The sequence below is a fragment of the Pelmatolapia mariae genome, linkage group LG22 (genome assembly GCF_036321145.2).
Source record: "Pelmatolapia mariae isolate MD_Pm_ZW linkage group LG22, Pm_UMD_F_2, whole genome shotgun sequence".
In the NCBI taxonomy this organism is placed as follows: Eukaryota; Metazoa; Chordata; class Actinopteri; order Cichliformes; family Cichlidae; genus Pelmatolapia; species Pelmatolapia mariae.
Genome location: NC_086245.2, coordinates 10,032,494 through 10,176,672, shown reverse-complemented (window position 1 = coordinate 10,176,672; position 144,179 = coordinate 10,032,494). Strand labels below are relative to the sequence as shown.

Below are 144,179 nucleotides of genomic sequence, written 5' to 3'. Positions count from 1 at the left end.
CAGATGTTTGCAGTCATCCTGGGCGGTGAGCTGCTATAATTAGCCAGACACATTTGATTCGCAGCCAAGGAAAGAACATATCTGCAGGAGGCTAAGTCCAAACCATCCCCAGTGCTGCCGGGAACTACTCGGCTCACTTTTGATGTCTCTGCGGGAAACACTCATGACATAAAAATACGATCTGGGCTGCGAGGGACAGTCACGCATGTGTGGAAAACACTCACAGGGCCCGAAGTCTCCACATAACACAGCGCTATCTCTGAAGATAACCTACATACAGGAGAGCTCTTTTTCTGCACGGCGACTTGTTTTTGTGCTACAAAGATATCCGCTTAAAAGTCAGCGGCATCAATTCTCAGTACATCTGGTACAAATCGCAGCGTTAATCTCCTGAAGTTTGCTCTGTGCCTCGGCTTGTTTGTGCCTCTGCTCCTCCAGCTGTTTCTGAGATCTGGTGATGGGCCAGCGAGCGACATTTCAGGACAGATTTCGAGTTCGTTCAGATGTTCACTAACATAAACCTAACACGACCCTAAATGTGAGTCCCAAACATAGTGTTGCTGGACCCAAAAGAGAAAACAACTAAAGGACCACCGTGCAAGTTGTCGTGCTGTGGAAGAGACCATAACTATGTTAAAAACACCACCATCTCTGAAGCATTGTGGTTTTGTGTTTTATGTGTTAACTGAGAAAAACATGTTAAATTCTGAGGAATGTTTAGTGACTTCTGGGCTGGTTATTGGTCAGCTGCAGTAAAAGTGTTATTATCAAAAGCCTATAATTTTCTCTAAAACCCCAGTGTGATGTTTTTATACTTTGGCATTCATTTCTGAGCTTAATTTCAGACTTCAGTATCACAATAATGAGCACAATAGTCGGTGGACATAAAATACATTGGGCATTAGAACTAAAATGAATATTTGATGTGACTGTGGTTCATTTTATCCTTCCTAGTGTTGCATCTTAGACATCTCTTAATGTCCTGTTTGTTTTTAAATGTTTTTATGTTGTATAAAGTATACTTTACTACTTTGGTTTTATTTGGATTACATAATAATGGAGTAACTAAGTAACTAATTACTTTTGAAAATAAGTAATCAGTAATTAGTTACTAATTACTTTTTTCAAATTTTCAAACGTTATTAGTTACTTAGTTACTTAGTTACTTTTTAAAAACATGATACACAACCTGAATAGGTAATAAAGCAATAGACCTTTCAGGCAAATTCTACTTTTTATGCATAATCCATCAGATAAAATGTAATCAAATGAAAAAAATCTCTTTTTAAAAATTGTTTTATGAGCTTTAATCTTTTCAATTTTTGCACATTGCATCAAGGAAAAATTAAATTTAAACAGTCTTTGACTGGAAGAAATTTGTTTAACATTTAAACCTATTTTCTGCATCTTCCAGCATATTTTGTGTTTACACTCAGTCTTTCAAATAGATGCAAGTAAAATACAGCAGAAAATAAATAAAATCAAAGACTCAGCGGCACTGAGTCCTGTCACTCTTAAATCTATTGTCACCTGTTTAGCAGGAGTGGAGCAGGTGGAGGTTTGCCCTGTGCCGCAGCGGTCATGTCAGTGGGAGGATCCGGGGGTTTCTCTGTGAATTTCACATTCCCGTGGCAGCGTGCTAAGTGCTTGCTCAGAAGTTTAGGGGTTTTTTTCGCTGTAAAAAGAAGTTTTCTTCCCACGCAGTGTACGCTAATGTTTTTTATATATATATATATTATCCATTGTTAATCTGCACACGTCTGTTACCATGAACATCACACGCCCTTACGTCATTGTCATGAGACACTCCTACAAACAAAATCACGGTTTAGTAACGCAGTAACGCCACGTGCTTATGGAAAAGTAACAGTAATTTAATTACTTTTTTTGCAATAGTAATCCCTTACTTTACTCATTGCTTGAAAAAAGTAATCAGATTACTGTTTTCACTTCTCATGTGTGCCGCTTTTGTACATAGACCATCTGAATAATACATGTAACCACAGACCCATCTACATCTTATATGCTGGGGCTAAATGATGAGTTACTGGTTTATTTTTGAGACCTTTTACAAGTTCTGCTGCACTGTGCTTTTAGGCTTGTGGATCAATCGTGGAGCTCCTACTCTTAATCTGTGGCTGCAAGCTGTGCGAAGTATCATTCCTTTTGAAACCTTTTCTGCAGCATTAAAGGATAAACCCTTTTTATCCTATCAGCCCTGGGACCCATTTCTTAAGTACCTGGGTGCCTCTGCATCTCAAAGGATGAGCTTGGCACTTTTGGATCATGCCTGGAAAAAAGGATATGAAATCATAGTTTGATATGATACTAGCATGCAGTATGTATTACAAAAATACTGCTTGTAGCTGGTAGTAGGTGAGATTGGGTTGAAATTTAAGTCCAGGTATTTGGAACTTAAATAAAGAGTCAATACTTATCTGACAAAGAGTTTTAACAGGATGCTGTGTGAATACACACTGACTGCTTCCATAGAAATGAAGAAGGTAAGTAACAGCCTGCTGCTGCTAATCATGTAGACACATTTATAAAAGTAGAGGTTTGGGTAGTTTGCTGGTCTGCCCACTCAGGGGTATGTTAACACAGTCTTCCCAGGAGTGGGAATTCACTACAAGATCAGGCAGTAAAAACCAAACAAACCAATCGCTACGTCCCAAACTCTAGAGGCCTCATTTAGCATGCTAAATGTGAAAGTTTATGACAGTAAAATTAGAAAAGCACAACAGCAAATCTACAGAAGTATGGCTGAAAAAAGAAAAGAATCAAGGTACTACTATGGCCCAGACAAAGTCCAGACCTCAACCTGATTAAAATGTTGTGGTGACAGAGCTGTGCATAAGCAAAAGCCTGCAAACTTCAGTAAAATAAGTCAATGTTGTAAAGACGAATTTGCCAAAATCCTCCACAACAATGCAAGAGATGGATAAAAGTCATATAGAAAGCCATTGCTGCATGTTTTTGTTACTAAAGGTGGCTCTACGAGCTGCTGAATCGTGTGGTATACTTATTTATTCACAGGAGTGTGATTCCCTAATTTCACAGCAGCCAACTTACCTGGAGGTATATGTTTGCTGTATTCTGACAGAGCTAGTACAGAAACATTTCCAAATGTTGAAACATTGCTCTAAAACTTCAAGAAGAGATGTCTACATTTAGGATCTATCATGTTTTGCTATTAAACTCCCCCTCTTGCCTCTTTGAAACATACAACAATAATTCCCTGCCATCCACGATTAATAAAGACTCTTCTTTTATCACATAATGCAGTTTGCTGAATCTATCTGGTTCTAATTACTAACCTAATAAACTATTTTCCATTTTCTTGTACCTGCCCAGGACATTAGATGCTATTATGATGACAATTGAACACACACAGACACACACACACACACACACGACCTGAGGATAAACCTCCTAGTCCATCCTCCCACTTCATCCATTCATCCCGTTCATCCACTCATTCATTCATGAAGACAGATTAAGCTATTAAATCCCTCGTGCACTATTCTCTCCAATCCCCTTCATGTACCCAGACTACATTATAAACCTGAGGGTGGGAGGTGGTGGTCGGAGTGGTGGGGGAAGGGGATGCAGATGCTTTTATTTTTGAATGATTTTTTTTCCCCGGATTATTGCACAGAATCATGCACTGGAGGCCAGATAATCCAAATTACGCACACAGAAGACGTATAATCCACTCCCAGCTGTTGAGATGAATATCGGCCAGACGTACTTGATGTTCCAAGCTCACCACAGAAACATGAAAGCAGCCATAAAATAACAAGTGCAGACGGATTTTATTTGTTGCCCATTTGATTTACTGCTTTAATTATCTCCAACAAAGCTGCTATTCCCACATAAATGCCACTGCTTTTATTGTTTGTGGCTTTAAATGTCACAGCATGTCCACATTCATTCTCTGAGACTTCTGCACACACAGGATTACATTTATTGGATTATTGAAATTAAAAGGCCTAAAATATCTGACTTCCATTTATCTGCTTACTATGTACAAATTCAGATATTATTACTTCTTTAAGCCACTTTCCTTTCACCTCCATTTTTTAAATGTGACAGCAGTTTTAAACTTTGGTCTCATGACTGAATAAGCATCTTATGTAAAGGTCATTAAGGCAATCTCAGGCTAGAACATTTCCAATAACCATACGGCAGCAAACTGAATGACGTAAAAGGACAATCCACATGAATACATCTCTTTATTCAGTATTTATTTCTCACAAGCACAATTAAAAATCCAAAGCTGGAGCATCACACATATGACCACATGGTCCAGTCTGGTCCAGTGGATTGTTTTATAAAGCATAAACACAGAGGAGAATGAGGGCAACATTTTCAGATTTCTGTGCTGCAAGTTGTTAAAAGATCACGTCATTAAAGTATTAATTTAATCAGATTGGGAGGTGTGAGTCACTGTCAGCTGCACAGCCTTCTTACATTACACACAGCCTCCCAAACCACACCAAAGTAAGATGAGCCACGGAAAACTGTGCAGTGCTTTTCTTTGAGTCGCATTTCTTTGTAATGACAACAGACGAGTTTTAAGGTTCCTCTCTCAGTCTGTTTCAGCTCTCTGCCTTTCCTGATGTCTTTCCTGTTTGTATGTCTGTGCATCCTTCACAGATGTGTAGCTTCCACTAGCTCCCTGGTTGGCATGTCTGGACACAATCAACCAATCACTGTGTTGCGTTTCATTTGAAGTGGAACGTTAACTAATGAAGGAATGGCACAAGTTTTAGGATGATGATGTAAAAGGTAGACATTTGGATACAGTACATAGGTGGTCTAAGGTATATTATGCACCGCCTATGTCGGCCTCCTCTCAAGCCTCCAGAGGCTTCCCCAACGCCAGTTGCCAGAGTGTCTCCTTCATCGCCATCCTCCAGAGGGGTCCCATCTCCTCAGCTGTCTCCTGTTGCTTTGCCTTTGCTGCTCCAGGCCTTGGGGCAAGACCTGGAGCAGCATCCAGAACAGCTACTTATATTTGGACTCTTGTGCTCCCTGTTTTCTTTTTGTTTGGTTAAAAATGGCTGTTGTAATCTGTGTAATGTAAGAGAGTCATATTAGTTTTTCTTGCAGGCAACACAATGAGGCAAGATGAGAGATGAGGATAGGCATAGGTAATGTGCTTAGGTGTGGGCACTTAGCAGGGGGGAGAAAAATAAGATTTAATTTTCTGAAAACTGCAGGACCTCTTGTCTGCTGAGGAATTCTTTTGCACCAGTGATGAGGTTCTGAACGGCTAGTGCAGCAAGAGATGGAAATTCAACCTGACTGGATCCAAACTGCCATTAACCCCAGAGAAAAAGAAAAAGGATTAAGACTAAGATGGCAGCAGTGCATCATTACTACCATTTTTGTTTAACTGTGACTCACTTAATAAGCCATACACAGATTACTGACCAAGCTGTATCTGTGAATTTGCGGGAGCGTTGAAAAAAAATCCAACATGCATCAGGTTGCATTCCAGGTATTTCTAGCAGTAGCTGAATGGTTTTACCTTGCTATCGAGCAAACAAAGCCTGTTTCTCTGACTGCTTCTACTGGAACACAGTCACGCTGGGTTCCAACATCCGACTTCCGAGAAAATAGGAGTGCAACAGAAAGAAAGTTTTCCCACGCACTCCCCCACTAGATTGTCTGCGTGCTTTAGTGGCAGTTAGTGCAGCAGGTAAATGAAGCTTTCAAACATATACAAGTTCCTCTGGAGCAATTAATTTCAGAAATGTTATTTTCCACTTGAATTTTCATTTTGGGATTCTTTTTTATTTCTTTTACTAAATTTCCCCAACTAAATATATGGCAGCAGTTTTTCTCTTACTTCCTATTGTTTTGACTCCATCTCCAGAATTTCTTTGTTTCCAATAAAACTAAATAATTTCAGTGACACAATTCCAGCCTGCAATATGTGTTATAAAAGCTGCAGCTCCACAGTGCTGTGCAGGTAACAGATGACCTTTTTACTTCTTTTATCTCGCTATGATGCATAAAATCAGATTTGATTTGAACATTTAAAATTCATCGAATGACTTTGACAGTAAATTTCATGTAATCAGTGCACGAATGCTCCTTTACTCTTGGTTCAGCTCTCTCATGCTGGCACACCCTGGCATCATTTAATTATTAACATGCAACAAGGACAGACAGATAACTATTTACTGTCACACCAACAGACACTTTAAAATCACCAGTTAACCTGACCAGCATAACTTCGGACCAGTGAGGTGATTGATGCACCACTGTGCTGCCCGGCTATTTGTTACACTGGTCAACTCACGTTACTAATCTATCTACATTATCAAGTTAGTTTGATTAGTGTTTTACCTTCTTCTAGTTTAGTCCATGATAAACAGACTAATTTATTTAATGCTTTTCTTTTTTCTCTCACCTAACACTCAAAGCAGTCTTTGCACTGCAGACTGGACACTCACACATGCAAACCCAAATAGACACACAAGACATTTCAACCACCGACCTCCTGAACAGCAGATAACCCACTCTAAATCCTGAGCTAACATAAATAAGAACCTTAATAACAATAATCCAGGACATGTGACTGAAAACAGTATTATTACACACCACACCCTCGTTAGCAAAAATTCTTCTGAAGCCTTCTGAAGTTGGCTTGAACTGTGATCTGACACTTAATTGAAAAAAGCAGGTCTAGTATTGTTTATCTGACAAAAAAACTAATATGAATAATTGGCATTATTAAAATAGAAATCATAAAAGTGTTCAATGAAGAATATGCACCAATGTTTGATACTTGCACCCACCTGTGACCAATTTCCATCCATCCACTTATCCTTTTTCAGGGTTGTGGGGGGCGGGGTGGGCCTATCCCAGCTGACTTAGAACAAGAGGCAGGGTACACCCTGGACAGGTCGCCAGACCACTATTTACACTCACATTCATACCTATGGGCAATTTAGAGTTTCCAATTAATCTATCCCCACTAACTGCTTGTCTTTGGACTATGGGAGGAAACCGGAGTACCCAGAGAAAACCCACAGGAAACACAGGGAGAACATGCACACTCACACAGAAAGGCTCTGGCCTGATGGTGGAATTGAACTCAGGACGTTCTTGGTGTGAGGCCACCGTGCCACTGTGCTGAGCAATTTCCCTGTAGTTTTATCTGCTGCACTAAAACTCAGATGTTGTAAAATAGTGCTCTCTCCAAGTCTCACCTATTTTCTCCCACTACTCCAGATTTTGATACCTGCCTGCCCTCTCCACAGTGCTTCTCCCTCTGAGGTCCCTCTCTCTGTCACTGTACCTTTCTGACCCGGCCATTTAAGCTTGTGAACTGATTATCCAAGCAGTTAAACTTTAAACTTTAATTTTGAAATCTCTTTAAAAAAGAATCTGCTCCAACAAGATGCAAAGTCGTTAAACTTTATTTTATTATTAATAGTGATTGCTTTTGGCACAGATGATCCTCTATATCACTTTTTGCTAGCTAGAGGCATCCTATAATGTTGTTCACAGTGGTTCTGAGGAGATCTTGGGTTTGAATCCAGTCTTTGACCATTCTGTGCAGCTTTCACAGGTTCTCCCCGTATCTGCGTGCATATGAAAATAAATAGTTGTATACTCTCACCCCATGACGACCCCCCTTCCCCTTGAATTGGAACACCGAAAGAAAATGAATGGATGTTAACAGTAACCACAAACTATCCAGCAGGATAACATGCCATGCCACAAAGCTCAAATCATTTCAATCTGGCTTCCTAAACATGACAATGTGCTCACTGTACTAAAATGGCCTCCACAGTCACTAGATTTCAATCTAACAGAACACCTTTGGGATGTGGTGGAACGGGAGATTTGCATCACATGTGTCCTTGTTGAATTGATGCTATGAAGAATTAAAACATCTCCGAAGGCCAAAGGGGTTAACAACTGTGTACGAGCTCAATATACCTAATAAATGTAATTATGACTGCAAGCATTAGTCTTTTCAATAAACCTAACCAAACAGTTGTTAAAAACAAAAAAAGAAGCAAAAGTCTACGTGAATAGCTCGGACCCCACACAGCGTTCTGATAGCTGTTTATAATTTTTATTTGTGCTATTTGAGCTCACTGCACCACGCCTCCCCTGCAGCTGAGCCAGGGACCACACCTCCGCCACAATCCAAAAAGCTGAATTTCACTTATGTGCAACTGCCGACTGTATTATTATTTAAATAATTCTTCTTATTTAAATCTGAACCTTTAAACACTTTCCAATAGCCGTAGTGTTCCCCGAGTTTGTCATATTGTGTTGAACATCACAATAATGTGATGTTGCACGAGTCTTCTTTCAAAGGTCGACCGTCTGAATGTTTTCTCTTCAACTCAAAGCAGGTCTTGCCAAGCAATGTTCCACCCAATGTCTAAAAGTCACCTCACAGATCTTTAAATAACAGCAAGCAGCATAGTTTAAACTGCATGTCTGTGAAAGTATGTGAGCTCCCCTTTCAAATGAATGGTCTCCACACAACAACGTGCATGTATGTACAAGAGATGCACTCTTGCTTTTAATGCAAGTCTCCTTCCAGTCACATTAGTTGCCATTATAGGGACACATTAGAGCTAATAAAGCCAATAAAGGTTAAAACCAGGTGACTGTAGAAGAAAGGCAGCATTACATAACTGTCATCGCATATTAGCCTAAATCCACTCATGTGGCTGCCCTCCCTCATGAGCAGAATCATAAGCAGATAAAATGTGTCTGGAAATACAGATGAAGGGGAAAAAAGTGGGATGAAGGTCAGGAATGCTGATGGTTGTAAAAATGCATTCCCGGCTTGTGTCATATGACTCTGTAACACAAAGAGCTGGGTCTGACGGTTCACGCCTGCAGTCTGCTGCAGCGATCTGATTCTGGTTCCCATGATTTAGCTCAGTAACCCCAGCTCTCGTGATAAAATGGGCGAAAGGGCGTTTTAGGGCACACGAGGCTCATTAACAGTCACCTGCTCATGAGAGTTATGTAAGAACAAATCATCAGGATGATGCTCCAGTTTCTGATGATCAGGATCACAAACTCCATGTCCAGGGTATGGGAATGACAAGGATGCCAAATTGATTCAAGGTCTATGTAGAAAAAAGAAGACAATGCATGAAAAAAGCTTAAAGCAACACTCAAGTGTGATTTAGTGTTGTTTATGGTCCAGAAACCTCTTAAAACTGCAGCAGCACTTCAGCTCTCATAAAAAAGGAGGAAAGAGTTTCTGATAATCCCTTTTAATGCCCCAAAGTCCTGGAATGCTTAATGCTCTTCTTCAAATTGTTATTTCATTAGTAGTTGTGCTGTGTTTGATCTTTTACTGCTGTGTGAGCTCATTGTGGTTTTATGCAGGAAAACAGTGTTAGCTACCAATGATCCACCATGACTGAGGTTACCGGGGTGATTAGAGAGGCCGATCGGTGTACATGTGTGTTAATGTTAAAGAAAGCAGCATCCTAGAAGCGGTTACACTTGACACATCTCTGTGCTCTTCTGTGCATATTCAGAAAGAAGCTAACGGGGGGAAAATCCTCTCCAGGTTTTATGTTTGCATGTTTTATTTGGAGCAGACAGGAGTGACTGACATGGGAATGTTGTGATCCCAGATTTACCAGGGCATGGGGTCGAGGTAAAGTGTCCTAAACAGTTGAAATAGGACAATTTTTATTGAAAATAGCTTCTCAGTGACATTTGACCCTTCAAATTTGTTTGCTATAAAGCTGTAGGTTTCATCCTTTTGGGCTTTTGGCCCCTTAAAATGAAGCAAAGTCTGTTTTTTCCTTACTGTGATGTGAGGCTCATTGGGAATTACTGCAAAAACATGCCATGTTTCTTTAACAGCACAGTTTTTGTGGTATTTTAAAGCCACCAAATCATTTTGTAAGTGTACTTTATACTGTAGGATTCACTGTAATTCTCCTTTCATGTCATTGCCACCTTGAGTTTCACTCTTTCTGCCAGTGTCCAGTGGGAAAACCATGCCTCACAACACGTGCTAAACTTCATAGTCATGTTTGTGTCTTCATAACTGGAACATAAAGTGCTGGGACATGAACTTAAACTCTTGGCACCTCTTGTTTTATTTAGATTCTTCACACTGACATGGACCTGCTCTGCCTGCTTCGTCTGTCCCAGAAAACACATGCACTCACAGACGCAGCAATAATTTAATATGCTCATGCTTTGAAGATGGGTATCACAGGTGCCCGTAGCATGCTGCGTCCAGACTGTGGCATTTCACACTGTGCACATCGCCGGTTAATTTGCAGCCTGTGTACAAGCTGAGCTATGTTTGGAGTCTCCTTGGATGTAGAACGGTTACACAAGCCTATCAACTCATCTTTTTCTTTTACATAAACACACTCCAACCTGCTGCTTCCTGCTGCATCAGGGTAAGCTGTGCAGCAGTTTCAGACTGATAAATCAGGAGGATATGAGATGCTGCTATGCAGAGAGAGATTTCGAATGTAAACGATGTCCTCTTATTCCAAACTGAGCTTGCACACAGGAAACTTCAAAGGGTGAAGAGCATCAGGCACAGAAAGCAGAGGCCTGAGCTGCAGTCTTTGATCTGATATCTGGTTAAATGAACCATCTGCTTTCTGAGGAGCCACAAGTAGAAGCCGCTTCCTTCCCTGGACAAATTACAAAGGCTACTTTCATCTGGGTCAGCAAGGAAGGAAGGAACCAGCTCAGTTCGGAAAATATAGAGCTACAGTTTCTGCACAACTCAATTGTTTTCTCCATGCATAGTAAAGTTTAATGTAATCCTGGCAGGGCTATGTTCAGAGGTACAGTTAAGTTTAAATGAATAAAGCATCATATTCATGTATGGAGTCTGTATGCCCGCCATCCACTCTGCACCTGCTGCAAAACATTTAAGTCTGACCAGAAATTTAGAGCCATGGCTTTGTTTTAAGTAAGGAAAAGCTTGTGGTTTTGATTGCACCCCATCAGTAGGCAGCAATTTAAGTTAACTCTGCCAGAGATTACAACACACTTAACTGAGCATGACTGGAAAAACAATCTGTGCTGAAACGTATCTGTATATTTTCCAAAGTGAGCATCTTCCTTGCTTACTGACCCAGATGGAAGTAGCTTTTCTAATTTAGGAGGCTTTAATATGTTGGATGCTATTATGCATGATATTATGGGATGCACCACGGCATCAGCTCAGTTTAAAACTCCTTATTCTTTATTTAGAGCCCCATTACATGTTATCACAGCAACAACCATTCTTCCTGAGATCAGATTAAATAAAACCGTTAATTAATGTTACAGAAAAATACTCTCAGTCAGTGACAATGAAGCGATATTTAAACCAGCACCACAACACGCATCAGTCTTCAGGATTTAATTATGAAAAAATGCTCCTTTTATCTCTGCTATAAATAAATCTAGACTTGGCAGAGTTTCTTCTAAAAATGGCCAGTGTTTTAATTTATTTATTATAATCAGGGTTTGTATATCTTGCATTGATAACTTATTATTGCATGTCACAAAAAAGCCTTCGATCTGTTATCCTTGTATCCTTCTGCTCCTAAGATTAGGCTTAAAACTTCCTTTTAGTTAAGGCTGGATTAGATGACTCTCTGTGAACTTCCCACAATGCATTCAGAAACTTCTTTGTCCCTCTTTACACTATTTTGACAAACCACATCTGTAAATCTGTAACTCTTGTTAAAGTTTGAGTTTTGTGTTGTCTCCCTATTTTCTCTTATTTTTCCTCCTCAACCTTTATGGTGGCTGCTGCTCTCTGATCCTGCCTCTGCTGGAGGTTTCTTCCTTTTAAAAGGGAGTTCTTCCTTCCTGCATTTGCCAAGCGCTGGTCATTTGGTTTCTCTATAACATTTTAGGACCTTTGCTTTGCAATATAAAGTGCCTTGTTGAGAAGTGGTGCTATATCCATAAAACTAACATGATATAGAGGGCTGTTCTTTTTCTATAAATGCACCAGAAAAAGACTTCAGTCAGTAAAACTAATTAGCAATAAGCAGTGCAGTGCACCTTCAAAAAGAATTAGAGGTCCAGAGATCTGTGAAGCAGATTAAAAGTAGATCCAAGAGGGACTGTGACCAGTCATGATGAGTTACACATTACCTTCTTCTCCTGTCTGTTTCAGGGTTTTAGCTGATTTAGGGCAAGAGGTTGTGTAGACAGACACAGGCAACCAATCACACCTACAATCAATTTAGACTCACCGATTAACTCCATGCATGTCTTTGGATTTTTTAGAAGTAGTCAGAATACCCAGAGAGAACCCACAGAGACTCAGGGGGAGCATGCAAACCACACAGAAAGACCTGCTCTTTACAGCAAGAAGGTTTCAGATGAGGGTGATGGTAACCACTGCATCACTGTGCACCCTCACCTGAAACAACACAGAAATAAAACCTATCTGCACTTTACCTTGTTTACACTCTACAGTCTACCAGTAGTTTTTCCTGCAACTGTTTGTTTTGTGTCAATTCAAGCATTTCCTGCCTTTTATTTAATTTAAAAACACCAGATTTGTGTTAATTTGACACACAGGATTAATGTTTGCCTCTAATCGCATGCATGTGATCCAGTTTCTCTTTCACTGGGTATAAGTAGATGGAAGTTGCTTATTAAAACCTTCTTATTCTGCACTTCACGCTTGTGTCTTTGCTACATTTTAGGTGAACTTTACTCAGATCCATAAATAATAATGTCTTCCTCAGAGCAGCTTGTTCTGAACACTTTGTTCTGCATGTCTGCAAACACAACATCTGATATTGGCGCTATTGTCCTCGTCTCCAGAGGAGGTGCCAACATGGGCTGTATTCCAATATGAGAAAGATTATCCTTCGATCATTCACTCAGCTCAGGTCAGACCTGCATTAAACTTAGACTGGCTGAGTATATGTTCAAGAGGATTGGGCCTGTGGCGTGACGCTGACATGATTTTCTTCCACTTGTGAAACATTCCACATTTATTTCTAAGTAAGTATTGTTCATTCATGCAGTCACGGCACGCTAAGGACTTTCTCCCACATGCTTTGCTTTGTCTGCAGAGCTGCATAAAACCCAGCTGGGCGAGGCAGACGATCGACCCGGCTGTCGAGTAGTGCGTCAAAGCGATGACAGAGTGCTATTTTTAAACGGCATTGACAAGCCATTATCACTGTAAATGAAAGGGTGGAGGAATGTAGGGTTAAATTAGGCACCGTGTTTCTAAAAATCCTAACAGGGTATCGGCCTACAGTTTTGACGTCAACAAGAAAAAAAAGTTTCCTTTGGGAGTCATGACAGCAGCATTGTCCCTACGTTTATGTAATACTATGCTTTTGTGTCAGAACGGGGAGGCAATGACACAAATTAGATGCACACAGCTGAACCGGTGCACCATCTTGGCCTACAAAAAGCTAAAAAGGGTTTAGTCATCCTGCAATCCGACCCTGTGTGAAGGGGAAAAAGTGCATGTTAATATTCTTACACAGATGCATCAATATTTTCGTGATAAAAACACTGTCACATGCACTGCAGTGACCCACTTCCACCTGTGTCTATAAAACAAGATGAGAAAAAAGCTGTTCTCTGCAGGGGAGCTATGGAAAATTCCTCCTTTAGTGGCCAAAGAAACAGCATGGGTCCCTGAAGATGCCTGGACCAACTTGGCAATGATGGGAAGAATAACTGCCTTATCTGAAGAGTCCCTTGGAAACAAAAGCATTTCTCAGCATCAGACACTCCTGAAAGAGAAATGTGGATAAGCTATAACAACCTTCTGGAACAAAGATAAAGCTTTCTGAATAATCCATAAATTCTTGCTGTAAGTCTTTCTTTCACCCCTATATGACCCAGTGCCCTCTGTCAATGTTTAACAAAGACTGAAGGTTAAACGTGAAGCAGTTGCATAACAATGTTTTGCATGACAGCGCCATGACTAACCCCTTAACCTCTTGTCTTCACGCACATAGCTGTCGCTATTTTTATTCCCCTTCATCCTTGACCTTGCAAGTGAATCTCTAAACAATCTGAAGGAAATATTCATTTCCAGACATCCAACCTCCACACGTAAGGAAAATCACAGCCCGGTTCATGAAGGTTAAACAATAAAGTGCTTCGCAAACAAACCATAATCCATTTAAATATCTTTCTACTTTGACCACTCATGTTTTATAGGCAAAGGGAAGATCACTGAGTTGTACTCAGAACAATGGCAGCATGTTATGTTCACTGACACAACCGGAGGGCTGTTAAATGTGGTTTCACTACAAGCCAAACGTGAGACTGATATCAAAAGTCAGACATACAATCATGAAAGAGAACATTTTCACAGGAATCCTTGCAGTCCTGTGGAAAACTAAGAACACCCTACTGTTTCCACAGGAATAAGAGGGTAAGTAGCAGGCAGGTCCTGCTACTAATCTGCCAATCAAATGCACTTAACTGATCATCAGCAACTCTGAGCACCTCTATAAAAGGTTTTGGCAGTTTATTGGTGTGTGTTATTAATTGTTATTAATGTCACACTCTTACCCAGAAATGGACGTCCCAGCAAATTCAACCTCATGTTATATCGTGCAGTTGCAGAGAAACTGCTCGAGAGCAACATCTCAGATTCTGCAGGACTCGGATAACATGTTAAACGTTTAAGTTCTTGACTGTACAATTAGAAAGAAGACAAATATGGCTCATTAGGAAGGGTTGCAAGGAGAAGGCCCTTTCTCTCTAAAAAAAACATGGCAGGACAGCTTAGGTTTGTAAAGTAGCATCTGAACAAACCAAAAGACCTCTGCAACAATGTCCTGAATAGAAACCTGAATAAATAAACCTCAGTGACATGAACTTTGTAAGAGTGAGCTATTCATAGGAAAGCAGCACTTGGCGATCTGGTGCTGATTATTTTCTCCAAATATTATTGTTGGGTTTTTACCTTAGAGTATAAAACACCTTGAGGCAGCTGTTACTGTGAATTGGTGCAATATAAATAAAACTAAACTGAATTGAATTAAATGGATAAACACACCCCAAGGTCAATGAATGGATCCTGAGGTGGTTGAAGGGTTTTAAACAGCAGGCAGAAATCCGCGAATAGAGGGAGAGATTGTTAACCTTTGTTTCTTAAACAGACCTCCAAATCAGGAGGCTGTGTTTGGTGTATGAGGGGGGAGAGTGATCTGCCTTTTGTACAGTATTTAAGCCCAAGATTTAAAGCAGCACGAAGGAAAGACTGAATCATCGCTCTTGTTTGAAAAGCTCCCTTTTAACCTCTCTCACACACAGAGAGGTCATCTTTTACTCTGAACACTGAAAGAAATTTCCAAGACTTACTGGTAACACTTCACCTGCTGTGATGGATGCCCCCTTTGTTCCTGCGCCTCATGGAGAATAATTTCTCCTGTATTAACAAGAGAAAGTTCTTCCAGTAAGATGTGCCATCACTTATAAGGAGGAGAAGCAGGAACTTAGATCTGGAAGTTGTGTCACACCATTTGGCTCCTGATGTTGTACAGTACACGGATGATTCAATTACTCTGTAACTGTTACATAAGAAGAAACAAGAGCAGCAGAGGACACGGGGCTGAGACGCCTGTAGCAGTCCTTGCAAAGTGGAGGCTGCAGACAGCCACTTTGCAGGAATTAAACCAAAATTGGCAAAGAAGATTTAATCAAGTAATTTCTGCATTTCATTTAAGTCTTTGCTTGTGGTCCAGCTGGTGCCAGTTTGGCACACTCCAGATGGGCATCAAACATGGCGAGGAATTATAGAATGTATTTATAAAATAAATGGACTGCGCATTCGAAAGACCGCGAAGCATCCGAGGTCGATGTCAGTCACAGGACAGCGGGTTTGCTTATGTAAGTGAGGTGATATCACACACAGGATGGAATAGCTGTGTTTGCCTTAGGATGATGTTCCCTCTTTCATAACACTTCATGTATTCTTAATCTTCCATCAGATAAGCTCTCACCTCCTTTTTACATCCTGCACACTTATCCCATCTCTCTCCAGTTTGAACCCATTACTCGCTAAGTGCGACCACGACGCTGCCGACTAGCACAGTGGACTTGTTGGACTTGTTGGCATTGCTGAATAAATGACTTTGCCCTGTGCATATGCATTTACATAACACTCTAATTCTGAATAAAAAATTATTCCCCTAATTTTGACTTTATTTACTAAACAAAAACATGACCTGTGCTTTTCAACTCAATGCCACATACCCCAGCAGGACACGCCTGCGTCACTCTGAAGGCAATGTTTACAATGCATCAAATGAGGCGCAGCATGTTTCAAAGCCTGTTCTTTGTTGCTCAAAATAACATAGGGTTTATTTTGATGGAAGAGATGGACAGAGAGAACAGCTGAGGAGGGCAGGAAGTGAAACATAGGAACATCACACAGAATCAAGCTAATTTTCAAAATAAAAGACTACGACAATAAGTCCACTACAGTCCACTATAGTCCTAGGGCAGCTGTCCCAACCTATTTTGCGCCACGGACCGGTTTATGTCTGGCAATATTTTCACAGACCGGCCTTTAAGGTGTCGCAGATAAATACATCAAAATAAAACCAGTACCAGTACCAAAAAGAGGAGATTTATTCAAAACACACGGGAAAAGACTCAGGGAAACCGAGTTAATGATAAAAAAAATAATGATAAAAACTCTGAAAACCTTAAATTTCACACCCTAGCCTCAACTCTCGCAACCTGGTACCAAACCACTCATGGACTGGTACTGGTCTGTGGCCTGCAAAGATGGGCAGTAATGTGACGCGTTACTGTAATCCGATTACTTTTTTCAAGTAACGAGTAAAGTAAGGGATTACTATTGCAAAAAAGGTAATTAGATTACTGTTACTTTCCCGTAAGCACTCTGCGTTACTGCGTTACTAAAACCATGATTTTTTTGCGTCATTGTCTCATGACAATGACGTTAGCGAGTGCGATGTTCGTGGCAACAGTTGTGTGCAGATCAACAATGGATATTATATCGAGTGCTGGAGAGAGTATGACCGTGCAGCGTTGAACGCGTGGAAGTACTGACCTTACCTTAAGTTTGATTCTGTAAAAAAGTGACAAAAACATTAGCGTCCGCTGTTCACTGCGTGGGAAGAAAACTTCTTTTTACAGCGAAAATCCCCTTAACTTCCGAGCAAGCACTGACAGTACGTTGCCACGGAATGGGAAATTCACAGACAAACTCGCGGACTCTTCCACTGACTGCTGCAGCACACCTGCACCAGGGCAAACCTCCGCCTGCCCCACTCCTGCTATACAGGTGAAATAGAGCAACAGGACCGCTAGTCTTTGATTTTATTTATATTCTGCTGTGTTTCACTTGCATCTATTTGAAAGAGTGAGTGTAAACACAAAAAACTATTTTATTTTATGTGCTGGAATGTGCAGAAAATAGGTTTAAATGTTAAACAAATTTCTTCCAGTCAGAATGTTGCATTTAATTTAAATTTTGCTTGATGCATAAAGTTAAAAGATTAAAACTAATAAAACTAGTTTTAAAAAGAGACTTTTCCATTTGATTACATTTTGTATGATGGATTATGCAGAAAAAGTAGAATTGGGCTGAAAGATCTATTGCTTTATTACCTATTCAGGTTGTAAATCGTGTTTTTAAAAAGTAACTAACTAAGTAACTAATTACTTTTGAAAATAAGTCATCAGTAAAGTAACGGGATACTTTTTTGGGGTGGTTACTGATTACTTTTTTCAAGTAACTTGACCAACACTGGTGGCCTGGGGGTTGGGGACCGCTGCACTTGGGTCTGCATTGGTCCCAGTGATGTAAATTTTGTCACCAAATGGTTAGAGACTGTGCTTCCTGCGTCCGTGTACTCAACAAAGTACAATCTAGGCTTTAGATGCAATCTTATAAACTCTCCTGGTATATTCTTTGGGTCATTCTATGTAGTACCTGCGAATCATGACAAAATTATTAAAAGAGGAATTCACAAGAAATCTGTGATGTCATATTACCACATTACCATGCCTAGATTTTGATTTCTTTTTTCTTTTTAACATATTCCATATCAGTGTTTAGACTTGTTTTTGGACACTAGTTAGCCTTATCTGATTTAAATTTGGCCAATCTCCCCTCAAGGTTCTCTTCTTGGATAGCGTCGAGCATAGCTGCTGTTTTTAGATCACTCTCTTCAAGTCCAGTTATGACCACTTGCAATTTTACCACAAACCCCAAACTTGAGGAGAGATAGCATCATCTCGACCCAAACTTCGCGTCAAGGATTTTCACTGCTGATGAATGCTGAGTGTCTGGCTATGAGGAAGGATGTGTATTAGGTAAAGAGCAAGACTAGGTGAATGTTTGTTAGGTTTTTTTGTTTTTTTTTGTCAACATTCATGAGCTCTTCCAGTGTGAATTCTTCCTCAAAGATGAGACTGTCAATGCTGGAATTTTTTGGCCATACCAACCCAGTTTTTCCTCATGACCTGGGTCACTTTAAAGATTTAGCTCCCTGCAACTTTTGTTCCCCTTCTGGGAAATGAAAATCATTTTGAAGAAACATCACTCTGACGCAGTGAAACAGGAAGCATAATGTGGCTTCTACTGAGAGATTCAAGAAGGATGCAGATTCAAAAGAGTTGCCTGACAAGATGATTTTTGCAGGGCGATAAGCCAAATTTAAGCGGTAAGGTTATTTGTATAGGCCCATTTCCAGAACTTCACAAATTTAAATGAAGTGGTTTGGACACATCCTTATGTAATGTTAAATGCATATTTATAGTTAGCAAAAAGAAGATATCAGTTTGCTATTTGTGTAAAATCCTTGACTCAGATGCAAAGTCATGAAAAAAAGGAGACCCACTGCTCTTTGTCACCATCTGACCACAGCAGTTAGCAGCAGTCATTGTGGTCTGATGTGCTTAGAAAACTGAAGTTAGACAGGCATACAGTACTCTGTCCCCAGGTCTTCTCTTCCCATAAAGACATAAATCAGAACTATGGCATGCCCACGACGAAGTAGTAATGATTTATGACAGGTTCAAAAGCTGAATAATATGAATTTAAGGAGGTTTATTTTCCATTTCATGGCTGAACCAGGGGAGTCATTGAAAACCAGCTTAAATCGTGCCTTCAGCCCACACTCAGTGGTCCCGTGTGTCTTGGAACATCACGGTCATGCCTCACTGACACCGAATTTTAATGGCGAGAGAGAAATGCTAAGCTCATCTCCATCCGGTGAATCACAATCTCTCACATCTCAGAGAACATCCAGACTGCATCTGACAGGCCGCCCACAAGTGGTCAGATCCATCAGCTCGTCATCAAGAAGCAACTTAATGACCTTTTCTGGGCATTGATGGAGTCTGGATCACTTAAACCTAAGTTTTACTCATATAATCACTGCATGTTACACATGGACACAGTATGCTAGTGCTAGTATGACTTATTTTTTTGGACAGGGCATTTTGAAGCTCTCAGCATGTTGACTTTTTAAAGCTAGAAGTTACTAAATTTGAAGAACAAAATGGGAAATACATATCAACTGATACTAGCATGTTCCTTCCTTCCATAAAGTGTGCAAATTAATGGCTAATTAGCTAAGAAACAGACACGACTTTTTCAGTTATCAGAACTATAACAAACTTTTTGGATTATCTTTACCACATTAGTAAGCCATATTTTTAGTCACTAATCGTATTAAAATGCTCCAAAAGGCCCAAACACGCGCACGCACACACACACACACACACACACACACACACACACACACACACACACACACACACACACACACACACACACACACACACACACACACACACACAGGCTGGCTTTCAGTTCCCTCTATCTGAATACCTGTCAATCAATACAGCATCCATACAATAAATACAGAATAATAGTGTGCTCTGGTCCAAAACATGTGTTGGGTCTCAGAGAATATAGAGAAAAAAAAAAGAAACACCAGCACTCACTGAAAAAAATACTTGATATAAATATTTTTCAATGGGCAGAATGATAGATCAGCAACAATCCATCATCAGCGTAATTCCTCATCCTGAGGATTGACCTTAATGCCAGTCTTGAACTGCAGCTGGTATTTCTACAGCCTCACTGAGCTACAGCATAGTGGCTCAAACTCTACAAGCTGAAGGTCATCTCTAACCAGACTCTGCAGGAGCTGTAGAGGATCACCAGAGCAGAACGGAGGCTACCGCTGTCTTCTGCAATCCAAGAAGGAGGAATGAGAGTCTATCCGACCGTGGGACTCAAGACAGCTGAGTGACAACAGCAACTTGACCAGACTGTAGGGAAACATGAGACAGGAAGGCAAAGCAAAACAGAGTGAGGGGACTTCTTATTTTTAAATAAATCATGTTGTTGGCTCAGAATGATTAAGGAATAAAAATAAATCACAAGATATACTTTGGCAGGGATTAGTACACCTGGGAAACTGCCAAAATAAAGTTTATGTCTGGGTAGAGTCCAAAGCTGTTTTTGTACCAAGCTCTATGTTTTGTGATGCTGTTAAGTTGATTTTATCATAGGAGTTCTCCTCAAATTAATTTATACAGTGCCAAAACACAACAGTTGCCTCGAGGCGCTTTATCTCTGCAATAATACAGAGAAAACAGAAAATCCCAACAATCAGATTGAGAAAGTGGTTTGGCGACAGTGGGAAGGAAAAACTCCCTTTTATAAGGAAGAAACATTTGGCAGAACAAGGTTTAGGGAGGGGCAGCCGTCTGCCGTATGTCTGTGGGGATTGGCTCACCTTTGGAGCTAGCTTCAAGTGGCCACAAGTGGAACTGCATGTTTTGCTTGAGCTTCATTTTTTCTGACTCACTTGGTTTTAATTTAACATTTCACTGTTTGGAAGTTACAGTTCAATCACGTCCCTCTAATGTCCCTCAGTCCTATCATAATCCATGCAAACCATTTATAGAAAATAGACTGGATGATGTAGTTTGTAGCTCTCTGCAGTCTGTGGTGTTCTGGTGTAAGCAACACAATATGAACAGTGAGCCATTGTATCACGCATGTAATCACATAAATCCTGCCCCAGTTCAGACCGGGGATTTGTCCAGAAAACTGGTTAGAGCAGCTGCTGGTTTCATCTCAGTGAATGGGCTAGCCTTTCTCCCAGAATCATCGATTAACTGAGAATTGATTCACCTCAGCTTTTCAAACTAATACAATCTAGGACAGATTTGGGGTTTTTTTAGAAACAGTGGAGGTTATTATTGATTATCAGGTCAACAGCTAAGCTTGTCTAATCATGAACAAAGTTACTAGAAGGCAGTATAAGTTAGTAATTCTTAACCTGAGTTGTTTTTAAAGCAAAGAGGAGAGTCCAAAGTAAGTGTAGGTGGTAAAAAAAATATTAATAAATGGTGAAAACTAAAACTAAATAGTAACACAGAAATGTTTTGCTCCTTGATCAGAGCTGCTTAGTGCTAGTTATGCTGCAACAAGTGTAGGCTGCTGGGGGATTCCCATGACGCACTGGGTATTTCTTCTTCAGTTTCCTTTCTCATTCACTATGTGTTAACAGAACTCTCTGCATACTTGTTGTTAACCTCTGTCTCTCTTCCACAGCATGTCTTTTGTGCTGTCTTCCTTCTCACACCCCAACCAGTCGAGGCAGATGGCCGCCCCTTCCTGAGCCTGGTTCTGCTGAAGGTTTCTTCCTGTTAAAAGGGAGTTTTTATTTCCAAATTGCCAAATTGTTGCCAAATTGCTTTCCCATAGTGGGTCATATGATTGTTGGGTTCTTCTCTGTATGCATTGTTGTAGGGTCTACCTTACAAAATAAAGCACCTTGAGGCGATTTGGGGCTGTATAAATAAAATTGAATTGAATTGAATTGAAACAGGTAAACATAACTTGATGTAACTGAAACATCCAGATTCCCCAAGTCGTATGAATTTAGATTTCATAAATTTTGAATTAACTGGAGCCCAACAAATGAATTGAAGTGAAACTGAACACGTCTGTAACCTGATTTAGTTTGCTCTATGAATCTGTATCTTTATGTGTATTTAAGAGGGGTCTGCACTGCAGACACCAGAAAGAATTACTAACAATTACTGTTCTTCTTACAGGCAGCACACAGGTTTATAACAGAAAACAAATACAGAGAACAAACGCTGCTACCTGCTGATGAAGTGTGCAGGTGGCAACTGAGCGGCTTTGCTATTCTTATTCTATCTCAATTTTCCATCTGGCATTGTATGACGTCTGAAGTTCAGAAAATGAATAATCCTGCATGATGCAGCAGAAAGTCGTTGGCTTCAATCTCCTGTTAAAATTTTCCATTAAAAGACTGCATGCAGGATTAAAATGGACAAGTTGATGCATGGAGAAAACCAGGAAAAGAGGAGATCAAATAATTAAGATTTCACCCCAAACCTTGCTAGATTCCTAACAACATGCCAAACGCAGACATGCAGTCTGTGATTCCCCTCTGTTCTGATGCTGTTTTCCATTTAGTCCATTTCTCCTTCATTTTCTTTTCCATTTCTGGCCAATCCTGACAACACACAGACAATGAAACTCACAGCGTCAGTCTTTTCCAGCATCACAGGGAGCCAGTTACATGCCGTCGATATGTGCATCAGTCCACATCAGTGATTTGAGGCAATTTCCAATTATGGGAGCAGCAGGCACTCCAATCGAATGACACTGATGAGTGATATCAAATTATTAGGTAACATACTGCACGTTGAGAGAAAATAATTTAATGAATCCAGCATATAGCAATAAAGTTTAACTAAAGCTCATTTTAATTAAACAATATTAGGAATGGTTTAATTAAAACGTTAGGTATGTAATAAATACTCAACAAAAGTTCCAATAGCCCCATTTGGTGTTAAGCTCTGTTTATTAGTTTATTACAATAACTGCTGATATTAAAGTGTTGAACCACTATATATGATGATGGCAAATGTTTAACTCTGTTTCTTAATTTGTCGAGGTTTTGGAAACAGTCGACCATGGTTATTTTGGTAAACAGAGTAAACAATATTGTTTTGTCTGTGAATGCTGTAAGTTGGTTTTTAAATTACTTGTCATCTAGAACACAATGTGTCAACTTCTCCGGGTCTTCTTTCTCTTTTTCTCCGTATCCAAAGAAGTTCCCCAGGGCTCCATGTTAGGACCACTGGTCTTCTCTCTATATAATCAACCTTTGTAATAATTTATCAAATGCTACATCCCATTTTTATGCAGATGACACATTTATCTACTGTTCGCCACCTTCAGTAGTACAAACCCTCGAATTTCTGCAATCTGCCTTTGATGATGTTTACTTTTCAACTTAAATGCAAATCCAAGTTCATGTTATTCTCAAATGACAAAAGATCCGAACCATTCAAGGGGCTGAAATTTAAATGGTTACATCTTCTAAGTATCTATTATCCAAATGTATCTTTTAAAACTCCACCTGAAAGGCTTGTGTCCAAGTTGAAACTTGTTGTTTTTCTCTCCAAGTTAGGAAATACTTCATATCTGCAATTTGTTTACTTTCATTGGATTACAGCAGGGGTGTCCAACTCCAGGCCTCAAGGGCCAGTGTCCTGCAGGTTTTAGATGTGTCCTTGATCCAACACAGCTGGTTTAAATGGCTAAATTACCTCCTCAACATGTCTTGAAGATCTCCAGCGGCCTGTTAATGAACTAATCATGTGATCCAGGTGTGTTGACCCAGGGTGAGATCTAAAACCTGCAGGACACCGAACCTTGAGGCCTGGAGTTGGACACCCCTGGATTACAGTGATCTGCTGTCTATGAATTCACCAGACCAGTTACTAAAGAGGTTGGATACTGTCTATCATTGTGCGTTACGTTTTATTATTGGCTGTAAAAACTGTGTACATCACTGTTCTGTGTATCTCTGCTTAGGATAGTTTCTTCTTATCTGTGCATCTGTATGCGTACAAACCACAGTCACTTCGGGCTACACTCTCAATTCCTTTATAAAGAAGTGGCAAAACATTAGTGTGACTACTTTTAATCTTGTTTGTGTTCACTTGTCTGTATTGAACACCAATTGTAATTTTTTCTTTAGCTGTTATATGTATATGTGTTCTTTTTGTTAGACTGTCTGCTGCCCTCTTGGTCAGGTCTCTTCTGGAAAAGAGATTTTAATCTCTATGAGACTTTTACTTGCATAATTAATAGAAGATGGACTTTCTAACCTCATCAGTTAATATGGTCAGTATTTCACAGATATGGATCTCATGGCTGTTAAATGTTTAACTGTATTGCATTGCACTGAACTACTATGTTTAGTAAGCTCTGGATAACAGACATTCCAGAATTGTAGAAGCATTAATGATTTACTTTAGCTCATTCTTTAATCAGTCACCGTATGGTCACAAATATTTACTTTACATAGTTATCGCTACAGAACAAATCACAGTTTGGAATAAAATGAGCCTCCTAACAGTGATAAACACACATTATCCCGGCCAAATTTTGATGTTGAATAACCATCAGCTGGCACAGTAACTGATTAAATTTATGCCGATGTCCCAGATTTAACCTTGCTGTATAGTGTGCATGCTTTGAGCATCAATTGGATGTCCACGTTAGACTTTCTAGCAAGAGAAAGTTTGTGTTCAAGAAATGCTTTATATTATCCTTTTGTCATTCACAATAAACAAATCCAGTTCTTAAGACCAAATTACTTACATCACAAGTTTATAATGCTGACATCAGTGACAGAAAGTTCATGCTTATGCTGTTCCAGATATGATAAGTCCATCATACAACAGCAAAGCTAGAAATTACATGTAGGTAATGGTAAATGGCTGTGTTGCTCCAGTAACACTGGCCTTTGGCGATCGTATGCAGCGTTAGTTTTGTATTCAAAGAAAACAATGCATGAATTTATTTTTTTTATCTTAATAATATGATATTTTTTGCTTTTTGAGAAATAATATGCATGGAAATATCACATATCCCTCTGTTCTGCAGCTTTTGAAGTCATACCACGACTAACCAGTTTTGATCCAGAATATAATGTTACCGTATGAACCATGTTTGCTGGGAACCACTGAACATCTGCAAGCTGTCTGCAACATGTTTAGGGTTAGAGTTAGGAATAGGATTACATAGAAATAAAAATAAATAAATAAATAAACTTGTTAGGTAAAATTGCATAGTTTGTTTTTTTTAGTGTGGTTAAAAATCAACCTAACTCCAAGCCTTTCCTTAAGTGTTTCACAAGTGACCTGCCAACTTTTTACATGTGCAAGAAGCTTCTTCAACAAATGTTTCCTATGGAAAAACAACTCTGGAATAAAAACTCTCCTGCCTTCCTCCTCTCCCCTGTGCCATTCCTCACCTCCCTAAACTTCCTCATGCAACAGTCCACTCATCTGTCAATCTAAGCATTTGTAGTAAATGGTAAATGGCCTGTATTTGTATAGCTCTATACTAGTCCCTAAGGACCCCAAAGCGCTTCACACTACATTCAGTCATCCACCCATTCACACACTGGTGATGGCAAGCTACATTGTAGCCACAGCCACCCTGGGGCGCACTGACAGAGGCGAGGCTGCCGGACACTGGCGCCACCGGGCCCTCTGACCACCACCAGTAGGCAATGGGTGAAGTGTCTTGCCCAAGGACACAACGACAGAACCTTCCGATTACAAGACGAACTACCAACTCTTGAGCCACGATCGCCCCGTGGCTTACAATGCTTAAATGATAAGCATTGTAAGATTCACTTACAATACTTTTAATTATGCTATCAGCGAAAGAGTTCAGGTTGAATAAATCAACTAATCATGCTGCAAATGATCTTGCTGCAGTTGTGTTTAATCGTTTAGCTTAAAAACAGAGGCAGGCTTGTTTGTGCCTCATCTTCAACCTCCAGAGTTTCCGAAACACTGTGTTTGAGAACTTTCAGAGATACAAAGTAGTACCATAGAATAGATCATGAACTCAGTAATGATACTTGACATAACAGAAGTGGACGTAACCACAGGTAAAGTGAAACTACTTCTTCAGGAAGTTATTAAAGATGTTTGTGGTGATGAATGTATGATGAATGGATTCAAATGGCACTTTTCCTAATGGAGAAAGCATCTTGCTTCTGATTCACTCACACACTAAACACAGATGGCAATGAGCACATATATAAAGATGCAGCGTGACCTTTGGGAGCCAGTTGGGTGATGCTGAGCTATAATAAGTTGTGATGACGCAAGTGTTATTAACCTGCATCAAAAATAACTTCTGCTTCAAAGTAGACATTAAAAGCTGCACTTGACTGCACTAAATATCAAATAAATATGAAAGTGGGGAATTTACCGTAACTGTAAGGATACTGGAGTTAAAATCACCCAGAAGACAGTGTTTTATAGCTTTTGAAATTGGCAAGTTCAGCATGTTTTCCATAATATATTTATAGTATACAGCCTGCATTTATACATAGTGCTCTTCTACCCTCATTTTTGGCTGAAATTCACCCATTCACACACATTTACACAATTCTTCTATTGTGTAAATATATTTTTTCATTTTGCACACACCAGTGACACATTAGTGGGCAGTTTTGGGGGGGATTTTGATATGTTGCCCAAGGTCACTCTTAACATGCGAACTGGAGGAGGCAGTCCAATAGGTGAACTTCCTATTTATTTTCCAATGTAACCTTTGTTTATTATTCCTAAAAAAAGTGAAGTGATCATTAAAATTACACTTACAAAGAAACTCTGACCAAGAAAGAAACTAAACCAAGATATGTGCAACAGACTTTTAATACTCAGGGTTTTTTTGTCTTTGCACATCTAGTTGATATTATCAGTGATGATTTCAAGGTTACATCAAGGATTTACAAGAAGCACACACTTGGTGTTATGAGATCAGGTCTGAGATTTGATTCCTGTGCATATAAGAAGATCTCATTTCTTATCTCTGACTTTGCACTGTCACTTCGGTGAAGCGGGAGTAGCATTAACCCAGATTCAGTCCAGCACTCACTTCTTATGCAACTCCATCTGAGTAAGGCAGTGTAGCCTAGGGTCTGATCCTTCCTATGCAAGCAAGTCAGAGAGGAATGAAAAGACAAACCCCTCACATAGATGTACAGAAAACAACTGAGGGCTACTCAGGAGTAAAAGCCACTCCATTCATTGACTGCAGTTCCTCAGGCCATTTGACATCAGCGTCGGATGTCGATTGTGCATTCAGTCGTGCATCAACTCAGCCGAAAAAAGCTAAAGAGCTTTGGTCTTTGAGAAGGATTTAAGTTTCTCCGCTGCACTGGCCTTTAGGTTTATGTAAGAGGAAGACTGGTGGTGGAGCCGAATGACATCAGGGACCTTTGGTAGATGAAGTGCGACTTGAGAGATGAATTTATAAAAAGTAATCAAGAGCCTCAAACAAAGAAAGGTTTAACAGGTCAGGATGACTTAACTGGATCATCATGCATCATCAGTCTGTTTAGTCATGTAACTAGTCACATTTTTAGCCTTGTATATCTCTTAGGATGTTTGGCTCCCACTTCCTGTTTAAACATCATTTCAGCAAAGTTAAATCTCTGTGTTTTGCACCTTCTGTCTATTTAAGATGGTTTGAATTCAACAGATACGCAGTGTTGTGTAAGATGTTCCTTTACTGTAGCTGAAAATTTACTGAGCTCAGCAATAGCTGCATTTTCTTCACTGAGACAGCAGATTCTTGATACCAATTGGCGCAGTTAATTGTAAACAGCGACCAAGAGAGCAGAATGTATAAGACTAAACAACTTCATATTATGGAGACAAGTTATTGATTAATATGTGAACTGGAAGCATAACTCGTTACGGAAACATTTCCAGGGCAGATTTCCTGACCCTGTGTATTTGAAAAAGTAATCAGCCTTGCTCCATTTCCCACGTACCACAGCTGTAGTGTGGACATCCGTTTCCCATTGTAGCATTTTTAATCACTAGTTTACATATCTAAGGGTTACATTCCCGCCACAGCTGGATGGTACAGACCTGCTGGCAGCAAGTCCCCCTCGGGTTGCACAACTTGGGTCCCATTCTGGTTGTGAGCGAGGTCAGACAGAGGGGCACAGACTGTAAAATGTAATCCTCCCAGATTGCCTGTGTGGGTAGAGACGATTAGTGTGTCTGAAGATTCTTCTAGTGGCTCTGTATTTTTTTTTTCTGTGTTTTGCATGTCTGAACTTGCATAACTGAGAGCTGAGGCAAGCAGACAACAGTTTAGTAGGACTTGCATGCTTAAGTTAGTGCAACAGCCTAAATCTACCCCTATTTACGAAAAACGGTCTGCTTGAAAACTTTCTTTGCAGCTATGCTTGGTAACTTATTGATGCTGGAGATTCTGTTTTGCAAGGAGTTCTTTCTAGCATTACTAATGCTGAAATGGTGACTCAGTGGAAAACATTTAGTATGGGCTCCATCAATCCATTTTCTGTTGCTTATTCTGGTCTGTGTTACATGGGCAGCACACTGAGCAGACCTCCTCCAGCTCTTCTGGGAAGACATTGAGGGCTTTCTTGTAAAATCTCCATTATATCCTGGGTCCGTCCCAGGGTCTCCTTCCACTTGGATATTGCCAAAATCCATCACCTAGGAGTGATACTCCTTGAACCAGCACAAATCGCTCCTTGTGGAGGAGTAGCCGCTCTACTCTGAGACCCAGTGAACTCTTCACCCAATAAGGGAAAGCTCAGATACCCTTCGGGGGAAAGCTCATTTAATTTCTCATGCTCGTATAAGTAATCTTATTCTTTCTGCCACTACTCACAGCTCATGCCCACAGAAGCTAAACCAGTAAATTGACAGTTTTTTTTGTCACACTCAGCTCATTCATCACTATTAGTGATTGGTATAACCTTTTCACCCAGACACCACACCAATCTCTCCGTTGATCTCTTGCTACCATCTTCCCTTTTTTGTGAATAAGTTTGTTACATCCCTGGATTACAGTTTTGAGTTTTTGGAATTTAAATACCTGTTAATTTTGATTTTCTCGAATGGGTTTGAGTTTTGTAGTCTGCAGTTTACAGTCCAGGTTTTCTTCACCTCTGTTTGTTTCCCCTGTCTTCTAGTTTCTTTTGGTGTTTTGAGTCATTATTTTAATCAAGCTTCCTTGGTATTGCCTTGTACCTTGTTCTTGGTTTTGTTAGACCTCTGTCTCTTGTGCCTTGCTGTTAGCTTTACTTCCTTTGTGCTGTCTTAATTAGTTTCAGCTGTGTCTTGTTACCCTGGTGTTTCCAATCTTTCTAATTACCACTTGCATCTTTTAAAGCTGATGTGTCCGACTCCAGGCCTCGAGGGCCGGTGTCCTGCAGGTTTTAGACGTGTCCTTGATCCAACACAGCTGATTTAAATGGCTAAATTATCTCCTCAACATGTTTTGAAGTTCTCCAGAGGCCTGGTAATGAACTAATAATTTGATTCAGGTGTGTTGACCCAGGGTGAGATCTAAAACCTGCAGGACACCGAACCTTGAGGCCTGGAGTTGGACACCCCTATTTTAAAGCCTCTGTTTGCCTTAGCTCTTAGATGAATCCTAATGTATACCTGTCTGTCTTGTGGAGTCTTTCAACTTTTTGTACTTTATTTGGTGCCTTTTGGATTGCCTGCTTTGCCTCATAAAAATGTTGGTTTTTTTTGTTTGGTGTCAGTCTGAATTTGGGTCCACAAAATGCACAATTGGTCAGTGAAGTGACATCGTTCACATCTTTCAGGTCTGAACCATGGCCTTGGATTTGGAAGTATTAATTTTCATCTAATCAATTAACTGTTCTTGTTATTACTATATCAAACAAAGTACCAAACATATGCTTGTTACCATTTTTGGCTTTGACAATTTGCTTTTTGCTGTGGCAGACTGGAATAAACCTGATTATCTGACAAGACATTATAAATATTATTTATCACAATTTTGCAGCATATTCTAGATGTCCTGAGAAGTCGTCAATGTGCTGACTTAAGCTTGTACTCAGAAATGCAAGTTAGCAAATACAACTGCGATAGGTCTGTTTGAAAGTTGTCATGATTTGCAAAGGCAGAACATGTGGAGATAAGAATAATGACCCAAATGCAGATATAAATTCAGGAGAAGGTTTTAACTGAAGATGAGCCTTTATTTGTGGCCGTAAGAAAACTCTACAACACAACAAGTGAGTGGGAGGCGAGAATAAACTAACAAAAACCTCAACTGGGGTAAGCTAAATATTAGAACATAAGGTACACAGAAAACAAAGCAGGACTGGAAAACACGAGGAGCGAGATAACACATTATATGGCCAACAGAGGTAACACAGACAATTCATCAAGGAACAGAAGGAAGCACACACTAGGCAGGGAACACAGCTGAGACTAATCAGACAAGACGAGACAGGGAGCAAGCAAAACACCGGACACAGCCTGTCAAAGTAAAACAGGAAACACACGAATGTGGAGACACAAGGGAGGCACAGAAACACCTAAATCCTAGAAATAGTTAACAAGTACCCAGAAAACTCACTAAATCAATGAATATTAATAAACACAACATAAATACGGAGTCACTAGACCTGGACCATGACAAAAGTAATATGCAGAGAAATAGAGTAATACCAAATACAGCCTGTAACATTTAACATTAAACAAAGTGTTGTAGGCTGTAATTGCAATCTGTGTTTAGACTTCCCAGCCAACATTTATATGTGTTATATTAACTTAACATAACCCATATGGGGCCCACATAGACATGTTTTCAGGGTCTGACTTGCATTTGCCCATGTGCGACCCATATAGTTTGACCAGGTGGGCCCCACCTGTGTTATCAGTGCTAAAAAAATATTGATTACCTCACTTTGCCCCATATGGGGCACACAACAACAGCTTTTCTTTAAAAGACTATGTTAGCACATGTCTAACCCATGTGGAAAACCCAAGTGGGTCCTACATGTGTTTCCCATGTTTGACCCAGCCAGGACCTACTATATGTTTCCACTTGGTTTTGCCCATATGGGTTTAATGTGAGAAACCCAAGTGGGTCCCATATATACTAAACAATCTTGAGCCCACATAAAATATATGCCCATATTAACTTAACATAACCCACCTGGGGCCCACATAGACATGTTTTCAGGGTCTGACTTGCATTTGCCCATGTGTGACCCATTTAGTTTGACCAGGTGGGCCCCACCTGTGTCATCGATATTCAATTCAATTCAATTCAATTTTATTTATATAGCGCCAAATCACAACAAAAGTCGCCTCAAGGCGCTTTATATTGTACAGTAGATAGCACAATATTAAATACAGAGAAAAACCCAACAATCATATCATATGACCCCCTATGAGCAAGCACTTTGGCGACAGTGGGAAGGAAAAACTCCCTTTTAACAGGAAGAAACCTCCGGCAGAACCAGGCTCAGGGAGGGGCGGCCATCTGCTGCGACCGGTTGGGGTGAAAGAAGGAAAACAGGATAAAGACATGCTGTGGAAGAGAGACAGAGATTAATAACAGATATGATTCGATGCAGAGAGGTCTATTAACACATAGTGAGTGAGAAGGTGACTGGAAAGGAAAAACTCGATGCATCATGGGAATCCCCGGCAGCCTACGTCTATTGCAGCATAACTAAGGGAGGATTCAGGGTCACCTGGTCCAGCCCTAACTATATGCTTTATCAAAAAGGAAAGTTTTAAGCCTAATCTTGAAAGTAGACATAGTGTCTGTCTCCCGAATCCAAACTGGAAGCTGGTTCCACAGAAGAGGGGCCTGAAAACTGAAGGCTCTCCCTCCCATTCTACTTTTAAATACCCTAGGGACAACAAGTAGGCCTGCAGAGCGAGAGCGAAGTGCTCTAATAGGGTGATATGGTTCTACAAGGTCATTAAGATAAGATGGGGCCTGATTATTTAAGACCTTGTAAGTGAGGAGCAGGATTTTGAATTCAATTCTGGATTTAACAGGAAGCCAATGAAGGGAAGCCAAAACAGGAGAAATATGCTCTCTCTTCCTAGTCCCTGTCAGTACTCTTGCTGCAGCATTTTGGATTAACTGAAGACTTTTCAGCGAGTTTTTAGGACATCCTGATAATAAAGAATTACAGTAGTACAGTAGTCGATACTAAAACATATATTCATTACCTCACTTTGCCCCACCTGGGGCACACAACAACAGCCTATCCTTAAATGACTGTGTTTGCCCATGTCTATCCCAGGTGGAAAACCCAAGTGGGCCCTACATGTGTTTCCCATTTTGGACCAAGTTAAGTGTTTCCCATGTTTGATCCAGCTAGGACCTACTAAAAGTGCCACCTCGGGATTGCCCATATGGGTTTAATGTGAAGAACCCAAGTAGGCCCCATACAAAAAGCCCAGTTTGAACCCATGCCCACATGGTACCCATCCAGCCCGAGCAAAAACCAGGTGGGGCCCATATATACATGTTGGCTGGGTTAGCTGGCTCTGAAAAGTAAAAGTAATTATTGTCTAAGACATATTTTTAAGTCCATGTCCAACAGCTCAATTTCATGCTACAGTTTAGGCTCTGCAGGGATTCAATAGCATCAATTGAATTGAGCTAAAACATCCAAAGTGGGTGCTACAAACCAAGCCTTACCCTCTAGTGAAAACAGTCAGTATTTGGGGGAGTTTAGTGTTAGCAGGTGGCTATCTGGGTCAAGACTTATTTTCACTTCTGCCAGTTATTGTTTACAAATGCGGCTAAAAAGATATGCTTGCATTAGTTGCAGTTCTTCCACGCAGCAACATTGCGTTGCCCTGTGCTCAGTCATGAAGTGTTGGGTAACTAAACTGTCAACATACATAAAGCAATCTGAACAGGTCATATAAAAAGGCCTCAAATCTGACCTCAAATATCTGGTACAAAAGGTGGGTCATACTGGGCTGAATGCTGAGCAACAGCCTTTGTCAGCGACAAAAGAGTTCACGTAAGTCAGGTCTTTGATTTTCAGGCTTTCAAAGAGCAACGGCGAACTGAAAGCATCAGCTGGGTCCAAACTGCAGGTGTGCAGGTAAAAAAATAAAATATGACCTGCCTCTGTGAACATGAGTAAGGTGACGTAGTTAAATTAAATTTAATACTGCTTTTCATGAACTATTTGTAGTGTCTTAGCTGCCCCTACCTTTTGGTTAAACATCTGTGAATAAAAAGAAAAAATCTACCTAAGTAAATTTAAGTACAACTGTAAGGTATTTTTCCATTTTTTTTCTTGTCATGCATCTTTACACTTGTGCTCTGATGCATTTCAGAAGTAGAAACTTAACACTTTTTTATTTATCTGCTTCTGAGAGTTGCAGCTGCGACGCTTCTGCAGATGTAGTCACATGAAAAAGAAAGCGCATCCTTACTGCTTTAATAGGAATTAAGAGGGGAAGCAGCCACCAGGCCCCGTTAAGCAAATGTACTTTATTAATTGATTTATCAGCACATGTTAGCATCCCTATAAAAGCAGAGGTTAATTAACTCCATGGTCCAACCCGAGAGCTACATCTCAGACTCTACAGGCATCAGTTGGCATGTTAAATGTTAAAGTTCATGACAGCACAATTATAAAAAGACAGAACAAGTATTTTTGGAAGGTTTGCCTGGAAAAAAAAACCCTGTATCTGTATCTTAACAAACCACAAGACTTCAGCATAAATGTCAGCATGGTGGTGGAAGGGAGGTGTTTTGCATATCAAAATATAATCGAGTCAGATGTGAGGCTACATGTCTGACAGCTACAGCTCAGCTGAAACTGAGTCATGAAACAGGACAACGATCCCAAGCACAGCTGCAAACCAAACAGCAAGCAAAATGGCTGAAAAAGAGAAGAACCAAATTGCTGCAATTCTAGACCTCAGCTTGATTGAAATGCTGTGGGACCCCTAAGAGAGCTGTTCATAAATGAATATCCACAAACCTCAATAAACTGAAGCAACATTGAATGCCTCCACAATAATGTGAAAGAATGATAAAGTCACACAGAAGATGATTACTTTAAGTTATTGCTGCTAAAGCGGGCCATTAAATCCTGGAGCATTCTTAGTTTTTCACAGGACTCCTGTAAAACATTTGGTATGATGGATCGAGGGAAGTGAAGAACAGGATGGAAAGAACAGATCGGGGTGAAAAGAAGCTGGGATAATGGTCAAAGTGGGAGAGGTGGAGGAAAGGCAGAGCTGTAACAGGAGGAGTGAGAGTAGGGCAGGTGGTGGCATGTTTGTGTGTCAGTGATGAGTTATATAAGTTTTGATTGAACTATTTAAATAGAGAGCCACAATTATGCAAAAAGTAAAATATTGTTTTATGCTGGGACTCAGCATTACTGCTTTGAATTAGATTAAAACTGATTTTTTCTGCTATTTTCTTTCTTCTTTCTTTTAATTTCTAATTTCCTTTCAGGAATTTAAAAAATGAACTTAAGTGTTGTCAAGTTGTCAGCAATCGACGTCATCTATTTAGTTTAACATGCAAAGACAAGTAGGTCAAGCGCTGCCTGTAGGTTTTTAATAAATATTCAAATGAATCTCTGTGGGTTTCCTGAGAGCTTTTCTCTAAGCATGTTCCCGCTCCTGAGTGGGTCACACACACTCTGTTCGTGAGCTGATGTTTTGCATACCATGCCCGGTTAACTGGTTTTGCCTGTTGATACTACAACCAGAAACTGCAGCTGCAGGTTACATCACAACATTTTACTAAACAATTTCTTCAGAATTGGCACGAATGCTTAGAGTGCCTTAAATATTTTAGAGATTTCTAACTTGTGGCAGGCTTTGAAACAAACAGGTCATTACATCGAGAAAACACAGTGAAAGACGGCAAACAAAAGGCCCATTCTGCAGCCTCGCCATCACGGAAAAGTCTCGAACATTCTGTTAGTTCCCCCCGCCCTCCCGACCGTGAAGCCGTGATGTGACGACACATGTTTCCCACATGTTGTTCCGTTTTTGCACGCACTTGTTTCTGCATGCAGTGAGTGTGAAAGCGCCGCCAGAGAGACAAACGTCAGGGTTAGATTCGCTTTTCTTTTGTGAATAATGAAGAAGAGCGTCATCTGACTTATGTTAACAAATTGTAGGCACGGCACTTAAGTTTACACACAGCAACACACCGTGGAGTTTTTAAATAGCAGCGGAAGACTTATTCAGATTTCTCATTTTCTCTGGCCTCATGAGTCCCCTCCTCTGCATAAAGCTGGTCACTTTCTCCAACGTGGCAGCCCCTCTGGTCTCGCCTCTGCTGCTCTCACTCACTTCCTTTTGTAGAGCGTATAATGTCTGTGTGCCCCAGATATAAAGATGGTGACCAGTCTGGGGCAGTTTCCATCATCTCATATGCAGGTTGACCTACAATGAAAGCAGTTTTCTGTATAATATAGGACAACTGCATGAAATATTAATATCCTAAAAAGACTAATTTCCTTAATAATGCATGGATATAAGATAGAATACAGAAAACCAGCATATTTGATGTTATTTTTTGTGTTTTATTCCTTCAAGCTGACCATCCAATGGGTATTTATTCTGTCTGCCTGCTGTCCAATAAGCTTTAGTGCTCTGTTCTTATCCAGCAAGGCCCATTTAATAAATTTCAGTATTGGCTTGCTAATTTTCTTATTTGGGGATAAAGGGTTTCAGTGTTACAAAGGCTTCTATAGACTCAGCACAGTCTATAGAAGACTGCTGTATACAGTGTAAATACTTTACAGATCAGTGGTTTTCAGACTTTTTGTGATCCAGTTACACCAGAGGGAAAGCCAGATTTTCAAGGCACACCTTTAGGCTATTCAAATGTACACACAAAAGTCTTTGTTGTGTGGTTGCTCCAATGAGCCCAGAGGTCTGCTGATTGGTTTAATTCCCAGTCCCTGTAGTCCACATGCATCCATATGAGTGTGTGAATATCAGGTTAAAAGTGCTTTTGTGTTTGGGTGAATTCAGGCCAAGGGTGGCCGGCTTCACCCAGTCCAGCAAAAATGATACAATGGGTTAACTTCCTCCTTGTTAACCTTGTCACTGTAAATCAGAGCCTTTAAAGTGTCACACAGGGATAATTCGCAGGATCAAGCAACTGCTTAAACTGACTGGACTTTTTTTAAAGGTTTTTATTTTAAAGATAATGAATTGCTTAATAATGGATTCTTCATAACTTTTAGCGTAGTTTACTACAATCACATATGGGGTCACAAAATCCCATAGCACACCTGGACCTGCCTCACAGCACAAAATTTGGAAACTGCTGCTGTAGATTATAAACATAACGAACACTTCAGCAGCTATTCACAAGCTGTAATATCTATTTATGTAATTAGTCATATTTTGAACATGTCTTATTACCAAATGCAGACCTTCTCAGTTCTGCTGCTTCATATTCATTGAGATCTTTAATTAAAAGCACGTCTCTTGCGTGCACCTTCAAAGATGAGGGGGTTAATTCATCAGCCTAGACTTCTTCATTCTTGTTGCTCTTGAGCAAATTATGCAGTTATTTATGTAAGCCTTTTCAAAATGTCAAGTACTCTCGCATCTTTGATCAGTACACACCGGCTCAATCAGTTATTATGGAGAGAGTGCCCTTAACCAGGCGAAGCAGAGCTTCAAAGCTTCAGTCATACATTCATTTTAACAAGCCAGAGCCACACTGGTTGGATGAAATTATTTAAAAGCTGTAAAGTTAAACTTTTTCGAGAGTTTGACATTTTGGAAAATGCTTAATCACTAGCTTGTAGAAGAGTGAGAGAAAAGACTTATACCACACTTTGTTTGGAATGAGGCCTTTTAGATTAGCTGTGAATAATGAAATAAATGGAGAGGCAGAGGTTTTGATGAAATGTTTTTACCAGTTATTAAGCAAAGAACAGCGAAGAAGCTGGGAAGAGCAAGAAGGGGGATGACATGCAGGAAGGAGCCTGGAGTTTAACCCATGATGCTGCAGGAAGGTCTATTCTGTTCACAAGCATCAGTGCAGACTCAGTGAAGAGTGAAATATGCTGGTGCTGTCTGACTATAAGGACAAATGTACATTAAGCGTGAACTAAAGGGGAACAAATCATTTCCACAGGTCAGCGGTTGGCTCAGCTTTTTCTTGTTGTTGAGGTATATATTTGCATTGACGTCAATGCTGAGCAGCTCCTCTCCAAACAATCAGAGCCAACAACTGTAGTCATAACAAACTGCTGCTTTAATTCAATCACGGCTCTATTCACACAATGAAACAAGAACTGCACAGGCCACTGGGGCTTGAAGATGATCACTCAGGCTTTTCCTTTTGTTTGTGTCATATTTTAGTTCTCGAATGTGTTGTCGAGAAAGACAAAGATTTCAGAGAAGCTTCTTTTTTGTAGCTTAATGTTTAGGCCTACCTTTGATGCAGCTTTTTAAAGGTTACAGCGTGTGAAAAACTGATTTCTGGTAATGCCAGTAATACCTTTCTTATGCAGGGGATATTAATAAAGCTTGTAAGATGACTGGGGAAGCTTTCAGATTGGCCTGTGTTTAAAAAAAGGAAGGCATATGATTTATTTGAGCCTGTGCAGTGTCTTAACATGCCTGCAGCTTGCAGCATGACCGATTTATGGCAGAAGAAATGAGGAGTGTCAGCAAACACAAAGCTCATTCAGGTTCCAATATGTAGCTTCAGTCATTTACCTCAGTCCAAATGTTACGTAGATTAAAGCTTTGTCGTTTGGCTAACATTTAACGTTAATCGTATTTAAAAAGCCTAAATGAGTCAGAAGAGCAGCGTGCACACACATGTAAACAAAGTCCCACCAAAGAGGGGAAATGAACAAAGTGTGCATGTGAATCAAAGGCAAAATAGCCTAAACTAGAGGAGCAGTGCTAATGCTAACAGGTCGTCATAGCTAAATAACGACTTTTGTTGATAGCTGCTAAAATAGGGTCCAAAACAATTTTAAATCAGTCAGCAATAAGTGTGAATTTAAAGTAATTTTTGTGCACCACAAGCAGCAGGGCATCTTCTCCAACTGAGATTCAGCTCCACTGCCACAAGCATGCTCCTTGTCAATGTCAGATTTATTTCATTCCACACAAATTCAATGTGTTTTCAGTGAGCTACAACGCCTCAAGGAAATAAAAACAACAAAACACAACTTCACAAATCAATCAAATACAAATTAACACACACAGAAAACAAAAATACACATTTACTGGGGATTCGTGCTTTGGGGAGAAGTTGATGCTGTAACTTGATGTTGGTAGAACCCATTAAGTCAGCTCAGCCCGCAGCATTTGTGCTTTGGCTGTTCAGCACCATTGATTTCTCCTCCTGCACATCTGGATACTTTTTTGCTGCAGTTTCTGAATTTATCAGTTAATAAAACAACAACAGTCATTTAGGTTTAATGAATAATAATCATAGCAAATTCTTGAGGGTGATTGGTAAAACTACCAGAATAGATGTGAGGAATGTTTGTCCATTAAAAAACCCCCAAAACAATAAAGAGTGAGGACCCAGGAAAGAAAAGCATCCCAGCATTTTATTTGTCACTGTGGCAGCTGGCACTGTACCGTATTTCCAAAGAACAGGACCACAGTGACTGAAAGCACCTTCAGCACAGTTATATCTAATTATGTGAACAGGTACAAGATCTGCACCTATTGACCAAACCCATCAACTGAGAGTTTTGTGAACTAGTAGAAAGATTTTGAAGGTAATTATGTGTTCAACTGGAAGCCAATGAAGGGGCTTCAGTACTGGGGTAATATGGTCAAATATCTATGTTGCTGCAAGTCGTTCTATGCTTCGATGAAGTAGAGGGTTGCATCTTAAAGGGCATCTGCAAAAAAATCTGTGTCAAAACAAAGTTGTAGACCCATGTTTGAAATAAGGGAGTATCCAAAGGTACTTCTGAGAGCTTGAAAAATGCAACAAAACAAACCTTCTTCTTCAAGCTCCTAAAACCACCCTGACCTGGATGGTCAGGGAACCTCCACAGACATCCAAAAGTAGAGTTGACCGCATTTATTCTGCATTTAAATTGAGCCCCTTTCGGTTATGTAAGTTATTTTGTTTTTACCTCATCGAGCTGTTTGAGGTCATTTTCTTTTAATAATCCATTCTACTTTATCTAACACAACACGACACAACTTTGTAATGCTGTGTAAGTGTTTTCACTGCTGTGACAGGGATTTCCCAACTTTTGGGATAGGTAAAGAATGCCTTATCTTATCGAGCTGAAACCAATGATCTGTTGTTAACATGATGTCAACAGCTGATCGCCAACGCATCCATATGACTTCAACCTAGGCACTGAGTGTGTTTGAGTCCACAGAAGTGTACCTGCCAAGTGTGAAGCTGACTGTATGACAGGTTGCACATGACAGAAACACGCATACAGACACAGACTTCGTCCTTGATTATTCAATAAAGCCAGTCTGAGGGCAAAAAAACACACAGTTGCCCAACAAAAGAGTGAAACCATGTTTAGCAATACAATGACACATCATAGAGCAAGACACCGGTCAAAGCGCACATTCATGCTGGATTACTTTGAAACCTGAATACAGTATTTCCACTGTTTATCTAGTGATCATGATAACAATGAGCGACTGTTGTAAAACCATGTCTTTGAGATGTTACTCCAACTGGACTTCCTGAATATGTCACTGAATTAAAATAAACAACAGCACTAAAGGAGTCTTCTTATAACACGATGGTGCCACTGATCCAATTTCCCACATTTATTAAAGAAGAAACATTCCTTTTCTTGTTTAAGGAAATCAGCTTTATGATCACCACAAGCCCCAAAAAACAAATATGACAAACTGTGATTGCTACAATAAGTTGCATTTTTTGATTTTTGTCTGCACCACATTAATTTACACAGTTAGTTAGAAGCCCTTTACTCCGCTATACAGCCATCAACAGTGGCACCACCCACAGAGAGTCAGCTGCTAAGCTGCCTGAGAAACATTTGTCCAACTAAAATGTGCACAAACAGATCCAAACTCCACGTGCACAACAGCTCGAGCTGGAGGTCTTCACTAAATCCAGTTTGTTCCACCTGACTCTGCATGAACCGTATGGATCATAAAGTGTGTTTGGGTACGTTGTTAAACTCATATGGCGGGTCAGGCTGCCAAAAACAGGCAGTCCTCCCACAGCGTCTGCACCTGCAGGCCAGAGCTTCTCCTCCACGGGCTCCTTTCTTTTTTAGTCTCCCTTCCCTGGGTGTTACATAACAAACTCCTCCACTGCACAAAAGAGCAGTCAAAACACATGAGCTTCAAAATGATTCCTGCATCGCGCCATTAACCACGGGCAATAAGATGTTAAGGGTTTTGTTTTGTTTTGGGATAAAGCAACTCTCTGAGGATTACCAGAAGATATCAGAGAGCTTTCCTTTAAAAATCCTTTTGGCTTTAAGCAGACATTTCTGGCTTCATACAATGCACAGAATACAGAAAACAAAGGAACAGTTTTTATTGCTCGGGCCTATTAGGCAAATATGCACTAGTTCCTTTTCTAGTTCCTTATAATGTTAAACTGAATATATGTGCAGTTTTTAATCTAGTCAATGAATAGTTAATAAAAAATACAGCAAAAATTCACATTTTTTCCCAGTCTTTAGATGTCATAAAATGTGGAAATCATTTTGGAAAAAAAGCAAACCAGTTTAAATTTGGAATTTTTGATTAACATATTATTAATTTATGCAAACAATAAATCAATTGTTTCACCCTTACCCAAAATAAAGAATCAATACATGAAGAAAATGTCTATAAAATTAAAATATAATGGTGTTCCTGCTGTAAATGTTTATGTGCAAGGTCAGACACAGGTCAGGTCAGACACAGGTCAGGTCAGACACAGTGGAGGAAACTATACACACAGGTGAGAAAAAGCAACAAAAACAAGAAACTGGAGTTTTTGGAAAGTTTGACGACTGTCTTCTCTTTTTTCAATCTGGTAAGTGGGAGGTGAAAGAAAAGGTTTCAGTACAGTAATGGGATAATCACAGAGGAGGAAACAAGAACAGAAAGTAAAACTGTCCAATAACATGATGAGGAAGGTGGTCAAAGTCTGAAGGAAATTTGGTCTCAACCCCTCCCCGGGTATGGTATTAAATGTTGACCAGTAGTTATATTTAATCAATTATTACTTTTGTTGTATGTTTTTATTTGGTGGAACATAGGGAAGTTGACCTTCGTCACAGTAGGTTTCCTTCTTGCTGTGCTCCTTCTATCACAAACTACCCCAACACTCGTTTCCACCAGCTCCACCCTGCTTGCACTCCCTTCTTCACCTCTTGTAAACTGTTGGTTGCTACAAATGTTTGATCCCACATTTTTGAGCTGATTTACCTTCACTCCTTCTGCTCCTTGCACCTGTCTCCTTCTCATTCACATGTATGAGTTCTGTTTTGCTTCTACTGTTGTCAGAATTAGATTAATTCTTGATCTATGACCACAAACATGTGGTAACATGACGATTATCAGCTAAGGGTCATTGATAAATTGTTCACAGCTGGTCCATGAGTCAAAGTTAGTGTTTGTCACATGTTTGAGCCGGTCAAGAGCTATCGAGTTGAAAGTGACCTTTTAACTGTGGCCACCAACGTTTAATCAACGCATCCTTCAGTTTAAGTGTTTGAGTTTGCATTTTGTGAGAATGTGACAGACAAACAGATTTATGTAAGGCACAACGGCCCCTGAGACATTATATAAAAATGCTTTAGGGACCTTTAGTCTAATCTTAGCGTCATGACCCCAAATGTCAAACATTCAGGTCTAAAAATGAGTTCCAGCCAGAAAAAGCAAAACAAAAGCAAATCTAAGAGAGATTTGCTTTGAGAGAAAGAAGCACCACATTGTGTAATCAGAGTATTTGTACTCGCAGACATTATGTAAATGTTGTCGTCATGTTCTTTGGGAAAAGTGCACTGACTCGTCATCAACTCTTGTTGCTTTGGGCCTGCACCTGCTGCCTGCATCTCATCTCCAGAGTTTTACCCACAGACTCCGTCATGGCAGACAGGCTCATTAATATTAAAGTCCCGGCTCCAGCCTGACGTAATCGTCCTCTTCTAAACTCTCTCCAGCCCTCTAAAGACCACTGATGTCATCTAATCCTCCCTCTGCCCAGCTGACATGTAACTGTACATCTGGATTTAAAAGCTCTGCGGGGTGACGCAGCATTATGTTCTTTGACATTTATCTCGAGCAACTTTTGGATGGCCGGGATGGATTTTTGGCAGCATCGCCGCATCATTTCTACTTCCTGCTGGCCGTGAATCTGCAGCGTATTCATCTAACTGAAGGCTGAAAAGCTATCAAACTCATTTACTGGAGTTATATAAACACATAAACGTCATCTCTGCACAAACAGGAAAAAACAAGAAATAATTAAACCCCACACTCAGGCACCAAAATAGATGCCTGCTTTCCAGAACCATCACTGCTTTATTATAGATGCTACAGTGATTTTGTTTATTCATAGATGATATAAGAAGCTAGGTCTTCTGTGGGGGCCACTAAAACCAAAGGAAATCCCAAATCTTAATATCAGAGTTGCTTTATTGCAGTTTAAGTAAAAAGCAATTTATGCACATTTCTAAATACCAATAAGCTGCCCTAAAACACTTACTCTACCAAAAACAGAGCTCTGACTTATCTCACAGAGGCAGCAGGAGCTCTTGTTCGGTCTTTAAGAATAACTTTAAGATTTTTCATGTTTCTTTTTAAATAAATAAACCTTCTCTGATGTGATTGGCTGAGCTCAGTATGGCATGTTATGTGAGGCCCTGCCTGAAGAGGACTGAGGAGGATCAGAGAACTGAGAGGTGATGATAAAGAGGAACTTCCTACACACACACTGTACAGTGTAAACTCCAGGCTGAAGTGTAGAATAACCAAGAAAAGTCTGTAAAATAAAAGCAGCTCGAGAAGAGACTTATCGTTCTAACTTTGACAGGTGGGTGTCAGAGCACGCACCTACTTAGACACACGGAGGTTCATTTTTTGTCACACGCAAGACAAAATACCTGAGTAGAGGCTATAAAATTTTCAGCTGTAATTTGACTGAAAATTCTTATATCTTTTTACTTTTTTAGAATATTTTTCTGGAATTATTTAAATTTACCTGTTTAAATGTGGTGATAAAAAACACATACTGCAAAGATTCTTTTCAACCTTCACTCCAGATACAAAAAAAACCACAATATTTAAAACAGAAAACCCAGAAGCTCCTATTCAGCTGAAAGTTTTCTGTTAGATGTATGATTAATAAATTACAGTTAATACATCTGTTGACTGATCTGGAGATAAAGCATTCAGTATTTTCATAATTTTAATCTTGACATGGTGGATGAGCTTCTGAAGTTTAATACATAATCCAAAAATAGGGAAATTAACTGGTTTCGGACATCTCTGGGACGTACGACTGGTGAGAAGCATTTTCAAGTTGGAACTGACCCGATCCAGTTTTCTTTGATAATATAGTGTAGATGTTTTTTTGGTTTTTTTACATTATCTTTAAAATAGAAATTTTTTAGGTCAACAGGTGTTTATGTGGTGTTATTGTGTTCAGCTTATCCCACTCAGAGCTGCAGGGGGGTTTAACACACAAAGTGAGCCAATCACTCTCATGTATATTAACATGTTAAACCAAAAAATATAACACTAAACCTACTAAACATCATACATGCAAGGACTGACATTGGGATCTATTGGTATTAATTTAGCACCAGTCTGCTAAAGTAAAGCTTTACTGAGCTGCTAGACTGAGACATACACCTTACACCCTGAGCTGCAACCCTGCAACCATGCTTCAGATTCCACCAGACGCAGCACATTTTCAGTGTGGGCTCCACATCTTTTAATAGCACCAGGTCTTTTTTTCACATAAAGCATAATTTATGTTCCTGTAAATGTGTCGGTCTGTATAAATATTTCTTTTTGGACAGCAGACGGAGACAGCTTTTTACCAACTGCAAACATGCTCGCATGCACTCCTCCAAAATCCCAAATGCAGATCGGTGGGTGCGTATGGCTTAGTGTTGGTGGGATTCTGATTGGATGAAAAGTGGGCAACAGCAGAATTCACCCCCTCCAGCGACAGCAGGCGCTCTCTGCAGGTAGATGCACAGGTCGACTGCCTTCACTCTACCCTCGCTCAAGCATAAAATGAGCACAAGTCGTGGCAAGCAGGAAGTTCAAAAAAGAAAAGGCATGACAGCCAATTTTCAAAATTAAATACCCCTTGCAGAGTAAATGCATGTTCTTAAATTCTCCCGGTGTACTCTGAATTTGGGCTAAAGATGGAACAATAATGGATAGGGGTCAAGACAGGCAGGCAACTGTTTCTGTGGGTAGGCCTGTCCAAGCAGCAACATTAAGGGGTAAATTTAGGCAACACATATGGCCGCATATTCTTTCCAATGTCTGCTAGTCTGCTAGGATCCCCTCGTGTCATCAGACGGTGAGCGTGAGGGTCCATGTGGTACTAACCAACTAGTACAATACAGTACAATATCACAACACTCATGCACTTCATGCAGACTTTCAAGAAGTAAAAGAGTGCCGTGTCTCCAGCTGTAGTGTTTGTCTGCACAGCAGAGTATAATGAAAGTGGCAAAGACTGCAGTTCCTCTAGTGGCCACTTGAGGCTGGTTCCATGCAGATATTGCAACACATTCTCATCCTAAAGGTTTGTCTGGTGCCGCTTGGGTCTAGTAATAAGTTGCTCTGTAACATCAGTGTCCTGAGGCATTTGAGAAACAACAGCCTGGATAAGGAAGCTCATCAGGAAGTTGGTGGAGTAGTGGTGGCATCACTTCCAAGAGACCCTCGTTCACATTCCCACTGGAGCCTTTGCATTTTGCACAGTTAGTTTCTTTTTTTCACTTGCTAAAAGCTACTTCCTTCGATTTGAAAAACATATCCTTTCAACAGTAATTCTGCAGTAACACATTAGGATTCACTCACGCCATAACTCAGTGCCTCATAGCACACATGCCAAAGGACATCTTTAAGCTAACCACACCAGTAGCGTTGACAATGCAGTACAAATTGATGCCCCGGGGATGAGAACAGGGTGGATGTGAACATATTTATACCCTGGCACAGAAAGACAAAATAAGCTCTTGGTCTTTATAGATTACTTCTGTGTTCTTGACAACCGTGAGATGTGTGAATTTATGACTCACATGATTAAACTAAAGTTATGCAAAACTAAGGGTGTGACCGCTTTAAATAGCAGGGTGAGACAATCTTGATGCCTTTGATTACACTCCAACAAGAACCTAGTTTAAATCCATTTAGTTCTATTAACCTGCTTGAACAATACATTTACATGCCTCTGCACTCATTGCTGGTGTTTCTCTCTATGACCTCATAAATATAAGCAAATTATGTCTCAGTATCACAATTAAAAAATATAATTTTAGGGATTATTTTTTTACAACCCTGTATATCAAAATGAAACACAACAAGAAAGTCTAACACGACCTCTGCATAAAGCCTGTGGTGCTGTATGTACTGCACACCTACACATAAACATTTTATGCCTTTCTTTACTGATTAATATCCTTAAACATGTAGAAGCATGACCAATGCATCATTCAATCTATTCCCAGTGTCCCAGAACATTCCTGTGATCCTCCCTGGCAGTTCAGCAGTTAGGTAAGACGATGAGAGGTGTTGTGTAACTTCCTCTGCGCAGAGTATTCATGACAGACATTTAAACTCATCCTGCTCACTGGTCTGCAGCCCTGCACACATGCACACACACATCCACACCAAATTACACATGCATGGCTGCATGCACACATATAAACACAAAGTCTAATGAGCGTCAAGGAGATGGCAGAGAAAGACACTGTTAGAGACTATATCAGGGTATCGCCACAGTGAATGATGGCATTAATTACCCAACCTTTAGGCATGATGTAATGTGTGTCATTACCATTTTGTTAACCTGTAAAAATAACAGGCATGGGAACATCTGAGAATTATATGCCAGCGAGGACGAAAGGGCTATTTTGGTATGTTATATTTTCCACCCTGCTCTGTCCTTCAGGGTAGACTGGCCAAATGCCCTACTATAGTCCAAGCAGTGCAGTGTCCTCATTACTGTCAGAAATTAAGCTGTCACATTTTTAATGGTGCTCAGCCTAAACTTTCCTTCCACTGCAAAGACTTTGTGAGAGCCAAAGTAGGTCAGTATCTTGGCAAAACGTCTGCGCTGAATTGATTAAATTTGGTAGAAGGACACATGTACGTTCAACACACCCAAGCAGAGGTCCATTCACAAAACTTTTGACTGTGCTTTTGCAAACTTGGATGTTTGTATACTAAAGTTAAGTGGCTGGAAATGTCAAAGCGATCTTCAGTCTCGCTTATCTTGTCTGGCTCCTTTAAACATGTATCTGTCGAGTGCCTGTGAAGGTCTGTTTGTGCATGAAGACGTGTTGACATCTCATAGTGCTTACTTACTTACGTAAGGTCCACTAAATTTACACTGCACTGAAAGCAAAAATGTTTAAGTTATTTAAACCCTACCTTGTTTGTCTAAGTATCCAAACCCTGCGGGTGCATGAAGAGTCTCTGGGTTCTCTCTGCTTGGTCAGATGCTGCCTGCCTCTCATTGTTACGCACAAGGTGTCATCTGGCAGCGGCCCTTTGCACACGATAACAGTCCCGTTTTAGAGACCCACAATGTCATTAGACAGTTTGGAAGGTAGCCCTGGCAAAAGTCACAGGTTTATCAGCCAGGAGAATGTGCTTTGTGCCCCCTTTCACCTGCTCGTTTATTTTGTCAGATTTTTAATTTTCACTTTCACTTTCTTGTTAGATTTAGACACTACAAACTGCAAACCCAGTGTGTAAAAAGTACATAAGAACAGAATGCAATGATTCGCAGATCTCATAACATTGGATTTTATTCACAATAAATCAAATGTTTCAACTGAGATATTTTACAATTTCATAAAATTTTGAATTTGATGGCAGAAATACATCTCAAAAAAGTTGGGACAGGAGCAACAAAGGCTGGAAAAGTAAAAATCTGCTAAACAGAAACATCCAGAGGAACATTTTGTTAATTGGCAACAGGTCAGTAACATGACTGGGCATGAAAAGAGCATCTCAGCGAGGCATCTCTTCATGCTTGCAGAGGTTTATCAGATCAGGGCCCAAAGATCACTGCAATACAACACAGGTATGATTTTGTCATGGAAATCACTGCTTGGGATCAGGAGCACTTCCAGAAATCACAGTCTGTGAACACAGCTCACTGTGCCTGTATCACGCAAAGAAGAAGCCACATGTGAACATGATCCAGAAATGCTACCAACACATTAAAATGTGTGGCTTATTTGTTAGAAGCAAGACTTTAAAACACAGGTGTCAAACTCCAGGCCTCGAGGGCCGGTGTCCTGCAGGTTTTTTTTTTTTTTAAGTTATTTTATTTTTTGCTTTTAAATTAAACACAGCATGCTTATACAGATTCAATTGAGGACAATTATTAGCATTTGTGAACTTATAAGCATGAAAAAAAAAGTGTCTTGCAGGTTTTAGATGTGTCCTTGATCCAACACAGCTGATTTAAATGGCTAAATGACCTCCTCAACATGTCACGAAGTTCTCCAGAGGCCTGGTAATGAACTAATTATTTGATTTAGGTGTGTTGACCCAGGGTGATATCTAAAACCTGCAGGACATCGACCCTCGAGGCCTGGAGTTCGACACCTCTGCTTTAAAAAGACCCTGAAAGTCGCCGAGTCACAGCAAACAAAGCAAAAATGGCACCGGAGCCGTTTGTGTTGGTAATTTTGACTAAGCTGACAAAATAAAAATTAGTAAACTAGTATTTGTAGTTTTTTAAAATGTTTCTTATAGGTAACTTAAGTGATTTTACCCACATAGTTTTAGTTTCTACTTTATTTTTAGTCTCTATACATTTTTCATTATTCAGATTTTTTTCTAAAGAAAAGAAAAATGAACAGAATTCTGTCTCTGTTGCCACGAGCTATTTTTTTCCCACAGCCAAGCTCCGGGTGTAAATGTGATATGTCAGCTGATTTAAACAAAAACAGCAATATTTGTGGTTTGGACTGCAGTTTTCTTCTAACTGTTTTACATTAAAGCACCAGTGATCACTGCCGTCTTGTAACTCTTGAATGCACACAAATATGAAATACAAATATATCAGGTTCACGTGGAAGTTAATACGTTTTGTAAACTTAGTTGACACTGTGATTTTCCACGAAAAGTTATTATTTTCACTTTGTTTTTCCTGTTGTGACAAACCGAGGTATGCATAAGGCCACGCTGACAAAGATTTATTTATTTATTGGACCTTTCCTGATTCCTGTCTTTCAATGCCAAGTGTGACTCAACACTTTAGACTCACACGGTTCTTAAGAAGACTAAAGCAGCCCAGCCTGTTTCTATTTTTATGGCAGCAACTGATAAGCTCTTCCATGTTTAGAGAGTATCTCTATAAATCCGCCCTTACCCGTGGGTGGCTTTTTAACCGAGACTGACTTCAGGCTTCACTTCTTCAAAGATTCTGTTTTCCACAGATCTTTGTATGGCACGTGTATCAGATTGAATTTTCATGGGAAACAACCTACCGTGACTCTTAAAACGACAGAGCTCAGCCCAACATACTAACACTCACACATACACACACACTAATGCAGACTAATGTCAGAGCTTCTCCTAGCATGACCTAGCTGCTAATCAGGTTAAAGATAGCAACAGGTGAGCCGAGACTGCTCGCTGAATGACCCACTGTACAGACAGAGTGATCTCAATCCCTCACCTCCTGCTCACAGGTGACTTGTCCGTCTCATCCACAGCTGACTTGGTGATCATGAAGCTGCAGGAGACTGCTGAAGCAGGAAAATGAAGGACAAACGTGGCTGGAGGTCTGCAGGAAAGCGAGACTTTGCAGCATACATCAGGGCTGCAAGAAACTTTATATTTATTTATCTTTCAATGTATGTTTAGTGTTTTCAATGTGTTAATTATGATTCTGGGTAAAAGATGAGCCTGGGAAACCCCCCACAAAATAAAAATATAATAATAGTTTCATAAATACCCATTGTCTAAAGCAGGGGTGGGGGAACTCCAGGCCTCAAAGGCCGGTGTCCTGCAGGTTTTAGATGTGTCCTTAGTCCAACACAGCTGATTTAAATGGCGAAATTATCTCCTCAATAAGTCTTGAAACTCTCCAGAGGCCTGGCAATGAACTAATAATGTGATTCAGGTGTGCTGACCCAGGGTGATATCTAAAACCTGCAGAACACCGGCGTGGAGTTCCCCACCCCTGGTCTAAAGAATATGAATGTATTCATATATATATTAAAAAGAAGAAACAAAGACATGTGCAGAGGAGGGATAGTTGATATATTGGACAAATGATGCTGAAGATGATGCTCCCAGGCATGAGGAAAGAAAGAAGACCAAAGAGAAGATTTATGGATGTAGTGAAGGAGGACATGGAGAGGGTTGGTGTAACAGAAGTTGATGCTAGGTTTACGGTGAGATGGAGGCAGATGATCCACTGTGAAGACCCCTAATGGTTGGGGCTGAAAGAAGAAGTTGAAACAGAAGAAAAGAGAAAACACTTGAGGACCTGGTGCAAGCTAATTCTAAATATTTGTTTGTAAAAAGCCAAAATATTAATCAGTCAGCATTACATTTAACATTAGATGAACGTTGTGCAGATTACAAATCTGATTTCACTTTTATGCCTGTCAATTAAATATGAAGCTAATATGAATCTGGCTAACTTAGCTTAGTGTCAAGACTGTATACACAGGGAAACAGTTAGCCTAGCTCTGTGAAACAGGAAGCTGTTCTGCTGCTGCCAATGCAATGTCTCTACAAAACAGATTATATCTCATTTTCTTAGGCCTTGTCCATATGCACGTGGGTATTTTGGGGAAAAGGTGATTTTTCTTTCCTTTTTTGCTTTTTGCTCCCACCTAAATGATGTTTTAGATTTGCTTTTAGATTTTGATAATTATAAAAATGCCACTTGTTGCTCTTGATAGGACTCTTCATCCGTTTTTGTATTTCCATGTGGATGGAGAGATTTTTCTGTGCATCTAGATATATCCTAAATCCTTTGTGATGCCAATGATAACAAGACTGACTGCACCCCTCGAAAACATGGAAGCAAACAAGAAAAAAATGAGTTGCTTAAAAGCAGCTTTACCAGCAGAGATTGATTTTTAACTTTGTGATATTTCCAAGCCAACTCTTGCTTGTTTCCCAACTTGTAAAATAACGATTTAGTAGGCTAAATGTGATGTTAACTAATTATTTTCCTTATGTACTTTTTCTGAAAGATCATTACTTTTAAACCTGTGAGGTGTAAGTCATGATGAAAAGTAACCCTAACTTTGTGTTGTAAAGAAAAACAAAGCACATTTTTGTATGCATTTAGTCCATTTGTTTAATATTTATTTGTTCTCTGATTTTTACAAAACCGAAACCTCAAATCATATATTCTGATAGCCGAGGATTAGAGCTAGTCTTTAAAGCCTTGCTTTATCACTAAATGTTTACTAAAGACATTTTAAGGACCCGCATTACTGTGTACATTTCTCATGCAGATTTTATCTTAGTACCAGCAGATAACCTCAATTCACAAAGTGCGTCACAGTTAAGACATGATAAGAGGTAAATTTGCTTTGGATACACAGAGCTGCTGTTGTATAGTACTAAACAAATCCATTTTCTTTCCGCTCAGGGGTCGGGGAGGGGCTGGAGCTTATCTTAGGTGTCATAGGGCGCAGGCCTTGCACACGTCACCAGTCTCTCACAAGGCTAACACAGAGAGACTGAGAGTCATTCACACTCACAGCCAATCTAGAATCACCAGTTAACCTAACTTGGATATCTTTGGACTGTGGGAGGAAGCTGGAGCCCCTGAGGAGAACCCTCGCAGGCACAGGGAGAGACTCCTCATAGCCAGCTGGAGGGTTCAGCTCCCAGACTTTCTTACTGTGATAGCACTGCCAACCATGCCACAACCCAGAAAACCATTAAAAAACACTTGACCGTGTTGATGGAGTTTTCCAGTCAAGCAAAAACAGAAAATCATACTGTCTTTCTGGAAAAGTCAAGTAAACAACAACCTTTTGTTTTCCTCATTGGTGAAACACTTGACTCCTCAGCAATGAAAGCAAAGATTGTCCGTGACAAACAGTCACATGTCTGACATCCAGCCACATAATCGGCCTGTTCCTTCACACTGACTCATATCGTTATGCTTCCTCTGCTCACACTCTGCCCTAATAGAAATTACACGCGAATCTGTCCAGTCAAAAATCGCTGTGTCGGTGATGATTCTCGATTACAGACTTATCATCATGAAGCATTCAGGCTGAGACTTTGTCTTCAAAGAAACCATGTGGCCTTTTCTCAAGCTACATGATACCAGTCCGTATTTATTTTCACTTTCCCTGTGAACTATGTTGTGGAGGTGATGAGCAGGCTGAGAAAATATGTTTGTTGGCAAAGTGCGTTCACTCGAGCAGAGGGCGGTGGATATAAAACGAGTCAGGCAAAGCTCACTTCTCTCTTTTGAACATCATTTGAATGCGAACATTTGTAAACTTTGTCTGACCTCTCATGGCTTTGAAATTTAAATGATGCTCATCAGCTGGTGGTGGGTGAAGTTTTTGTTTGCGTGAAGTCGGAGTTCAGCAGCAGGGCACGAATCTGTGCATCAGATGCTTTCTGTTCTGTATCATTAGAGGCAGAATGAGCGAGCTGCGAAATGTCTCGCATAATAAATATGCAACTTCATTTAAGCCTCGTTTTTGGACGGCGGTTGTTCTTTTTAACAGCGATGCAGATTGTTTTCACACAGTCATCACGCTCCCGCCTCCTGACTGTGAAGGTTTCGACAGTTTCTCAGAGGGGGTATCAAAAAGTAAAATTTGATATGCATGAGGCTTTTTGTGTCAGAATCAGAGAGAAGAAGCTCTTTCTCCATACCTCTAGTAATCTCACTTAATAATAATTACAGTTTTCCTTCCTCTGCGCCGTATAACTAACAGGATAAACCGTGTATTTTCCAGGTTAAGCCAGCTTAGCGCTCCTTCCAACTTGCTGCAGTCAAATCTCTTTGCAGGAGAACACTGCTACAGTACATTGGACTCCACCTGAATACATTTTCAGCCCAATCTCACAGCAGAATGTAAAAAAGCGACAACAAGGAAATGTATTTACTCATTAACATATGCACCAGCTATCACATGACAAACAGAAGCACTCTGAAACTAAAGGGTTTGAATGTCTGCAACACTTTTCTTTCCTTAAACCAAACCAAGAAGTTTTACTGCCTGAAATTTAACCTAACCGAGAAGTTTTGGTGTCTAAATCTAACCAAACAAAAGAGAAGTACAAGTAATACCAAAGAAAATGTAAAAATGATCATTTCCATGTGGAACATGAACTGTCATCTCTTTTGTCATTGACCCCTCCTTCTGGCAAATGTGGGTTTCTGTGCCCTTTAAAACTGGAAAAACTTCCAGCTTTATTGCACATGGACATGAATCAATAGATATGAGATCAGACTGATGAAATATCAGCTTCATGTAAATACAAAAGGAAACTGATGTCTGGCTGGTCGTCATCCTGAATCCATTTACTTTTGCCAATTTTTTATCCAAGTGTAAGATTTTGCTGTGAAGTCACAAGTAGGTTAATCTCGAGGTCTCTTTGTATTGTGACCAACTGACTTATCTATAAGTCCCAGGTCTGCGGCTCCATTCAAAGTAGCTTCTAGAAACAGGTGACAAATTAACCCCCTGGGGCCTCCTTAGTCTTACGAAACAAGAGAGTCACTGTGTTCATAAGCTTGTTTGTTAACTGAGCTCCTGAGCTGTAAGTTTAAGGAACCTGTTTATAGTAATATGTTAACTGCATAGACATGTGTGTTTGTCATGTGTGTTATACTGAAAAATACATAAACTTTTTTTTTAAAGTAAAACTAAAACAGTGGTCAGAAAATGAGAAGAGACAACACAATGTCAGTTGATGTTCTTAATGAGAATCAAATGATATGCCGTGACCTTTACAGTCGCCCATTTGTTTGTTGGCAGCTATGCAGGATTTTCCCAAAGCATCTCAGACAAGAATTAAGTCCAAACAAATGAATGTGTTTTGGGAATTATGCCATTTCATCCATTTAGGAGAGTTTAGGAGACACATTATTTTCTCACCCATGTGTATTTACTTCTGTCTTGTACTTTGCATTTTGCACTTTTGATACTGCAGGTCTAACTGAAACATATTTTAATCTTAGCGGGACTCATTTGAATACATAGAATTGGATCCAGGCACACAAAGACACTAACAAAACCACATTTCTCCATTTTCTTACTCTTCCATTACCTTCTTTAGCTCACTGACTCAAAGAGAACCACCAGAATGTGATCACCTTAAGCTAAAACCAACTTTAGTTCATTAGTACTCATATTTCTATCATGATGTTTGTTTGTTTTTTAAAATTAGCAGCAGTTACGCTCACTGAACTGCAACGCTTTCTTAAATGATCCAAAGTAAGAGATTTGTTGAGTGTAAATTTATTACAGTATGACTGCAGCTCACTCCTCCCAAAGCAAATCATAATTCACCGCAGCACTTTACTGACAGAGAAACAGTGTTACTCATCAGTGATGCTGTTGTTGCTGCTGTATCTCAACCCCCACATGCTTCACTCCTCACCACACAGCACTCATTGTTTGTGATGATAACCTAGAGCTCAAGGCTAACAAAACAATCATGGCTGTCAGTGTGACTAACCAGGTCTTTTTATCCCCAAAATCCTGAGAGGCAGTAAGTGACAGAGGCAGAGGAGGCTGATGGGGAGTGAATACATCACTCCTGCAGTGGTGGCCAATTAAAAGCAAGTTTAAACCCCTCTCTGTCCTCGCTCTGTATTCCTCAGGTGGTTCCCATGTCATGGAGACTGGTTTCCCCTCCGGCGGGACTCCCGTGCTCACGGGAGCTGTAACCAGACACCTGCCTTTGTGTTGTTCGATGCTCTTCAGGTAGATAAAAGAACAGCCGAGGGTGGAGGAGGTGAGGTTAGAGTTGGGGATGCGTGTAGAGGGAGAGGAAAGGAAGGTGCGTCACAGATCTTTGGTTACAGCTGTTTGCAGGCTGTGCGATAAGAGGAAGAAACAGCACAAGAGGCAGAGAGAAGAGGGAAGTGCAGCGCTGAAAGTTATTTGTCTGTGAATCAATGACTTTTGTGAGCACAGCTGCAGTGGGAGCCGTTGAAAAGTAGACAGATACGGAGAGGGAGGAATATTTACAGGAGCACTGCATCTCTCCCAATCACCTGGACGCTCTGCAGCAGACAGACAGCCATTCATCAGAGACTCTCTGTGCCTGATATCAAATCTAATCAAACACTTAGGAGGACATGAAGACCGGCAAGAAATCCTTCATAGGTAGGTGCTCCTTTAATTCACTGTCTCAGAGTATCTGGGGAAAAATGTGCAGTCTCTCAGCAGCACAGCAGAGAGAGGGGGGGGATGCACCATGAGACGAGCAACTTTTACAGCTCAGTCATCTAAATACTGTCCTCCCTGCTTTTTCAATCACCGTTTTATCCTTTTGACTCCTTATTAACCCGTCCATCTCTGCTCCTTTATCATTCCCTCGGCGTGCTTTGACGTCACTGTCTCTAGTTACATAAGATATTAGATGAAAAATTCAAAGACACTGTATAGCACTCTTCTGTATAACTTCTCACATTATCTGGTTTATTTTCACGATGCCCACATCGGAGTCTCTCACCTTCTCTCTGCGACAGCCGTAGATCTCATCTCATTTGTCACCTGAGAGGATAAAAGCTGCTGCTGGGCCTTGGTTTTGTAACTCGGACCAAGGATCAGATGATTCAGGTGTTTTGTGATAGCCTGAAAAACAGTTTGGGGCCCACACAGTTATTAAACCTTAAAGGGATAAGAAAATAGACTCTTTTTTCCCCTAAGAGTTGGATGTAATGTAAGAAGCTGCAAGCGGCAGATGGTTAGTTTAGTTTGGCATAAAGACTAAAAAAAGAGGAGACAGAAGGCCTCTGGCAAAAGGTAATAAAATCTGCCTGTAAGCGCCTCTAAAGCTCCCTCAATAACACACTACATTTCTCTGTTTAATCTACGCAAAAGCAAACTATAAAAATGTAAGTTATGATCTCACAGCATACAGAAAACCTCAACTTGTTGCTTATCAGCTACAGACAAGAGACATGAAATTCACAACTATGACATCAATATAATCAAAAAATATATAGTCCAGGAAATCCCCCTTTGGTTTTTGTTCAAGCTAAACAAATGAGATGTATTGTGTTAACAGGTGTGCTTCAAAGCTGCTGTTAAGCACCATTTGTTACATCTGGAAAGAACCTAGCAGGACAGAATATTGAATACAGATATTTTCTCAAAGCTTCCATTGTCATAAAATCTGGATGTTCCAGATGTGACCAAAAACTCCCTAAAAATGGTCCCTATAAGAGACTGAAACTCTACCTGACAGAAATGTGGCTGTTGTGTAGTGACACATAACTTCTAGCATTCGTCTGACATTTGGATTGCTATCTGGGAGTCTGGTTGTGACCACTTGTAGGTCAAATTTACCATTTTCTGAAAATTAAGAGCAAACATGAAATTCTGTGTCAAACTGACCCAACCTTCATGTCGTGGATCACAGCTGGGAATCAGACTACGACCATCAGTTTTCAATAAAAGAATCCACAGGGTCCAATCCAGAGGAAGAAGAAGGTGTAACGGGTCAGGAGTGTGACCGGGAGGATGCTCGTTGTTTTCTTAAACATTCAAACGATCGTGCAGCATAATTTGTCTCGCGGGGTCAGACAGTCAGCTTTGAGTTGTAGTGCAGTGTGTCATTGTGTCACGGCACACAGTTTCTTTAGTCGCAGAAACACAACCAGTTACTACTGGGCTCTCTGTGACTTTGTCATCGTCTTCAGAAAGAAGGTTTGTTGTTTGGACACATTGAAGGGGTCACAAATTAGATAAACCCTATTCTCACTACTTCAAATGGCATTTTAAAGCAGCGTGGTGCAAACTTTTTAATTTTCAAAGCCAGACGCTAAATTTTACTTCCCTCATTGTGGTTTAGATCAGCAGTGTGAGAATTTGCTTGATTTGCGGGCATCTTTAGCAGAGTTAGAGCAGGTAATTGGATCAGTCTTTAAGTAACTGTCTCATAATTGAAAACCATCTGGTTTTACCTGCATCCATAAAACTCCCTGAATCTCTCATCTAATGTCAGTGTAATTTAATTTCCAACTTTCAGCTAAGATCAGTCGTCTAAAGACTTTGACTCGTCCGGTTCTGCTCTTATCTCTTTAATGACAGCACTGTGTCCCCTAAACTCATCCAACCTGCTTTGTTGTTGCCTGATGGTTAATCTGAAAATCTTTTTAACATACGGAACAGCTCTGTTTGGTATTTTGGTATTCTCCAAGTATTGCACAGCCTGCCACTAATTTTTACTTCCCTCTTTGTGGTTTCGATCATCTCAGTGAGAATTTGTTTGATTTAAAGGCATCTTTAGGAGCCTTAGAGCAGACTGGATTGATCTTAAAGAAGCTCTAAGGTAACTGAAAATTGTTCTGTTGAATAAATAAAACCAATCAAGCTTTATTTTGCCTACATGCAAGTCTGAAAGTCTGAAAGTCCTTTAATGTCAGCTGCTCAGTAAATTTGTAAAGCAAACATATGCAGTCACACAGACACTGTTTTCAGATTATCCATGTCCTGGCACCGGTTCAAACGCCTGACGCTCACCAACGTCACCATCTAAATCACTTCACTCACTTAATTAATTGCTTTGGTTTCGATCGCGTATTCGATTGATTTCCACCAGATCGCTTCCAAATGAATAACTGACCTCATGAGAGTCAAAGTGGACTTACAAAACCATAAACCACTGATCATAAACCAGACCAAATGAATACCACGGCAGTGAGTAAGCTTTATTTGCTTCTGGGGTATCCTAGAGACGTTACCCATCACTGGCCAAACTGAGCTGAGAGCTTCTTTAGAAACGTGGCTGCTTTTTATACAGTATGTTTCATATTATTATGATCCAGGGCAAAAACAGAGAAAAGGGAACTGCGTACAGTAACGGAAGTTACCACCGACCACTGATTCATGATGTTTGGCTCACACAGATGCTGTAGTTAGTGAATGACAGTCTGGTGGTCTGAATGAAAATGGCTCCTGGGTCTTTATTTCTGTCTGCTTCCTTTTTTTTCTGAATTGTGTTTCTAACATGTGAGAAAACACATGTTAGAAGAGAGAACATAATGAAAAAACTCTTTCTGCTATCATTATAGTAATTACAGCAATAACCGCAGTCACATTATGAAAATTAATAGAGGCTTTGCAGCTCCAAATAGGCTGGATCTTCCCACTAGCTTGGCAGCAAATTAAAGTAATGTATTATGGAACAGTTTGTGTGTCTGAGTCATCGCAAAAGAGAGCAAACATTTCTCCTTTTTAACTGATGAAGCAGGCGCATGAGCAGCCGTCTAATCCCCCATGGAGGGTAGAAAAATAAAAAACACTTCTCATCTACTGCCCGGGAATTCAAACGCGAAACAAAGAGCGAGTAATTCTAACTCCAGATTCATCAGCCAAAATCTGCTCCCACTCGCAGGGGCCCGGGGGCTGCACTGCGACGCAGTCGGACTCGACCGCCACCTCCGGTCTGCCTCTCTGCGGGTCTCTGTATGAGTAATACTAGGTGCCAGAATGATGCAGATGACACATTAAAACAGAAAAGAGGAACTGGAGGAGGAGATAGAGGAGATTTTAGCAGAGATCTGTTTTCAACTGAGTGCCAAGGCTGCCATGACTGCGTGGGTGTGAATAACACAAGGCCATGATTGCTCCTCAGAGCTGGTCAGTGATTGTAATTTGGGTTCTCCATCCTCATTAGCCTTCCTGCCAGCCCTATGGGTGGTCACTAAGGACCTGTTTGCCTCTATGACTCATTCATCCACCTTCTGCTGCCTCCTACCCACTACACTGGTAGTAAGCAGCTAGCCGAGAGTCCAGGTTGAACCTTACTATTATATTTGAAGCACTGAAATATATTTTTAATGATTTTCTGGACTGATTGATGTTTGTTTGCTTGTTTGGCTCGTACAACATTTCAAACATTCAGAGATTTATTCACAATCCTAGAAAAATAAGAAAACAAGAAAATGTTCCCAATTTAGAGGCTTAAATGTACTGCAATTTTTACTCAACACATAATTAGGTTAAATCAGTGGGTCATAATTATATTTACATTTTATCTTGCTCATTAACACAATAATAATTTTAAATGTTTAAAAGGCAGAAGACACTGCAAACATGTGGATGGAAAATATCCCATGTTTTTTGATGGTTTAAATCTTCTTTAAATGACATGAAAATATATTCAGCATTCACAAATATTTACATAGTTTAGAAGCTCTGAGGTCTTGAATTGTCAGTCAGATGTAACTGTAAGAGTGAAACAAGGACTCTCTGAGTTACCCTTTGTTCTATTAGCGTCTCGACCTCCAAGCCTGTCTTGGGTTCACTTCCTTTTTGACTATTTTAACTACTCATCTGTCAGCATACAGAAAACTACACACAGTTTCTCCTTTATCCATAAAACTCCCTGAAACTCTCATCTAATGTCATATTTCCAGCTTTTTAGCTTTGTTCGACTTCAGTTCTTACAGTCCTGCTCTTATTTCTGAAATAACTGGACTGTGTCCCCTGAACTCATCAATACTGACACCTCCTTTGATGTTCTGAGATGTTAAATCTGAATATATATAACTTTACAGAAGCTGTTTGCAAGTACTTTATTTTGAGACTGTGATCCAGATTATTCAACACAATTGGATATGAACTTAAAGGCCTTTTCGTGCATTTAAGGAACTCAACAATGTCTTCTTAGTTCTAAGGAGGGTTTTTGACTGTAAAGTCCATTTTGCAAGAACAATAGCCCATCCCTGCTGACCTACTATCAACATGGGAAGTCTGTAGATGGAGGTGAATAGGTCTCCTTGGCAACACCAAACTTTGTGTCTTGTGTGACCTATATGATAGCCTCTGCAAGTGCACTGGATGAGAGCGCTTGAGCAATCCGGAGACAAAGGCAACCATTATAATCCTTCAGCTACAGAAAGCTTGAGTTTTCATTCCTCATGATCTTATTGACTGAAGGCTCTCTTTTAGTCTTGTTGGCTGCAACTAAATTAAACAGTGATTCTGAGCTTTTAGAGGCAGGGCAAAAGTGCACCACTTTTTACAATATGAGAATATTCATCTTATCACAATTTCATCAGCAAGGACCACAAACTCAAACACAATTAGACAACGTTTTTTGATAGAAGATGACGGGTGGATGGCCAGCACCAACCTAGTCCTCACCGAGGATCGGTGGTGGCTCATAGGTCAGGCAGGTGCCAATAAGAGAGAGTGACAAAGTGAGAGAGAGGGAGGGTTGGGCTGGGAATGAGAACATACAGATTTGTGGGGCAGGAAGGATTTTGCAGACTTATAACTGGAAAGGGAGCATATAAAGTTCCGGTGAATTACCTCCATTATTTGTGGTTTTCTGGAAGTGAAAATCGTAAATGAAATTAAGACTCAATTAACCTTCCAGCCCTGATCTCTGGAAAGTCAGCTGAATGACACAGAGGATCACCACACCAGATACCGGCCTGAATGGTTATATCACTCAAAATAACTTCCTGACATGCAGCACCTTTAAGAAATTACACTTTTTATCTCTTTGCGAAGCAGTAAGAATGGAGTTCAATAAGGTTATGCTCGAAGTCATATTTTATTTAGTTACCTTCGTTCGAGTAACTTTAAATGAGTTTCAGTTACTACTCGGCCTCTACCCTAAAGATCTGGTTTCATTTTGTCTCATGTGAGGCTCAAACTGGGGCAGGTGTTTGATGCAGCGCACAAGCCAACTTGGCATCCTCAGGGGTGACAAAAGCAGTACCACGCTGAGGCTGGGAAGTTATCGTTGATGCCACCCCGTGAGAGCTGGAAAGCCTTTTAGTGGAACGGCTGGCAGGTGCCTCACACGACTGCTTGTCAGCGAGTGGAAATTTTGCCTGTCTGCTCAGCATCAATCACACGATTGGACAGAGTGATGGAAAGCAGGGCAGCCTGTGTGAAAGTGCTAAATAAAACCTGATTAATCTGTCATGTGACAGAAGGCAACGCTGGTGGAGAGACAGAAAGAAACTCATACGAATCCTTGCAGAGAGATGATGAAATAATATACTTGAATAATTCACAGAAAGACTACACGAGGGGAGGGGAACCCCATCATTCCAAGCCAGGGAGAGGTGTTGGTGTCCCGTAATCAGATCCACTGTGTTTCTGTGTGTAAACAGAACCGAAGCTGAGCTGTGTATGTTTGCTTAGGTAGCCATCCAGGGTTTGATCTGTCATACTGCCAGCTGGCTCTGAGCTACTTTCTATTTGGGCCCGTTCAAATAAAGCACCCCACTTCCCTTTTCTCTTAATACATGAACTGGTCCTGAGGAGTCTCACTTCCTTTAAATGGTGCATGACTGTCACATTGTCAAAAGGGACAAAAACAGAGGAGTTTCCCACTGACACATCTCAGCTGAATGAATCCTAATCTTACCGAAACAGATGTTTATCACAGCTGAGGGGAAGTAAACACTTACAGTCTTAAAGTGAAGTACAAGTATCTGGCCAGCAGCCTAAAAAGTGAACAGTTAATCAACAGAAAATTTTAAATTCTGATCATAAAATCATAGTTTTAATCAATTTTCTGTGAATATGCTGTTCAAAACTGAAAGCTTGATGGTTTAGTTTGTTATTTTTTTGATAATAAAAAAAACCAAGAGGTCCACTTGGACTGCAGGAATTGAAAACGGATATTTAATCAGTATTTTCTAAAAAATACTAATTTGCAGATTAACCTGTGAGAGCTAACACATCTCAGGGTTATTTCATTTGGTAAGAGAAAGGGATGTTTTTAGTGTTAACAGCAATGATTAGTTCAAAAGCCACGAATTATATTCTGTTTGGATCCAAGGTTCGTGTGCTTGACTACCGTCGATGACGACTTACATCTCGTGGTGTTAATCAGTACCAGAGTGTAAACTACTCCTCACGCTGGAAATGTCACTCAAGTAGAAGTAAAGTCATTTTCACACACGAATACAACAGGAGATGGCCTCATCAGACACGTTCACAGTACTGAAAATACTCAATGCGGTTTAGTTAGGGGCTTCCTGCACACATTACACCCACTCACATGCTGTGAATTCACTGCACAATTACGCTTTTTACTCTCACATGGGTGCAATCGGACGTCACACAGACTTTGGAGTGGCAGGTTAAAAACAACAACGTTTAATGTCCGCCTCAGCTATGCATTTCCATTCAAAGCCCGGAGCTACAGTGCACATTTGCATTTTTCTGTATGACTTTATCAGTCTCTCACATTGTTGTGGAGGAATTTTAACCCACTCTACTTCAGCTCATTGAGGTCTGCAGGCATTCATTTATGCACAGCTCCCACTGCAGCACTTCAGTCAGATTAAGGTCTGGACTTTGACAGGATCATTGCATCACGTTGAGTCTTTTCTTTTACAATAATTTTGTTTTGATTTTCTGCTGTGCTTGGGATCATTGTCTAGTTGCATGATCCAATTTCATCCATGTTTCAATTGACAGACAGATGGCCTCAAGAATACTTTGGTATTCCAAGGAGTTTGTGGTCAACTGGATGACTGGAAGGTTCCCAAGTTTTGTGGCTTTAAAACAAGCCCAAATCTCCACCCCTCCACCGCCATACTCCACAGCTTGTATGAGGCGTTTTGTTTTCACCAAATATGGTGCTGTGCATTAGTGCCTTACATCTCCACTTTGATCTTGTCTGACCAAAGGACATTGTTCTAGAAGTCTCATTCAGATGCAGCTTTGCAAACGTAAGCCCTGCTGCCATGTTCTTCCTCGAGAGATGTTCTCCCAGCAACCCTTCCAAACAAGCCACACTTGTTCAGTCTTTTTCTAATTGTGCTGTGAAGAACTTTGACATTTAACATGTTAACTGAGGACTTGTTTTTTCCTACAATTTCTCTGAGCATTGCACAGTCTGACCTTGGGGTGAATTTGCTGAGACTTCCCTCTTCTGGGATGATTGTGGCATTGTGTTAGGATGCCTGAAACTCGAGACCACCAAAACATAAAAGTGCTCACACTAGATGATGATCCATTGATTAACAGCACCTTGCTCCTACCCAACCTCCTAAATAGTATGTCAAGTCATAAGAGTGTACTTATGAATAATATTGTTTTATTATAATATTAAATGGTATCCTTCAGTTTCATTGGTAGTCTCTTCAGTCACTTGCCTCAAAGCTGAGAAATGTTTAACCCAAGTTATTTTTTTATGAGCTTCTGAATCTTTTTTTCTGTGGTCTCTGGTCATCACACCACTGCTAGTACTTCCCTGTATTAAATAGTCTTGTATAAACCTGAGAAACTGAGAAGAAATATGCTTTTTAAAGAATATTTTTTCTTGAAAATCCAGTAAAATGGTCACAGTGGCTTGAATATCAGCTGCAAAGCATATTTTCTATGCAAAATATGAATCAGTTACTCTGTGAAATAAGTATGGTGATGAATAAATGCAGAAGGGCTAGAAAGAAGTGCCTCTCATATGCACTTGAATAAATGCTGTTTTGCACTGCCACATCATTGCTATCACTCAGTGAGAGATTAAATAACACTTTGAATCAGCAGATACCTATTAATGTCAACACTTCCTGGAAAATTTGCATGCACTCACCTTCCTTGCTGGGCAGTGTATACCCATCTGCATTATGGCACGGTTATGTAACTTATATAACAGGGTTAGTGGACCACATCTGTGACAGCTGGACCCATCACTGCTTAAGCTCAGATGAGCATGATGTCAAATGTTATTTCTCTGAGTTTATATAATTATTGTGCTAAGTCACCTTCATAACCCTAACCTTGTGTGTGTGCCGTGCGCAAGGTCGTGGCTACGCTTTTTACTTGGAGTGAATTACTTAGAAGGAAAGAGGCAGTGAGATTTCTGGAAACTTCTTTGCTTTAAATAGAGGACTGTCTGCAGAGCATGCAGTATTTTTCCTTCTTTTTTCCCCTGTGCACTTTATGGCTTTATCACCTTTTTGTGGGTTATTGGGATCAGGCACTGCAGCTGTTGCAGGCTGAGGGTGAAATGCAGCAGTCGTGACATACATTTCTGCATACCCTCAGAAGATGAAAGCGTTGCAGCAGGGGGAAAAAACGGGAGCTGCTGCCACATGATTTCACAAGACCATTCCTGGGATTGCACTTCTTCCTCTCCTTCTCCATAATAACTGGCGATAATCCCTTTTGTGCCTGTGGTGCTAACAGCCAGTTTGGAGATTTTCCATTGAGAGAAAACAAGGAGGGAGGTGGGGGTGTGTGGAGGAGGAGGTGCTGGTGGTGGGAGTGTGGTAGGGGGTGCTTTCACCCACCTCCTCCTCTTCCTCCTCGTCCTATGCGGTGAGCTCTCTCGTCATTCCCCCCACCTCGCCTCCTGCAGGCAGAATATGGCTGCAGCGGAATCCCGTGACGTCACGAGACTGTTGCCGTGGAGACGACGGTGACGAAAACGGGGCGTCACCTCCTGATACCACGTGGTCCTCCTATAAGCTGCATTGGCTGGCTCGAGCAGCGGCAGTTCAGAGCGGAGCGCGGACGATTGGAGTTCAGTCTGCGCGTTTGATGCCACATAAAAAACCAACGGTAGCTAACGGTTAGAGGACCAGGACCACAGAGGAAATATCACTGCATCTTTTTGCTTCATATTTTTGAACTTTTGGATATTTATTCATCGCTGAACATGGCCGTGACTGAAGCTGGATGTGATCTAACTTATTGCAAAATGAGGGGAATTGTAGCCGTTCTCACTGGTGAGCCTAAAAAAAATACACTTTTTTTTTTACAACGCTTCCCAAATATTGATCACTAAATCAAGTTGTAAATTACAACAAATTAAGCCTGTCTTTTAAATTATTTTTAGTAATAAAAATCAGATTTAAATAAATTAATTAAAAAGATTGTTTTTATTTATTTTGTTCTGCATTTAAATGGTGGAAAATTCAAACCTGGACATAAACGAAAGCGGTATGGAAATCTGAATAAATATGTCAAATCGGGTTATTTGTGTTGTAATAAGGATTTGTGATGGAAAATGCTTTGTTGGCCGCCACTGTTGGTATCTGAATGAATGACCCAAGTGGTTGCATAACCTATAAGCCCGCGACATAAGAGGTCTATACACACTACACGCAAGCCTACGCTGGAAATGCGATATTTAAAACTCACAAATTGCGGATTAGGACTCAAACACAGATTTTTTTTCTCTCTCTAATTAGAGAGAAGTGTTTGGATCACGATTCAGCCTGTGTGTGTTTGATTGTTTGTGTCATACTAACATAAAGGGGTTCCCTCTTTTTCTGCAGCTTTCATCAAGGAGAGAAAAATGGGTTTGAATGACTTCATCCAGAAGCTGGTGTCTACTCCACATATCTGCCAACAGTGAGTATTCATATTTTAAAATAAAATAAACAAATAGAGATGGTTGGAAGTGTAAGATTTTGGTTTTGAAAATTGACCTTTAATTGAGGGCACAAAGAGCATCTCTCTTGGCTCCAGTTACTTCCTGGATTTCAGAGCTTCTAGTGTTTATTTCTGACTGCTATCCCATTCATGATTAGTGCACACAGGTCCCGACCAATCCAATCAGCCACCTGGGTTTAGCAGGACATTCTGTTAAAAGCATAATCTGGGTCCAAGAAGCCAGGTTAAGAATAGTTCTTTCATGACAGGCTTGCTAACAATCTCACCACTGCATAATCACCTCTCAAGCAAATCCCCTGTGTTCCCTTGACAAGGATAAACCTGTAATTCAATTATTACATGATACATGGCTTGGCCCGTGACACAGGTCAGAGTGGGGTGGGGTGGGAAAAAGACAAAAAAAAAACCCAGGTGTTGCATCTGACCTCTCCAGATGCTCCAGGAGGGCATCTGAGCTGGACCCCTGAGTCCTGCAGAGCAGGCTGAACCCTGTCTTTGCGGATCAGCAGCTTAAGGTTTTCTCAGACAGGTTGAGCTTTGACAAGCCTTGGTGAACTTGACCTGTCTGGAAGTTTCAGACAGTCATTGGAGTCGCACCTACGCAGAGGACATCCATTCAGCTTCTCAGTTTCAGAAACCTCTTAAGAAATCTCAAATCCAATCATCTGTGCTGAATAAAAAACAGGTGAAGTCAGAATCCTCCGTATGAATGAGTCTTTGTCTCTCTGTTTTCAGTGTCGAAGTTAACAACTTCCTGAAGATTGATGAGAATCAGAACGAGGAGGTCGAAAATGAACTTCCTGATAGTGATGTAAGCAGAAACTATTTACTTTCATCACAGTCTGACTCATTTTATCTGTAAAATGTGGCACTGTTGTGATCTTCCCCGTGTTGTATCTTTCAGATGTGCCTAAATTCTCAAAGTTCACTGGCTGAGGACACTCAGTAAGTATACTTCAAAGAAATCTCTATGCCACAATTTTGACAAACATAGATGAGAACAAATTATAAATGAAATTTTCTATCTTTTTCTCTTCTTTAGGATCAAGCCCTGTGATTTTGACTACCTTAAAATCATCGGAAAAGGCAGCTTTGGAAAGGTGAGTCTGTCCTTGCGTGCAGCCTTTTATGTAACTGCTCTCCTCCACACATGTAGGCCATCTCTGCAACTACATTACTAATGCAAATGTTTGATGGCAAACAGGTTTTACTGGCTCGGCACAAGGAGACCACCAAGTACTATGCTGTCAAAGTGTTACAGAAGAAAATCATCCTGAAGAAGAAAGAGGTAGGACCCCCGAGGGCATCTTGAACTTATTTATTAAATCTATTTTCTCTCTGCTGGTAATGTGAAATGCAATGAAAACAGTGCGTTATAATCCATCTTCTCTCCTCCAGCAAAAGCATATCATGGCTGAGCGCAGTGTGCTGATGAAGAACATCAAGCATCCCTTCCTGGTGGGGCTGCACTACTCCTTCCAGACTACTGACAAGCTGTACTTTGTGCTGGACTACGTCAACGGTGGAGAGGTAAGCCACAGTCCGGCAGAATGAGGACAGAATATATAACCTTGTTTGAAACAGATGCTGACAGATGTTTGCTTTTTTCTACTCCAGCTGTTCTACCATCTCCAGAGAGAGAGAATCTTCCTGGAGCCCAGAGCCAGGTTCTACGCTGCTGAAATTGCAAGTGCACTTGGCTACCTCCACTCTCTGCACATAGTGTACAGGTAAAGAGTAATGCCACAGCTCCCCCTAGTGGAAATCTGTAAACCTGTGCCCTGATGCATTTAGAGTAAACATTTCTTTGTCTTGTTTTTGACAGGGACCTGAAGCCAGAGAACATCCTGCTAGACTCACAGGGCCACATTGTCCTAACAGACTTTGGCCTCTGCAAAGAAGGCCTTGAGCCCAACGGTACCACGACAACCTTCTGCGGGACGCCTGAGGTAAAAGATACATCTTTAGACATTTGTTCATCATCAGTATGAACTCAGTAAGACTTCTGAGGAATAATGTTGGACTTGCATTGAACTTTTCTCTCTGTTTTTTTCTCAGTATTTGGCTCCTGAGGTTCTCCAGAAGCAGGCGTATGACCGCACTGTCGACTGGTGGTGCCTGGGATCGGTGCTCTATGAAATGCTCTATGGACTTGTAAGTGGAAACCGGTGACTTTATGCCTTTTTAAATCTCCTGATTGTTCATACAAGATTAACACAACTCCTTTCTTTTTTTGAAACAGCCTCCATTCTACAGTCGCAACACGGCTGAGATGTACAATAACATCCTGCACAAGGCTCCGGTGCTCAAGCCCAACGTGTCGAATGCAGGCAGGGACCTGCTTGAGGGGCTTTTGCAGAAGGACCGCACCAAGAGGCTGGGAGGAAAGGATGACTTTGTAAGTGCACACATCGAATAGAGCCCTGATTCCCAGACTGTGGGCTGCAGTCCCCTAGTGGCCTTTGCAAATACTGCAACTGGGCTGCAAGAAGTCACCTGCTGTAAATTAAAACCATTTACCAGCAGTATAATTTAGTATAAAGTTGCAGTTAAGGGTTTGCGTTTTTGAAAGAAATAGAACAAGTCAAACAAAGGGTTGGAATTAAAATAATTACACAATCATTGCTAATTTTCTGACCTACTTTTGAACCCGAACTCGTCCAAAATCAAACAAAGGAAGCACAAAACAAGGAAATACTTGATCTTAGGCTTGTGTGATGGTTGAAGCTGTGATTAAAGTTTTGGGTGGTCCAAAAAGGATTTTCACATATTGAAATGTGCCACAGACCTCTCAAGTTTGGGAATGGCTAACATACAGGACTGTAACAGATTGTGACACTTGTTTTCCATCACTGTGCTCATCCAGTTTCTCTTTTTCCTTCAGCTTGAACTGAAGTACCATTCGTTCTTCTCTCCAATCAACTGGGAGGACCTGATGGCCAAGAAGATCACACCTCCATTTGTTCCATCAGTGGTATGTATTACTCATTATAATTTAATCAGAATGATTTGTTGTCCCAGAACACGGCTATCACAGTATCACTTTCACGTTTCACTTCACGATTATAGCGAACTACATTAATGCAATATTAATTGGAAGTGCATGAGAGGCTTTAACCATAACGGTACAAAAGCATTAAAAAGAACAGTTACACAATATTACTGCGTCTGCTTTATTGACATCTGCTGGAAATCCAAAGCCTTTTTGTTAATGAAATAGTCAGAAATAGAAGGAAACTAATAGATTTAGTGAATGTGGACATTGTGCTTATGCCATGAAACACCCTGATATCAGTGGCAAATTCATTATTATACATGCAATTTTTCTAACGTCTTCCCCTTCTTTGTTTTACAGTCTGGTCCCACAGACCTGCGACACTTTGACCCCGAGTTCACCCACCTGCCAGTGTCGTCCTCTCTTTGCACAGACACGCTGACTGTGACCAGCAGCGTCAAGGAAGCAGCCGGAGCCTTTCCCGGCTTCTCTTACGGGCCTCCGGCCGAACACTCCTTCATGTGATCGCCAACATTTCTTCCCGTCTGTCCTGAGATTGAGCAGGAAGCAGGACAAAAGCTCCAGACTAAGTGTTGCTTTGACACATGGACCAAACTGGAGCGGCTTGTCTAGGAGGACGTTATAAGAGGATCTAACTGACAAGAACACTGAGGGATGAGGGTCAGATCTTGAGTTAGCTTGTGCATGACCAGTGTACAGATGGAGGACTCTCATGTTACAACACCGCCGGCCCTACAGACTTCTGCCTCAACCATCAAACTGCAATACATATGTGCCAAGTATGGATGCACGTCGTGGCCCTAAAACATCTCTGATGGCTCCGGTGAAGTGACATGAAGAGAAGTGCCTGAAGTTCAAAAGGCAGTTCGGACGACAACAGCAGAGCCAGCTTTATCGAAAAAAACAAAAACATCGAGGCAGTTTCTTTTGTTTGGACTTTTGACGAGAACGCTAGCCGTTTAAAGGTGATGCCTTCATTTCATTTCTACATATGTCCAAGCTCTGTTTTTCTTAATGTTCACACTGTGTTTTGTCTTCATGTGAATGCTTAATTGCACTCGAGGAAACAAGGGTCACGAAAAGTGAAGCTTATTTTGCTTGAAGCATCAGAAACTTTGGATTAGACAGCTGTATATCTCTTATTTAGCTTCATATCTTTGCTCTGAACAAAAAGAAATGACAGTATCTCGATATTACGCACCTGCTAGTACTTCTTGGACCAAACAGACTCATTAAGACTTTATTTTTGACCCGTTTGTCCTCATGAACTGAACTTTTATTGTACTGTGTAGAAAAAGAAAAGAAGTTCCATATATTTTATTAACCATAAACATTCACTGTTTACTAGATTATGAATAAATTCTAAATGTCGATTAGTGTATCAAAATATAGTAGATTTATTTCATCCATAGCAATATAATTTAATTTTGGGTTTTCACTTACTTGTCATCTTCATCTAGCGACTACATTAGTTTATATCTGCTGTTTGCAAACTTTACAAAGGACTAAGGAAGAGTTCAACCAGCAATAACAGCCCCACATCAATGATAGCACATGGATACTGTATATCAATCTTATTTTAACTTAAAAGTGATTGCTGTTTTATTGCAAACACTCCAGACAAACTGTAGAGTCTATGATCACAAATGTCTGTGTATTTATGCATCATGTAGAGAAGAACTGTGAATGTCTTGTGCCTGTCCAAGGCGGCCTGATCCGTGTATAATGTATCTACATATCTCTTCCCCCTAAACCTGTTGGTCCCTTTTTTCTAGAAAGATATGTTTAAAAGAAAAAAGCTTAATGAACTCTGTGAGGAACCCGCTGGGTGGAGTAGGCACTGGCGTTGTTGAGCCTCGGGCCTCCTGCGAAAGATGGTTCTGGAAAGTGCAATAAAATATTGTTAACACGGAAAGAATAATTAAATATTTTATCTCTTTATATCAAAAGTGTAAGGCAACTTTATGCTCTGATAGTCATTATTAAGAGAGGCTTGTCACCTGAGCACGGATTACTCATGATATCTTTTTCTCCATTTTTAAATCTCCATATTTCAGGTTTCTGCATCCCCAGAAAAGAATTTTAAAGCCTGCTGAAAATAATAATACTAAAAAACAAGGCAGCACACAGTTCTAGATCATTTTCTTCCATATTTGGAAGCATTAAGTTTCTGTTTTGTATTTTTTATGTATATTTATTTTCATGCCACTGCTACTGTACAAACAAGACTATTTACATGATCAACTGAAAAAAACTGAACTGTAATCTGTGTCAGAAATGGCAAATAAAGTCTCTAAATCTAAGTCTCGTCTACTGATATTTTTTTTTGTATTAATGACCTAAATCTACAAAGTAATTATTAACTGAAGCTTGCAAATGATTGCATGCTGCAGGTATCTCTGCTAGAAAGCGAGAGGTTAAAGTTTACAGGAAATCTTCCAGATGTATTTATATTTTATTATTATGAAATTGTAGAAGCTAAATGAATAATTTTTCTACATACTCTGACAGCTTTTACTTTAGCTCCTTAATTCAGTTGTGCTGTGAGGATGTAAACAGCAGGTGAACAGGTATCGCTTCCTTACATTTAAACTATGTCAGCATGTCTTCTGATGAAGGAAAAATACTCAAGCCCCATTTCCTCCAGTTTGCTTCACAGGCAAATTGATTGTTGGAAACACCATCAACGGCCAAACAGGTCAGCAGCTGGCCAGACACACCTTTTTATTTACCCTGAGCCATAGGGTCACAGGTTGAGTTTAACCTTTCCACCTGAGCCCTTTTAGCCTTTTCCCAAAGGAGAATCACAAGGATTGTGACAAAAGTATTTCCAGGCTTTCTAATCAGTTTTTAAACGCGGGGCATAATTTCCTCAAGAATACAAAAGATTCTGATTGATCAGATGGCCAGAAATGAGAGAAAAATAGACTTCTTCTTTCGGCTGCTCCCTTTAGAGGTCGCCACCACCTCCTCCTCTGAGGTGCCTGGAGCTCCATGTTCAGCGTATCCACTTTCCCTCCTCTGCACATGTCCGTCTCAACCAAACTTTGTCTCCAAACTCCTCAACCTGAGCTTTCCCTCTCCTTTCATTCCTCTTTTCTCTCCAGACTCTCTTCCACCTGCTAACTACTCTCACTACAGATCACATTACACAATTATACTGTTCACTCACACTTAAGTGCATAGTCATATATATTTCCACTATAAGGCAACTAACAGTGGTTTTCATTGTTAACTATTCAGTTCATTGTTCAGTTAGTTACTTGAGGTATGAGAAGACATTAAAAAGGATTTTAAAAAAATGTGCAGGTGGCAACTACACATAAAATAAAATAAAGACATTTTAATGAGAAAATAGATAATCTAGAGCACTACAGTAAGGTCTGGGCTTGGGCTGCTTAGGCTGCTGCCCCTACGACCCAGCAATGGATAAGCGGAAGAAGATGGACGGATGGATGGTCTACTGTTTTAAAAATCTTTCAAAATTTAGATTGTCTTAAATTTTAAAATAATTGCTGATTATAATAGAATTATTGCTCATATACTGTTAACTTATTTATGTGCTACTATTGTGTTCAGTCTTTTGAACGGCACAGTAAGGCTGAAAATGACACCTGGACTTTAAATCTTAGACTGAGCTAGTTTAAATCAGTAAAGTCTGAACTTACTGTACCATTTTTTAACAATTTGTTTGATATAAACGAGCTTTCATGCGATAAAACAAACCTCGAGGTAAAACTGGACGCATTCAAAGCATGCTCACCTGTTCAAATAACAGCTGTTTGCATTTTACTCTCACCTGTGTCTGTGCGACGCTCTCGTCTCACTGTGAATCAGCCCTTCGCACATGCGCAGAACAGTCCGCAACGACCACTTCCTGCAAAATAGTGCTCCCTAACAACAGACAAAGCTTCATATGGTGGTTTCAACCAAAGGCGCTTAATTAAAAGCGTTCCTCCATCACTCCTTCAATGGTAAGACGTGTCTCGATGATTTTGTTGTGTTTCGGGTGTTTGTTTTGCAATCAGCTTTGCAGCTGAATGCAGCAGAAGTGAGATGCTTTCACACGCTGCCATTTCAGTGCCCACTCCAATGGCTGCTGGTCCCGACTAATCTCTGGAACGGGAAACTTTATGCCCGGGGGAAAACAAGTACAGCTAGTGATTAATTCCCCAGTGTACAGGGTTGGGAAGACTGCAGTGCATGGAAATTGAACAGCTGATTGCAAAATTCACCGTACTTAAGTTGCCACTAAAGAATAAGTGATAATCGACATTGTCTGCTAACGTTGGGACGCTAGCGTTCCGGTGTAGTCTAAATGCTGGTGAGTTCGTGCTTTTTACTTGGGTCTGTTTGTTTCTTCGATTAGTTTGTGCCAGTCACTTTAAATTGTTTAGTCACGTCTGACTTAGTATGTTGTGCGAATTAATGTTTCAGTTGTCCCCGGAAAGAACTGACGAGTTACTGGTCTCCAGGAAGTAGACCGATGTCTTGCTTCACCTGCACAGTAAACTGTTCCCGGGTGCTAAATTCAGCTAACCTAACGGTAGTTTGTTAGCATGTGGAGAGGTCATGGACGGGAACTTTTCGCATGACTTGATGTAATCTGTCGTTCCAGGATTAATGCTAGAATAACATACAGGACAAACAACGATGGTAGCATGTGCACTAGAGCAAACGCATTTAATAATCACAGTCCACACACAGATTTGCAGCCTGCACACGGCAATCAATACACCTATATGACATTTTTAAGGAGCGATACCAGTTATTAGTAATTATTAGTAAGGAGGGAGTTGTGAATTAGTAATAATAAATCCGTGTTAACCACATATTGCTTTAGTCATTTAAATGTATATATTAAAAATGTGTAGTAAGGCTTTTAAAATTTGTAGTAATGGTTTTGTCATTCTGTTATTTGTCTCTGCATATGTCGTTTTTTAATGCTTTATTACTTTTTTGTGTACTTTGTACACTTCCTTTTCGTGTTATTCTTATTCATATTCATAGAATATTCATATTAAAATATGGCCTGGCCCTTCTTAAATAAAACAAACCACAGCAATTGAAAGGACGCCATCAGAAGCCTGTTTTATTGAGCAGAATTTGGGCTTATCCAGGTAACTTCAGGGTTAACCATTCATTTTTCTGTACTAGGAAGGCAGTTTACATCTTATATTGCCATGGTAACTTGTGCTGCAAACCTAACTTGCTCTGTAGCATGCATGAAATCACCACCTACTGACCAGTCAGATGTCCTGTAAATTCCTGGAAGATCGTTTGTCTGCAGCTAGCAGAAGGCATGTGAAGCTTTTCAATAGCAACTTTGTGGTTTAGTAGTAAATGTAGATTTTTTTTTTAAATTTTATTTTATTTTTAACTTTCCCAGTACTGTCTAGCCTTGTATATTTTAATTATTTTATTATATTATGTTATATTACATTATATTTATAGTATTGTACTTGACACGGCCCTATTCTGACGTGCAATTCACTAATTTTGGCACATCCAAATTAAAATTAGCTGAATTATCAAAATGTTATTAAGAGTTTTATTGGTTGGGATTTCATTGACTTATCCAAAAATGTCTATTACGCATAGCTACACAGTACATGGAATTCAGTGGTCTTGATACCAGTGTTTGAAGCAACAGCTAGCCCAGTGTTTGATCCCTGTATGTTCTGTTTTACCTTTTTTTTATTACTATCATCATAATGTAATAAAAATACTTTAAAAAGGTTTTTCAGGTCTTTTAACTGTCAGCCAAAACATAATGGGACTACCAGATAAATATGTTGTTTGCTGACAGATTGATAGCGGTCAACAAGGCTCAGTCATATATGTATTTAATGTAGCTGCTTGTAACCCAGAACATTTTTGCCATTATACACAAGGTCAGTTAAAAATGTTCAGATGACTCTTATCTTCACAAACAAATGGGCTGATGACTCTGCAAACCTGAATAATACTTTTAAATTACTTTTTTAAAATCCATCAAACAATCAAATAATTATTTTCTTGTTTAATGTCTGTGAAGGTTCCAAGCTCCTTAGACTATTTTCTTGTTTAATCTTTTCCCTGTCAAGTGGAAGTAAAATAAGAAAGAAAGCTCTCTTTTAATTTTTTGGTTTTCTTTATTATTTTATGTTTAGTTTTGTCTGACCAGCAAACAACAAACTGAAAGGCACTCAGTTTTTACTCTGTGATTTTAAAAATTAAATTAGATCTTCCCATTTGAAAAGCTGACTCCAGGTTTTACATTTAAATGACTACAATTATTATTTTCTTGTTAATTAACTGACCAATGTTGCAGCTGCATTATATAAGTATTTATATCTGTTGGTTTAAGTGTGTCTTTTTGTTTTTTGCAGAAGGCATTCATTAGACTGAGAACTCATATAACAAAAGATATTTGGTAATCCAATGATCAATTAATAATTTTTTCAAATGAGAGACCTGCAAAATAATTTTCTCATTTTTATTCAGTTATTTATATATATATATATATATATATATATATATATATATATATATATATGTGTATGTGTATGTATGTATGTATGTATGTGTATGTATGTATGTATGTATGTATGTGTGTATATATATATTTTAATTCACTTATCTAAATCTCGCATAAGCCTGCATGTTGTTTAATGAACCACTTCTAAGAACAACACCTACCTGACACATTGGTTTGGTGTTAATTTGCAGACTGACCTATTTTCTCTGATTGCTTTTACATTATATCAGTTGAGTAAATGCTCATCCCTCCAGCTGTGGGCAGAGGCCCGTTAAAGTGAGCAGTGGACAAAACGAGGTTAGATCTTATCCCCCCGGGGCATCTATTGATATGAGAGCGTGCACCTGAGCAGCTAATGCTCCCAGAGGGTATGTTTTCGTTGAATGTAGGTTAGTTCGCATGTAAGGTGGCACGCATCCTTAATCCTGCAGTAAAAACAGAGTGGCGAGGACGTTGGTGAGCGTCAATGCCACACGTGCCTCACCTGCGAGTCTCGTGCTGGAGATTAGAGCAGGGTGCCCCACTTCCTTCATCGCCACTGCCTTCCCACTGATCGAACCGTGATAGGGGCAGGAGAGGGATTCACTTTATGGGACAAGGGGAGGGGGGAGTCACATATGGGGTACTATATAAGACTGTGCTCCCACCATTGACTCTGTGCCTGTTTGTCTTTGCTTCTGTGGTGGTGTGAAGCAGGGTCCCGCCAGGCTCTCCAGGTACAGAGAGTAGGCTGAGTGTGCAGACATGTCGGGCCGCTCCGCTGCAGAGATGGATGACTCGCAGGAGCTGCCGGTGAGTATGCATGAAGTCATTTGCATAGTAACTTTACTGATTTCCTGTAACTGTTGTTTTTGTGTATGATAACAAAAATGTGGCTTAAAGTTCATGCAAATATTAAAGATAGAATCTCATTTTCTGTTCACATTTTCTGTTTTAGCCAATGCAAAGTTGGATTTTAGGAGACAGCTTCAGTCAGTCTTTATCTTTATTTTCTGTTTTTGTGTTCATCTCTATGAGAGATGCCAAAGGTCATTATACCTAAGCATACCCACCATTTAACAGTTTGGTTTTTTTAAAGGTCTTAATCACTCAAGTTCAGTCAAGTTTTCTGATAAAATTATCAGAAAGTGTTTATAGTTATGATATGATATGATAATTAGATTATACAGACTTTTTGCCTTATTTGTATATAGACCCATCATGATTACCTGCATGGTCACCACCGAAGGCCTGTTTTGAGGCAGGAAAACCTCTCACAGTGTATCATTTTTTTGTGGAGCATTAAAAGGCTTTTGCTCTCTTTTTATCATCTAAAAGAATTGATGGTTAATTGAGACAATCGATGATATGCAGATTCTTCATCTGCTACCAGCACAATACGTCTATTAAAGTATTACAAATCTGTGTATACACGAGAATTATTTACAGCGGTGTACAGCTGTTTTCTCTTGTTGGTGTGGTGAGCTGTTTTACTTTTTAGAGTTCTATATTCAACATTCAGTTTGAGTTTTATTAACATTATTTTACCTTTATTATATTTTACTTACATATTGGACTCCTGTATTTTTTTAAACTATAGATTTCTATTTAATTTAGCCCTTTCCCTCTAATCTCTGTAACTGAGCAGTTTTGTTTTGTTAGTTTACCTTTATGGACTTATTCTACTTTATTTATGCTAATTTTCTATACATTGTGTTTAATGTTTTGGCTGTAACACAGGACGATTTGAGATGCATAGATCATAATGATGTTATATTATATATTGTTTGTTTTCAGTGCAGTAAAGAACTGTTCTATTACCCAGAAGGTTGTCATTTACTATTCTTGCTGATATCACAGTGGCTGATAAATGTCAACCCATGCACCTTTTTTTCTTAATTAAAACTACATAAATAAATAAAACTGACTGTGTTCTGCTGCTTTGTTTAAATCGTGTGAGCTGTCTGACTTGTGTGTCTGCATTTTTGTGCATGTGCAGGCAAAGAAGGCCAAGATTGACGTAGATGGTGAACTAAAGAAAGAGTCGGGGTTGGTATCTACTTATATGGGCTCACTTTTTTTAAATTACTGTTTAATTACAATAACATTTTTCCTGCTCTTTCAGTAATTTGGGGGATGATGGGAGCCCAGCTGCTGTTTTAGGTTCATCAGAGCAGGAGAACTCATATTCTGCCCTGTCCACAGCCCAAATTGATCCAGGTCAGTAGAATATGTTTAAAAATCAAAGGCTCATAATGTCCAAAGATGTTGCTGTAGTTTATTGACATTTCACGTGTGGCCACAGGTGAACAGGAGCAGTCCAGCGCAGAGAGGGGAGCTGCATCTCAACCATGTGGTGACTCAATTAACTCATACGGTCATTCTGGTACGAACAGAAACAGACTCGGCTCTAAACAATTCACAGTGATGTTACTCTTGTAAGTGCTCTTGTTGCTAAAATAGTCTCTTTTCCTGCAGCCACTGATGCCACAGCCACATCTGAATACACCCAACAGGTTTATCAGGGAAGCAAGTGAGTATGCTGCATGGAAGTGAGACATTAAACTTTATGAATCACTTTAGATTTAAAGAGAGAAAAATGCAACATCCTCACTCACATATGCAATAAGTTTTCAAACAAAGCATACGAATCAGTTTCCACTCAGAGTTATTAACTTATCAGAAGATCACTGTGGGGTAAATGTATAAGATCTGTTTGAGTCAGTTATTATAGTTTTGTATGTTCTGATTAGGTTTTATTTTTATTTGGTTATATTTAGAAAAATCAGTACAGGTATTACAATAAAAACACAGAATTTTTGGAAAGTGGTTGACTTGGTTGCAGTCTCACTGATACAAAGTCTCATCAGGCAAGTTTTGTTTTACTGAACTAAATTTTACTGAAATATTATCTAGGGATGGGTATCCTTTAGGTTTTATCCGATACCGGTGCCAAACCGGTACTTTTGAAACGGTGCTTAAACGGTGCTCGAACCGGTGCTTAAAAAATAGAGAACACAAACTTTGTCCAAAAACCTCTCATGTTTTTTTTTTTTTAACAGTCTCTTTTTTTCTGCAAAATGATAACCAAGTTTGCCTTTTCTGTTGATACAACATACCTCCTTTGGTTGGAACCGGTGCTTAAACAATGGAAAATACAAACTTTGTCCTAAAACCTCTCATGTTTAGCTGGTTTGTTTTTTTTTGTAAAAAGATAACAGTGTTAGCCTTTTCTGCAGCTATAGGGCATATATGGTATCACTCTATCAAACAAGAAGACAGCCGCATGTAACTACGACGGTGTTTGCTAGTTCACCTTACGTGCATTAATTTAATAACATGGTCAGCCTACTCAACGTAAATTACATACGAACAACATTAAGCTACTCGCGCAGAGAAGAACGGCTGCTGCTGCCATCATCATCCGTCATCATTTCTGCTACACTGGCAGGGCTAGGGGCCAGGACTCTCCTCTTCGGGTTCTTGGGGGATGTTGCTAACTCCGGGTCCGATAACAGGCACCACACCCGCAGCAGATGTGCTCGGTGTGAGGTCTTGCAGCAAGCTATCAAATACGGTGCATTTCTCGGCTTTTAAAAAAAACGCTATGCGTCGCCAGAACGTACGTACCTGGGCCCGCCTACTATCCTTGGAAAGGTAAAATGATTGGCTAGAATCCAAAGTGCATGATATCTCAGGGAAAAAAAGCACCGAAATAAAGCACCGAAATGTGTGCAGCTTTTCGGTCTGGTTACTACCATTTATGTCAGAACCGGTGCCATAATGGAACTGGATACTGGTACCCATCCCTACTATTAGCTTAGTTTGGTAAAATTATTATTTATTGTTGTCAGTGTTCCAGGTTCACCAACTCCTAAATCAGTAGTTTCAGTTATTTTAGTTAATTAAAATGTTTTTTTTTAATCTAGTTTTATTTTTTAGTGTAGTTTTAGTTAACCACAGCAACCTTGGTGCACGATTTGTGGCATCCTGACTTTACCTGCAACGTTTGGACCTCATTTTAATTTTGTTGAGATGTTCCGAAGAAGACTTTTTATTGATGGCTGCAGTTTTCTCCTTTTGTACAGCAGCTTTTACTCTCACCAAGTTGCAGGTTTGTCAGACCACCAGGTTAGATTACTAATGTGCTTTTATAAATGTAAAAGTGATAAAGTAGGTGTTTGTATGTAAATGTGGTGATGAAAAATCCAACTCTTTGTGTGTGTTTTTTTTTTTTTTTTTTTTTTTTTTTTTTTTCTCTTACATCAAGACAAAGCCTGGCTCTTTTGTTTTGTATAATGCACCTGCTGCAGGTGTACTCACTTTTGTTATAGGTAGTCATTCTCTCTCTCTCTTTCAGCCCAGCAGTAACGTCATACACCAGTCAGGTGGCGTTTCCTCCTCTGGCCCAGTCCACTGTGTACTCATCCTTCCCCCAAACAGGCCAGACCTACGGTCTCCCACCTTTTGGTTAGTGCCTGCTCTTTTTGGACGACCCTTTTTAAGGACAGTCTGCTCTCTAAAATCCAAGCATCACACTTCATGACTTTGCTTTTAAAGCCTCACTGTGCTTTGGCGCTGAACCAGTCTGCTTTTAAATCCTGCTTTTAAACACAAACACAAATCTTGACGGGAGTACCCGGTTTACTAACTTTGCTGCATCTTCAGTGACCCACTTTCTCCCCTGCTGCCTCTTTCATCTTCAGCTTCCATTGCTCTCTTTCATCTTCAGGTGCTATGTGGCCAGGCATAAAAACAGAGACAGGGCTGCCTGATGCGCCCTCTGGTGGCCAGCCTGGGTTTCTCAGTTTCAGCTCCACATATACCTCAACCCAGCCAGGCCAGCTGCACTACTCATACCCCAGCCAAGGCAAGCTGCCATCTCACTCTGTCTCACTGTCTGCAAATACCTGAAGAACACAGTAAAGGAGAACCTGCAGTGGCACAGCTCTGATTTCCTCTCTTGCCATTATAACATCATGTAGAAGTATTTTTATTTTTATATTTTAGTCTTTGCATCTCTTTTAATGCGAATGTTTCTTACTCTAGGCTCAAGCTTCACAACATCCAGTGTGTATTCCAACATCCCTTCAGCTACTGCTGCGACTACAACCGCCTCGGCGGTGACCCATCAGGTGAGAATGAGTGATTCTCCAGTAAGATGAAGAATAAAATTATCTTTGTGTGTGTTTTTAAGAGCGGTTGGTGCACCGTAGGAGTGGAAAATTGTCTTTAAAATGACCAAAAATTAAAAGGAAAAAATTCCTTTCAAGCTATGAATGTATGCAAGCAAAGTGTTAATATGGTGCAAATCTCAAGCAAGGAATGCAGAAGTCTTGTATGTGTGTGCTCAACATGTTTATTCTGTGCTGTGGTAGGAGATTAGAATGCTAGACATAGTGATCTATAAAAGGATATTAAAAGCATTTGCAATGTGAGCAAAAGTTCAGCTCAAACTTACTTCAGTATTTATGTCTTTGAGTGAGGGCAGAAATCCACAGGAAGTGGATGCTTTTGTGATCAAGTTTTGATCACAGAGGGTTCATCTTACTGTCTGACACAGGACCTGAGTTTGTGTTATGTTCAGTGATATTAGAACTTCTTGAAAAGATGAGATTGTTCCCGCGTATTGTTACTCAGCCCTGCGTGGAGTCCTTTCCCATCATTCTGCTAATCACGTTTGTTTGTTGTTTCACTTCTCTCCAGGATTTTAGCAGCTATAACTCTCTAGGACAGAGTCAGTTCTCTCAGTACTACACTCTTCCTCCCAGCTACGTGCCTGCTGGGCTACCTAACAGTGATGACCACGGTGGCGGTGCGGGTGTCGCCGGATATTCAGCAGTGAAATCAGAGGAGGCCGCCTCAGCTGGACTGCCTCCTAGAGGTTTTTGGCTTTTCATTATCTTTTGCCTTTTACCTTTTTTTCTGCCTTTGGTTTCTTTACCTTAAATAACTGTCAGCACTTTGTTCTTTTTTTTTTGTTGCCTCTCCCGTTTGGTTCTTTTGTCAGCACTTTGTTCTACAGCACATGGTAAATAGCTGTGTAACATTAACACACATTGCTTTACCTACATTTAAAGCAGGAAAAAGCACAGTAAGAATACTTAAACAAAAACTTCTCATGGTACTGTCTTTCTCTAAGTTAACTTTATTTAAATAAAAACCTGAAAAATAACTAAATGAATACTGCACACACTGTTAAGGTGCCTGTGTTATTGTGTAGAAATATTTATCAAACTAGTTGAACAGTTACGATGAAGTATAGTGTACTTTAATTTATTTTATTTTTTATCAGTTCTCCTGTGCACCTGGCTACAATTTCATTTTCAAGATGCAATTTGTTCTACATCCTGGAGGAACTTATAACAGAACTCTTCTGTTTTTTGTTTTCTGTCTGGAGCTCGTTTTAGATGTCCACTGCAGCCCTGAACGGCTCCAGACATTTCAGAGATGCAGATGAGAAATTTAAGATCTAAAGTAGTTGGATCAGACATTAAACTGTCAGCTTTAGACCAGGTTACACTGAAGTGTGAAGAGAGCAGCTAATATTCTGGATCTGCACCTCAGTAAACAAGTGAAAAAGTCTGCAGCCAATTCTCCTTTTTAATCCCATAATGTGCTGTGGAATTCAAAAAGAATTTAAGTGGAAAATCTAAATAACTAAAATAAGAATCTTCTTTCGGCTGCTCTCTTATTAAAAGGTTGTTTTTTATGCTGGCTGCCACGCTCATGTTCTTGGTCTCATTTTAGATGCGTCCCCACCAGAAAACCTGCCTGTTTGTGCGGCTCTTCCTACAGCTGTGGCAGTGCCCGCTGGAGCTCGAGATCAGGACGAGGTCGGCCGCAGGAACTCGGTGGGCAAAGCCAAAGGGAAGGGCAAGAAGTCTGATAACTCTCCACCTGCTGAGAGTGACCTGGAGGTAACCATTTAATTTGCTTATTAAACAGTACTGGATATAATTAATAGCAGTAAGTTTGTTTTGACATTTGTGAAATCTTTACAATGATAGATATATTAATTAACTATTATAGGAACTGAACCATTTCTGTGTCAATTCCGGACCCAAGTTATGTTTATGGGTTTTTTTTTTTTCATGCTTTTTGAAATATAATGGGAAAGTTAGAGGAGCAGGAAAAAGTTCACTGTAATATGGAGTGCAGTCCAACAAGTAATCTTGTTCTTTTGTGTTTCAGCGCATTTTTTTATGGGATCTGGATGAAACTATTATCATATTCCACTCTTTGCTCACCGGCTCTTACGCTCAGAAGTTTGGCAAGGTTGGTTTTTCCAAAGATTAAACCTTTGAGCTTACAATGCAAAAATTAGACCTATTGAATTGTGTAACATGCTTATTGTGGGTCTCTTTTCTTTTGTTCAGGACCCGGCGACTGTGTTGAACTTGGGCTTGCAGATGGAGGAGCTGATCTTTGAGCTGGCAGACACCCATCTTTTCTTCAATGACCTCGAGGTACAGTGAAGTTTGTTTAGACTGGAGTGAATATGGGAGATGAGCAGCTTTTGCTTGTTCACAGCACCTGGTACAAACCAGAATTCCAGGTTTTATTTAATTAAATTTTTTACAAACTCACTGAGTTGCATGTCAGATGGAAGAAGGCAGATAGACAATAGACTGACTGTCAAAAACTGGTTGAACTGCATTAAACAAACAAATGCGGCGCTGTTTCCTGACATGAGCACTTCTAAACTTACAACCAATCAAAAGGCATCTTATTATACATGTGAATAATAATCAGGGAACTGGTGAGTGTTTTTTCTGGTTCCACCTCCTTCCGTTTTAACAGGTTGAAGGTGTTCAAAAAGCCCCACAATTACTTGTTATACATGTTTTAGTTTCATATTTAAATAGTTCCTAAATAAACTAGGAAAAGAATCCCTCTACTTGTGTTTTCTTCAAGGAGTGTGATCAAGTCCATGTTGAGGATGTGGCCTCTGATGACAATGGACAGGACCTGAGGTGTGTTACACGCTGCCCGCTAACTAACCCAGCCACTACAAAATGCTTTGTGTCGTTCTGAGTAATCACAGGTGCTTTTTCTTTGCTTCAGCAACTACAACTTCATGGCGGATGGATTTAACGGCCCCAGCGGTGGAGCTGCATCAGGAACCACCACAGGAGTTCAGGGAGGGGTGGAGTGGATGCGTAAACTGGCCTTTCGCTACCGCCGGCTAAAAGAGATCTACAATAGTTACAAAGGAAATGTCGGGGGTGAGTTTGCAAAGCAGTGTCCTCTGAAGGCTTAAGTGACAGCAGCTCAGATGAAGGAAAAATACATTCTTACATTAAAACACCAGACTTTTCTTCCCAGCTCCCAGAAACCAGCAGTGACTGGAACTTAAGCTCTTTGTTTTCCTGCTCTTGTTAAACAAATTAATGTTTCAGTGCAGCAGCCAAAAATAAACCGCAAACTGTTAAAGAGCTGAGCTGCACTCAGACTTTGGAGTTTGAGCCACAGTAGGTGGATCATTGTAAACACTTTATAAAAGGAGTGCATTTCTGTGTTGCTCCTAATGGAGTTTAGACCTTGCGGTGAAGAGGCTCAAAGGCTAAGCATAGATGTCTGCTTTGTTTCTTTTGGTCTTCCAGGCCTGTTGAATCCCATGAAGAGGGAGCTGCTGTTGAGGCTTCAGTCCGAGATCGAGAATGTTACAGACTCCTGGCTCAGCACTGCACTCAAGTCTCTGCTGCTCATCCAGTCCAGGTTTGAGCACCTCAGGTTATCGTTTTAGCTCGTAGGTAGTGTGTCGTAGATTAGTTACTCCTTGTTAAAATATTTTGTTTGCATCTTTGAGATTCACCCATAACCCTGAGTTATTGTAGGGTCTTTATCTTACAATGTAAACCGCCTTGAGGCAACTGTTGTTGTGAATTGGTCCTGTATAAATCAAATCAAATACAGTTGAATTTATGATGGTGTGTGTGTGTGTGTGTGTGTGTGTGTGTGTGTGTGTGTGTGTGTCACCCACCAACAGGGGGAAGTGTATGAACGTGTTAGTCACCACGACTCAGCTGGTTCCAGCTCTGGCCAAAGTGCTGCTCTACGGCCTGGGAGACGTCTTCCCCATCGAAAACATCTACAGTGCCACAAAAATAGGTACGTATGCAACCTGATTACTCTGTGTCAAATAAATTTTTTTTTTTAAAAAAAAGATTTATTTATATCTTTATGTGATTCTTTATTTTCCTTTTCCCTGTGGTTTCCTGTCATGTAGGGAAAGAGAGCTGCTTTGAGAGGATCGTCTCTCGCTTTGGGAAAAAAGTGACTTATGTGGTGATAGGTGACGGCCGAGATGAGGAATTTGCAGCAAAACAGGTAAAACTCAAATTTTGCCTTTTTTTTTCTTAAGCTATTTCATTTCAAATTGGATGATCTGCAGCATTTTATGATTTTGACCCATTTTAATGGGAAAATTCTTAGATTGTGTTTTTGTGTGGACAGGCAGAATTTCAGATTTTTAGGAAAAAAGATGCAGGTACACGTTCCTCATGGTTTTTGTTGTCATTTTTCTTCCTGATCACGAGACCATGTACCAGGAAAAAGAAACAAGGCAGGGTTTACTAGGAGAATATGATCCTGGACGACATTGACTTGAACTATTATTTACAGTGTGGAATGAAAGAAGATGGTTTATAACCAATAAACAAAAAAGATACAAGAGCCATTTTTCCACCTGCTGAAGTTACTGTTTAGACTGACTTGAATCTCCAGAGCAGGTTCATCCTAGATCCTCTCTGAGAAATACGGAGTCCCTCTGATGACATGGTCCAAAAAATAAATAAATTGTGGCCACAAAATAGTACTTTGTGGGCACAAAGTCTAATTTGTTGCCACGAAACACTTGACCGATAACCGTGATACTTCCCAGGCCCTTGCAGTTGGTTGACAATAAAATCTATCGCGGCGTCCAGGTCGTACTTACGTCTGTAAAGCAACTGGGCTCTCAATATCCTTTTTAAATGTCTCTCGGTAATAATAGTTCCTTGCATTGCCAGGCTTTTCAAAATGCATTTGTAGCTCATTCCCAGCCTAAAATAAAACTCAATCATACTGTCTCTGTCCATGGTGTATAGGTTTAGCCTACTCTTATGCTTATCTCTCTACGCCCCTGTCCAGGAATTGTATCAATATGATGTGCGCATGTTATCTATTTCGTTGCCACAAATGCATAATGCGTTGGCACGTTATACCCAATTCGTACCAACAAATTAGCATTTCGTGCGCACGTTATACCTATTTCGTGCCCTCGAAATAGTATTTCCTGGCCACAAATAAGTATTTCGTGGGCACGTTATACTATTTCGAGAGCAAGAAGTAGTATTTTGTGGCCACAATTTATTTATTTTTTGGACCATGTCATCAGAGGGGCTCCGTAGAGAAAGTACCTGAATGGTACGAAGTTAACCTGTCAGGAAAAAAATACAAGATGAGAAGGACAGGGGAAACTGGTTGACAACGAGTAAACTTTCAAAATAAAAGCCAGAAAGTTGTGTTTTTGTCTATGTATTTTTAAGAAGTGATTATAAATGCAGGGATTTTCTTGCATGAAAACATTCTGCAGTAAAGTGGTTTTAAGAGATGTTTAATTAGTCAAGCATAAAAAATTCCTTTGCTCATCAAAAAAGTAGGGTTAAGTATGTTTGCACAATCTGTTGGAGCGGTCCGGCTTAAAAGTGTAGTGACCCCCCCCCCCCCCCCAAAACCCTGATTTTTCTACAATTAAAGTAAATAAAATTGCCATATGTAGACGGGAGACCCACAAACATAAAGTCTCATGTGAACAAAACACTTTGTCAGACTGTGCTCTTTACAATTACACACTCTGCTTTCTTGTGCCTAATTTTTTGTCTCCCTCCCTCTGCAGCACAACATGCCTTTCTGGCGGATCTCCAGTCACGGCGACCTCGTGTCCCTTCACCAAGCGCTGGAACTGGACTTCTTGTAACGAGGATGCTGTTGAATGCTGCGCACTCAAAGGGAAAATGTTGTCGTCGTACTGGTGACTTGTGGAGTGAAACTGTGTGTGTGAATAATTCTCCACAAGCCCAACAATCCACACTCACCTGTTAGAAATCTGCTCTCGCTTTCCGACGACTTGCAACTCGCTGTGTGTTGGTGAACGTTTTGAGGCGGACTTTGGGTCGGAGCCGCCTGCGAGAAACAAACTGGACGCGTCAGTCATCAGAAGTAAGGTTCCTCTCGCCCAGCACCCCCTCCTCTACGGCAGCTAAGCTCACTGCGGCTGAAACTGGCACTGATTTGGACACAGAAGGGATGACTTCTATTATCCAGCTTCTTCACGGTTTTTGGCTTTTGTTTTCACATAAGCATCCAAATGTCCTGCAGCGAACATCACCCCTCAACTCTCACTGAGTTTAAACGGCTAAAGAGACGTTGTTGTTTGTTGGTGGCTTTGTCTGTGGAGGTTGTTATAGCTTTTTATTTTGAAAAATCTCTTTCTGGGGTGACTTGAAAGCATAATTTTGCCTTTATTTTTTTTCCATCATGTTCCTGACAGTCATCAGGTATCAATTAATCCCACTTTTATGTATTGCCTCTCATGTAGCCAGACCGTTATTAAACAAAAGGTACTCAGTGATGGAGGGCGGCGGGGGCCATTAATCTCTGACTATCACGACAAGACCAAACCACACCATCAGTCAGCACCATCAGTTCTGACCTCTCCACTGTGTGATCCGTGGTCATTGAGCGTGTGCTAAGGATAAGAGGTGCAAACTGCAGGAAGTGGTAATAAGTGTGGGAAAAAATGCACAGAGCATCATCAGTTTCATGGATGACTGGGCAGAAGGATCACAATTTTATTATTATTATTTTTCCCCCATTGTGTGGTTTTCAGACTCGTGGCTTCATTTGATGTTTTATAAGGCAAGAAAACAAATATGTGACTTAACAGAATACTGAAAAAATAAGTAATAAAAGTTTAATAAATGATAAATAATAAATATTATAATAGCCTCCAGTTACACTCCAGGGCTGGACTACATACGTAGAACTACATCCTAGTGAGACTTAACTACACCAACGTCAGATATTTATCCTTTTTCCTCTTGTGGCTGTAAAGAGCTTCTTTAACTGAAGCGTGTTCACTAAGCGAAAGCTGAAGTTTTGTTATATACGGACTTAAAAACATTTTTTCCACCGTATGCCAATGATAATCAACATTGTTTGTGTCCTTTGGGCTCCTCAGAGCGCAGTCCCAAGTGTCCTTGAATTCCCAGAAGAGAGGTGGAGTGTTTAATCTGTAACCAGAACAAAACCGTGATTCAAATGTCCGCACTATCATATTCATTTCACTGTGATGTGGATCTGTTGATGCCTGGTTCAAGTGTGCTGGTTTGGTCTTTCCAAAATTGTTCCAGTACAAGTGAACACCCGATTAATGGGAGTTTATTTTTTGTTCATAAGCTAATCACAAAGTAGAAATCTTTTTTTCACTTTCCTCCTATTTAAAGAAAAACTGAGCCCATCTGTGGTTTTAGAGAAATGTTACACACCCGAAGATCATGTAGCATTTTTATGTGTAAACTTGATGGCTGAGTTTCTCACACATGGATTAATCAAAGTCCTCGATCATGAAACTTTGTTCTTCAGAGATCATCACAGTGAGTTATTCTTATAATCTGGGAAACTTGCTGACTTTCAGATGAAAGCATGAAATATTCTGGAGTGTTGTTTTTCTTTCATCGTCATTGTTGTTTGTTGATTTTCTTTCTTTCTGTCTGTTTATTTTCTTTTCTTTCATAAAAGTATTTTTTCATTGTTTTTCAAAATACCAGAAAACTTGCAGCTGAATATTTTTGGCTTTTTGAGGCTCTGTTGGTCTTATTGGAGTCGTAGATATGATGTGCATCAAATTACTAATTAGGAAGATGATTAATAATTAGATGCTGTCATAATTTTGTCTGTGAATGTCAGAAAGTGGTACAGAAGGCAGTCTAAGACCCAAATATTATTATAATAAAGGGGGAAAAAAGAAGTAAACAAGAAATGGCTTTACACACCTCCTCAGTTACTTTGAGTTATCGTCACTCAGCCTCACAACAACCCAAAGTCTTTCTAAATCATATAGGAGGGAATCAAAAATAAAGGATGACAGTGCAATAAACTTCTACTTTGCTCATTAACTGTATTTCGTGGGGTTTGTTTTGTTATGTAGACGGCGAGGAGCGCAGAGGGATGGACCTTCCCCAGTCTGAGATTAAGACTGAACAATAACTGAGCCTGAAGAAGATTTTCACACACATGCAGCTTGACCATTAAGAATGTGTATTTGTGTGTCGTTTTGTTTGTGTCCCGTGTGCATATTTATATTGTGCCTTTAACCATCATCTGTCTGCTTAATCTCAAAGGGAAATATCTTTTTATGTTTGATACATGTATCTCTGCATTGTTATTCTCCAAAGTGTTATTTTACTTTATTTTTATCTCAATACTTTTTAAGTACTGTCGAGATTTTCTTTTGTTACTGAGTTTGACTTTTTTGACTTGATTGTTCTGTCTGCACTGCAACTGAAAGGTCTCGTAGAAAACTCCACATGCACTGCGGCTCAGTGTTTAAAGAAATTTAAAGTTTGGCGTTCAGATGTTTTCCTCCTTTTGACGAGGAGATTTTTTTTTCTTTTGCTGTGAAACATTTAGCATCGCTTAGACAATCACAATCCCCGATGTTTGGTGTTTTATTTTTTATGGCTGGTCAGAAGCAGCTGTAACAAAGCGTGCTCGTTCTGTCGTTCAGTTACTACCTTAGTGAATCAAAGGGAGAACGAGCAGTCCTCAAACAGAAAACTGAGACCTTTGCATCTGTTCAGCTTATTGAATGTTTATTTCTTTACTTTGTCTGCATGTCACGTCTGTTTTGAAGTATATTATCATGGCCGTACATAATGACCATGAAATGTTTAAGGGACTATAATCTTAGATTTTCTTTTTTTCATGCCAAATATTGCTGTTATTCAAAAGCTGTTTATTTTATATATATTTCATCTCATTTTCTGACATGTGAGGCTGTTTGCGGTCACATAGAGAGCCTGAAAACTCAACACTATCATAATAATCAATGCTAATTATTTAATGACAGTAATCACTATTTCCTCCCAACAGCCCTGTAAGGTTTTCCTGTGTAAGACAATATAATGTAAATACATTTTAAAAGGTTTCAGACTCAAGTTTGTGTGTTTTTATTTTATTCAAATGGGGGGGGGGGGAATTAAAAAGAAATGTATCTGTAAATATAGACCAGAAGACAGTAGATTATAGTAGTAGAAATAACATATTTAGATTAAATATAACCTTAAAGTTAGATTCCAGTGTAGTCAGCTTTCTAATGAGAATGGGAAGTAGACTTTTTGGTTTCTCTATTACAAGATTAATATAGCTGTACCAACCATTGCTCACTTGTGTCCACACAGGCCCAAGAAATGCTTACCTGAAGTTTAAAATAAATACTACAGTTTGGCCCATAATTCTTTGGACAAAGATGCAGTTCTTCTAGTTTTGCTTCTGTGTGGATTCACAGTGGATTTTCATTCCAGCAACATCTACTGATTGAAGTGCATATTTTCAGAACTTCAGATTCAGTTTTACAAATTGAATCATTGACTGAAGATCAGTTTCATGACCAGGTTAACTTGTAATTCCATGATAAATAAATATTACCTCCACCCCTCTTCTCTCTACACATTACTTATTTCATTCATCCTCCCTTCACCCCTCCACTCTCCCCACCTCCCTTTTATCTTCCTCCATCCTTCTCTTCACTTACTTCAGTTACCCATCATTCTTTTGCTTCATCTCTTCCACCCTCCTTGCCCTTCTCTTCATCCTACATCCCAAGCCCCTCCTCTTTGAGGTTTTCAGGGGACACCCAGTTGGGAAAAGACCCCGAGGTACACCTGGATATATGTAACCTGGTCCTGAAACAACTTAGGATCCTCTGGGACAAACTGCAAAATGCTCCTGAGGAAAATTAAAATATCTGGAATATATTGCTTATGCTGCTGCCACCATCAACAGACTTCAACTTAACAAAATAAAACTAAATAAAATAAAACTTAACAACTGTGGCATGAATGGGAAACACTCTTCAAATAGTTACTTGAATCTGTTTGTTACTCGCGTTCAATCGAGGTCTAAACTTACTACTTATTACTTAAGAAAGAAGACGACGCGTCTATCCTGGGACAGGATGTTAATGTATACAAATACCCGGGCTGAGTGACAACATTTATTTAAAAGGTTTCAGGACTTAAGGAAATTGACTGTTGTTTTTGTTTCTTGTTCCTGCAGAAATGAAAAAAAAATTGCCAATGAACGTGATTATCAGGTGTCACAGTTTCCATCTTTTTAGAGATTCTGTTGCATATCAATAAATAATACAGAAACTACACAATCAAAAATATGCAATTGCAACGATCAAGGCTAAACCAAGAGATGAAATAACAGTTTTCCATCTTCCAAACATGGATTCCAAACAATCCTATATGCCAGTATCTAACTATATTTGTTAGAAAAATTCCTTTATGAAGTGAGACACTCAGAAAGCAATAGTATACACAGTGAACGTCTGTGCAAGTGCCCATGAGTTTCATTTATACACTTCTTCCATCATTATCTTGGAAACAGATATGTGTGTGGTGCTCCTATAGAGAAACAATTCAGCTACATGGTGTGCTAGTACATAATTCAAGATTCAAGAAGGTTTATTGTCATTTCGCATGGTATTTACAGAAAAATACATAGACTGAACTGAAATATTGTTTCTCACCAGCCTCTACAATTCAATAATCACTAAAAAAATAAAAATACACTATAACAATCTGGTCACAGATCCATCAGAAGCAGTGTAGTTAATTAATTTGAAGCCAGACATTATTTTTATCCAAGCCTGAGCAAGGGTCAAGGAGACAAGTCAGACTAACAACTAGGGCTGCAGCTCTCAATTATTTTAGTAATTGAGTAATCTGTTGATTATGCCATATTAAAATACACTTTTTAAACAAAACATTGGCTTAAATGCAATACTATATAAATACTCTCAAGTACTGTTTGACAGTACATTATTTCTGGGATGGCATAGATTTGGTGTGGGTTCATATTTATTAGTGTGGACCAGTGGGACCAGTCCCATCCAACTACTGGCCAATAACCTGCCTCAATACCACAAGGACGCTCCTGTCAGGTATCATAGTGTCTAAGATGAACAGGCTCATGGCTCAATATATGAGCAGAGCACAGAAAGGAATTGGCTGGAATACCAGAGGAGCGAAACACCAGCTACTGGTAGACAGAGCAGTCGCCCGAGACTGCAAAGCAAGAATGACCAACCTGTGCACTGCCTGGATTGATTACAAGAAGGCCTGTGAGGCCAGGAGCTCAATGGAGATGTGGCATACAACACTAGAGCCCAACTTCAAGCCAATAACACAGGTCGCCATCAATTGAGGGATCTACCAATGAGATGCTCTGTCCCCACTGCTGTTCTGCATAGGTCTGAACCCTCTCAGAGATCATTAACAAGACTGGCTACGGATACCGACTACGGAATGGGGCAGTTGTCAGCCACCTCCTGTACATGGATGACATGAAGCTGTATGCCAAGAGTGAACGAGACATCGATTCACTGATCCACACCACCAGGATATACAGCAAGGACATTTGGACTGGAGAAATGGATGGTAAAAAAGAGAGGGGAGGTAGTCAGAACTGAGGGGATCGAACTACCAGAAGGCAACATTGCAGACATCAAGGACAGCTACAGGTACCTGGGAATCCCACAGGCAAATGGGAACCACGAAGTGGCCACTAGCAAAGCTGCGACCACCAAGTACCTGCAGATAGTTAGGCAAGTCCCGAGGAGTCAGCTGAACGGTAAGAACAAGATCCGGGCTATCAACACCTACGCCCTGCATGTGATCAGGTACCCTGCTGGGATAATGAGCTGACCAAAGGAGGAGATAGAAGCCACTGACATCAAGACAAGAAAGCTCCTGACCATGCATGGAGGGTTTCACCACAAGACTGTACGCTAAGCATAGTGAAAGAGGCCGGGGACTTGTGAGTGTGAGTACCACAGTCCAGGATGAGATAACGAACATCCACGAATACATCAGGAAGATGGCACCAACCGACCACATCAGTGAATACCACAGGCAGCAGAAACCCAAGAAAGAAGATGAAGAGGAGAAACCAACATGGCCCCTGCACGGTATGTACCACCAGCAGATAGAGGATGTATCAACTTGTGAAAATCCATCATTTAAATTTGCCCATTTTGTAATTAGTGTCTTCTTTTTTCTCCGCTTGGCTAAACAACTTTACAGATGGATTTTAAATGGATCTCTGTGCTGTAAAACACTGTTAAATGTCAGAATTATACACAGACTAATACAGTGCATTTTGGTTAAAGAAAATTAGTGACAGTGTATAAAAAAATTAGATAACAGTGTTTTTTAACCCTTGCACAGCACTCAGCAGAAAACCCCCCAACACTTTGTTGCAGTGTTGCAAGCCTGTTGCTTCTCATTTAGCCGCTGCATTGATGTGGTGAAGTTTCAGCTCAGATTCATCACCCTGCAGGAGTATGTTCATATCCCTGCACCAGACAAACCAGAATGGCCCGGGTGTCTTTGAAAGTGACTTCATCACCAACAGCATACTTCCTCGCTACAATCTCCTTCACCTCTTTCTCTGTGTTTTAATGTGTGTTTCCTTTCACATCAATATAATAGCAATTACTGCTGGCATACTAACAGGAGATGACTATAGCCAGGAGAAGCCCAGTGTCTGGTTCATATCAGGACTGTGGATGAGCAGGGTGGAAGAAGACTGTGTCACCCTATTCCATTTCTAGGTGTACCCTGGGATACTGTGGGTCATAGTCTCGGACTCCATGGTACATCTTGTTCACTCAGCCCTCCAACTCAGGATAGTCATGTTCCTGCACCATGCCATTTTGTGGTCCTGGCAGGACGACCAGGCAACCATTCTGCCTGTTCACTGTCTCCATAGCTGTCCATGCACAGACAATCCCATCACATGGTCAAAAGAGGAAGTAATTCAGATCCTGATGCAATGGATGACAGGACGTCTTCTTACTTGTATCAGGAGGTTTGTTGATCAGCGTCGTGTGCATAGCCATGATGTCTTGATGCATGCGAAGATATACAGATGCGACACCGAGGATGTGGACATAGCCATGATATTCTGTCCAGTGAAACACTCAATGTACTTAGGGATCGCTGGTAAAGAGCTGTACCGGAAGAGTTCAGGATCCTCCTGGAAGTCCTGTAGTTTAGAGACAGCTTTCTGATGTGGTCAGATCGGTGGCAGCCGCTCGCCTTTTTCAGTCGCACGCTCCATGATGCCGACCACAAGTGCAGCGTTTTCGATAGAGAGTTGTTGGCTCTGCACCTCGCGACGTGGCATTTTCAATTTTTTCTGGAGGGTCGCAGTTTCACTGCGTACGTCGACCACAAACCTTTGACCTTCGCTATGTCCAAGATTTCTGACCCTATGGAGCGCGCACCAGCAGCTCCAGTTAGCGGCCGTTTCGGAGTTTACGACGGACATTCAGCACGTGGCTGGTAATTCCAACCAGGTCGCTGACTGTCTGTCCCGCATGTTGGTTTCTCCTGTGTACGTCAGTGTCGACTACGCCGCCATGGCCGCTGAGCAGCGTGCCGACCCGCACGTCTTTGCACTTCGTTCCGTGCAGATGGGCCTCGTGATGGAGAACACGCCAGTGTGGGAGGGCAGTCCACGTTTGCTGTGCGATGTTTCTACCGGTCGCCCGCGACTGGTCGTTCCCCTTTCGTGGCGCCGTTTTCAACTCCGTCCACGCCCTCTCTCATCCGGGCGTACGTGCTTCAGTCAAGCTGGTCAGCACCAGGTTCGTTTGGCCGGGCCTGCGGAAATCGGTGGAGGCGTGTGTTCCATGCCAACGTTCCAAGATCCACAGACACACGCAGGTGCCCCTCGAACCCTTCCGCGTCCCTGGTCGGTGTTTCGACCAGGTGCATGTCGATCTAGTTGGCCCTCTTCTGCAGTAGCAGGGTTTCACACACCTTTTGACTGTGGTGGATCGCACAACCAGGTGGCCAGAGGCGAACCCCTGGCCTCCACAACGGCGGAGGCGGTGGCCAGGGCTTTCGTGTCGACGTGGGTTTCGCGTTTTGGTCCCCCCGCTGACATTACCTCGGACAGGGGCCCCCAGTTCGTTTCGGAGCTTTGGTCTGTCATGGCTGACGGCCTGGGGGTCAAGATCCACAGCACCACGGCGTACCACCCGCAGGCTAACGGCATGTGCGAGCGGTTTCACCGGTCACTCAAGGCCACGCTCCGGGCTTCTTTGACAGGTGGCTACTGGGCTGACCGTCTTCCCTGTCTTTTATTGGGATTACGCAGCGCAGTAAAAGAGGATCTTGGGGTTTCTCCAGCTGAGCTGGTCCTTGGTCAGCCCCTCCGTGTACCTGGGGAGTTTCTGCCTGAGAGCCTCCCCCCATGTTTCGATACCTCTGTGCTGTCTTCCCACCCCCTGGGGGGTCCCTTTTCTCAAGGAAACCAGTCAAGGAACCTATGGCAGGTTCGGCTCGAGCTAGTGGGCCCACAGCCAGTTCTCCACCTCCCTGGTTCAGCCGTTCTGGCCGTTTGCTTAAGCCCCGGGCTTTGGACTAGTGGATGGTTCTACTGGGGGGGGGCATGTGTGGTGGCCCACCAGAGGGCTCCACTCACACCCAGGTCGGGAGGAGGGGTTCTGCTGGTTTTTGGTGCAATGTGTCCAGTTGTAGTTTGGAGATGAATAAAGTCAGAATGGAAAATTACAGCTCCTGTGTCATCTGTACCATACCTCCACAGTTTCATTTTTCCCTGGTTTTACTATCACACTGGGGCACATGTTCATGAAAATGCAGCAGACCATCACCATCTTATCCAGAAGGGTCACCTTTTCACCCTCACATGGAAGAAGTAATCTGATTGGCATCGTGGTATGTAGCATGTAGTTTGAAGCAGGGATTTCAGACTGCCCCATGTGTAGCGTTGGAACCCAGTCAGGATTTGTTTCATCCATTTCATAGGCTGGTTTGTCCGCAATAATGCCAAATAATTAGCAACTCTAGTAATAGAATGTAGTTCTACAAAATTACTCATTAGGATGGTTGTTCTAATTTGCTATGACCTCAGAGTGCATTGAAAATAAAACTTATAGGCTATAAAGAGTAATACTGACTTATTTAGTTCATATATTATATTAGTAAATTATTTATTTCATTTTATGCAGGTTAAATGTCCCCTCTGTTCTGCGGAGCTTTCTTACACAAACAAAAGCACCTCCTCAATGTTTAGGCATTACAGAGCCAAACATGAAAATGAGGAGACATACACACCAAGAATGAACACAGGTAGGCCTATATAGACATTGAACAGCTTTATCATCATTTTTTTTTATTAATATGTGTTTTATTATTTTGAAATCAAGCATCTGGGAAGACTGTTCTGGACCAGGCAGTCCTGAATTTTATTATAAAGGCCTACCAACCCCTTAGTATTGTGGAGAGTGAGGGGTTCAGGTCCTTGATCCATCATACATTTTGCCAACCAGAAAGGTTTGAATAGACAATAGACAATGTCTCATCAGGTAGCTGATGTTAAGTACTGCATACTGATATAATTTTGTTTCATCTTCAGACCGTCAAGGAATTGATAGCCAAAAAACATACGGAGGAACTCGAACGAGTGAAAATGGAAGTACAGCAAGCTGTGGCAGTGAGTATAACAGCTGACATGTGGACCTCTTTGAACATGGAGGCTTACTTGGCTCTTAGCTGTCACTACATTAATGAGAATATGCAGTTGTGTACATCTGTGTTGGGTGTGAAACACTTTCCACAAAGTCACACTGCAGACAATTTGGCCCAATTCAAAACGGGCATGATGGATGATTGGGCCATCACAAATAAGGTAAGGTGTCTTGTGACCGACGCAGCACCAAACATGATTGCAGCAACAAGAACTCTCCAAATTCGACATTCAGTTTGCATTGCACACAAACTCAATTTATTAGTCAAGAAATCATGTGATCAAACCCCTGAACTTTCATCCATAAGAGACAAATCTAGACAAATCGTATCATTCTTCAGATCCAGCACTACAGCCAAAGAAAAGCTTGCTCAAGTGCAGCAGCAGATGGGACGGCCTGTCTTGAAACTTATCAACGAGGTACCAACACGTTGGAACGGCACATATCAGATGCTGTCATGGCTACATGATGAGAAAGAACCAGTCTGGGTATCTCTTGCTTCTCTTCCAACAGATTTAACTCCACTTACGGCTGATGAGTGTAACATCATAAGGGAAGCACTTCTTGTGCTGGCCCCTTTCCATCAGGCCACAGTGGAGTTGTCTGAGGAGAAGAGAGTTTCAGAATCATAGGTCATCCTGATGATGAAAATGCTATATTGTGCACTTGAGCGGAACTCTTTACATTTACACACACAAGCAGCCACCCATCTCCATGACCAACTTAGGCGTCGTGTCACAGACACTGCTTCTAATCTGGAGTCATTAAGTGTGTTGACCCTATCAACACTTTTAGACCCCAGATTTAAAACTTTCGGATTTCGTAGTTCCTCCAAGTGTAGTGAGGCAGTCAATCGCCTGAAAATGGAGTGTGCTGCAGTAATTGCCCGCACAACATCTGAGCCACAGCCTGGACCTTCATCAGAGTGGTCACCTGGTCCAGGCAAGATCAGTATTATCAGCTTATTCGAACATTTATTTTGATGCTAACGTGTACTAATTTGGGGTAAATGACAAAAACTAAAACAGCCATGCATTTTTTTAATATTTCAGAAAACCTGTTGCAGCGGCTCGATGAAGAAGTTGGCAGACAAACCAATAATGCAACAGCAGACTCCATCATTGAGGTCCAGCGCTACTTGGCGGAGAGAAACATTCCAGGATCAGAGGATCCTTTAATGTACTGGGGGAATAGGAAGACATCTTATCCGAACCATTTCCACCTGGCTTTACAGTTTTTGTGTATCCCAGCTTCATCTGTGCCCTGTGAGCATGTGTTTTCCAAAGTTGGGGAAATGGTGTCAAAAAAACGCAGTAGACTGAATGCAAAAACATTGGATAAACTTATTTTTCTGAATAGAAATGTATAATAAACTCTGAGTCAATTACATTTAAATGGGTAATATTACATTCACAATACTTTCATTTTAATTTTCACTTAATGTCATTCCCAATATATTTTAAATATGTCTGCAATATTTGAAATGCAAAAGATATAAAATGATTCCATGTAAAGTACAATACCTTACAGTGTATACAAGTATGACTAGGTCATTGAATCAGTGTCTGTTGTGAGTCTCAAGTAAGTTGCCTGCAATGATATTTAAGGTCCAGCAGGTGTCAGTATGGAGCAAAACAGCAACACTGTGTCGACACAGTATCGATATAGTTTGGGGAATGTGCTGAAACGCTTCATGAGGCCTCATCTACAGCCTTCGTTCTCACAATACAATACAGTTGATTGTCCCTAGGATCAGAACAGAATTGGGGAAAAAGGCTTTTAAATACGCTGCCCCTGCTTCCTGGAATGATCTGCAGAAGGAACTGAGATTATCGGAATTGGTTACTTTGGGAGAGTTTAAGTCTGTTTTAAAGGAACGAGAGAGTGGCTCTTTTACTCAGTGTGATTGTTTTTAATGTACTCCTGGTTTGATCTGCTGTTGTATATTTTGCACATGTTGTTATGGGATATTGTATTTGTTTTGAACGTTGTATATTTATGTGGTATGCGTATTTTGACTTTTGTTGTCATGAAGCCAGGTCTCTCTTGAAAATGAGACTTTTAATCTCAATGAGATTTTTTACCTGGATAAATAAAGGACAAATAATCTACCCATCACTAGTGGTAAGGAGGACCCAAAGTGCAGACTCACAGAGATAGAAGGTAAACTCAAATTAGATTTATTGTAAAACAAAACCAAAAACTAAACTGAAAACTACAAAACCAAACAGGCTGACAAGCAGAACACAGAGCATGATAAGACAGTAGATCGCGACACGGACAGAGGAAAACACAGGGCTTCAATACACAGAGGGAGCAATCAGAGAATGAGAGATAGGAGGGAAACGCAGCTGGGACAAATCAGGCCTAACGAGACAAGGGAAGCAAAACCAGACACATTAACATAAGAAATGGACCTTCAAAGTAAAACAGGAAATATAACAGAGACGCGGACTTGACACGGGGATACAGCAGACAGGGGAGACAGCAACTATGGATCACAGACAGAAAACCAGAACTCTAACAAAAACCACAGAGAACCTAAACTTAGAATAATCCAATAACCCATAAGACAAAGAAAGCTAGAACATAATGAAATAAACAAAATCAAAGAACCAAAGACACTGGGTCGACGACCCAGGCACCCTAACAATCCAGGCTAGACGCCTTCTTTTGGTAACATCCGATACATGAGCTCCCTCATGTTGCTTCCAGGTGAAGAAACAATGACAAGATAGCCCATTTTCAAGCTTATTCCCTTGGCGGGCGTGCGTTCTAACATTACAACTGACCACACAGCAAGTACGAACCATAGCTGATATTATCCGTGTGCTTTCGCTCCTCTCAATTGTTAGCGCTTTGTTTGGCCTGCAAATATGGCGCCTCAACCCAAAATCCTGGCCACGCCCCCTCCCGTGACATCACACTCCAAAACCCTATTTTGGGTCACTTTTGCCAGTCCCAAGCCCAGATAAAGGGGGAGGGTTGGAATTGTGACATTAAAAAACAATAATTGCTAAAAGAAATTTAATTTGTAGTTCAAAATATATTCTAAATGCTTTTAGGGCATTTTTTACTCACTTTATGTCTCTTCCACAATGTTATTTCTCTCTCCTACGGCGTCTGTTACAACTACATAGGCATGACCAATTATGCAAATTTGGCGATGACGTCACGTAGCAACTTCTAGCGACTTTTGGGACAGCCAATAGCGATTTTCCTTACTGAGGAGTTGGCAACACTGGCTGTGGCCAGTTGCAAAGCAAGTATGTTAGACTTCACCAGCTTGCCCTTTAGAGTTGAAAGGAAAAAAATACATATTTGGGAATCACAGTGACAAAAAAACCATAAAAACCTTTTCAAAGAAAATGTGAGTGCATTGCTGCAACAAGTGAAGCGTTCCCTTACCAACTGGACACCACTCTCTATTTCTCTGGTAGGACGTATCAACTCAATTAAAATGACCATTCTACCCAAATTTTTATACCTTTCACAGGCCTTACCCATTTTCATTACCAACACTTTTTTCAATGAGGTGGATTCTGTGTACTCATCTTACTTATGGCAAGGTAAACGCCCAAGGCTTAATAAGATGCATCTTCAAAAATCTAAAATTGAGGGTGGGTTTGCACTTCTCAACTTTCTCAACAACAAAAACAACAACTGGAGAAAATATAAATAATATGTAAACAACTTAACAACCCCCAAAGCGTCTAAGTCACGTCACATGAAGGTGGAACATCTAAACACACCTGGCTGTTTCGTCTTTTCCAAAACCACAGCATTGCAAACACAAGCAGAACTTAAAGTAAAGAATCAATCTCACCTGGCTAGTAGCGATCCAATACCGATGCCGACTTGGTATCGATACAATCGATATTTGGATCAATCCGCCCACCACTATTGTGCAGATGCAGCTGCTTTCTTATAAATCCTACCAGGCCCTGTTCGTCTGATTCTATGTTTGCCTGTAACTCTTCCCACCTATTTTCAGCCAATGGGAGATGTTATGACAGTTATAAGGAGTTTTGGGTCTCTGCATGACTTATACATGACTTCTTAATGACATCAAAAGAAAATTGGGAAGTATTGGCAGCACCTCTGGATTTCCCAGAAACCATCTGACTTGGAAGAAAGAGATGTGGTTGGGCCACTGACCAGCACCACACCAGTTTCCTACAAATCTGCAGGAAACCAGTGCATTTCTGCTGCTGTTGTCAATTGGTCTTGTTGTTGAAAAATGCACTTTTATTCTTGCAAACTGAAAGAGGTCAGTATGGAAAAGATGAAAACTGATCAAGCTGTTTGCAGCTGGCTGCATAACAACACTGTGGTGCACTGCAGCAGAGAGAAAATTGGAACAGAAAATGATCTAAAACTGTGTTTTGGAGAAATTGATTGTCATTAATTAAAAGATTTACGTGTAAAGAATAAAAATTAAAAACAAGTGCCTATAAACTGTTAACACATGACCTATTGAACCTGCCAGACTGTCTCATGTTGTAACCTTTTAAACTCACAGAGTCCTGCAAGATAGAGGAACTGAAACCGCGACCGCACCTGCCAGTTCCTGTCATCTCACCAGAAAGACATGTTCTGCAAGGACTGAATATGCTGATAGTTAGAGGAAGTCACATGCTGCTTGAAAAAGATACTGTATAACCAATCAAGTGTTTGCCTTATATGGGATTATTTTGAAGCTTCTGGAAACTTATGTGAGTTTTTTTGAGTGGACGTGTGAGAGCAACACTCAGCCAATGCGCTCCCCTTGCAAGTGAAACTATTGTGGTGTCTGTGTGGTTGCTTTCAGTAACAGTTTCTGCATTAAGCAGCAGGGTTGACTTAAACCCAACACTGTGTACGTGACAGCAAATACAACACTACCCCAAGCAGGAAATGATAGAAATATTTTTTCCTTCTCCACATCTGGTCCTTCATCTCAGCGACGTCTTATCTTTACAGGACATCTGTGAATCATACATGCAGGTAGTCTATTATATAAAATAAATAAAAAAAGGTTTGTATTTCTGTCTGCACCAGACAGAGAAATAACTGCACATCTTGTCACTGATGTTGAAATTTTCTGAGATTTGAGGGCCGTAAAAACCTTATGATTCACATAATTTTCATCCTCTTCAGGCTAAAGTGTTTCATCTCAAAGATTCTGACTAAAAATGTTACACTGATTTACAGTGACCCTTCTCCCATCTAATGGACCCACATACTTTTACATGCACAGATTTTACAAGTTATTCTCTCTCTTTTGCATAAACTCAGTTTCTGAGCTCTGGTTTGTATAGATGCAGCTGCCTTCTTAAAAATCCTGCCAGATCCTGTTCTTTATACAGTGAGATCAGTAACATTTGATGCTACGATTGCCTCTCACAAACTCCTTCCTACGGAGCCCCGCAGGGGACATGGGAGAAAAAAAAAATTACGATGAACTTTTGCGAGATCTCGCAAAACTAACTCGGGATCTCGCAAAACTTTTAGCCGCATTCTTCGGAGGCCGCCAGCTCTAAGCCGACCGGGAGGTCGAGACACGATGTGCCGGGAGAGCGGTGTTCCTCCCGGCTGTAGTAGGTCTCGACCTCCCGTTAGCTTCAAGATGGTGGGTGTCAGATCTCCGAAAACGTCGGAGCACTTTTGCAAATATGTGATGTCTTGTAAACCGAGCAGATATTTGACGATTACACAGCTACATTCACGCCTCAAAATATCTTAAAAGTTTATTTTGTGACCCAGAAACAGTAATATTATAACTAAGTACCTGCCACCATTGTTGGAATTCAACTTTTGCGAGATCTCACAAAAGCTTTGCGAGATCCCGAGTTTGTTTTGCGAGATCTCGCAAAAGTTCATCGTAATTTTTTTTTTCTCCCATGTCCCCTGCAGGGCTCCGTAGGAAGGAGTTTGTGAGAGGCAATCGTAGCATCAAATGTTACTGATCTCACTGTATAAAGAACAGGATCTCGCAAAACTTTTGCGAGATCTCACTGTTGATGACAGTCGTGATGCTGTTAAGATAAAAAATGGAAAGTACATAATGGGCCTCAAAAACCACTCAGATGTATCTGAACACCTGAAAAGGATCATTAGAGAGGTTTTCTCTTCTGTTGATGGTCCCAGCTTGAAACCATCCTTCCAGCTTGAAACTATGGCTGAGCTCTCTGGAATCAGAGTGGATGAAAATGACCCAGCCTGTCAAAAAGGGGAATCTGCTGCTAAGAAAATAACCGATCTGCTTAAAAAGGATAACATGGATGTCTCAAAGATCAAAGATTAATTTCTCCCTTGTCAAGGCCAACTGTGGCATCAGTGGAGCAAAATACACAGAGAAATGTTTCAACTCATAGAAGACATTGAAATGGAGAAAAGTCAAAAGCAAAAAGAACTGATGAACATATGTCAGAAACAATGTGCTGCTTCCTGCAGTAAACTGATGGAGATGTTCTTTGGAAGTCTCTCATCATTGCCACCAACAGACAGTATTTCCTAAAATGAACTCAGATCTTCATAGATGCCCTCTCCACAGATGATCTTTCTTCAATTCTCCAAAGTTATGATGAAAAGCGGTCTGAGGTCTTGGCTTTGAAGAACAAACATGACAAATCAGATCTGTTACTAAGAAAACAAGCTGAGCTGGATGACATATCAAAAAAACTTCAGTCAGCTGGAGAAATACCAAGGGCTCAGAGAAGAGCTCGAGAGGATGTGGAGGGTGAAGGTAACGGTGGTCCCCGTGGTAATCAGAGCACTAGGTGCGGTGACTCCCAAGCTAGGCGAGTGGCTCCAGCAGATCCCGGGAACAACATCGGAGATCTCTGTCCAGAAGAGCGCAGTCCTGGGAACAGCTAAGATACTGCGCAGGACCCTCAAGCTCCCAGGCCTCTGGTAGAGGACCCGAGCTTGAAGGATTAACCGCCCGCAGGGGCGTGCTGGGTGTTCATATATATATATATATATTTTTTTTTTTTTTTTTTTTTTTCTACACTCTCTTGTGAAAAAATACACTACCAGTCAAAATTTTGGACACATGTTCTCATTTAATGTTTTTTCTTTATTTTCATGACTATTTACATTGTAGAGTCCCACTGAATGCATCAAAATTATGAATGAACACATATGGAATTATATAGTAAACAAAAAAGTGAAATAATTCAAAACATGTTTTATATTTTAGATTATTCAAAATAGCCACCCTTTGCTTTGATTACTGCTTTGCACACTCTTGACATTCCCTTGATGAGCTTCATGAGGTAGTCACCTGAAATGGTTTTCCAACAGTCCTGAAGGAATTCCAATTGATACTGAGCACGTGTTGGCACTTTTATCTTTGCTCTGCAGTCCAACTCATCCCAAGCCATCTCGATTGGTTTAGGTCAGGTGACTGTAGAGGCCAAGTTATCTTCTTGGCCCAAAGAAATCTCTGCTTGTTGCTTTTCCTTACTAGTTCTTTCTTAGCAGCAAAAAGCAGGACGGTACATCCTGTACATCTGTCTTTCATTATGGCCAGATCACGTGTTGCTCCGAGGAAGTAGCAATCGGTTTCCAGACTTGAACTCTGTGCAACACTCACTGGAGCACGGCTCACAAAGCTAATTCAGACAGAGCTAACTTGGTGGTGAGAAGTGAAGAACAAGCGTTCATTGTATTATGGGAGAAACCATGTGACTTAGAAGTAGGTTGTTTGTTTACTGATAACATGATTCAACATCTGTAATCTTCGCCCAGTCAGTTTAATCTTTGTCATCATCCTGTGTCTCCCCCTGCGTCCCCTCTGTGTAGTCATGTACACATGGTTGCAAATGTCACGTTTCTCTCTCTGTCCCTCGCTCTCTCTCATCTCTGAGTGTTCTGTGGCTTTTTAAAAAGAAAAAATTATATTTTCACTTCCTCTGTGAATCTTTGAGTGCAAATCTGCAGGTCTGCCACTGCTTGCTTAACTTGTTGCTTTAATGTTGAAAATGGCTGCACCTGTTTAACATCACTCAGACACTGCCTGGCAAAGCTTATTTTTTGCTGGCTCTAGAGGAGATGCATCAAATAGGTCAGCAAATTGAGGCCCACATATGTTTTATACACATGTCGTTGGACATTTATGTACATCTTCCTATCCTATCTCACATAGTCCTGTATTTGTCCATTACTAATATCTGTGTTGTATTGTTTTCCTCAGTACAAGCTGTCTTAAAAATCGTCTTTTGTCTAGCTCATGAAAAATTATACAACCAAGATTAAGTGAACATGCTTTATGACTTGAAATGTTTCTCAATGAAACAAGGTCTTACCACTCTACGAAATCCCACAAAATGAAATTTAAATGGTCAAACAAAAATGTAAGTTCCTATATTGAGCTGTTCAGTGCTTGAGCAAAGCATAATCTTCAGTGAGTGCATATTTAACCTCCTAAGACCCAAACTCTTTCATGTCATCGATTTTTAATTTTTCTTTGCTATTTGCACTGATTCGGACCTGATGAATGTAAAAACAAAGAAATACTAGATAATTTTTTTTATCTGATTTTTGTTTCTAAGAGAAATGAGAACAACATATGAGGACATTTGTTTTAAAGTTCGATAGAACAGTGGCAGTATAATGACCTCGTAAGTGGATATCAGGTCCTTGTAGAGCAGAAATTTGTATTTTGGTCTAAACAACCCAAAATGTGATGTCCACATATGTGGACACCAGGTCCTAGGAGGTTAAAGGAAACAAGTGTCCGGTGTTGCGTTGGCAGGTGTCCCAACCACATATCTTTCCTCTAAGTCACATGGTTTCTTAGAAATCATGGGTTGAAGCTCATGGCTATTCCTTTTATTCATTAAGAAGTCATGTTTATGCAGAGACCCCCAACTTCTTATGCCTTTCATAACATCTCCCATTGGTTGAAAGCAGGTGGGAGGAGTTTGTGAGAGGTAAAGGTAGCATCAAATGTTACTGATCTCACTGTATATAAAGACAAGATCTGATAGGATTCGTAAGAAGGCAGTTGCATCTGCACAAACCAGAACCCAGAAGGTGAGTTTATGCAAAAAAGAGAGAATAGCTGTGCATTTAAAAGTATGTAAAGATGCATTGGATGGCAGAAGGGTCACTGTAAATCAGTGTAACATTTTTCAGATTCAGAATCTTTGAGATGAAATACTTTTGAAAATTATGTAAATCATAAGGTTTTTAATGTCCTGAGATCTCAGTAAATTTCAACACCAGTGACAAGATGTGCTGTTATTTCTCTATACGGTGCAGACAGAAATATAAACCAGTTTTATTTATTTTATTTAATAGACTCTCTGCATGTATGATTCACAGATTTCCAGCAAAGCTAAGAAGTCACTGAGATGGAGGACCGTGATAGGACTGCAACGGCAGGTGAGGAGAAGGAAAAGAGAAGTCTGTCATTTCCTGTTTGGGGTAGTGTTGTTGTTGCGGTAAAGTACACAGTTTTGTATCATTTTCTGTTCTCATTTTCTCTCTCCTGCATTGCACCACAGTGGTGTTTTGCAGTCAGCGACAAAGAGCTTGATCAGTTTTCATCTTTCCTGTACCAACCCCTTTCAGTTTGCTAGAATAAAAGTGCATTAATGAGGCAGGTATCCTCTTAACTAGTTGCAAATTGTATGAGTGGAGGATAGATTTCTGGAGGGATGGGTTGTGTGTGCACTGTTAAAATTAACATGCTATTAATCTTACAATGCACAGATAAAATTTAACTTAAAGCTTTAGATTTATATCATTTTGTAAATCAATTACATTAGTATAGGTAAGGCTACCCGGCAATTTAGGGCTGCAACGATTCATGCAGTAAATCAAATAAATTCATTATAAAATATCATCAATCTTTTGTTTAGCTGCTTTGTTTATGGTATGACTCTGTTGTCACTCACTTGCTCAGTTGTCACTATGTAAGCCACATTTGCATTTAAAAATAGACCTGCAATAGAAATGTATTAAGGACCACATGTGTGAATACAAAATATGAAAGCCTTAAGCCTAGTTTTCCAACAACAAGAAGGATAAAACAACAGCAGCAGAAATGCACTGGTTTCCTGCTGATTTGTAGAAAAATAGTGCATTGCTGTTCAGTGGCCCAACCCCATTTTTTCTGGGAAATCCTGAGGTGCTACCATTGCTCACTGTTCCTTTTGATGTCATTAAGAAGTCATGTGTAAGTCATGCAGAGATCCAAAACTCCTTATAACCCAGAGCTTCCCAAAGTGTGGGGCCCTATGGCGTTATTTTTGTGCCACTATTCTGAGCGCACGTAAAAAAGAATTGAGCGCACGTAAAAAAAGTTTGCAGGTGCAAGTGTTGTATTTTGAGGAGAAATTTATTTTGAGCGAAGAAAAGCTGAATTTGAGTGAACAAAATTCATTGCTGCGTGCAAAAAATGTATTTCCGTGTTTGCTATTATCCATACACACACACAATAGCAGCCCCTCTCGCTCAGTTTTTGCATTTGCGCTCGCTCGCAATGTGTTGCTCGCACTCTCAACATTTCTGCCCGTGCGCGCTCAACTCTTTCTGTACACCGTTATATTTGTGCCACAAAACCAGCCAATCACAGACTTGGATGCAAAAAAAATCTGATTGGCTGTTCTGGTCTCCAATCAGCTCGAAATGACGAAATGCAATATCCCAGAATCCATTTCGTCCAAAACTCGAAAGAGGCAGTGGCGGAGGAACACAGAGTGGCGGAGTTTGAAATATTACTCTTTCTGGGTCACAAAATAAACTTTTAAGATATTTTCATGCGAGAATGGTGCTGTGTAAACTTCAAATATGTGCTCGATTTATCAAGACATCACATATTTGCATAACTGCTCTAACGTTTTCGGAGATGCCTGTTACCCACCAGCTGACCGCATAGCTGGACTGGCCATTGGGCATACTGGGCATTTGCCCGGTGGGCCGATGGTGATTTTTCATTTTTATGTTTGTTTGTTTTTGTAACGGTATAAACAATGAAAGGTGGTCATGATCAACTCTGGGCTGGACCAATTACAATACATCCGTATTGAGGGGAAAAGGAACGCGATTAGTCCCGTACTTCAGCTAGAATGATAAAAAGACACAGAGCTGGAGTTATTCTGTCTTTACGTTGCACAGCTGCCTCTTCTTCTCTCATTCTCTCTCCCTCCCTCTCCTGTTGCTACTTCAATCATGAAACTGATCAATGATCAGCTGATCGTCTCTCTTGTTTGTTTATCGCCCACTTTGCGCCAGAAACAGGAAACCAGCGGATGTTGCGCTAAACAACAACAGCAGCACGTTCAAGCTTGATAAGCTGTTGTTAGAATTTATTTAACATTAATTTCTAGTATCAGCTAATGTTTGCTGGAGCCACAGCTGTAAAGCTGCTGCTCATGATATCAGTTTGGAAAGATGAAGGTGATACAAATCATACATATACCAACAAGACAGTGTACGTCACTGTCACAACAGCGTTTGTTTTAGTTCAAAGGCTTTATGGTTTTTCCTATAATACCTGGTGGTGTAGTCGGTGATTTTTTTGTCAGTTCAGCCTTATATATTATATTTAACCCGAGTGACCACCCGGTCAGCTGGTGGGTAACAGGCATCTCCGAAAACGTTAGAGCAGTTATGCAAATATGTGATGTCTTGATAAATCGAGCAGATATTAGAAGTTTACACAGCAACATTCTCACATGAAAATATCTTAAAAGTTTATTTTGTGACCCAGAAAGAGTAATATTTCAAACTCCGCCACTCTGTCTTCCTCCGCCACTGCCTTGTTTGAGTTTTGGACGAAATGGATGCATTTCGTCATTTCGAGCTGATTGGATACCAGAACAGCTAATAAGATTTTTTTGCATCCAAGTCCGTGATTGGCTGGTTTTGTGGCACAAATATAACGGTGTACAGAAAGAGTTGAGCGCACACAGGCAGAAATGTTGAGAGCGCGAGCAACACATTGCGAGCGAGCGCAAATGCAAAAACTGAGCGAGAGGAGCTGCTATTGTGTGTGTGTATGGATAATAGCAAACACGGAAATACATTTTTTGCACGCAGCAATGAATTTTGTTCACTCAAATTCAGCTTTTCTTCGCTCAAAATAAATTTCTCCTCAAAATACAACACTTGCACCTGCAAACTTTTTTTACGTGCGCTCAGAATAGTGGCACAAAAATAACGCCATAGGGCCCGCCCACTACGGGGTGCGCAGAGCCATTGCAGGGGGGGTGCGGTATGAAAAGGGGGGGAAAAAATGCTTGGACACTGCTAGCACGGGGCGCCCACACAAACACAAAGCAGGAGATGAAGCATAGCTGAATATGTTTCCAAACCAACTTCATTCTAAGCCAAAGACTAGAAAATATGGTGAAGCATATCTTCCCTTTGGCTTCACCTGCACAAGTGCCAAGGTAGGTCTCCCCTGCAGAATAAGCTTTCCCTGCGTCGGGAGCAGCGCTGGGCTGTTCAAATCACGGACAAACAGTATCCCACATTCTTGATTTTTAGTTCACAAACAATTCTTGTAATGACTAACTACTCCTGACATTTTGGAGATGTTAGCTCTTTATACAGTAAAGTTACAGTGGGATACAAATAATATCAGGCTGATCCTGCCACAATTTGTTCTCCTGGTTCTAATCACAGACAAACAGTATCCCACAGCTGTTTATGTTTTTAAACCCATTTTGCACAGAGAGGCTTTTTTTGAAAAATGTATTGATAGCAATGTTGAATATTATTACATAGGGAAAAAAAACAGCTACCTAAAATAATTACACTGTGACGCCTCTGCCTTTCTAAATGGAGGGACAGTAACTACGTGTGTACATGTAAGCATGTAAAACCTGAAGATAGATAGATAGATTAACAGTAACAGTATTTTGTCTCTATCTGCCATTCTGCAATTCATCTCATGTAAACAATAACGTGCACACAGCATGACGTGAAAAAAGGAACATACCAGAGGTGGGACCAAGTCATTGTTTTGCAAGTCTCAAGTAAGTCTCAAGTCTTTATCCTCAAGTCACATGTCAAGTCTCAAGTAATGTCAGGCAAGTCAGAGTCAAGTCTCAAGTCACTGGTGTAAAAGTCCGAGTAAAGTCACAAGTCTGAAACTTTGAATTTCAAGTCCTTTCGAGTCTTTAAAAAAACAAACAAAAAAAAAACGAAAAAAAGAATGTTGCAGTTATATGCTAAATGTAAATATTAGACCATGTGATTTTTAAATCTCTGTTTTTCTCAACACATGACGAAATAGTGAACTTAGAAAATGTACACAAATTGTGAAATTGCACCTCTATAAAATGCAGCTCAATTAAACTTAACTCCAAGAATAATTTTCACCGACAATTCTGAGATAAGCTGCATGTTATTCTTGGATGCGCTTGTAGGACCGGCTTTAAAATAGCATGACAAAAATATCATACACATTAAAGTTAGTTGACATCACAAAGTTAGATGAAGTCAGCAATCTCATCGTAGCAAAAGCGAAGCACCACGTACCGTTCTTTATGCAACTTCAACTGTCGGACAAAGTTGGAAGTTGTTCCATCTCTGTCTGTGATTCTCTTCTTGCATGTTTTGCATATTGCATTCCGTTTTTTTTGACTACTTCATAGTTTATGTACCTGAAAAAAATAACTCCTTGCAGCATTTTTGAGCGTTTTTTTTTTCTTCTTAAAAAAAAATCTGGTTAATTTGATTGGCTGTGCTACAGCTCACGCTAGGGTTGCCAACTCCCTGAAAAATAAATAAGGGACACCTCGTGGCCAGGGCCGGGCAACCCAGTTGTCTTCACCCTTCCCAGTGTGGTGAATTTTGTAGCTCTGTTTTTTTGTGTGTGAAATTATTTTTTAAACCATTTGACTTGAATTTAAGTAGATGCATATTCTTTGTGATATGAACACATGGGAAACAAATGATCATTTAGCCATTTATTAAAACAGGTCTCTTTCTTAAACAGAAGCCTGTCATGCTTAACTTTTGAGAATATAAGTAAATCTTTCTTTAAAAGAACTCTGTCCTGCTCAACTTAAAATTATATAAATTAATAGAAAACAATAGAACGAAAAACATTCTTATAACAGTGCACATATAGTGCATTTAGTACAACTGGCTTCAGTTGAGGTATTATTTCAGCTTTTCTAATGCCAATCAGTCTGTTTGTAAACTCACTTGTTCCCATGATTACGCATCATAACTCATCATCATTATTCATCTATGTATTACTTTTATGTATTAGTCATCTATTTGTTGTAATCGTCTATCCTTGCAGTTGTTTATTACACAAAATAAATTATATTATCACACTTCTGGCCACATAGCGCTGATATTCACTGCACATGCCCATATTAACCTTAACCAGAGGGTTTAAAAAAAACAAACCAGTGTTTACATACCATATCTGCTTTTGCCGTGGCCTGGTGGACAAAAAATTGATTAAGGGTTCCCGAGCTTTCACGCCCCTCATGTTCTTCATGTGCCCACCATTAGAAGCATGCCTATGGAAAAGTGCGCCGGCACACAGTGCAGTGCGCTTTATAGGTGTTATCGTGCACTTTTCCAGCCAGGTGTTTTCCTTTTCCCATTCCTCCCTGTACTTTTGCAGCCTTTTTTTTCTTTCTCTGAGGGGAACAAACATTGCTGGTCTAATGCTGGGCATACACTATGTGATTTTTTGGCCCATTTTGAGACGATTTTTGAGTCGTGCGACCGATTTGGTGATCGGCCCGATTTTGGCCTTCATCGTGCATCGTGTAGTATACGTGGGGTAACGAGAAGCGATTAACACCTCACGACCAGCTCCCGATCATCAATCGCTCGTGAGGGTGTCACCGCAGCCGCTCACACTGCTCACGCGCAAACACGTAAACGTCGGTGAAAAAGATGGAGCAGCACGGCTGTACAGCATGTGATCTGGACACAAACAATTGTAGAACTTTGGAAAGCTCAGCCGAGTCTTTTCGATGTGGCATCACAAAATTATCACGACCACAACAACCATGAAAATAGTTGGATTTACATTGCTGCTCAATCACAACTGCCTGATCAATGTTTTTCATTAGCAATTTAGCAAAGTTGATGGTGGTGGTGCGCGTGTCTGTGTGAGTGAAAGACAGAGAGGGAGAGTGAGCGACAGATTTTCTGTTATAACCTTCATTTTATGGAGGCACAGTGTGAGCACTCAGGTCGCATCAGAGCATCGGGCGGTATAGTGTGAGACCCTGCATCGTGACCTACGAACTTATAACCCCTGCGAGTCAATCGTGCAGTTTGAGCAGGAGCTGAATAACGTGACTGAAAAAATCGCACAGTGTTTGCCCAGCTTTAGGTGTACTGTCGTCCGAGACTTGCACCGCAGTGTCGGCGTTTGTTTCCCTGTTGGCCATGCTTCTTGTTGTGGTCATCTGTTGTCTTCCGGTATTTTCTCCGTAAGCAACCTTTCCTCAACCAATGAGATAAGCGGTAATCTGAATTGTCATACTCGAATTGTCATAAGTGTGCTGTCAGCTCATTGGTCACAAAGCAGGAGAGGGGCTGGGAATTATGTTTTCAAACAAAGCGTTAATTCCATTAAAAGTTATAGACTACTTTTGATTCTCACTGTATTACGGGACAAAGTGCGTCCCTTATTAGCTCAACACGGGACGTGTACTTTTGTTTCTAAATACGGGACGATTCCGTTTTTTAAGGGACGGTTGGCAACCCTAGCTCACGCACACATACGTGTGGAGTGTGGTTTGAATAAATGAATTGAATTAATGGTGCACACTTTCTATATAATATGCGTGTTAAATTTTAGATTTGGGGTGAAATATCAAGTCTTTTCAAGTAAACCAGTCCAATTCAAGTCCCAGGTCACTGGTGTAAAAGTCCAAGTCTTAGAACATTTTTCAAGTCAAGTCTAAAGTCATAAAATTAATGACGCGAGTCTGACTCGAGTCCAAGTCGTGTGACTGAGTCCACACCTCTGGCACATACCTTTGATGTTGCGTGACGAACTCTGTATTCCTCGTCGACACGTAAACGCAAAAAAGGAGTTTTAAAAAATCTCCGTTTTCGGTGATTCGAAATGCCGTTTACGTGTGGACAAAACAGCGTTTTCAAAAATACCCGTGTAGGTGTGGACGTAGCGTAAAAGAGTTAGTAGTTTACTTTCTTACTACCTGTAATTTATTGCAGATTACTTGTATTCGCTTAATTGTTTACTAAATGTTTGAAGTGTGAAATAAACCGCAATGGAGCAAAATATGGCTGTGTGTGGTTGGAGGATGTGTTTGTGCGTGCGCGCCAGGGGGGCGGGGGGCAAACATATTTCTTGTAAAACAAAGGGGGGCCCAGCAAAAAAAGTTTGGGAACCGCTGTTATAACCAATGTTCCCTCTAAGCTGCACGCGTGCGCAATTGCGCACTGCTGGCACGGTCTCTGCTCACAGAAACTCTGCGTTGCGCACAAAAAAAAAATAAAAATAAATAAATAAATAAATAAATAAATCTAACCTGAGTTGAAATTAAAATAAATACGTTTACAATTCTGTTTTGCAGTGTTAGTAAGTGACTGGCTGCTCCCGTATGGGATTAGAACGATGCCACCTTATCCCATAGTCCAGCCAATGATGCGATTGTGTGTGTGTGTATGTGTGTGTGTGTGAGGTCAGAACTGCTTGTTCAACTTCTTACTATCGCTGTGGAAACATTCAGATACAAATATCAGAACACGTTTCATAAAGAACAATCAGTTCTAAGCAAGGAAAAGATCATCATGCAGCATTATATCACAAGTAAACTTATGTCATTAAAAGCTTATACTGACTACTAAGTACAATTTTCTATTGACACATTCATATATACACAGCTAATCAACGTCGTTGGCAGGTTATGACAGCGTCCTTATGTGCTGACACTGGTGTTTTAGCTAGCAAAGCGGCGTGGCTGATGTGGAGTGAAGCCACGTTAATGACAACGTGTACAACCATTGGAGATGTGAGCAGGACAGACAGAACAACTGACGGAAACAGTGTGGACTTTATACCAGTTTTTAAATTGTGTTGATAGGCCATGTAAAACCAGAGTTATGATAAAAAAATATATGCAATGTTTGGTTTTGGTTTTTTCCTGAATACTATAGTTGTTTATATTTACTGCGGAAGAAATGGTAAAAACGGTGTTTTATAAGGAAAACGCTCAAAAGCGCTCTCTGCCTGTGAGCAAAACCAAACCCCCCACCCTTTCCTATTGGTGGAAAAATGTACCATGTCAACCAATCAAAAAATGATATGGCAACAGTTGTTTAGGAAGGGGGGAAGTTTTAGGAGTGACGGCGGTGTTTTGAGATATGAGAGATTTGCGACGTTTAGCGCAAATCTTGTGTAGTTAGTGTGTAGTGTAGTCAATAGTTTTGTTGTGTGTGTCAGAACAATGAGGCGACTGCTGAATGTTACAGGTGTTACAGGAGTGTACACACTGCTCCCCCGGCGCCCAATGGCTGCTCACTGCTTCACTGAGTGAATGGGTTAAATGCAGCGAGGAATTTCCCCACAGGGATCAATAAAGTATACATTATGATTATTATTATTAATAAAAAGGTCAATCAAGTGGACCAATACAGCAAAGCCATAATGAGCCACTTGGTAAAATAAATCTGTTGGGCATCTTTCTTGGCCTTCAGACAATAATTCAGATTTCTAAAGTAACAAACGGGACAGGCAAAAAAAAAAACAACTTACACTTACACGTGTTCATTATATACCAGCTAGCTCAACTTTAGTAACCTACAAACATCACTGTTGTTTAGTTTTCTGTCATCATTTATGTTGGAAGTGATAGCAGGGCTGTACGTTTTAATTTTTGCTGTGGTGGTTAAGTTGCCGGATTTTTGGCTTCAAGTTCCTCCTGCATAGTTTGTGCACGTTGGAGTTCAGTTTGCTCTTTGTGGCATTTCAGCCAACGACACGAAATACCATTATGTGGTGGCCTCGCTGGATCCACTGTCCACCCGCATGTGTCCTCTGGGATCCCCCCACCCAAGGGAAATACATCGCTCTCAAGGCGCTGCTGCTGCGGCGCTAATCCCTCTCCAATGCAGAGCGGGCCAGGAAACTCCTGTCTCTATCAGGCCTGGGTGATGGTACCGCTCTCGAGCTCATGGAGAGCATGCTGTCCTTGCTAGGAATGGATGATGGAGGATTCCTCTTCACTCACCTCTTCCTCTGACTCATCAATGGTGGCTGGGATCACGGCACGACGGCACCACAGAAAAGGGCTGTGTTTTTACCAACAGTGTTTTGGCACTGCAGCACGGTGCTTTCTGCCGCCTACAGTTTTAAGGAAGCAAGCCTGCCAGTGCTCTGTAGCAGCCGTGACCGCTGACTTTAAGGAAAGGCTGCTCTTCATAGAGGACTCACACTCAGGGAGACGTTTTCTAGTCGACTCCGGCTCCCAGAAGAGCCTCAGGAACTGTTGTGTCATCTTTGCATACCTCTACAATGGCATATTATTTATTCTTCAAAAAAAAATTGGAGATTTCCCACATACCACTAGCGACAACCCAAGTACCACCAGTGGTACGCGTACCACAGTTTGAGAACCACTGTCTCAGACCATATTTCTTTCAAGGCTTTAATAACAATATTTTTTTAATTGAAAGTCAAATTATATTAACTATTCAATTAATTCAATTTTAATAACATTTAAAAATATAAAAATAAAAGCCACTCACCTCAGGCTGTTAAGTTGGACACCGAATTATTAATATACTTTTCACATTAATTTTGAAATTAAAATAAAAATCTAATTCAAATTAATGTATTTAGTTTGAATCTGTTATGTAGGGCAGCGGTCCCCAACCTTTTTTGCCTCACGGACCGGTTTATGCGCGACAATATTTTCACGGACCGGCCTTTAAGGTGTCGCGGATAAATACAACAAAATAAAACTAGTACCGGTACCGAAAAAAGTAAGATTTATTCATAACACACGTGAAAAGACCCAGGAAAACAGAGTTAACGATAAAAACGATAACAAAATAACGCTGAAAACCGATAAAAACCCTGAAAACCATACATTTCACACCTGAGCCTCAACTCTCGCGGCCCGGTACCAAATGACTCACGGACCGGTACCAGTCCGAGGCCCGGGGGTTGGGGACCGCTGATGTAGGGCACATGGAGCAAAAGAGAATTTAAAACATGTTCTTTTGTCTACATTTCAATTTTCAATTCAATTTATTTTATACAGCACCAAATCACGACAATCACCTTAAGGCGCTTTTTATTGTAATGTAGACTTTACAATAATACATATAGAGAAAAACCCAACAATCATATGATCCCCTATGAGCAAGCACTTTGGCGACAGCTAGAAGGAAAAACTCCCTTTTAACAGGAAGGAACCTTTTAAAAGCCTAATTTTGAAAGTATGATAGTGTCTGTCTCCTAAATCCAAACTGGAAGCTGATTCTACAGAAGGGGGGCCTGAAAGCTGAAAGCTCTTCCTCCCATTTTACTTTTAAATACTCTAGGAACCCCAAATACAATATCAGGGCTCTAGACTAACTTTTTGACATGGGCGCACCGGTACGCCTAACTTAAAAAATTTAGGCGTACCGGCACAAAAGTTAGGCGCACTCAAATTTTTCAACCGCTTCGCTTAACACCGCAGTTTTACATGTGCACCTTCTTTGGGGGGAAGTCCATACAGACAATATTCATTTCTAAATTATTAACTAACAATCTTGTGCTTAAAGTGCTTTGTCAATATTGTAGAAAATGTTAAACTTAATCATCAGCTTGGCCTCCTCTGATGACCTGTTTGCTGCTGCCTGCTGCTGAAAGGCAGTGGGGAGAGGGGACACTTGGGCAGTGCATTTATTGCAGCATGAAGTGTGTTTTCTGGATACACTGCTGCTTTTTCAGCATTCAAAGATTGATGGCACTGTGTCAGAGCTGGCTATGAATTTCAGAAGGATCAGGCCTTAACTTAACACAAAAGTTATCAATAGTTCTTTTCATCTTTTCTTATTACCCACAGCTACATCCACTTCTGTCAGGCCTAGGCTGCTCACTAGGGCTGGGTATCATCACTGATTTCTATAATCCATTCGATTCCAGTTCTCAAAGTCCTGATTCGATTCAATTTAGCCTCAGACAGTCAGAAATATTATAATTCTGATCATTTATCAGTACTGACACTTGTGAGACTTCATCAGAATTGTGAACATCACAGTAGATGCCTTTGTGTCAAAGTAACTGACAATAAAACACAGAAAAACATGAAGGAGATTTTCCTGGTCTGGCTTTTTATAACAGATAACCTTAAAAATATTCTGCAATATTCTGCAATTTTGCATAATTTTAAGAAGTTTAAATTTCTTCAGTATTGAACAGCAGAAATTAGGCTTTCTTGTCGGACGTCATTTACATGAAAAAAGAAAAAGACAGCGCTGTAAACAACGGTAGACTGGTGGGTAATAAGCGAATGAATAATCCAGAAAACAGATTTGAGACGGGAAACTGTTCTTGAAGTACACACAGGGAGCTGTGTAGGAAGTGTAATTTTTATCGTGGGGAAGCAAAACAGCAAAATTCAGAGGGAATTCATGACGACATTGATCAAATGTGAAGCGTAGTTTGCTGCTTCTTTTGCTGCTGGCTCGGCGAATTTTGGTTGGAGAGACAAAACCTGCAGCTCAGAATCAGCGCAAAAAGACGTAAACACAGAGCGACCCGACGCATCAGAATCGCTAAGCTCCGACAGCGTGTCCGTCTGCGGGCCGTCCGGTGAGAAAGCCGAGAAAGACAAAGCTGATTCTGATGCGTCGGGTCGCTCTGTGTTTACGTCTTTGTGTGGAATCCGTTAATGAATTGATATCGCCTTATTAAAGCTACTCACCTCCCTCTTCTACCTGCACTTTCCACTGGACCCCAGGGCCAATCAGAGAGGTCCCGCCCCTGACTATCTCTGATTGGTTTAGTCCACGATAGGGGCATAATGTGTGTCTGTTGTTGACCACACGGAGTTGCAGAGATTTTTTTTTTGTTACCCAAACAGGTGCGACCAAGTGTTGGCAACAGTTGGTCGCACCGGTGCGACCAAATGTTTTTCTTTAGTCGCACCACGGAAAAATTTGGTCGCACTCTAGAGCCCTGAATATTGACCCTTGAGGTCTTTATGATAAGATAGGGCCTGATAGAAAAATAGAAAACTAAAATTTAAGAGCAATAAAAATTGAGCAAAATGATAATAATAATAATAATATTCACAGCCTAAAAGAATAATGAATTAAAAGAAACTTGAAACCACGGGTGTGACCATGGTGTGGCCCCACCCTCACATTCAATTATCAGTTCTTTTCTCCAAATTCTAAGGAGCATGCTTGGTCAAAGAAAATGAGCTAAAAGGCAAAACTTTCCCTCCAACATTATTTATAATTTATTTAACAACTTTAAAAAATACTTTTAATATCAATACATTTTAAATGCAATCCATAAATCCATATGAACGCTAAAAGGCCCACACATATACTCCTGTGGCTGGAGGAGAGAGGCAAACAATTTGCGCGCCACTTATTACCCACAACTACTCCTAGTGCATGAAGAAAAAAGGAAACAGAAACAAAACTACAATCAATTGCACGAAAAAAACAAAATAAATTTTTAAAAAAAGGTGGTCAAACTGTTTGCCATTTTGTCCAAACCTCCCAAGCCACACCCCTCGCTATCACAACCCCTTTGGTCCGCCACCAACCCCAATACTGCAGACACAGGATTTTAAAAAAGGACTCTAAGAGTATAACTAACATAAGAAAATTAACCGAAGCAAAACACAGGAAAATAAAACAGTCCTGAACAAAAAAAACAGCAGTGAAAAAAAGCGAATCGTTATTAAGCTGCTGTTTTCTTTCCCTCATCATCTATGATTCCATACATGCTTACCTGGCATGTCTCACGGAAACTGCTCACCATCAAGCATATCACCCACACACAGCATCCTCACCACCAGTCCCGCAGCACATTTCCAGACACACAGCCATAACCACGAACATGATAAACGGCTATGTAAAGAATCCCTTACCTGCAGTGCCGTGTCTAGAAAGTTTTTGTTGGGGGGGCCAGGTAGGGGCACAGATTTGGAGAAGGGTGGCAGATGTAATTGGCAGATAATGTTAAAAAAAAATTCTACCAACCGTTAACCATAATTCAATAACCCTATAAACCTAATAACCAAATGTGCTTTTAACTCTTATTAGAATGAGATTTTAACCACTATGGTGCAAAGTTTTTAGATACTGCGTTGATAAAGTACAAGAGATACAATCAGTGCTCTGTCAGTGTTTATTCAGCATTCAAGGACAGCAATATTTGCATAGTATTTTTACTGACATATAGTGCACATATGTTTTGGGCAAAAACATTTTTGAATATTAAAATACGAATATTTTTAACATACAATTGGCAAATTAGCCAATGCAAAACTTTATCTGTATCACAAAGTGGTGTTTGATTTTGAAACAGGAACAGACAGAGTCCCGACTTTGAGAATATTCCAGCCATTTGTGTTGTGAATACCATGTCTTGCTGAAGGCCCTCTTCTTTTCACCATGTACTGTTCGAGGAAATATCTTCAAGTGTGGCTGTCTAGGTCCCTGGATTTTGAGATATATCTAAGTATGGGAGGATTAAATTTAAAAATCAATGAAGAATTGGTTTTAATCTAGAACAACGCCTTTTGCAAAAGTGACAGTATCAATATTATAGAATATTTACTGCACAATGTTAACTACCCAACATCATTATTTTGTTTTTAAAGGCTGTCAATATTAATCTATAAAGTAAGATTGGAGGTTAAATACCATGTGGATGGCCCGGTGTCGTACATGATGTTGAAGGAGAAGATGTTTCAAAAGGCACCACATCCTGGTTATCTGGTTGATCATGAACAGGTGAAGAAGTGCCTAGGATAATATAAAAATATTACATTTCATTAAATAAAAAAACATGTTATTTAAAGCAGGATTTTGTTTTACTTTCCAATTATGTACCACAATACATATATTTGCTTAGTTAATTGTTTATTCCCAAATATTAGGATTTGTCCCCTATGGATGGGTTGAACAGTTGACAATATAAACATCCCTTCCTTGCATTTTCCTTATTCATTCTCACACATACCTTCATTTGTAGAACTCCCAGGTGACAATGATGACTGCTGCTCAATCCACCTTTCCCTGACATTGCTCTCTGCTTCTGGTTGTATTTTAGCTTTCTTAAGGAAGAAATTCTTAATATTTTGAGATCTTTTCATTCTTCCTATTCTTTTATCTCTACTGGTTGGCCCTGAAGTAATAAAGCAAAAACTTATGTCGCAAACAACAACTTTCCTGATGTTTGACCTTGACTAGAAGTCAGGGATGTCAAATTCTGGCCCTCATGGACCCCTATCCTGCACGTTTTAGATGTTACCAACATAGCCAATTCAAATCAAATAATCCCCAAACACCTAGTTGTGCACAAGTCTGTAAATGATTCTTTAAATCAGCTGTGTTGAAGTATGGAAACATCTGAAACCGGGAGGACAGGAGCCTTGAGAACCAGAACTGCACATCCCTGCATCGAACATGGCACAGCCATTTCATGGGGTGATTTACACTCTATTCATAACATGGAGCTGGCAGATAGGATAAGTAATGAGAGAAATTAGCTAGACCGCACAGTGTAGTCTAAGTGCTGCCTTATGGTAAACTTTGGTAATATTGATGTATAAAGAACAACACTGGCTGATGATGAAATACAGTCAGCTGGCATGGTGACACTGCCAGTATTAACCTGCAACCAAATCTGCAGCTCCATACAGCAATGTTACGACTTGGATTATATCTTATAACTCATAACTCTTATGCTAGCTCCCCCCAGTAGCCTACTGTCTGAAATATTCGACGGTTGCAATAATTCTTTAAGTGTTATTTTTTCCTTGGTATTCTAATTTCACCGAAGTTTAATAAATTCAACAAACTTAATATTACTTACCGGGACCGAAAAATTGTTTTCTGCGGTGCCGTCTTTCGTGCTTGGCTCTCCTTCCTTTGCTAACGTGATGCTCATAGTGCAGAAACCGATGCTGCACTCACTTACACTCGGACATCTGAGCTTCACTGTGAAAACATAATTGTACATTTGATATTTGATTGAATTTTATTGTTTTAGCTTCGGGGTGGCACCTGGGGTGGCCAGTCTGGTTGGGGGGTGACCTGTGCCCCCCCAGGCCACCCCGCTGGACACGCCACTGCTTACCTGAGGCAATTAAACAGGTTCCACTGGGCCTCCACAGCACACAGCCACAACTCTGCTGCGTTGCTACATCTGACAGCCCAAACGCCAGAAAAACACAGTGTAAAATTGAGCATCTAAAAAGCCACCTAATCACAGCTGGCACTGATCTTGCAGCACCAGACAGTGCTCGGGGCAGGCAAATGCCGGTTACAATGCCAGTATAACCTTGTTTACCAAAAGAAAATTGCAGATGAAATAAACAAAGGCTTTGATTGTATTGTAAAATATTTATTTTCTGTTTGTAGCACCTGGGAGAGCCCCCCCGGGTCAAAGACCACACCAGAACATCCAGCCATGGGCCTCAGAATCAAAAAGTAACCTCATCCCAGGGAGCGGCAGCAGTGTCCGGGGGCGACCGGTAGGAATCAATTTTAAATAATAACTTATACATTTTTGATAACAATTTGGGGGTACTGTCATGAACTGACCGTGTGAAGCAGGCAGAATAGGACCCAAATGCAGAATCACTGAGGTGAGAATAAACTCAGAAAGCAGCTTTATTGCTGAACACCGGAAAACACAAAAACAAACTAAACTGGCAAAACACATAAAACTAAACAGATAGGCAGGCAGAATACACGGCGGGGAATGAGGGAGAATGCAACAGTGGACAATGGCAAACAGAGGGCTTAAATACACGGGGAATAACGAGGGAACATGAAACACATGGGGAATACAGCTGAGACAAATTAGACATGATAAGACAGAGGAAGCAAAACTAAACACACTGAACATGGAATGCTGATTGTCAAAATAAAATAGGAACATAGTGAGACGTAGACTGTGACAATAGGACATGGAACACGCAGACATGAAACACATGGTAGTCTGGGGAGACAGGATGGAACACAAGTAGTGGAAGACAGCAACAGGCAAGGAGGACAAAACACAGACACCACTAAGAAGGCAAGGGCGAGCAAAAGGGGAACACAAAAGCGAGGAACCCAGAGGGTGAGAGACCACAAGAGAGAGAGAAAGAGAGACATGAGGGGCTGGGGAAACAGGGGATAAGCATGACAGACAGAGTAAACATGGAATGAAACACAAGCAGAGAAACATGGGAACAGAAAAGGGAAACAAGATACGAGGACACGTACCCCCCCCCACACACACACACACACACACAGACACACATACACACACACACAATCACATCCTCCAACCACCCACACCCATATTTTGTTTTCAAACTCCTGTGCAGTTTATTTCACACCTCAAACATTTAGTAAACAAATAAACACATAAAAGTAAACTGCAATAAATTACAGGTAGCAATAAAATAAGTTTTAGTAGTGGAATATTATTCCACTACTACTAATATGATTGGAATATGAAAAATTACAAATCAGAGCCAGAATTGTTGATTTACTCCAGCTGATGGAGTAGTTTGATGTGAATGAGAACTTATTTGTAAGTGTGATCATCTCTGTAGGAGAAGTTTGTGAGTTCCTAGGGAAAAGTAGTACACCACAGGCTTATCTTATGGTCTTTATCTTCATTTTGATTTTCTTTAATATCTACATTTTGTCAGATTGCTGCTGCTAGTAGTTCAATAAAAAATGACAAAAAGCGAGGGTAAAAGTGGGCAGCCCTGTCTGGTGTACTTCTTTAGGTTGAAGTTTTGGCAAGTAAGATAATTTGTCCTAACACATTCATTTGGAGAGCTGTAAAGTGTTTTCACCCAGTTTATGAAGAATGAAACAAATCCAAATTTGTTTAGAACTGCTAATACTAATTTCCAGACAGCAGGAGCTGTCTGTGTGTTGAATGAGAAGCAGGGCCTACATGCAGACAGTGAAGGAGACGGAACTGAGTTTCAAACAGAATTTATTCAGGCCTGAGCAGAATCATGACATACATGGAACTTGTCGTGGCGTGGTGAGAGGAAATATAGAAAACCTGACATCCACTGAATGAAAACACAAAGACTAAATACACACAGGGGGTGATCAGAGGAAGTGGAAACTGTTGAGGTTCACTTCTTGACCTCACTGATACTTTTGATATCCCAGCTGGAGAAAAAGAGTCAGATGAGGCTGAAGTATCCTTTCATCAACGCTTTATTACCAATGCCCATTGGGAGATCCTACTACATGCAGCCACAGCAAGCATCAAGTGAATCTGAGGAGCAATTCCTCGGTCTTTTCAATTATAAAGGCTCTGGAAGCTTCATTAAAGGACTGCCCCTATAGTTATTTAGTAGTCACACAAGCATCTTGCAACCTTTAGATTACAGGCTTAGTCACAGGTGAGCCCACCCTTGTGCTCACTACAGTCAGCAAAACAAGTCATAAAAAGAATACATGTTGTTTCCTTATCAAGCACACCCAAGGACACACACCCTAACATTCACATAGAAAGGTACACTCCCCAACTGTCTATCTGTAGTTTCCTGCTTTTCTATTCTTCTTTACAACCTACTCCTTATCTCTGCACGTCAGAGGGGAACTGAAACATGCCACTTGCTCTTATACTTTCTCACAAAACACAGGAGGAAACAGCTGACACAGTGAACAACGACATCACAGGGGTAGAGTGAAATTAAACACACTGAACAAAGAAACACAAGATTTTCAAAATAAAACAGGAAACACCGGGACATGAAAACACAGACCTGACAACATGAAACACACAGACAATACATGACACTAACGAAGCCGTCCTAAGTGAAACATAAACTAGACTAAACTCAAGGCAAACAAATAATAATCCTATAACTCAACATTAAGTCAAGATATAACATAACAACTCAACACATAACCTGAAAACGCTGGGTCACAGACCCAGCCTCTGACGATAAATGCATGAAATAGTTTTTTTTTTAAGATAACTCTGAGACAGGATGATTCTAATTTTATAGATATTGTGTAAATGACAGAAAGCAGTCCTACATATTTGTTTAATGTGCACATCGAAGGACATATCCTGGTCAAAAATGACTCAAACATGAGTGGAGATAAAGTGTTATCAATATGAACTTAAGTTACTATTCTGATAAAAGTGGGCACTAATATAGGCCAAAATCCTTTGTAAAACTCTGCTGGAAAACCATCTGGACCTGGAGCTTTATTGTGTGGGAGAGGCTGTAGGGCTTCGTGGATTCAGACACTGAAAGAGGTGAATCCAATTGGCACTGTTATAAGAGCAGTGCGTTCTTTCCACAATCCAAAGACAAACATGATGGTGGGTTAATTGGTTATTCCAAATTGGGCATGAATAATGAGTTAACAGCACTACATAAATGTAAGTACATTTACACCTGCAATGTTACAAATTAATCTAAATCAGGTCAGTTATGGTTCAAATGTGAACAGCATGTAAGGGTTAAAAAGATTTCTTCACATAATCTTACTTTCTAATGTCTGAAAATAAGGAGTAGGAATGTGGAAGTTTAGTAACCCCTCAGATCGCTTGATTATAATAACAGTTTTAAAAAAGTGGTTTCCTCTGTCGCTTGACAGCAAAAAGTATTTTAGGTTTGCAGAGACACTTTTTAGATTTACTGGTTATTGGAAATTTAGAACAGGTCTTGATGCAGTTGATAAGCTGCTTTGAGCGGTCAATAAGACTAGAAATGTAAGTATATAAATGTCAGTCAGATCCATTCTAAAATAGTTTACTGTCTTCTCACTAAAATACAAAGTAAAATCTTTTCATCCTGTTGTTATATATGTCAGTGGCATTAACTTGATAAGCTAAATTTCAGGCTAATGTATTTACACTATATTTATTTATATGTATGTATTTACATTGTATTTACATATTAGTGTATTTACTTTTTCAGAGTGGGCCAGTGGCTGAACACATTGATGAGCAGGAGAGTAAACCAGGAGATAAATCTTATGTATCATTCAAGACTAATGACAATGGTAACATTTTTCATTATACAGTAACACAAAAATCTTAAAAATATGAACAGCTGAGTTTATAACTTTGAAATAATTTGCACCAACATGCATGGAGTATAATGCATTTGAATCTCATTCATGCTGTCCTGCAGAAACCACAGATGATTACATCAGTGGAAAAAAGAAGGTAGGAGAATAAACATTTATTCAAAAGATCAAAATTAGAATTTAGTCTGTCTGTGACGGTTCTCAGTCATCCAGGTCATCGTAGTCTCTGGAGCTTGGAAAGAAAAGCGTCTGGACTTCTTTAAGTTGCTTGAAGACGTTTCACCTCTCATCCGAGAAGCTTCTTCAGTTCTAAGGGTCAATTGGTGGGGAGTCCCAGATTTAAACCCAGTGGGAGTTTCCCCCCAAAGAGGGACAAATGACCCCCTGATGATCCTCTACCTAGGTGTGAAAACGGGTGTGGGTCACAATCAGCCAGGGTTTCGGGTGAGCTCATTGTGAAACCTGGCCCCACCTTGTCATGTGAATTCCTGAGGTCAGATGGCCCAGGATGTGAGTGGGCATTAAGGCGTCTGGGAAGGGATCTCAAAACTGGATTATAGATGGCAGACAGTTGGTGTCGTAAACCACCGCCTCTGTTCAAAGATGGTCACTCACAGTGGACATAAATGGCTTCTTTCACTCCTCTTTCAAACCATCTGTCCTCTCTGTCCAAAATGTGAACATTGGCATCCTCGAAAGAGTGTCCTTTATCCTTAAGATGCAGATGGACTGCTGAGTCTTGTCCTGTGGAGGTGGCTCTTCTATGTTGTGCCATGCGCTTGTGAAGTGGCTGTTTGGTCTCTCCAATGCAGAGGTCTGGGCATTCCTCGCTGCACTGTACAGCATACACCACATTGTTAAGTTTGTGTTTTGGAGTTTTGTCTTGCGGGTGAACCAGTTTCTGTCTGAGTGTGTTGCTGGGTCTGAAGTACACTGGGATGTCGTGCTTGGAGAAAACTCTCCTGAGTTTCTCTGATACACCGGCTACATAGGGGATGACAATGTTGTTGCGTCTGTCTTTCTTATCCTCCCTCGCTGGTGTCTGATCTTCTTTTCTGTGTCTCTTTGCTGACTTTATAAACGCCCAATTAGGATAACCGCACGTTTTGAGTGCTTCCTTTACGTGTGTGTGTTCCTTCTTTTTCCCTTCTGGCTTAGAGGGAACATGTTCTGCCCGGTGGTGTAGGGTCCTGATTACTCCAAGTTTGTGTTCCAGAGGGTGATGGGAGTCAAAGAGGAGGTACTGGTCCGTGTGTGTGGGCTTCCGGTACACAAAGAATAACTGTTTGCCTTTCCTGGACTGCACTGTGCACATTGAAGAGAATGGCAACCTCAACATTGAAGTTTACCCGAAGCCCACACACACGGACCAGTACTTCACAAGTGCATGGCACAACATAGAAGAGCCACCTCCATGGGACAAGACTCAGCAGTCCATCTGCATCTAAATGACAAAGGTCACTCTTTCGAGGATGCCAATGTTCACATTTTGGACAGAAAAGACAGATAGTTTGAAAGAGAAGTGAAAGAAGCCATTTATGTCCATTGTGAGTGACCATCTTTGAACAGAGGCGCTGGTTTACGACACCAACTGTCTGCCATCTATAATCCAGTTTTGAGATCCCTTCCCAGACGCCTTAATGCCCACTCACACTCTAGCGCATTTGACATCAGGAAATCACATGATAGGGTAGGTCCAGGTTTCACAATGAGCTCACCCGAAACCCTGGCTGATTGTGACCCACACCCGTTTTCACACCTTGGCTCGTGTGATTAGGTAGAGGATCATCAGGGGGTCCTTTGTCCCTCTTTGGGGGGAAACTCCCACTGGGTTTAAATCTGGGACTCTCCACCATTTGACCCTTAGAACTGAAGAAGCTTCTTGGATGAGAGGTGAAACGTCTTCAAGCAACTTAAACAAATCCAGATGCTTTTCTTTCCAAGCTAGAATTTAGTCTGTTCTGCCATATGAAAATGTAATTTAATTACATATACTCCCTCTTTATTTGTTATGTGTAGAAATCGAGTCAAACAGAAATTGAGACACTGCTTGACAGACTTCACCTTCAAGACAAAGTTCAACAGAAGCTGTCAAAAGCAGATTTTCTTCAAATACGTCCACCTGGAAAACAGATGGACCATGTAACATCTGAGAAAGATCTAGCTCACACTTTTCTCCACAGGCTGATAATGTTGAACTACAAGGCCAGATATATTCCTGTAAGATCAAACAGTCCTGAGGTGACCAATTTAAAGCCCACAATGTCTGACAACAGTGAGATAGATGACAATGATCTAGAGGAATTGTTTAAAACCCCTGCAGACACAAATGAGAAAGAGAAGGCTCGTGTGCATCCAATGGACGTTCAGATGGCAGTATTTCACTGCTCAGACAGCTTCCTGAAACAAATGATGATTACAAAGCTCTCTCAGTGTCAGTATGCCTTACCTTTGCTTGTTAATGACCCATTCACAAAGGAGATTCAGTTTCCTCTGTGGACCTTCAGGGATATAACAAAAACCTGGAAGGTAACTCAAATCAAAGATAACTCAAAGATCGTCACCATGAAGAGTGTTCCAGTCTACAAAGCTGAAACACCCTTGGTGTCATTTTTCCGTCTGGGTTCTTTGTCAGTGTCGAAATCTCAGCTGATGAACACTTTAATCAACGACCGTCACGACACCTTCTTCCACAGAAACTGTAAAGGAAGCACCAAGTCTCGCTATCTGATGGATGGTGTGGCAGAGATTGCCTGGTACTGCCCTGCTGGAAAACCCAATGATGACTTCAGTGACTGCATTGCCTTTTGTAATCTCCATGGTGATGCTCTGTTGACTGAAAAACAGCGTGACATACTGATTGAAAAATCCTCCATCAATATTTTTGTCATGGAATCTCTACAAAGCGATGAAGAAACTCAATCACTTATTTCTACTCTTTTTAAGTCTCATAAGCCTCTCATTTGTCTCACTGTTAATGACAGTCGTGATGCTGTTAAGACAAAAAATGGAAATTACATAATGGGCCTCAAAGACAGAAACCACTCAGATGTATCTGAAGAGCTAAAAAAGATCATCAGAGAGGTTTTGTTTTCTCTTGATGTTCCCAGCTTGAAACCATCCTTCCAGCTTGAAACCATGGCTGAGCTCTCTGGAATTAGAGTGGATGAAAATGACCCAGCCTGTCAAAGTTGGAAACTTCCTGCTAAGGAAATAATCAATCTGCTTACAAAGGATAACATGCATGTCTCAAAGATAAAAGATGAATTTCTCCCATGTCAAGGCCAACTGTGGCATCAGTGGAGCAAAATACACAGAGAACTGTTTCATCTCAGAGGAGACATTGAAATGGAGAAAAGTAAAAAGCAACAAGAGCTGATGAAAATACGTCAGAAACAATGTGCTGCTTCCTGCAGTAAACTGATGCAGTTGTTCACTGGAAGTCTCTCATCATTGCCACCAACAGTCAGAGAGTATTTCCTAAAATGGATGCAGATCTTCATAGATGCCCTCTCCACTGATGATCTTTCTTCAATTCTCAAAAGTTATGATGAAAAGTGGTCTGAGGTCTTGGCTTTGAAGAACAAACCGGACAAATCAGATCTGTTATTTAAAACAAAAACTGAACTTGAATACATATCAAAAAAACTTCAGTCTGCAAGTTTTGGTTTGGAGCACATCTTCAGAGAAATGGGACAGATCTATGAAGCCCATAAAACAACACAAAGAGAGAGCAGACACACTGACTGGTCTAAATACCCTGAGCTGGCTGCACAGCTGATGATATCAGGACACCCGATGGAGCTGATGGATGGTGATGCAGGTCATGTGCCTTTAACATGGATCTCCAGTCTTTTAGAAGAAGTCATCAAGAAACTGGGGGACCAGAGAGTTTTTGTGTTGTCAGTTTTGGGCCTACAAAGCAGTGGAAAATCAACAATGCTGAACACCATGTTTGGGCTGCAGTTTGCAGTGAGTGCTGGCAGGTGCACCAAAGGTGCCTTCATGCAGCTGCTCAAAGTGTCAGAGGAGATGAAGGAAGACTTGAAGTATGACTATGTTCTAGTGGTGGACACTGAAGGACTGCGTGCTCTTGAAGTAGAAGGTAACAACACTCTTCATCATGACAATGAATTGGCAACACTTGTTGTTGGTCTGGGGAACCTGACACTGATCAACATCTTTGGAGAGAATCCGTCTGAGATGCAAGACATCCTGCAGATTGTTGTTCAGGCTTTCATGAGGATGAAGGAAGTTAAACTTTCTCCCAGTTGTGTGTTAGTTCACCAGAATGTCACAGATGTTGCAGCAGCAGAGAAAAACATGGATGGAAAGAGACGCCTGCAGGAAAAACTGGACCAGATGGCCAAACTAGCAGCCAAAGAGGAAGTTTGTTATGCAGAGTGCTTCAGTGATGTCATTGAATTTGATGTTCAGAAAGATGTGAAATACTGTGCCCAGCTGTGGGAGGGCAGTCCACCCATGGCTCCTCCAAATCCAGGTTACAGTGAGAGCATCCAGGAAGTGAAGAACACCATCCTCTCTAAAGCTTCAAAGTCTGATGGGATCACTCTCTCACAGTTCAAAAGCAAAATTCAGGACCTGTGGACTGCACTGCTGACTGAAAATTTTCTTTTCAGTTTTAAAAACACACTTGAAATTTCAGTGTACAGAAAACTGGAAGTCCAGTATGGGAGCTGGACCTGGACAATGAGGGAAAACATGTTGACCATTGAAAACCAACTTCATAACAGAATTGAAAATGGAAAACTTGATGAGGTTGAACAAACCTATCTTTTTAAAGAAACAAGTAAAACATATGAAGAAGTCAGAACAGAAATGACAAAGTACTTTGAGGATGACAAAGACAAAGAGATCTTGGCTCAGTGGAGAGGACGATTTGAAATAGACATTGAGGAATTTCTTAATAATCAAGTGAAAATGGTGAAAAGAAAACTGGATGGAGTTATCCAGCAGAAGAAAGCTTGTAAAAAACTGGATGAGAAGAAATCAGAGTTTCAGAACAAACTGGTACAGAAGAGCAAAGAGCTCGCGCAAAAACTGAAGGATAAGGCCAAAGATGAGGTGGAACTTCAACGACAGTTCAACTCTGTTTGGAGCGGCTGGGTTGCTGAATTAACATCAGATATAGAACCTGTTGAAGACATCAACTTGGAAGAAGATCAGTTAACTATCCTTCATCAACTTGGTTTTGAGCAAACGCTCACAGAGAAATGTAAAAGAAGTGGCAGATACAAGAAATTATCAGACGTTGGTCAATATTCAGAATATATGAAGAGAGGTGGTCATCTGGTGGTTGATACTTGCAAAAAATATACTTCAAGAGGTGGTTTTTCCTATGAAGAACAACAACAGGTCAGATTGCTCATTGTCCAAGCTGAAGAAGAGTCACTTGGTGCAATCAAAAACAAACATGTAGCTGCAACAGGCTACACGCAAACATATTTGCATAAAATGGCCAAACATGTGACAGAAAAAGTTCAGATGTGTCTGTCAGAGAGGAAATACACTTTAAACAAGGAGTTTAAAGTTGATCTCTTGCTCTACGTGTTCTACAAGGCAGAGAGTTGGCTTTTAGAGTCACACAAGAAATTTAAAATGAACAATGATCCAATCACTTATTTGGAAAGCAAGAAAACACAGTATTACGCAGCTTTTAGAAGCTTTTGTAAAGAAAGCTCATCTGTAGTTGTGCTTGGAGAACTGATCTGTGAGAAGCTGAAAGTCTCCACTGTTGAGGCTGTCTGTAATAAGACTGCCATTGATCTCGCTGGAAGGATGAGATGTAATTTCCCAGCATTCAATGGTAACAGACTGAACTTGGAGAAACATATGCTGAAGTCACTCGCTGAGAAAGAAAACTTTGATGATTTCATCACCTACATCACAAATCCAAGGAAACAAACAGAAGCTTTCATTAAAGCAGAGGTTGAGAAGTACATTTTTAGAGATAACAGTGACGGAGCTGTGAATATACTCAAGAAAAATGTTGATGGCATCAAAATAACCGTGAGTCAGGCTTTATTTACTGCAGTAAAAAAGGTCCAACATCAGAGAGGAGATAAAGAAATGTGGCTGAATGAATTTTGTAATGTCCTAAAGGATGAGCTGACATTTGACAACATTCCTTCTGAAAACTTCACTGACATAAAAAAATGTGATTTCCTCAAGGAAGAGATAGAAAAAGGATTTACATCCATTACTGAGAAGATGTACAGCCTCTCCCTGGATAAGCTGAAGGAATCCAGGGAGAAGCCTGAAGAAATCCTCATTGATCAGCTGTGTAACTGCTGCTGGGTAAAGTGTCCATTCTGTGCAGCTGTTTGTACCAACACCATGGAAGATCACAGTCCTAATGACCACAGCACTCCTTTTCATCGACCTGATGGGATAAAGGCATGGCACTATAAAGATACAGTAGAACTCAGCGTCAACTTCTGCACAACAAATGTTGCAAGTGATGGCAGTTTTTACCCTGAATGTGATTCAAAAGAAGCCATTCCCCACAAACAATACAAAACTGCTGGTCCACCGTATGATACCTGGAGCATCACCCCTGATGGGTCTGATCTGGCATATTGGAAGTGGTTTGTTTGTCAATTTCAAACGCAGCTGGAAGAGCACTATGGGAAAAAGTTCATGGGCAGAGGAGAGATTCCAGAACAATGGAAAAAAATATCTAAACAACAAGCCATTAAAAGTCTGGATGAAATGTATTAATGAGTCAAAGAAACTCCAAATCTCCTGAAAATCTTGATACCTGCTTTCACCCAATAACTCGTTAATCCAGCTGTGACGGTCTGATTTTGTCTGAGTGAGAAAAAACAAAGTCTTTAAACTATTGACACAAAGAAGATGATATGAGTGACTTTAAGTTAACTCACAAGAAAATACAAAGAGGAAAAATACAAGTCGCATTCTCACTGTTGCTTCCATCTAGGCTTTCAAAGTTTGTCCAGATAAACTCATTTTTAACCTAATTTTGTTATTTGGATATCGTTTACCTGTTCATAACAAACATTTTTTGTTTATCAAATAATCAAAAATGGAAGGAAACTAAATGCAAAAACTGCTGTTGAACGAGTTAACCATCTCCATGTTCTAAATGCACATGAACAATCTTGCCTGTGCATGCATAGTTAACCACCAAAGGCCCAGTTTGATCCAGGAAAAATCTGAGTGAAAACTGTAATGTGCAAATTATATAATGATAACAAATCAGTTTTTACTTTGACGATTTCTTTTTGTTTCTATTGTTTGAGCTAAAATGCTCAGAATTTTTCAGAGTTTTATCTTATTTTCTTCTAAAATATACAAGTGGATACCAGAAAATATCCACTTTATCATCTCTGTTTAGTTTTTTTCAAGTTGTATGATTGCAATCTTTTTTCAGAGGATCTGAGCTTTGAGAACATGTTCCTTATAAATTTATTGTTAACCTAATTTTGTTAGTTGGGATATCGTTTACCTGTTCATAACAAACATTTTTTGTTTATCAAACAGTCAAAAAATGGAATGTAAAAACTGCTGTTGAACAAGTTAACCAACTGAATGTTCTCAATATATATAGACAAATCTTACATAAAAAACATGCATAGTTAACCATCAAAGGCTCATTTTGAGCCACAAAAAGTTAATTTCATAATTTGGCGTTTTCTTCATGTTTCGAGTGTTTGATGTTTGAGGTAAAATCTCAGAATTTTGTTAAATCTTTCTCCTCATCTTCTAAAATATGTACATTACATTGCATTTCTTAAAGCTCTTTACCAAAAATTATCTTACAATAATTTGAATCTGTCTTATGTCCTGTTTTTAAATGCATATATTTTTAATTATGCAACATTTATTCAATAACAAATGGTAACACTCCTGATCATTAATTTCAAACATTGCATCTGAAAACAACAACAAACATATCGACTTTTGTATTTTATTGGTGTAATTTTCAATTTAATTTTAGATTCATTGTTTCAGTTAAATATTATTTTCACAGATCATATGATTTGAGATCACATTTGTAACCAGTTATATCCACACTGAATTTTGTTTAATTTAACTTTTATTTCAGCTCAGCTGTTGCTTTGTCTCAGCACTGTTGCAATTTTTTATTCTATTTTATAGTATTTGCAAATGTTTCAGCATGTTTAGTCAAGTGAAAAAAGACAATTGTCAGCAGTTTGAACAACGTTTTGTTGTCTATGTCTTTTAATAATAAAATAGTTTGTGCTTTTCATTCTGAATGTTTTCATTGTGTACAACATTGAATGCATAATCTTACATTTCATAAACTGCACTGATATGGAGCAACCACAAATTCAGCAACAACTGATAAATGACAGGTGAAACAGATTTGACAGTTCTCTGCAAAACTAAGCCAATTGGCTGTTTGTGTGATCAGATTTGTAGATAAGTTTCAATTACCTTCTTTTCACTTTTGCTACACTTCTGCCATGGAGGATCAGCAAATGTGTGTGGAGAGTTGTCTGTAAACAAGTTAATTCAATGCATTAGCCCTGAAATCAGGCTCAAATCCTCAGGCATTCGCTCAGGCTGTACCTGTACCGTAACTACTTACCACTAGGTGGCCTAATACAGCGGTCCCCAACCTTTTTTCCGCCACGGACCGATTTATGCGTGACATTATGTGTGACATTGGTAGTAGTGGTTGTGCTCCTACAAGGCGGGTGACATTACTGGGGAGAGTGAGAGAATAACAAAACACATGAACAACAAGAAATATAAAACTAAAACATAAGTCATTCTAAACTTCCAAAGAAGACAACAAATCACAGGTCAATAACAAACACAAAAACTGTGTCAGAGTCCCAGGAAAATGTCAAAATCATGGCACTGTCACCTTATTACATGCTTGTGCCATTAGGGAAGAAAAAATTCAATTGATGGAAAACCCATTTAATGTATTCATATTAGTAAGTTGACTTTATTTTGTTGAGCATAAAAAGTCTGTGAAACCAAACCTCCAATCCATTAGCAAGTGTGGGAGTTGGCGAGAACCAGAGGCAACAGGCACTCATCTCTGCCAGAGGACAGTTAGCCTATCATGAGCTGAAAACTGGGCCCCCGGGCCCCAGGTCCCTAAAAACCACCCAGTGCCAGGCAGAGGCCCCCCTGAACAGGTCCAAGCTATCCTGGACTACTACCCCCAACAGAGCGGGTCAACGAGCACACCAGAACATCCAGCCATGCACCTCAGAGCCAAAAAGTACCCGCATCCCAGGGAGGGGCAGCAGTGTCCAGTGGGGAGTGGTAGGAATTGGTTTTAAATAATAACGTATACATTTTTTATAACAATTTGGGGGTACAGATATGTTAAAATTATTTTACCAAGTAGGTATCTGTAGATTCACATAATTGGGATTAAGTCTTTTCTGTATGATGGATTTCAGTTGCTGATATTCAAGAAATGTGTGTGAAGAAGTATTGTGGCTGATTCTAGTTCTTGAAACAAAATAAAATTTCTATCTTGTATAACATGTTCTTTATCCCTTTCTCATGCCATGATTACAAATTTTTGTATTTTCTCTTTCTGACAAATATTCAAATGGATGTTAGTTTACACTGGATCAGTGAAGACTTCGTTATTTTTTTAAATTCCCATCAGGCTGTCAGAGAGGTGTTTATGCTAAGGCTTTTAAAACGGTTATGATGCTTAATACTGGAACTTATCTTACGGTCTGTATTTTCAGTTTGAATTTCTTTAATATCTACATTTTGTCAGATTGTTGCTGTTAGTGATCCAATAAGCATGACAAAAAGCGAGGGGAAAAGTAGTCAGCCCTGTCTGGTGCCCTTCTGTAGGTTGAAGCTTTGATAAGTAAGATCAAGCTGTACAGTATTTTCATTAAATTTATGAAGAATTAACCAAATCTATGTGTATGATCGTGTATGATAACAAAGATGTGGCTTAAAGTTCATGCAAATATTTAAGATAGAAAACGTAAACAGAACATTTGATTCTATCTTTTCTATCTTGGCCAACACAAACTTGGATTTTAGGAGACAGCTTCAGTCAGTCTTTATCTGTATTTTCTCTTTTTGTATTCATCTCTATGAGAGATGCCAAATAAAATACTGACCATTTAAATGCTATTTTTTGAAGGTCTTAATCACTAAAGCCTAGTCAAGGTTTGTGATAAAATGATCAGAAAATATATATACTTATGATAATTAGATTATACAGACTTTTTGCATTATTTGTATGCAGACCAATCATGATTACCTGCATGGTCACCACCAAAGGCCCATTTTGAGGCAGGAAAACCTCTCACAGTGTAACTTTTTGTGGAACATTTAAAGGCTTTTGCTCTCTTTTTATTGTCTAAAAAAATTGTTAGTTCATTGAGACAATCGATGATATGCAGATTCTTCATCAGCTGACAGCACAATACGTCTATTAAAGTATTACAATTCTGTGTATACACAAGAATTATTTACAGCGGTGTACAGCTGTTCTCTCATGTCAGTGTGGTGAGCTGTTTTATTTTTAGAGTTCTACTTTTATTTTACTTACATATTGGACTCCTCTATTTTTTAAACTATAGTTTTCTATTTAATTTTGCTTTTTTAGCTTTTTTTTTTTACATTTATTTTATTCAGTTGTTCTACTTTATTTATGCTAATTTGTTACACAGTGTGTTTAATGTTTTGGCTGCTATAACACAGGACACTTGGGATACATGGATTATAATATGTTATATTATGTCATATATTATTCATTTTCAATTACCATAATTGGTATTCATGCTGATATCACTGTCACGATCTGCAAGGCAGATCGTCATGAGATGAAGGATGTGGACCCAAACGCAAGTATGGATGACAGCGTAGCTGTGAGAAAGTTCATTAATAAGGAATGGTAAAATACAAACCAAAGCAGAGCATCGTGGGAAATTATACTAAAAAAAAAAACCTAAACGGGGAACAGCTACAAAATAATAACACAAGGGACACAAAAACCTGAGATGTGTAACCTCGAACATGGAGAGACATACATCAGAAATACAGGAGAAGATACGCAGACAAACCAGCAACTAACAGAGGCAAGCACAAGGCTTAAATACACAGAGGGATAATGAGGGAATGAAACACAGAGGGAGAGCACAGCTGGGAGTAATTGGGCAAGACAAGACAAGGAAGTAAAACAGAATACACTTACATTAGACAAGACCTTCAAAGTAAAACAGGAAACATAAACTGACAGAACTCAGAGACGCAACACTGACAGAAAACTGAGGGAACACAGAGTACAGGGACCTAAGAGCTAGAAACCACAATAATCAAAAGAGCACAACCAAGGACCAAGAACAAAAACCATAATATAAAATAATACCAAAACACAAGAACTCAAAATGCTGGGTCACAATAACCCAGAACCGTGACTATCACAGTGGCTGATAAATATAAACCCATGCATCTTTTTTTTTCTTAATTAAAAATACATAAATAAATAAAACTGACTGTGTTCTGCTGCTTTGTTTAAATCGTGTGAGCTGTCTGACTTGTGTGTCTTTATTTTTGTTCATGTGCAGGCAAACAAGGCTAAGATTGACGTAGATGGTCGGGGTTGGTATGGGCTCACCTTTTTTAAATTACTGTTTAATTACAGCAACATTTTTCCTGCTCTTTCAGTAATTTGGGGGATGATGGGAGCCCAGCTGCTGTTTTAGGTTCATCAGAGCAGGAGAACTCATATTCTGCCCTTTCCACAGCCCAAATTGATCCAGGTCAGTAGAATATGTTTAAAAATCAAAGGCTCACGGTGTCCAGAGATGTTGCTGTAGTGGCATTTCATGTGTGGTGACAGGTGAAAAGGAGCAGTCCAGCACAGAGGGAGGGCTGCATCTAAACCATGTGGTGATTCAATTAACTCGTACGGTCATTCAACTTCTATGTTTTTTTTCTTACATCAAGACAAAGCCTGTCTCTTTTGTTTTGTATAATGCACCTGCTGCAGGTTTACTCACTTTTGTTATAGGTAGTGTTAAGGTTCATTTTGAGGACGAGAGAGATGTGGGAGATCGGAATAACACACTGACCCAGTCAGTTGGAGTCAACGAATGATTTTTAATGAAGCACAAGCAGTGTGGGAGATGGACACTGTATACAAACAGCATCAAAATCTCATCTCCAAAACGTCAGAACACAGTTTTTATGCATCGGGGTATTAGAACGCCCCCTCTTGCGCAAATTACATGGATACGTCAACTCAAAACCACAAATGTTCTATTTGACAACTTGTGACACAATTAAAAGGACACTGGCTTCCATCTTCTCCCCGGTGGTTTCCCGCAAGCCAGCTCAGCTCTCGCATCGTGCACCTGCTTCTTCATCAAACAGTCACGTACGCAGACACAATTTTCCAGCCACAAGCTGATTAAACTTTCACCTACAACTGAACCTCTCTAACCGTATGTGGGTGTATGTGTGTGTGTGTGTATGTCTGTGCATGTGTGATCCTCGCACTGCACTTTATTTGACCTCAACTTAGGCAACCAGGCTAAGGCCATCCTGTGTTTAATGATCTTGACTTACAGTTAAGCCCATAATTATTCATACCCCTGGCAAATTTTGACTTAAAGTTACTTTTATTCAACTAGCAAGTTATTTTTTGACTGGAAATGACACAGGCGTCTCACAAAAGATAATAAGATGATGTACAAGACGCATCATTGTGGAAAAAACATATTTCTCAGCTTTTATTTACATTTGAGCAAAAAGTATCATGTCCAGAATTATTCATACCCTTTACAAACTGTCACAGTCTCTGGGAAAATCCAAAGTTCCATACCATTCAAAATAGTCAAAGCTGTTCTAAAGCATCCTAATTACCCTGATTAATTGGAAATAGCTGTTTTGATCAACTCAGCAGGTGAAAAACAGCAGCTCTCTGCAGGTGGTCTGTGGACATTCATGGCTAAGACAAAGGAAGTCAGTGAGGACCTGCAGCTGTGCATTGTGGCTGCTCACAAGTGAGGAATGGGCTACAAGGCCATATCCAAATGTTTTCAAGTTCCAGTGGCTACAGTGCAAAGTATTATTAAAAAATACAAGATGTTCCGCACTGTGGAAAATCTCAGAGGACGTTGTCGGAAGCCAAAAGTGAAACCTGTGTTGGCCAGGAGAATAGTGAGAGAGGTGAAAAAGAATCCAAGGATCACCACCAAGGCCATTCTGGTGAATCTGGGCTCTGCTGGTGGCAATGTCTCAAGGCAGACAGTCCAACGGACACTGTTGGGTTCCACGGATGCAGACCAAGGAAAACGCCACTTCTCCAGGCACTTCTAAGGCATGCAAAAGCTCATTTGGCCTTTGCAAATGCTCATCTGGACAAAGAAGAAGATTTCTGGTCTTCAGTGTTATGGTCAGATGAAACAAAAATTGAATTATTTGGTCACAATGATGTTGCCTTCATTTGGCATAAAAATGGAGAAGCCTTCAACCCAAAGAACACCATCCCCACTGTCAAACATGGTGGTGGGAACCTAATGCTTTGGGGGTGTTTTTTAGCCAATGGACCATGGAACCTAATCACAGTAAACAGCACCATGAAAAAAGAGCAATACATGAAGATTCTCAACAACAACATCAGGCAGTCTGCAGAAAAACTTGGCCTTGGGAACCAGTGGACATTTTAGCACGGCAATGACCCAAAACATACAGCAAACGTGGTGAAGAAATGGTTAGCAGACAACAACATTAACGTTTTGCAGTGGCCTAGCCAGAGTCCGGACTTGAATCCAATTGAGAATCTGTGGAGGGAGCTAAAGATCAGGGTGATGACAAGAAGACCCTCCAACCTGAAAGATTTGGAGCTCATTGCTAAAGATGAATGGGCAAAAATGCCTGTGGAGACATGCAAAAAGCTGGTCTGCAATCATAGGAAGCGTTTGATTGCTGTAATAGCCAATAAAGGCTTTTTTCTATTGATTATTGAGAAGGGTATGAATAATTCTGGACATGATACTTTTTGCTAAAATATAAATAAAACCTGAGAAATATTTTTTTTCCACAATGATGCCTCTTGTACATCATCTTATTATCTTTGGGGAGACACCTGTGTCATTTCTGCTCAAAAAAGAACTTGCTTGTTGAACAAAAGTAACTTTAAGTCAAAATTCGGCAGGGGTATGAATAATTATGGGCTTAACTGTATATGTAAAATGTATAAAACAAATGTTTCAATCTAATACAACTACTTAAAACTTAATCAAAGCTTAATCAAAGATATAAATGCATAAAAGATGATAATAACATCATCCAAAATGCTCCTCAGACTAACTTTCACTCAGACTCTGGTTTCGGTTTCACTTCCTGCAAAGCATGCAGTTTCCTGTCAAGACTTTTAGGCCCAGATTATATTCAGAGGTGAGCCTTTCAAATAATGCAATGTAATCTGCCTATAAACATTTTAAGATTATAGATTCAACTCAACAGTTTAAAGTGGTTCTTACTGGACCTGTAATAAATGCTAATATGATACCAATATGTTTGAACATTTGAATGCAATATCAATACCTCTTGTATCAATACTTCTTGTATACATATGCTTGCTATATGATTATGATGCAACAGTGATGACAGTAATAACAGTAATAACAAAATAATAAAAATAGAATTAATAAAAATAAAATAATAAATGGAAATAATAAAAATAACAAAAAATAATACTTCCTTCCCAACAGTAGTCATTCTCTCTCTCTCTTTCAGCCCAGCAGTAACGTCATACACCAGTCAGGTGGCATTTCCTCCTCTTACTGTCTGACACAGGACCTGAGTTTGTGTTATGTTCAGTGATATTAGAGCTTCTTGAAAAGATGAGATTGTTCCCGCGTATTGTTACTCAGCCCTGCGTGGAGTCCTTTCCCATCATTCTGCTGATCACGTTTGTTTGTTGTTTCACTTCTCTCCAGGATTTTAGCAGCTATAACTCTCTGGGACAGAGTCAGTTCTCTCAGTACTACACTCTTCCTCCCAGCTACGTGCCTGCTGGGCTACCTAACAGTGATGAGCACGGTGGCGGTGCGGGCGTCGACGGATATTCAGCAGTGAAATCAGAGGAGGCCGCCTCAGCTGGACTGCCTCCTAGAGGTTTTTGGCTTTTCATTATCTTTTGCCTTTTACCTTTTTTCTGCCTTTGGTTTCTTTACCTTAAATAACTGTCAGCACTTTGTTCTACAGCACATGGTAAATAGCTGTGTAACATTAACACACATTGCTGTACCTACATTTAAAGCAGGAAAAAGCACAGTAAGAATACTTAAAGCAAAACTTCTCATGGTACTGTCTTTCTTTAAGTTAACTTTACATAAATAAAAACCTGAAAAATAACTAAATGAATAATGCACACACTGTTAAGGTGCTTGTGTTATTGTGTAGAAATATTTAACAAACTAGTTGAACAGTTAGGATGAAGTATAGAGTACTTTTTATTTTATTTATTTTTATCAGTTCTCCTGTGCACTTGGCTACAATTTCATTTTCAAGATGCAATTTGTTCTACATCCTGGAGGAACTTATAACAGAACTCTTCTGTTTTTTGTTTTCTGTCTGGATCCACTGCAGCCCTGAACAGCTCCAGACATTTCAGAGATGCAGATGAGAAATTTAAGATCTAAAGTAGTTGGATCAGACATTAAACTGTCAGCTTTAGACCAGGATACACCATACGTAGCCATGCCATACGTAGACAGGTGTGAAGAGAGCAGCTAATATTCTGGATCTGCACCTCAGTAAACAAGTGAAAAAGTCTGCAGCCAATTATCCTTTTTAATCCCATAATGTGCTGTGGAATTCAAAAAGAATTTAAGTGGAAAATCTAAATAACTAAAATAAGAATCTTCTTTCGGCTGCTCTCTTATTAAAAGGTTGTTTTTTATGCTGGCTGTCACGCTCATGTTCTTGGTCTCATTTTAGATGCGTCCCCACCAGAAAACCTGCCTGTTTGTGCGGCTCTTCCAACAACCGTGGCAGTGCCCGCTGGAGCTCGAGATCAGGACGAGGTCGGCCGCAGGAACTCGGTGGGCAAAGCCAAAGGGAAGGGCAAGAAGTCTGATAACTCTCCACCTGCTGAGAGTGACCTGGAGGTAACCATTTAATTTACTTATTAAACTATAGTGGATATAATTAATGGCAGTAAGTTTGTTTTGACATTTGTGAAATCTTTACAAAGATAGAAATATTAATCAACCATTAAAGGAACTGAACTATTTCTGTGTCAATTCCGGACCCAAGTTATGTTTATGTTTTTTTTCATGCTTTTTGAAATATAATGGGAAAGTTAGAGGAGCAGGAAAAATTTCACTGTAATATGGAGTGCAGTCCAACAAGTAATCTTGTTCTTTTGTGTTTCAGCGCATTTTTTTATGGGATCTGGATGAAACTATTATCATATTCCACTCTTTGCTCACCGGCTCTTACGCTCAGAAGTTTGGCATGGTTGGTTTTTCCAAAGATTAAACCTTTGAGCTTACAATGCATGCTTATTGTGGGTCTGTTTTCTTTTGTTCAGGACCCGGCGACTGTGTTGAACTTGGGCTTGCAGATGGAGGAGCTGATCTTTGAGCTGGCAGACACCCATCTTTTCTTCAATGACCTCGAGGTACAGTGAAGTTTGTTTAGACTGGAGTGAATATGAGAGATAAGCAGCTTTTGCTTGTTCACAGCAGCTGGTACAAACCAGAATTCTAGATTTTAGTTAATTTTATTTTTTACAAACTCACTGAGTTGCATGTCAGATGGAAGAAGGCAGATAGACAATAGACTGACTGTCAAAAACCGGTTGAACTGCATTAAACAAACAAATGCGGCGCTGTTTCCTGACATGAGCACTTCTAAACTTGCAACCAATCAAAAGGCATCTTATTATACATGTGAATAATAATCAGGGAACTGGTGAGTGTTTTTTCTGGTTCCACATCCTTCCGTTTTAACAGGTTGAAGGTGTTCAAAAAGCCCCACAATTACTTGTTATACATGTTTTAGTTTCATATTTAAATAGTTCCTAAATAAACTAGGAAAAGAATCCCTCTACTTGTGTTTTCTTCAAGGAGTGTGATCAAGTCCATGTTGAGGATGTGGCCTCTGATGACAATGGACAGGACCTGAGGTGTGTTACACGCTGCCCTGCTAACTAACCCAGCCACTACAAAATGCTTTGTGTCGTTCTGAGTAATCACAGGTGCTTTTTCTTTGCTTCAGCAACTACAACTTCATGGCGGATGGATTTAACGGCCCCAGCGGTGGAGCTGCATCAGGAACCACCACAGGAGTTCAGGGAGGGGTGGAGTGGATGCGTAAACTGGCCTTTCGCTACCGCTGGCTAAAAGAGATCTACAATAGTTACAAAGGAAATGTCGGGGGTGAGTTTGCAAAGCAGCGTCCTCTGAAGGCTTAAGTGACAGCAGCTCAGATGAAGGAAAAATATATTCTCACATTAAAACACCAGACTTTTCTTCCCAGCTCCCAGAAACCAGCAGTGACTGGAACTTAAGCTCTTTGTTTTCCTGCTCTTGTTAAACAAATTAATGTTTCAGTGCAGCAGCCAAAAATAAACCGCAAACTGTTAAAGAGCTGAGCTGCACTCAGACTTTGGAGTCTGAGCCACAGTAGGTGGATCATTGTAAACACTTTATAAAAGGAATGCATTTCTGTGTCTCTCCTAATGGAGTTTAGACCTTGCGGTGAAGAGGCTCAAAGGCTAAGCATAGATGTCTGCTTTGTTTCTTTTGGTCTTCAAGGCCTGTTGAATCCCATGAAGAGGGAGCTGCTGTTGAGGCTTCAGTCCGAGATCGAGAATGTTACAGACTCCTGGCTCAGCACTGCGCTCAAGTCTCTGCTGCTCATCCAGTCCAGGTTTGAGCACCTCAGGTTATCGTTTTAGCTCATAGGTAGGATGTCGTAGATTAGTTACTCCTTGTTAAAATATTTTGTTTGCATCTTTGAGATTCACCCACTGTGTCACCCACCAACAGGGGGAAGTGTATGAACGTGTTAGTCACCACGACTCAGCTGGTTCCAGCTCTGGCCAAAGTGCTGCTCTACGGCCTGGGAGACGTCTTCCCCATCGAAAACATCTACAGTGCCACAAAAATAGGTACATATGCAACCTGATTACTCTGTGTCAAATTAAAAAAAAGAAATGATCTATTTATATCTTTATGTGATTCTTTATTTTCCTTTTCCCTGTGGTTTCCTGTCATGTAGGGAAAGAGAGCTGCTTTGAGAGGATCGTCTCTCGCTTTGGGAAAACAGTGACTTATGTGGTGATAGGTGACGGCCGAGATGAGGAATTTGCAGCAAAACAGCTAAAACTGAAATTTTGCCTTCTTTTTTTTTCTTAAGCTATTTCATTTCAAATTGGATGATCTGCAGCATTTTATGATTTTGACCCATTTTAATGGGAAAATTCTTAGATTGTGTTTTTTGTGTGGACAGGCAGAATTTCAGATTTTTAGGGAAAAAGATGCAGGTACACGTTCCTCATGGTTTTTGTTGTCATTTTTCTTCCTGATCACGAGACCATGTACCAGGAAAAAGAAACAAGGCAGGGTTTACTAGGAGAATATGATCCTGGACGACATTGACTTGAACTATTATTTACAGTGTGGAATGAAAGAAGATGGTTTATAACCAATAAACAAAAAAGATACATGAACCATTTTTCCACCTGCCGAGGTTACTGTTTAGATTGACTCTCCTGAATCTCCAGAGCAGGTTCATCCTAGATCCTCTCTGAGAAAGTACCTGAATGGTACGAAGTTAACCTGTCAGGAAAAAACATATAAGATGAGAAGGACAGGGGAAGCTGGTTGACAACGAGTAAACTTTCAAAATAAGAGCCAGAAAGTTGTGTTTTTCTCTATGTATTTTTAAGAAGTGATTATAAATGCAGGGATTTTCTTGCATGAAAACATTCTGCAGTAAAGTGGTTTTAAGAGATGTTTAATTAGTCAAGCATAAAAAATTCCTTTGCTCATCAAAAAAGTAGGGTTAAGTATGTTTGCACAATCTGTTGGAGCGGTCTGGCTTAAAAGTGTAGTGACCCCCCCCACCCCCCCCAAAACCCTGATTTTTCTACAATTAAAGTAAATAAAATTGCCATACGTAGACGGGAGACCCACAAACATAAAGTCTCATGTGAACAAAACACTTTGTCAGACTGTGCTCTTTACAATTACACACTCTGCTTTCTTGTGCCTAATTTTTTGTCTCCCTCCCTCTGCAGCACAACATGCCTTTCTGGCGGATCTCCAGTCACGGCGACCTCGTGTCCCTTCACCAAGCGCTGGAACTGGACTTCTTGTAACGAGGATGCTGTTGAATGTTGCGCACTCAAAGGGAAAATGTTGTCGTCGTACTGGTGACTTGTGGAGTGAAACTGTGTGTGTGAATAATTCTCCACAAGCCCAACAATCCACACTCACCTGTTAGAAATCTGCTCTCGCTTTCCGACGACTTGCAACTCGCTGTGTGTTGGTGAACGTTTTGAGGCGGACTTTGGGTCAGAGCCGCCTGCGAGAAACAAACTGGACGCATCAGTCATCAGAAGTAAGGTTCCTCTCGCCCAGCACCCCCTCCTCTACGGCAGCTAAGCTCACTGCGGCTGAAACTGGCACTGATTTGGACACAGAAGGGATGACTTCTATTATCCAGCTTCTTCACGGTTTTTGGCTTTTGTTTTCATATAAGCATCCAAATGTCCTGCAGCGAACATCACCCCTCAACTCTCACTGAGTTTAAACGGCTAAAGAGACGTTGTTGTTTGTTGGTGGCTTTGTCTGTGGAGGTTGTTATAGCTTTTTATTTTGAAAAATCTCTTTCTGGGGTGACTTGAAAGCATAATTTTTCCTTTATTTTTTTTTTTTTTCATCATGTTCCTGACAGTCATCAGGTATCAATTAATCCCACTTTTATGTGTTGCCTCTCATGTAGCCAGACCGTTATTAAACAAAAGGTACTCAGTGATGGAGGGCGGCGGGGCCCATTAATCTCTGACTACATCACGACAAGACCAAACCACACCATCAGTCAGCACCATCCGTTCTGACCTCTCCACTGTGTGTGATCCGTGGTCACTGAGCGTGTGCTAAGGATAAGAGGTGCAAACTGCAGGAAGTGGTAATAAGTGTGGGAAAAAATGCACAGAGCATCATCAGTTTCATGGATGACTGGGCAGAAGGATCACAATTTTATTATTATTATTTTTCCCCCATTGTGTGGTTTTCAGACTCGCGGCTTCATTTGATGTTTTATAAGGCAAGAAAACAAATATGTGACTTAACAGAATACTGAAAAAATAAGTAATAAAAGTTTAATAAATGATAAATAATAAATATTATAATAGCCTCCAATTACACTCCAGGGCTGGACTACATACGTAGAACTACATCCTAGTGAGACTTAAATATCTGACGTTGCTGTAGTTATCCTTTTTCCTCTTGTGGCTGTAAAGAGCTTCTTTAACTGAAGCGTGTTCACTAAGCGAAAGCTGAAGTTTTGTCATATATGGACTTAAAAACATTTTTTCCACCCTATGCCATTGATAATCAACATTGTTTGTGTCCTTTGGGCTCCTCAGAGCGCAGTCCCAAGTGTCCTTGAATTCCCAGAAGAGAGGTGGAGTGTTTAATCCAGGGGTGCCCAATCCCAGTCCTCGAGAGCTACTGTCCTGCAGCTTTTAGATGCATCCCTACTCCAACACAGCTGAATCAAATGGTTTGATTGCCTCTTCAGCATGCCATCAAGTTTGGCAAATGCCTGATAACAAGCCATTCATTTGATTCAGGTGTGTCGGAACAAGGATCCATCTAAAAGGTGCAGGACGGTAGCTCTCGAGGACTGGGATTGGGCACCCCTGGTTTAATCTGTAACCAGAACGAAAGCGTGATTCAAATGTCCACGCTATCATATTCATTTCACTGTGATGTGGATCTGTTGATGCCTGGTTAAAGTGTGCTGGTTTGGTCTTTCCAAAAT

At 40.3% G+C, this 144,179-nt stretch overlaps 4 protein-coding genes and 1 pseudogene across 6 annotated transcripts; 4 read left to right on the top strand and 1 right to left on the bottom strand.

Moving 5' to 3' along the window:
• The first annotated feature begins 63,707 nt into the window (after positions 1–63,707).
• Positions 63,708–69,938, top strand: si:ch211-195b13.1 (STKc_SGK domain-containing protein). The gene is made up of 13 exons (XM_065470517.1): positions 63,708–63,949; positions 64,502–64,577; positions 65,355–65,430; positions 65,524–65,564; positions 65,662–65,719; positions 65,824–65,907; positions 66,018–66,149; positions 66,237–66,349; positions 66,445–66,568; positions 66,678–66,773; positions 66,862–67,017; positions 67,504–67,593; positions 67,975–69,938. Exons 1-13 carry the CDS (start codon positions 63,880–63,882, stop codon positions 68,137–68,139), a joined length of 1,281 nt encoding a protein of 426 aa, XP_065326589.1. The 5' UTR covers positions 63,708–63,879; the 3' UTR covers positions 68,140–69,938.
• A 1,564-nt stretch (positions 69,939–71,502) lies between these two features.
• Positions 71,503–88,338, top strand: eya3 (EYA transcriptional coactivator and phosphatase 3). 3 transcript variants are annotated; one of them, XM_065470515.1, is made up of 19 exons: positions 71,503–71,609; positions 74,852–74,947; positions 76,134–76,183; positions 76,260–76,354; positions 76,440–76,520; positions 76,613–76,667; positions 78,495–78,604; positions 78,867–79,004; positions 79,184–79,269; positions 79,841–80,018; positions 80,933–81,054; positions 81,329–81,412; positions 81,514–81,603; positions 82,052–82,110; positions 82,202–82,362; positions 82,741–82,855; positions 83,127–83,248; positions 83,367–83,467; positions 85,017–88,338. In XM_065470515.1, exons 2-19 carry the CDS (start codon positions 74,900–74,902, stop codon positions 85,095–85,097), a joined length of 1,776 nt encoding a protein of 591 aa, XP_065326587.1. In that variant the 5' UTR covers positions 71,503–71,609; positions 74,852–74,899; the 3' UTR covers positions 85,098–88,338. The 3 variants fall into 3 exon arrangements, with proteins under 3 accessions (XP_065326587.1, XP_065326585.1, XP_065326588.1); XM_065470513.1 differs by having other exon boundaries at positions 80,885–81,054; XM_065470516.1 differs by lacking the exon at positions 78,867–79,004 and having other exon boundaries at positions 80,885–81,054.
• Positions 88,339–91,736: 3,398 nt separating this feature from the next.
• LOC135932486 (phytanoyl-CoA dioxygenase, peroxisomal-like) lies at positions 91,737–92,596 on the bottom strand (annotated as a pseudogene).
• Positions 92,597–95,830: 3,234 nt separating this feature from the next.
• On the top strand, positions 95,831–129,905 carry LOC135932439 (interferon-induced very large GTPase 1-like). The gene is made up of 4 exons (XM_065469933.1): positions 95,831–95,909; positions 96,020–96,146; positions 100,461–100,578; positions 125,184–129,905. Exons 1-4 carry the CDS (start codon positions 95,831–95,833, stop codon positions 129,903–129,905), a joined length of 5,046 nt encoding a protein of 1,681 aa, XP_065326005.1.
• A 6,351-nt stretch (positions 129,906–136,256) lies between these two features.
• LOC135932429 (eyes absent homolog 3-like) lies at positions 136,257–142,509 on the top strand. Its single transcript, XM_065469922.1, has 10 exons — positions 136,257–136,379; positions 138,116–138,293; positions 139,119–139,288; positions 139,714–139,803; positions 140,252–140,310; positions 140,403–140,563; positions 140,942–141,056; positions 141,176–141,297; positions 141,408–141,466; positions 142,429–142,509. The coding sequence occupies exons 1-10, from the start codon at positions 136,257–136,259 to the stop codon at positions 142,507–142,509; spliced, it is 1,158 nt and encodes a 385-aa protein (XP_065325994.1).
• The last annotated feature ends 1,670 nt before the right edge of the window (positions 142,510–144,179 follow it).

Coding starts and splice junctions, on each gene's coding strand:
- si:ch211-195b13.1 (XM_065470517.1), top strand. CDS start 63,880: ATGGCCGTGACTGAAGCTGGATGTGATCTAACTTATTGCAAAATGAGG. Junction 63,950..64,501: donor AATTGTAGCCGTTCTCACTG/GTGAGCCTAAAA, acceptor CTTTTTCTGCAG/CTTTCATCAAGGAGAGAAAA. Junction 67,018..67,503: donor TGGGAGGAAAGGATGACTTT/GTAAGTGCACAC, acceptor TTTTTCCTTCAG/CTTGAACTGAAGTACCATTC.
- eya3 (XM_065470513.1), top strand. CDS start 74,900: ATGTCGGGCCGCTCCGCTGCAGAGATGGATGACTCGCAGGAGCTGCCG. Junction 76,668..78,494: donor CAGGTTTATCAGGGAAGCAA/GTGAGTATGCTG, acceptor TCTCTCTTTCAG/CCCAGCAGTAACGTCATACA. Junction 78,605..78,866: donor CTACGGTCTCCCACCTTTTG/GTTAGTGCCTGC, acceptor TTTCATCTTCAG/GTGCTATGTGGCCAGGCATA.
- LOC135932439 (XM_065469933.1), top strand. CDS start 95,831: ATGGAGTGTGCTGCAGTAATTGCCCGCACAACATCTGAGCCACAGCCT. Junction 96,147..100,460: donor GGATCAGAGGATCCTTTAAT/GTACTGGGGGAA, acceptor CAAAACTTTTAG/CCGCATTCTTCGGAGGCCGC. Junction 100,579..125,183: donor CTCCCGTTAGCTTCAAGATG/GTGGGTGTCAGA, acceptor TGTTATGTGTAG/AAATCGAGTCAAACAGAAAT.
- LOC135932429 (XM_065469922.1), top strand. CDS start 136,257: ATGTTCCGCACTGTGGAAAATCTCAGAGGACGTTGTCGGAAGCCAAAA. Junction 136,380..138,115: donor TCACCACCAAGGCCATTCTG/GTGAATCTGGGC, acceptor ACTTCTCTCCAG/GATTTTAGCAGCTATAACTC. Junction 138,294..139,118: donor AGCTGGACTGCCTCCTAGAG/GTTTTTGGCTTT, acceptor GTCTCATTTTAG/ATGCGTCCCCACCAGAAAAC.